The sequence below is a fragment of the Lontra canadensis genome, unplaced genomic scaffold, assembly GCF_010015895.1.
Source record: "Lontra canadensis isolate GAN:19392208 unplaced genomic scaffold, GSC_riverotter_1.0 scaffold13, whole genome shotgun sequence".
Classification (NCBI taxonomy): domain Eukaryota; kingdom Metazoa; phylum Chordata; class Mammalia; order Carnivora; family Mustelidae; genus Lontra; species Lontra canadensis.
Genome location: NW_022631007.1, coordinates 3,945,308 through 4,089,486, shown reverse-complemented (window position 1 = coordinate 4,089,486; position 144,179 = coordinate 3,945,308). Strand labels below are relative to the sequence as shown.

The 144,179-nt window shown below is 42.3% G+C and overlaps 1 protein-coding gene across 6 annotated transcripts; it reads right to left on the bottom strand.

The window, feature by feature from the left end:
• Window positions 1–96,660: 96,660 nt before the first annotated feature.
• On the bottom strand, window positions 96,661–138,032 carry MOGAT1 (monoacylglycerol O-acyltransferase 1). Of its 6 annotated transcripts, none has more exons than XM_032857330.1 (6): window positions 137,806–138,032; window positions 122,281–122,459; window positions 121,478–121,682; window positions 116,853–117,027; window positions 115,522–115,721; window positions 96,661–97,020 (listed from the first exon to the last, which is right to left on the bottom strand). In XM_032857330.1, exons 1-6 carry the CDS (start codon window positions 137,897–137,899, stop codon window positions 96,908–96,910), a joined length of 966 nt encoding a protein of 321 aa, XP_032713221.1. In that variant the 5' UTR covers window positions 137,900–138,032; the 3' UTR covers window positions 96,661–96,907. The 6 variants fall into 6 exon arrangements, with proteins under 6 accessions (XP_032713221.1, XP_032713219.1, XP_032713223.1 ...); XM_032857328.1 differs by lacking the exon at window positions 96,661–97,020 and adding an exon at window positions 104,629–105,052 and having other exon boundaries at window positions 137,806–138,022; XM_032857332.1 differs by lacking the exon at window positions 96,661–97,020 and adding an exon at window positions 104,629–105,052 and having other exon boundaries at window positions 137,676–137,902.
• Between the last annotated feature and the right edge of the window lie 6,147 nt (window positions 138,033–144,179).

The following is a 144,179-nucleotide window of genomic DNA, read 5'->3' as shown; positions in this document are numbered from 1 at the left end:
AAGTGGGAAGAACAGAATCCCAGATATCACCACCATTTAAAAGTCCAATAGATGAAGAGGAGTCAAAAAGAAGACCAAGGGGAAAGGACTAGACACAGAGGATGCAGTAAGGATGCTGCTCACCAGGAAGGGCATATTCCCTTCTTGATAACCATTTGCAATTTTCTTTAAGAAAACTACCCCATCTCCTTTCCACTCCACCTCTTCACTGCTAAAGCTATAGATTTGGACTGAAGATAAGAAAAGGCTTTGGGGTACCTGACTGGCTCAGTCAGTAGAGCATACAACTCTTGGTCTCGGGATTGTGAGTTCAAGTCCCACGTTGGGTGTAGAGATTACTTAAAAGCTTTTTTAAAAAATGCAGAAAAGCTGCAGCCTCAACACTACACCCAGCTTAGTACTATGACACCATTTTACTGACTTCTGTCCTCCCATGTGTTAACAGGTAATTTTTGCTTACTTCTGGATTTTTGGCTGTCTCTGGATGACTGAGGTTGCAAATACATGAATCATTCCATTGACATTTTCAAGGCACAAATTACCTTCCCAAATAATCAGCTGGACTGGAGAAAACTATACTTAGTTTCCCTTCAGAACCAGGAAATTCTCCTTTACGGGACCCATAGGCCCTTTTCCCTGCTATCCTGGATCTGCTGCAAGAAAGAATGGATGTTGGTGTCTGGGTTATCTTGGTAGACCACAGATAGAGAATCCGTGTATTGTTCGTTTAGCTCCAGGGAAGGACTAAGACTTGAATCCCAGCCCAGCTCTGTCAGTTAGTAGCTATTGGCCATGAGTAACCCCCTGAGCCTTACTTTCCTTAGTTGCCAAATGGAGACAATAATTTTTACATCATAACGCTGTGTGAAGATGAAGATGACACAAGATCATCAAACGGGTATAGAGCTCCTTGTTTCATGTCCCAGGTTCCATGTGAAAAGAATAGAATAATTATAAAACTGATTTTTCTGTCTTTTTATTTTACTGTAGTAAAATACAGATAATATAAGATTTGCCACTGTTAGGTGTGCAATTCAGTGGTCTTAATTACATGCACAGTGTTGTAGAACCACCGCAACCATCCATTTCCAGAACTTTTCTATCACTCCAAATAGAAACTCTGTACCCATCAAGCAACTCCCATTCTCCTCTACCCCCCAGCCCTTGGCAACCTCAAATCTACTTTTTGAACCTATAAATTTGCTTATTCTAGATTATTTCATGTAAGTGGGATCATACATATGTGTCCTTTGTTGTGTGGCTCATTTCAGTACAATGCTTTCAAGGTTAATCCATGTCGTAGCATGCATCAGAACGTCATTCCTTTTCATGGTTGAGTAATATTCGGTGTTCAAATAGAGGGTTTTGTTCATCCATTCATCTATTGATGGACACAGGGGTTGCTTCCAACTTGTGGCTATTGTGAATGATGCTGCTATGAACATTGGTGCACAAGTATCTCTTTGAATCCTTGTTTCCAGTTCTTTGGGATATATACTTAGGACTGGAACTCCTGGGTCTTTTAATAATTTTATGTTAAACTTTTTTGAGGAATCACCAAATTTTTTCACAGCACCAGCAACATACAAGGATTCCAGTTTCTCCATAGCCTCACCAACAGTAGCCATTTTTCTTTTTTTTTTTTTTTTTTAATTATAGCTATCCTAGTATTTGTGAAGTGGTATCTCGCTGTGGTTTAATCAGGATTTAATTATCTCTTCCAATGAGTGAAAAAAGTTCAAATAATAAAATCGAGCCAATGGTCCAAAGATGACCTACATGAAGTGTTGTAGTGTTTGGGTATTCTTTGAAGGAGTCTGTGTCACACAAGCCAAGGATAATCATCTGGTTTTAAAAATACATTGAAAAGAATACTTTCTCCTTTTCACTGCCATCCTGCTGTGTGTGGCTGATTGTTCCTTGCCATGTCTTCTCACAAGACTCAGAATCAAGCAATTCGTGGCCAAGAAACAAAAGCAGAATCATCCCATTCACAGTGGATTCAGATGAAAACTGATAACAGAATCAGGTACGACTCTAAGAGGAGGCTCTAGAGAAGAACCAAGCTGGGTCTCTAAGGCATCACACATCCTGAGATGATGCACCTAATTGGCACACATGAAGATCATATGTTCCTATCCTATCCCTCTGTAAACATTGCTCCTACCTGGCCTTTCGGCATGTTTTATCAGGGAAATTATTTTTCTCTGTCACTATGCCTCTCCAACAGTAGGTTCATTCAGTAATAAATGTGAGACCTTTCAGCTGAAAAATAGAGAAATAAAACCAAACCAAACCAAACAAAACACCCTATGTACATATATGGCTCAAAAGAGGCTAGAAGCTGGTCCCTGGCTGTGACCCTCACTGCTAATTAATCTACAGTGGCCCCAGACTGATCCACTATGGCATGTCAAGAGAGGGTGAGTGCTTGTTCTACAGTTGTTGTCTTTCTGGTTTATGACTTCTTCAATACATAAAGTTAATTATTTTGTTTCAAGAGACTTAACAGGGATGTCTGGGTGGCTCAGTCATTAAGCATCTGCCTTCGGCTCGGGTCACAATTCCAGGGTCCTGGGATGGAGACCCGAATTGGGCTCCCTGCTTAGCGGGAAACCTGCTTCCCCCTCTTCCCCTCCCCCTGCTTGTACTCTCTCTCCTCACTATCTCTCTCTGTAAAACAAACCAAAGAAGGAGACTTAACAGTTTCAATCATTGAGACTTGAAAAGTAATAGCAGCAATATTAATAACATGAACTAATGAACAGAGGAAGTAATGCTGAATTTGAATCGGTAAGGGGCATAAAATTTTCAAAGATTGGACTGACCACCAACAGATTCATAAACATTTTTGGGGAAGATAGCCAATTAGACTTATGTGAAGCTCTTGAATTTATAACACCTAGAAAGGAAGGATCTTATTTATTTTAGCTCATTTAATAGTCAAAAGAACTCTACAGTAGGTATTACTAATGTCCCTGTTTTACATGATGAGAAAATTGTCTTGGAGAAATTAAGTTACTTGCTCAAATAATTGAACAAAAATCAAGTCCATTTGACTTCTGAGCTGTCTTCATGGAAGAAGGAAACATGCGCTGAAGGGAGAAGGTGCTGTTGGAGTAGCTGTGTTGGTTTTCTGGGGCCACAGTAACATGGTACCACCAACTATACAGCGGAAACAACAGAAATTCATTATCTCTCAGTTCCGGAGACTAGAAGTCCAAAATCAAGGGGTCAGCATGGTTGGTTCTCTCAAGGGCTACCAGGGAGAATTTGTTTGGGGTCTTCTCTCCTAGCTTCTGGTGGCCTTGGGCATTCCTTGGCTTGTAGATGGCATTCTCCTTGCATCTTCACTTCAATATACCTCTATGTCTGTTTTTCTTTATGACCCTAACTCTCCTTTTTATGAGAACACCAGACATGTTGGATTACAGCCCACCCTAATGACCTCATTTTTACTTGACTACCTCTGGAAAGATTTTATCTCCAACGAAAGTCACACCCTGAGGTACTGGGGGTTAGGACATCAGTATATTTTCTTTGGGGAGTTGGGGAAGTTACACAACTCAACCCTTAACAATGACTTACTATTGAGTTGTTCAGACCTCCAAATGGGCTTGCACTCCCGTCTTCTTGTAAGTTTATAGTGTCCGAAGGACATGTTAATGTATTTTAAGTTATAAAATATATGAATGTATTTTTAAGTTCAGGGGGGGAAAGTGTATAAGTTTCTAACTGGGAGCCTGCACAGTATTCCCTTAGTTACTTAAGAACCTCACCACATACTTTAAGACATCTGTTGTTACAATCTTTTCAAACTCTGAACTCTTAAGTTTGGTTCACAGTGCCTGTGGGCCTGCTTAACTTTTAGCATCGGTTCAAAAGGAAAGTCCTCTTTATTTTCAAATTGCTTCAAGGTTTATTTTGGGGGAAAAAAAGTTTCTATTTCCTGTGGAATTCACAAAGTTTAGGGTATCTGGAAAAGAATGCCTTAGGTTTCAGAAATATATTTTGGAACATGTACTTATGTTTCATTTACCCAAAACAAAAATGGTTTGATGTTTCAATTTTTTGTTTTGTCAGCGAATAGGACCACCTTGTGCCACAATTTTTGTAGGGTTTTTGTTTTTGGTGGGGGGGTGCTTGTTTTTTAAGATGTAGCTGAGTCTTTGATTTTCACCTGGAAAAGCTATAGACGGAGGCTAGGGCCGAGGACTTGCAGGATGGCTGGTGAAGAAGAAGGGATTGTGGGGGATGTGCTCTGCTCCCCAGATCCCTCCCCCACTCCCTCAGGGATGAGGGATTTGTTTCCTCAGCTGCTGGGAATGTTGGCAGCCCACAGGCCTCAGCTGTCAGCCGTCCTTAGAAATTGGCTGGACTGAGTCAAAGCCCAGGGACTATCTCCTCCAGAGCAGCCAGCACCCAGGGACCGGCCTGCAAGGAGATAATCAGGGCCAACTCAACTCAGGATGATTCCAAAGAGCTTTCTTTCTCCACGTCAGGACTCTCTGTGGGCTGAGGCCTTGTTGGCATCAGCATGACAGCCCACCTTCTCCCTCTGCCTGCTTCCATTCCCTCCCCACAAACCCGGGTGTTGATCTCAAGGACGTTCCCTAAGAAAATTTGCCGTGTGATAATTTTAATGTCTGCTTCTGGGGAACTCAGCCTGAGACAGGGCCCCGAGTACCCAGACTCTGAGGAAACGAGGCAACCGTGGGAATAAAAAGGGAGCCAGATTCCAGGCCGTGGCTTCGGTGAGACGGGAAAAGCTGTGTGGGAAGCTGCTTCCAAAGGGATTGTCTCATCCAGCACCTCAAGGAATATTTCTGGAACCTAAGTGGGGAAAAAATAGATATATTCCTCCAAAAACCCAAAGGGAACTCAATAGCAATATCCCAAACAAAAGAATGATGAGGGAAGGTGATCCAGGAAAAACTCACAGGTCAGGATGCAGAAATAAAGCAAATGGCTAAAATGGGAAAAGGATAGCAGTAAGCATCAGGAAGTATTATTTCATGGCTCAAGGTTGGGATAAGCCAACGAAGAACTTGGAACTGTATTTGTAATTCAGCTCAACAAAGACCTTAACATTGTCTCGTGGGGTTAGGAGGTGTCTTGCACTTGAACCAGCTATTGAGTTTAGTAAACAAGACGAGTTCAGAATATAGCTGGGAAAGCCCAGGTGGTGAAAAAAGGCCAGCATTCAGGGACACGGCTTTGATGCCCTTAGGCCGTAACAGTGAAACCTGGTCAGAGACAATAACCAGAAGCCTGACATATGTGCGTGACAGTGTATATGTATCTATGTGTACGTGTGTGTGTGCACATGCTTGATTGTGTGTCTGTGTGAGCATATGTGTGTCTGTGTATATGCATGTGCACACGTGTGGGGAGGTGTGGATGTAATATGTGTTGTGTATGGGCATGGGTTGGGATGGGATCACCTACCACAGGGAAGCAGGAGTCTGCTCCTTCTAGATAAAGCGTATCCTCCTTTGTCATTACCTTGGTTTGGGTCTCTCCGAAGACAGAAGCAGGGTTTGAGGGCAGGTAGTTTGATTGAAAGGTGATCCCTGGAAACAGGAGTGAAGGGCAGAGACAGGGAAGGAGGAAATGCCAGTAAAAGGGTAGATTTCTGTGGGATAAAAGGGATCAGTTCCCCTTGGACCTGTTGAGCAGTATTGTAAATGCCTCCCAGCATTACCCACCCAGAGGTGCTGGGTGGCTCATTCAGTTAAGCACCTGCCTTCAGACCCCAGGTCCTGGGATCTGAGCCTTGTGTTGGGCTCCCTGCTCGGTGGGGAGTCTGCTTCTCCTTCTCCCTCTCCTTTTGCCTCTCATCCCTACCCCACTCCTACACACACCTGCTTTCTCTCTCTCGGTCTCTGTCTCTCTCTCAAACAAATAAACAAAATCTTAAAAAAGAAAAGAAGAGGACTGGCCACCTAAAGGATGGACATCCGGAGCATTTCTTCACAGGCTTGGCTCGTTCCTTGCCTGAGGGTTGCCCCTGTGGGCACTGACTCCCCGACCATCGCAGGCTGTACTTGCCGGCAGGGTGAGCAGCCTCCCTGCCTGGGAGAGGGCCGTGGGGCAGAAAATGAACGACACAGGGTACCTGCCTGAGGTGGTAGGGTTTGATCCACCTTTGCTGTGGCTGAAGTCATCCGGGGTGGAGGGCAGTGATGTAGGCTGCCAAGCACTTCTACCCCACAGTCGTAAACTGCCAAGGGCCCTCGGAAAAGCAGTCACATGTTTTAAAAAGGACATCTTGATAAATCATTGCTGAGCACTTAGAATGCGAATTGCAATATTAATGAAGATGTTTTACGCTGAGTTTCTTTGACGCGGTAATAAGCCAAGGTGGTTGCTGAATTTTAAGTAAAGAAGGATATGGATGCTTTGTATCTGGGGAATTTTAAGAGGTCAGTAAATAAAAACACCTCTTTCTTCCCTTACGGAATTCTGAAGCATCTGGGAAATGAGACATGGGAGACCAAGGGATGGAGGGGAAAGTGGCAGCTGATTGCAGAATGTGGACTTATACCTTCAGCCAAAATCGGACAGAGCTGGCTAATGATCTGTACCCACACCACGTGTGAACTGTGGAGTCGAGCCCCTGAGCAGACCCACTCCTCCCGGATCACTGCCTTGCTCTGGCCGGGCAGGGGAAGAGGGAAGAGCGTCGATCTTTGATGCTTTGCACCTGGCAGGTTTGAAATAGATGATTTTTACCCCATCAAGGAACGCGCACCATTTACTGTGGGATCCGTGTCATTCACCAATCAGGAAACTCACTTCTAATGCAGGCACATTATTCTGATGGGAGTCCCTCCTTGTGGAACAATGAGGCAGGGCAAAAAAAGATTTCTTCCAACGATGGTAAAAAGAAAAAGGAATTGTTGGAACAGCCTGCACTCCAGTAGTTCAACTACTCCTGTAGTTCTCACTGTTGACCCCATTGCATTTGACATTCAACTGTGTTTGTATAATTTGCTTTGATGACCAAGGGTAGAGATGTCTTCTATGAATCTTGTTCCCCAACTGTAATGTGAACTCAGGAAGGGTCTATGTCATTCTTTCTTTCATGGGATCCAGAAAAGAACTCTGGGCTGGGAATCAGGTCAACCTAAGTTCTACTCCCAGGCCCCCAGTAAAACACAGTTCCATCACATGGCACTGTAGACCCATTCCAGGTCCCGATATCAGTTTCAGAATAGCTTACAAACTGAACTGAATAGACACTGATATGATGAATGGGGTTAAGTGTGACCTAAGAATGAAAATAAGACTTGATGTTTGCTAACAGGGTGTACCTATGGAAGAGAGAAGCCCATGGAATAAGGATGGCTTTGGCGTTGGACAGATCTGGGTTTACATACTGGTTCTGTCACTTTATATCTTGAGAAACTTAGCTGGCCTCTCTATGATTTCATTTTTTCATGGGTAAAATCGTAATTCCTACCTTGGAGGTTTGTTGCAAAGACTTAGTAAAATAAGGTGAGGAACATAAATAACACACTGTATGCTAGGTGTTCCAATAAATGACAGTGGTTACATTGTTATCTAGAAGAGAATTTTAAAGTACCATGGAAAGACACTTGGTTTGAAAATTGGGGCTTCCAAAGGATTATCTTTGAATAGCTAACTAACAACCTTGAAAACCCCCAGGCATTTCTAGATAAGAGTGAGTAGAGTTATAAGCCCATTAAGCAGAACTTAGCAGGCTTTCATATTAGCAAGGAAAATTTCTTACAGTTTTCTTCTCTGCTCCCATAACCTCTAAGCATCCTATGTACAAGGGCTCAGCTCCTCCAACTAGGCCCAGCACCTTCCTTCTGTCCTAAGAGAAGAGAGGGTGGAAAAGCACAGTATCTGGCACATAAATATATACTGGATGAGCAAAGGAATGAATAAAGTAATGAACTGTTGGCTGAATAAAATACAACAAGAAAGAGCACAGGCATCTTTTTTGCCCTATGGAAATGGCCAGAGAGAGCAGGCTACCCTGGATGACCCCCCATTGAAAAGCAGTCAAATCGGCTGTCATGATACGGGGAGCTGCTTTCTACATCTATGTGTCTCCTACTAAAAGGCTTAGGGAAAGAAGAGTGGAGAGGAAGGGCATCACTTGCATCTGATGATTGCCACTTCTCCATCCATTATCCCATCTCCTATCATCAGGGATTTCACCCCTGCCCGAGGGATCAGTCTCATCCCTGGGAAGGAGAGGGGTCATTTAAGACTATGCACATGTTTCATATCCTTGGCTGCAGAGAGTGGTTCGGGGATGGACATGTTGCATGATTTTGGTCAAAGATTGTGCATTTGACAGCTTACGAAGGAGCTAGTTACCCTGGAAGGCGTGAAGAGGTGAGATCTTACAATGCTGCCTCCGTGTTGCCTCCTGGAGCTCCTGGGGTGGAAGGAGTGGGACGCCCTGGAGAACCAACGGGAAGATGATTTCCTTCTGGTGACATTGTTTGAATTGTCAGCGCAAACCTTGTCTGAAGATTATGTATCTTGGGACTTTTAATGTGAGTCAATAAATCCTTTTCATTGTCGAAATTAGTTAGAGGTGTTCTTCTGTCACTTACAAAAACTTCTAAAGGATGCAAAGAATCTTCTTCCCGGGGCACCTGGGTGGCTTGGTGGGTTAAAGTCTCTGCCTTGGGCTCAGGTCATGATCCCAGGGTCCTGGGATCGAGCCCCACATCGGGCTCTCTGCTCAGGAGGGAGTCTGCTTCTCCTTCTCTCTCTGCCTGCTGCTCTGCCTACTTGTGATCTCTATCAAATAAATAAATAAAATCTTTAAAAAAAAAAAAAAAGGAATCTTCTTCCCTCCATGCTGGATGACATGGTGCTTATGTGCTGACTCCGACATAAAATCCAACTGAAGTCAACATCTGAGGACACCATATATGTGGGGTTTTGACATTGAAAATAAACTTCTAAAACATTTTGAAAGAGCTTGGTTAAGGTAGACTAAGTTGCCAGGGACACAAGTTCTATTCGGAGAGGGTTTCCTGCAAAATCCTATGGAAATTTCTTAGTCTGACTGGTTCATTACTTAATAAATACTTAACAAATCACTAGAAATTGTATATAAAGTATTCGGAACTACACACATGGTATTTCCCAGTGTTTTATACTACATCGAAATCTAGAGACATGTTCATAAAACCAATATGTACATTTCAAACAACTGCTTAATTCTGGAAACCCAAAAGGAGATTCCATAAATGGCTAGAAACAGAACGTCTTTGTTCCCATAAAGAAGATTTTAAGTCAAAAGTTACAGAAGAAAATAACTTCCAGCTCTGATGATTATAGAGTACAAGCATAAATATTAGGAGGAAAAATAAAAACCAGACATTTTTTTTAGGAAAATATATTTAAAAGCTCCTACCATGAAGATGCAGGATCTAAAAACATCATATTCAGTGGGAAGAAAACTAAAGAGGTTTTTTGGTTTATTTGATTTTATTTGATTCAGATATTAAATTTACATCTGATTATGATCAAACTACCAAGGTTTACAGAGTGTGAGGGAAATAATCAAATTGTAAACCATCTGCAACAAATTCATATTATTTCTTATGGAATTTTCATCACATAACTCAGATTTGATTCATAATTTTCTTCCAAGAGAGCCTTTGAAGTTGAATAAGGATTTCAAAAATACAGGAAGTTAAATTATGAGAAATGGAAAGTTAAGAGCTATTTCTTGGCTGTATGTACCATGAAATATATATTTTAAAGCCATAAAGGTAGCCCCATTCTTTGTTCACGAGTTAATGAATGATACTAAAACGTTCCTTCATCCAGAGATACAGATAATAGACCCACAAGCTTAGAAGAAAGTAATGGTGGTACAAGAAAGGGTACAGTGATAAACTGATCTTGAACTCTGGGGTGCTTTGCATCTTGTTTTACTGCTCAGTACTGAATTTAAATTTACCTAAAGAGATTGCCATTCAAGTAATGTTGGTTCCCTCTCATCCTAGATGGTAGTAGTAAATCCATCCAGAGCCTATTTTCTTCATTTAAGGAAGCATTGCTTTTTCATTTTTGTTCTTATTTTTGTTTGAAGTTGTTTTGTTTTCGGCCTACCAAAGTATGCTTCTCCTGCACTCCATGGTATCTTGAGGAGAAGGTGGGCCAATGTCCATGAAAACCCGGCAACTTTTGGAAACATGGAGAGGCTCACGGTTCCTACCTATGGGGGGTTCTTATCTCCCTGAGGGACTGGAATAGTACACAAGGGGAATCTGCCAAGAAGGAAAGGGCAACCTTGCCTAGACTCCTAAGCCCAGTATCAGGGCCTACATGATTGAGAGCTTTTCCAGCAGAATGAATGGCTTGTCCTGGCAAGAAAGCTGTGCTTTGGGAACTACAGCTGAACATATATATGCATAAACCAGGGGCATTTGTAGATGCAACAACCACAAAAAATGTGAGAGCCATCAGTGGATTAATCGTATTCTTCAGATTCTGTCGGCAAGATGTTTGGAAGCAGGACTGGTCCAGCGGGGCTGTGGAACCTGTTGGTCTTCTTGAGAGAGGCCCCCAAGGGAGAAAGTGGACTCCTTGCACAACCCAGCAAATAGGGCCCCATTGATTAAAGGGAGATGTGACCCTAGTTGAACCTTGAACATGATAGAGCAGGTCATACAATAGCAAGTAATACAATGCTATGATCTCAGTGGATGCTGGATACTCTTCAGCTATTATCATGTTAGATCCATAAATGACCAAATGGCTACGTTTGTTTCAACACCACTGTCCTGTCTGTATTTATGGCCAGACTACAATAGAAGGCAGTTAACCTTTAAACACACATAGACGTGTCCAAAGATAGTTAAATAAAGACCTAAATTAGTATACTTCTATTTGTTTCTTTTTAACTCTAATAAAGACATGATATGTGCCGTCTTTATATTACTACTTAAATACCTTAATATTTCTCCCTCCTTAATGTTTTTTACTATTTCAACTAAATGTTTTTAAGTTTGAAGTTTTTGCTAAGACAAACTTTAAAAAGGAAATCACTTCATATCTTATTTATTTTTTTTAAGATTTTATTTATTTATTTGACAGATATCACAAGTGGGCAGAGAGGCAGGCAGAGAGAGGAAGGGAAGCAGGCTCCCTGCTGAGCAGAGAGCCAGATGCAGGGCTCAATACCAGAAGCCTGGGATCAAGACCCAAGCCGAAGGCAGAGGCTTTAACCCACTGAGCCACCCAGGTGCCCCCATGTCTTATTTCTTTAAAGCGATTTATTTAAACTCTTACCCCTTTGCATAGAAACTTCTAGAACCCTCTTCCTGCAGGATAAAACTGTATATTAATTCTTTTAAAAAGTAGCACTAATGTATTTCTAATCACAATGAGTTAAAAGTATAAAGGATAAGTTAAATTTTATTAATGTGATACATTAATGGAACAAATTCATGTAACTATATAGTAGCATCATTAAGTCAAAAATCAGTTTATTTAATAGTTTTAATCAATTTTCCCTCTGGTCTCCTATATCTGTTATCCTGTAAGTTGTTACATTGTTAATATTTTCTAGTATTTGGAGTAAATTTTTAAAAACATTAAATGCTTTTTCTTTTTTAGATTTTATTTTTACATAATCTCTACACCAACGTGGGGCTCAAGCTCACAATCCCTAGATTCAAGAGTCACACACTCCACCGACTGAGCCAGCCAAGTACCCCTAAATGCTCTCTTATTAAATTTGTACATTTAGTTAATTCTTCAGGTAAAACTGCATTACACAATTTTTATTTCCCCTCATTTTTTTAAAAGATGTTATTTATTTGACAGAGAGAGAGACACACACAGCAAGAGAGGGAACACAAGCAGGGGGAGTGGGAGAGAGAGAAGCAGGCTCTCTGCCCGACAGGGAGCCTGATGCAATGATGCGGGGGTCCATCCCAGGACCCCGGGATCATGACCCGAGCCAAAGGCAGATGCCTAACGACTGAGCCACCCAGGCACCCCTCCCCTTAATTTAAACTTCGGTGAAAAGATGCCTCAGTTGATAACATTAGATTATCAGGGTAACAAATTCATTTTGAATGATAATTGGGCTTTTTTGTTATAACTTACAACTTTTCTCTTTCTCAAATATTTTTTGTAGTCAAAACTTTACTTTTCTTGAAGTGATTCAATCACAAGTTTGATCTCCAGGGAGATGACTTCCTGCGGGAATACCAATATGTGTCTGAACCCACATATCATTAATATTTCATTTCCAATTCAGGAAAAGTGTAACCAATTTACCCAAGGGGATTTATAACTGAGTTCTTATTGTATTTTACAAAGAAAACCAATGTTGGGTTAGGGAGATATTTAGACAGATAATAGAAGGACGGAAGTCCCTCAGCAAAATACCAAAGGTCATATTCAGTACTTTGAGGCTGAGCTGGGGAGAGGAGTAGGCAAGTGAAAATGGAAACTCAAGGAAGACAGGATGAAAAGAATATTCTGCTGGATGCCAGGCAAACTTCACTTTCCCGCACAAGTCAGCCACAGGTCCACGCATCTCACCAAAATGTCAGTTTAGATGACAGAGCAACAAGTCATTCTCTCCTTTGTCAAAGAGGCACTAAAATCTCACTGCGGTATGGCTCATTAACAAAACAAAGACTCTGCCTTTGTGACCTTAAGGTCTAGTAGGGGACAAATTCACGTGAGTATATAAACAAAGATAAGGACGAAAGTTCGGAGAGGTTTAGCCTGGGTGGGATGGGTGCAGGGCAGTCTGCTCGGAGAAGGTGACTTTCAAGCCAAGAGAGAAAGGAGGCAACATTCCAAGCCAAGAATTAAGTCCAGAAACCCAAGCAGGCAGAAGCCTGCATTTCTTTGCCAGCATTAGTATCTTCCATCCAATCTTTCAGGCTTCCCTTAAGGATCTGCCCTCCCTACTCCTCCCTCCCTTTAGCTCCACTGAAAAATGAAAGAGTAAGGCAATTACGTATCTAAAATGAGTCATAATTTTAGCTAGAAGAGAATGAGGTTAAGAACCACCGTGAGCTCCATTCATCCTGAAAAAGTGACTGTTATATAAGGCTGCAGAGAAAAGCAGGACCCATTTATCTCCCATGCCAGACCAAATGAAGGCAAACGTCCCCAAATCCCTCCTGTAATGATTTCTATGTAGTCACTGTGGTGATTTCTTGATGGTTTCTCTGGTCTCCTTGTCTTCTCCAACTTCTTGAAATCAGGCCTATGGAAACTTTTTTCTGATGGGCTTTGCCATGGAGGGCGTTTTCTGTTTAGTTGTGGGAAGTGTGCAATTGTTGATTCGATCCTAAGGGGAAAGGTCTTCCACCAACACAGTTTTGTCTGGTTCTAGGTCAGTGTTCATTTTATCAGAGATTTGGTCTTTCCAAGGTAACCTCGCTAGAAGGCTCTTCTGCCCTTGAACTTGTGAGATCTATAGATTGTAAATTGCACAATTAAGCAAAGTTGCAGGAGACTGCAGAGAGAGATGAAGGCAGCAAGGCCCACTTCAAGGAAAGTGAACTTTCAGAAGACCGGCTTTTTTGGATTTTGACCCTGTTTATACAGCTGTTTTTCTTGTTTGTTTCTACTGAGGTATAGAAGGCAAATCTGGTAAAGATGGGGTTAAAGTGTCTGCCGTGATAATCCTGTAGAAAATAAAAGGACATGAAAATCGATCATATAGATAAAACCAATGTGCTAAATTTGAAATTCAGTACTTCACCTGGTGATACAGAAATTACCTAGAGGGGGCACCTGGGTGGCTCACTGGATTGAGCTGCTGCCTTCGGCTCTGGTCATGATCTCAGGGTCCTGGGATCGAGTTCCGCATCGAGTTCCGCATCGGGCTCTCTGCTCAGCAGGGAGCCTGCTCCCCGCCCCCCCGCCCCCACCTGACTCTCTGCCTACTGGTGATCTCTCTCTCTGTCAAATAAATAAAATCTTAAAAAAAAAAAAAAAGAAATTACCTAGAGAAGAACAAAGGGATACACACACACGTATATTAAGCATTAATTATATATATTAAGCGTTAACTGTGATCCAGCCTATATTAATAATACAAGTAATTCCACAAAAAGAACATCATTCTATATGCTTGGGACTCCTTCCTCTTACTTTTTCTAAGCAAAAAACCTAAATTGCTTTGCTAAAAGGAGAGTACCAAAAAAACCCTATATTGCTTTGCTAAAATAAGAGGACCCATAATGGAAATACTATTTATCCATCTTAGGCAAGTGTAATGATTCAAGATATGAGAAATAATATCAAACATCAAAAGCACAGTTAAGGTGCGCCTGGGTGGCTCAATGGGTTAAGCCTTTGCCTTCGGCTCAGGTCATAATCTCAGGGTCCTGGGATCAAGCCCCGAATTGGCCTCTCTGCTCAGCAGGGAGCCTGTTTCCCTTCCTCTCTGTCTCTGCATGCCTCTCTGCCTACTTGTGACCTCTTTCTGTCAAATAAATAAAACGTTTAAAAAAAAAAAAAAAGGCACAGTTAAAAGACTAGATCAGGAGACATCCTTGGTGTCATACTTGTGTTTTGAAGCAAACTTTAAGCCTGATCAATATCAGCAATAAATTATAACAAAACGTTGGAAAACAAGAGTATCCTCAATGAACCACAAAAGTTGAAGAATCACTGACAGAAAGCCCTAAGGGTCAGCACTATGGATTAATCAACAAAGGAAACAATGTTTAATGTTGGAAGCAATCCCAGAAGAGCCCCTTGCTCAGAGGCAATGGATGTGAGGAGCCGCAAACACCGAGGGTGATGAATGGGGAGGTGAAGCGGGAGGAGGGGGACTGTTTGGAGAAATGGGGGATTTGCCCACAGACAAAGCCTTGCATGTGGACACTGGTTCTGGAAAATTATACATCCCCATGGGCACTAGAAGTCTCTATACTCAGAGGAAAACCTAAGGTAGACTCCCCTCTCCCAAATGGTTTCTCCAATCCACTCTCATGGCTCCCCAGAACATGAGATATGACTGGTAGGTGGCCAGAAAATTTCAGTACAAGATCAACAGAAACTAAGTATCATCAAGTTTTTAGGAAGAAACACTCCCATAAAAAGACACCAAATTGAATAAAAATAGAATAAATACCTCAAGAAGTTCTGTTATAAAGTTGTTATAAAAGTTAATATCCTCAAAAAGATTGGAGAGGATAACTTGGAAATTTTAAATGTAATAGATAAGTATTAGCAAAAGGACTGAATACAAAAAACTAAAACGCAAATATGTATGAGGGAATCAAAATCTAGTCTGCAATAAACTTGCAATGCTAATTGGTGTTGGCCTTCAAGGATATGGTACATTCCCTCCCTTCATTTACATCGTTTACCTCTTTCAGTTAAAACTTGTAGTTTTCTTTTGAAATATAAAACAATAGAAGAAAATAAGAATGAGATTTCCAAAGGAAACCATCTTCTCGGGAAAGAAGGCATAAGTCCGTTAACTCACTATAGAACATCAGTGATTGATACTTGTTAAAACTTGTTAATACTCGTTAAAAGAAGATGGGGGGAAAGGGAGAGAAGAAAAAAAGGAGATCAGCAGCCGCCAAAGTGTGCCCACGGTCATTTTGGAAACAAGAGAATGATTTTATAATACAAACTTCTTTCCTATTCTGGGGCTTTACCAAAGCTATCAGTGGTGACTTGCAAACATTTGAACCATAACCCACAGAAAAAGATGTGTGCAACCCAGTGCATATATCCACATATGTACAAAGGTTTCATAGGACACCTATTTTCCATTTTACTGTATTTTCTAAAAGCCTTGAGGGTTGTTGTGGTTTTTTTTTTTTTTTTTTTAGATTTTATTTATTTATTTGAGAGTGAGAGAACACACAAGCAGGGGAGATGGATAGGGGGAGAAGCAGACTCCGGCCTGATCAAGAAGCCTGATGTAGGATTCCAGGACCCTGGGATCATGACCTGAGCTGAAGGCAGGTTAACCGACGGAGCCACCCAGGTGCCCTGGTTTCACTCTTTATGCCTATTAGATTTTGAGTTATCCATGGCTTTTTATGAATCTGCAAAGACCATATACCATAGCAACATTCATTTATGATACCAGGAAGCTCGTCTCTGAATCTCAGTCCTCTGCGTTGGGACAGTGAGCTAGCCTGAACAGGAAGCCTGCCCCTTAACATAGGGAAGGTTTTCTTCTCGCCCTCAATATGCAGCTCTCCATAACCCCTCTATATAAGTGCTACTAGAAAGAGGAGGTCATATAAATTGGAGCAGCCTTAACACAAGCTAACTGCTACTTTGGCAACTAGCTATGGCAAGGTGCACGGCATCATTTCTCTGTCCCAGCAACTGCATTGATGCATCCATTGGTCATGCCCAGAGAAGATAGGCATGGTATGTGATCTAATGAGTTTTTTTCACCTCAGCAATCATGAAGGTGTTTTGCTGATATCCTTATTAGAATTAATAAAAACCTGGATCCTTCAAATTTCTATGTATTGCCTAATTCTTGGAATTGCCAGCATATTGTTCTAATTCAGGACAGAGCAGTGGTATCCAGGACTAGAACTGCCCGCCAGAGGTCCATGTGAATAATGGCGGGGGGGCCTCCCCCTGAGAAAGTCTCTACTAAGGGAAGAGGGAGCCACGCCTAAGAGACTTAACCCAGGGGCGCCTGGGTGGCTCAGTCTGTTAAGCATCTGCCTTCAGATCAGGTCATGATTCCGGCATCCTGGGATCCAGCCCTGTGTCGGGCTCCCTGCGCAGCAAGGAGCCTGCTTCTCCATCTTCCTCTGCCTGCTGCTCCCCCTGCTTGTGCTCTCTCTCTCTGTGTCAAATAAATAAACAAAATCTTAAAAAAAAAAAAAAAAGAGGCTCAACCCAGGAGAGGAGAAGAACACTTCCTGGGAGAGCACCAAGCCTCTTGCTCACATCTCGGTCTGGTACAGTCTCCATGGTGACTATCCATCTTATAGAGGCAGGGAGGAAGGGGTGGGGTAGAGAGGGGCTGTAAGTTAAATACAAAACAGGTAGTTCAGTAAAACTTCCTCGAGATAAAGAGGCAACACAGCGCCAGGTAATTCTGGTTTTAAACCCCAAAATACCAGTTCAATCACATACTAGTCTCAGAACTTCATCAAGCTGATTTAAACCTCCTATGCCTCAGTTTCTTCATCTGCCAAGAAGTGTTAGTAATCGTACCTACCTTGTTGCCTATGATTAAATGAGATATGAAAAACAAGCATTTAGCCTAGTGCCTGACACAGAAAATCATTTAGGAGGTCGAATCTGTCATGATTAAGAATTGTAACAAGCACTGTTTGTACGGGAGCTTTGTCACCTCAAGGTTCCTGTCTGCAACAGGAGACAAGCAAATAGGGTCCAGGAGAAAGAAGAGAAGAGGTATTAGAAGAAATTCAGTTGTCATTAAAATATAAGGTCCATAAGGAGGGTTGTGTTATTCAAAACTGTATCTACATACAGCATCCCAGGGACTCAGAAAGTACTTGTTAGATAAATAAATGAGTGTCTAGGGGCACCTGCAGGGTTCAGTTAAGCTGGCTCAGGTCGTGATCCCAGAGTCCTGGGATCGAGTCCCACATTGGGTCAAGCTCCCTGCTTAGCGGGGGGTCTGCTTCTCCCTCCCCTTCTGCTGCTCCCCCTGCTTGAGTGCTCTCTTGCTCTCTCAGTCTGTCAGATAAATAAATAAAAAATCTTTAAAAATAAATGAGTGCCTAGGTGAATGAACCAATGGATGAATGAAAAGTCTGAGACAAGCTGTGGCTGGGAGCACATGTGAAAGCCATCCTGCATACTTGGAGGGAGCTCTGGAGGGAGCTGGTGTTGAGTGGCAACTAAGGGGCTAACACTGCTTGTGGGGCAGAAACTGTACCAGTGATTACAACAGCAATGACTTCACATTGTTATGCCCTGCCTTTAATCTCAGGTGTGTAAGCCATCTTCAGCATCAACATCAATCATCAGCATCGACACTTCTTTGAGGTTACCTTGGTGGGTAATTTAACTATCCTTTTTATGGACTGAGAAGCTACAACACAAGGGTAGTGACTTGCCCAGGGTCATGCAACAAATTAGAGACTAAATCCAAGACTCCTAAATCATTCTTTCAGGCTTGTAGGCATTCATCCTCCTGCCAGTTAATATTAGGGACATTCAGGTCATGGAGCATATTTGATTAGGTTAGCATTTATGGACCCTCATAAACATCTTTTTTGTTGTTGTTGTTAAGATAATGGGTTCACTAAAATTAAAATTTAAACAGCCAATGTATTCTTTTTCAATATGGATATATCACATGCTGTCTGTAACATTTTACTACATTCTTTTTTTTTTTAAATACTTTCTATCCACCTTTTCATTTTTTTTTTTTTTTAAGATTTTATTTATTTGTCAGAGCATGAGCAGGGGGAGAGGAAGGGGCAGAGGGAGAACCAGGCTCCCCACATCAGGGAGCCTAGTGCGGGACTCAATCCCAGGACCCTGGGATCACCACCAGAGCCAAGGACAGGCACTTATCTACCTGAGCCACCCAGGCATCCTCATTTTCTTACATTCTATCCTCATGTTCATTTCATTTTTAGTTGGGAACAGAACCTCCGTAACTAATGATATCAGCACATGATATAACAAGGAGTAAGAAGGCAGAGGAAGAGGCAGCCTGAAATTGAAGAAAAATGTACTTAGGGGGCTTTGGGCTGAGCCACAAGAAGAATGGCTTCCTCCTTGAACCAGGATCTCCCCTTCACCCTTTTTCCCTTCTTTCTGTTCTTCCTTCTAGTCAAGAGGCAGCCTATTAACTGCTGGGTTCTTTAGTGTGTTTTATTTCAAGAGAAGTGAGGCATGGGCCAAAAAAGCCTCAGCTGGGCAAGACATGTAAGTTCTTGGGGGCTTCAGTGTCTCCAGCTTTAAGATGACAAGGCTGGTGGGTTGATGTCAGGGGTCCCTCTGAGCTCGGCCAACCCAAGATTCTACCTCCCTTTACCTCTTCTTGACATCCACTTACCTCCCATGCTTTAAAAGAAAGGCGTGTTTTATCCATGTCAACAAAGATACTTTGCCTGTATATTTATTTGAATGCTCCTTGAAACCAAAACTTTGTCTGATGGCCCAGGATTTACTTAATTTTCACTTGTTTATCTCTCTCTTTATTTCCCTTGTTCATGGAATTCCAACAGTCTAAGAATTCAGTAATCAAGACTCTTCTCAGATGTCTGCATTATACCTAGGTTATATGAAATATATTCAAATAGGACTTTTGATGTGAAATAATAGAGGGGTCAAAAGAGACTGGTTTCTGGGGCGTCTGGGTGGCTCATTGGGTTAAGCCTCTGCCTTCGGCTCAGGTCATAATCTCGGGGTCCTGGGATGGAGCCCCGCTTTCTGCTCAGTGGGGAGCCTGTTTCCCCTTCTCTCTCTGCCTGCCTCTCTGTCTGCTTGTGATCTCTGTCTGTCAAATAAATAAATAAAATCTTAAAAAAAAAAGAGAGAGAGAGAGACTGGTTTCCTCCAGGACCATCATCCTCAATTTTGTCATGTTCCAGACTGAGTTTCCCTCCAAGAATATTCTTACAAATGCCACAACCAAATTTCCTTCTTTCTCATTAGGATTAACTGCCTCCCTCGTGTAAGCACTTTCTAGTGATTCTCAAAGAGCAGTATAATCATGGATTTTTTTTATATAAAAGAGAATTATAGGAAGTGACGTCTTTGTAATCAATCCTGATGCAAAACTGTGAATGGCTTAAACAAAAGCACATCTCATTCAGATTGTTCTAAGTACTTTGTAGAGGTACAAGAAGTTTTCATCCAGCCTGTTAATTACCCCAAACTCCTGCTGCTCTCTACTCTCTCACCAAAGAGGCTATAGCATTTCTGGGTTCCTTTCAAGTGCCCTTTTGAAGGTTTATTGTGAAACTGCAGACTTTTATGTGAAATCTGTATGGATTTTTGTGGGGGACATACTTAGTTAATGTTCTAAATCCGCCTAACACCGTACATTAGTTATGTAAACAGAATTAATGTGAAAACAATGTTCGTTTCGGTAGACACCAATTATATTTCTTCTTTTTAGATAGTAACTATTGCAATCATTTTTTTATTTCTGCAGGTGCTTTGTTTTTTGTTTTCCGTTTCCACACTGGCATCTCTAAAATGCCTTTAAATCTGTAAACAGGGATGCCTGTGCTGAATTTTTCAGGACACCTAATTATCCAGGAATAGATAAAATGTATCAAGCAGGTTTGTTTTATGTAAGCCTGGGGCAGGAGCTGAAGGGCTTAGGCTTTGTTCTCTAATCTATTTCAGGATCGTTTTTAGGAGAGCCAACCACCTCTATCACAAAACATGGCAGTGATTGATACGCCCTCAGCTACGCCCGGGGACCGTTTGGACCAGAAAATGCAAAGCATCCCGGGTCCGGTGGAAAGGACAGGGAGAAGGGTGTAGAAGACTGTTTATGGGAGGCAGTGAACTTCTGAGTGAGACAAACCTGTTCTTTGTTCAACAGTGCCAAGAGGAACACGAGCTTCTGAAACAGTGACTTGAGTTAGTTCCTGGAGCCAAAAGAAAGATGTTTTACAAACTGTATTGCTAAGTCATGGGTACTCCTAGCTGCAGACTCCCACCGTACACTGCCCTGCGTTCCCTTTCTCCCTGGTGGTGAGCCCAGGGAGAGTACCTCAGCCTTCTTCCCTCTTTGTTTTTCTTTCAGTACAGATGAAGTCAAGGGCGGTGCTGGCAGCCCCAGGAAGCAGGCAAGCCAGTGGTCTGCTCGGTGTAGGAGCCTATCTGAAATGTTATAAAAGAGGGTCTGACTCAAAGGCTCTGACAGATGAACCACCCAAAACAGGTGGGACTTGTTTTTCCGTGCACCGCAGAGCAGGTAGGAATTCGGTTTAGGAACCCGGCGCATGTATCAATTTATTTCATGGAAAACAAACACCTTCTTATGTGTCACAGTCCTTCTTCAGAGCAGTTTCCTGTGAATTAACGTCACTCTCGTGGGCGCTTTTCCCTTTTCAAGCTGTGTTGGGATTAGCAACACCCATGCTCGATAGAAAGCAGCGTGAAATAATTCGGAGAGGTACAAAGAAGGAAATAAAAAATTGCCTTTACTATTCTCACACAGAAATAACCACTGGAGGCCCTTGGACTTGCTTTCTTTCCGATTTATTCTGACTTCTTTAAAGGCTTCCTACAGTTTAACTTCAGAACATTCTCTCGAATGTACTTAGGTCAGGAATTATGTCTATTTCGCTGATAAGGAAACTGAGGCCCAGTGAAATCCCATGACCTGGCTAGTGGGGCCACAGAATCCAGCCAGACAGTGTAGGTTGGCCCCACAAAGCCCCACAATGTCCCTCAGGCCACTCTCCTTGCTTCTGTGGTGGGTTGTGTTCCTCACATGGAGAGAGGACATCTTTTTTTCATCAGTGATGACAATTACACTTACTCCTCAGTATTCACAGGTTCCCTACTTGCTAAAATTTACTCTAACCCCCCAGTCAATACTTGCCATGTTTGACCTACTCATGGACAGGTAGCCAAAAATTCAGAGTCACTCTTTGCACACGTTGTCAGCTGAGCTCAGACCAGGGGACACTCTGCTTTCTTGTTTCAGCTCTCAGACTGGAAACAAGTATCCTTTCCGTGGTCCATTTAGTGCCGCCTCGTTAGAAGTTTTGGGCTTTTGTTGTTGATTTTGCTTAAATGGCCACCAAATGTGGTGCTGAAGAGCTTCTGAGTGTCCCTAACATGGAGAGGACCCCTGTGTTAAATGTGGTTCCATCAGGCATTAGTTATGGAGCTCTTGACTGTGAGTTCATGCGTAGAACCAGTCACATATTGATTGGTTGAAAGAAATCTTACCAGAAGCTCATAGGAATATAACCAAATATCACACCTGAGCGTAATGGTTCAGGATTTGCTAACACAAAGTTTACAGTGACTTTGTAGAACCACCATGAATAAGTGGAAACAGCTGTATTATTATTGTGGCTACTGCGGTCATGGCCTGATAATAAATGCTGTGGCCTCTCAGAGAATTCCAGCTTCCTATTCAGCCTTCCACAAGAGGGTCAGACCTTCAGTTTATACTTCTTCCTGCCGTGGATGCTGGGGAGCTACCATTCCACCATTAGCACCGTCAAGAGGATTCCTGTCCCCTGCTAGCAATTAATCATGGTTCCAAGCTCTGACACCTGACAACTGAGGCCCTCCTGTCCCATGCCTGGTCTTCCGGAAGCACCAGTCCGGCCCACTTACAAGTTAAGGCAGGCTTGCTCCTGGTTTTGCTTTGAGAGCGTTCATGTCAGAGCCCTGAGGGCCTGGCCGTCAATCCTACTTTCATCACTGCTCCTCTCAGGAGATCTAGGGTCACCCACACAGATGTCCCTCCAGCGGATATGCTGGTTAGACCTTAAGCCGACAGTGGTCTTTAAGAGATCAATGGTCCACTGCCAATGATGTGGATGGAACTAGAGGGTGTCCTGCTAAGCGAAATAAGTCAGGGAAAGACAAATACCAGATGATCTCACTCATATGCAGAATTTAAGAAACAAAACAGGTGAACATAATGGAAGGGAAGGAAAAATCAAATAAGACAAAAACAGGGAAGGAGGCAAATCATAAGAGACTTTTTAAAAAAGATTTTATTTATTTGAGAGACAAAGTGAGTGAGAAAGAGAGCACAAGCAGGGGGAGTAGCAGGCAGAGGGAGAAGCAGACTCCCCACTGAGCAGGGAGCCTGATGCAGGTCTCAGTCCCAGGACTCTGGGATCATGACCTGAGCCAAAGGTAGATACTGAACCGACTGAGCCACCCAGGAGCCCTGAGACTCTTAACTCTAGGACACAAACAGAGGGTTGCTGGAGGAGTGGTGGGTGGGTGGGGGGATGGGGTAACTGGGTGATGGGCCTTAAAGAGGGCACTTGAAGTAATGAGCACTGGGTGTTACATGCAACTGATGAATCACTAAATTCTACCCCTGAAACTAATAATACACTATATGTTAATTAAATTGAACTTAAATTTTAAAAAAGGGAAAAAATACATAAACTTGTACACAGGTCTCAGAACTCCGGTATATTACATGTTAAATAAATGAAAACATGTATGCCTTTTCTTGCCCTTTAAAGAAACCTTAGTTCTAAATGGAGAAATTCAGTCGGTAAAATGTCTAACGAAAAGGACCAGCTTTTCAGAGAACCAGATTTTCTTCCCCTCAGGAAATACTAGACTCTATTTTTTTCAGAGAAATTCCAAATGGGGCTGGTGATGGTCATCTAACATATAATGAAGTAATTCAATTGGTTATAAATAGATGTTTTGTCTTTATTTCATGTGACTTCCAGTTTCACGATAAGGACAGTCATGTTGCTAACCAAAATAACCATCGCTAGTGAAAGATAATTTCTTATTCAGTTAATCTTAAAAAAAAGCAAACTAATTTGGAAATAAATTACAGTCCTCTTGCTGCTTCTATTTTAAAGATAATTACTTAGGCTTAAAATATATGTATCTTTATGATAACTATGAGTATTAAAATGACCATATCCTTGTGGCAAAATGCAAAATATGTGAGAAGCAAACCTTTGTAGGCAGCCACTCCAGTCATCCCTCTGATGAAGCCAAAAGAATCCAGTTTAACGAGGAAATCATAAGAGTTGTGAACATATATGGATATCAGTCTTAACCATGGTAAGAACTATGTGAATAAAAACCATACAGAGATTAACTTTTTTTTTTTTTTAAACCCACCAAACTGGCAAAAACTCATGAGTTTGACAGCCTGCTCTGCTGGTAAGGCGATGAGGGATTAGCTTCTCAGACATTGCTTGTGGGAGTGTGGTAGAGTAAGTTAGCAATATTTAACAAAATTACAGTTGCATTTACTATCCGCTCCAGAATTCCCACTTCTGAGAATGTGTCATATGTATGTGCCAGCAGACATAGGAAGTGACATATATTCAAGGTTACTAGCTATAGCATTGCTTGAAAAAGCAAAGACTGGGAGAACCCATGCTTCTGATAGGGGAATGATGTCACAAATAATGGTATGTCTGCACAGGAGAATACTATGAAGCTATAAAAAAGAACAATGATATGGGGCACCTGGGTGGCTCAGTGGGTTAAAGCCTCTGCTTTCTGCTCAGGTCATGATCCCAGGGTCCTGGGATAGAGGGCTGCATTGGGCTCTCTGCTCAGCAGGGAGCCTGCTTCCTCCCCTCTCTCTGCCTGCCTCTCTGTCTACTTGTGATCTCTATCTGCCAAATAAATAAATAAAATCTTTAAAAAAAAAAAAAAAGAACAATGGTACAACATGGATGAACTTTGAAAACCTCATGTTATGAAGAAGAAGCCAGTCACAAAGGACCACATGTTCTATGATTCCATTTGTAGGAAATGCCCAGAAGAGAGAGAGACAGAAAGTAGGTGAGGGGTTGCCTTTGGTAAGGGGATGGGTGGGAAGTTTGGTGAGTATCAGCTAAGGAGTGTAAGATTTCCTCATGGGGAGTAATAAAAATGTTATAAAAATTGGTTGTGGTGATGGATGCACAACATTGTGACTATACTAAAAGCCATTGAATTGTACACTTCAAATGGGTGAATTGTATGGTATGTGAATTCTATCTCGATAAAGCTGTTTTTAACAAAGAACAAGGATATTCTCCTTATACTGATGTAGGAGGATCTTTAGGATATATTGAATAAAAGACCAAAGTGCCATATTATTATATATTATTATTATTATTCAATATATCACATATATTGAACTTATTATATATTATTATTATATATTATTCAACTTATTATTATATATTACTTTGAGAAGGAAAGTGGGAAAATAAAAATGTCTCCTTTTCTCCTGTACATAAAGAAATGATGAAAGGTTTACATGAAATTAATAAAAGCTCTCACTAAGGGGGAGGGGCTGTGCTGAGGGTTTAGAAGAGTCAAGTGCCCATATATTTGTCACTGAATATCTTGGCTGAGGATATTAACTTGATGTCATTTGTTTAGCCGACATGCACATTCACTGCTTTTTTTTTTAATTTATTTGAGAGAGAGAGAATGAAAGAGTGAGCATGAGAGGGGGACGGTCAGAGGGAGAAGGAGACCCCCTGCTGAGCAGGGAGGCCAGTGCAGGACTCGATCCCGGGACTCCAGGATCATGACCTGAGCTGAAGGCAGTCATCGCTCAACCAACTGAGCAACCCAAGTGACTGACTACTACTTTTTTTTTTTTTTTTTTTTAATGTAAGCTCTTTACCCAACATGGGGCTTGAACTCAGGACCATGAGATCATCGACTAAGCCAGCCAGGAGCCCCAATTCACCACTACATTTTTTTTTAAAGATTTTATTTATTTCTTTGACAGGGACAGATCACAAGTAGGCAGAGGCAGGCAGAGAGAGAGGAAGGGAAGCAGGCTCCCCGCTGAGCAGAGAGCCCGATGCGGGACTCGATCCCAGGACCCTGAGATCATGACCTGAGCCGAAGGCAGAGGCTTTAACCCACTGAGCCACCCAGGCGCCCTCACCACTACATTTTAATCTTGGGACCATATTTTATTTTATTTCATTTATTTATTTTTTATTTTTATTTATTTTGAGAGAGAGCACAGGTGGAGTAAGGAACAGAGGAAGAAGCAGACTCCAGTGAGGTGAGGGGCAGAGAGGGAGGGAGAAGCAGAGTCTTCACTGAGCTGGGAGCCCAACACCTGGTTCGATCCTGGGACTCGGGGTTATGACCTGAGCTGAAGGCAGATGCTTAACTGACTGACTCCCAGGCACCCATGGGATTATATTTTATTTTATTATTTTATTTTTATATTTTAAAGATTTTATTTATTTATTTGACAGAGAGAGACACAGCAAGAGAGGGAACACAGGCAGTAGAGCAGCAGAGGGAGTGGGAGAAGCAGGCTTCCCGCTGAGCAGGGCATCTGATGAGGGGCTCCATCCCAGAATCCTGGGATCATGACCTGAGCTGAAGGCAGATGCTTAACGACTGAGCCGCCCGGAAAACTTCCCCCAACCTACCCAGCCCCGGGACCATATTTTAAATTATGCAGATATATAACACATTATTCTTCTAAAACAGCTTGTTGTAGCAAACTGCCCTGATTGTGTGCTTGTTTATTCTATTAGGAAATCACTTTGCACTTGGATTTATCAAAATGGCAGTAAATGTCACAACCAAAAACACAGGAGATGCATTGGGTGTGAATGAATTGATGAGCTATTTGCGAGCAGCACCTGTCCCCGAGCTCCAACGAGGGTGGCACTCAGCCTCCACTGTGACTCCTGGGCTGTGTGCGCGGAGCCCCTCAGAAGAGCCCAGCAAGGATCCTCAGCCCCCGCACACTGTCCCCATACGTCTGCTGCTGTGACCTGGAAGGAAGACAAGGGCATGACACAGGGAACAGATCTACCAGCTGATAGTGCTTTGAGGCACAACAGCTCTGAGTTCTGCTTCCTTCCACACTTACCAAAGAGTTATATTTCACAGATTTCGAAATATTAATACAATCTCGGCTCTTTCAACTGATTCTAATCCATCTCCATCCCAGGGACGATGAGAAGCTGGCACTGCATGCTGTCACAGCTCCTAGCTGGTGAGAGGCATGGATGGCATTGCGTCAGACCCACTAGCTGGGGAGGGCAACTCCACAGTTAACGTGGCATAGTTATTCCAAAACGATGACCCGTGAGCTATATTTTGGTGTGTCTCTCTAGGACTCTCTGTCTTCAAAAACACTAACTTGGAATGCCAAAACTTGTCATTCCTCTTAAGCCACTCAGTAAATTGTCTAATTACTCCACAAGGTTGGGATACAATAAAAACAAATTCAAAAGAATTTTAATAGTAATAACCTCTTTTTTTTATTTTTAAATTTTTTTCTTAAGTAGGAAAAAATTCTCCACACCCAACATGGTCAAACTCATGACCCTGAGATAGAGTCACAGGCTGCACCAACTGACTCACCCAGGTGCCCCAATAACATCTCTTATATTTTAAAAAACGCATTGTAAGTGCCAGAAAACTAAATATATAAAATCAACCCTCGTATCAAAACTCACTTGTACCCTAATGCTATTGGGGGAGAGAAAAGTAGCTCTAGGACAAAGACCCTATTGTCATTTTTAATTTATTCATTCTGCTTTATCCAAACTATACTACAGGGTCTGAGAAAAATCTACCACTCTTAGATTAAGGAAAATCAACATTAATTTTCCTCTTATATTTTTTCATGTTATATTTTTTCCTGTCTACCTTCGTCTCAAAGGTCAAAATATTGCCCATAATCTGAATGTTGCAGAATAATTTAGGGTGATACATCTATTCCAGACAAAATTGACACAGAAAATTTTCAAATGAAAAAGGTATTATGTTGGGATGCCCTGGTGGCTCCATCAGCCAGTTAAGCGTCTCCCTTTGGCTCAGGTCATGATCCCACTGTCCTGGGATCAAGTCCTACATCCAGCTCTTTGCTCAGCAGGGAACCTGCTTCTCCTTCCCCCTGCTTGTGCTCTCTCTCACAAATACAGAAAATCTTAAAAAAAGAAAAAAGAAAAAAGCACTATGTTATTTTTAAAAAGCATGATTTTTGTTATGCTTGGAAAAAAGACTAGAAGGAAAGCATATATCAAAGTCTTATCAGTGATTACCTTTGGGGATAGGATAATTTAACTTTTATTCCACTTATCTGCATTTTTATAGTTAGGATAATTCTTTCTATAGTCTTAAAAAATCATATTTTATTTTAGAAAACAGACTGGAAATGTAAGAAAAAGTAGGCTGATGAGTATTAATACAAAACTGAATTTCTCTTCCCAGGTCTTTCTGTAAAAATGGTAGTCATGGGGATGCCTGGGTGGCTCAGTTGGTTAAGCAGCTGCCTTCGGCTGGGGTCATGATCCCAGCATCCTGGGATCGAGTCCCACATCGGGCTCCTTGCTTGGCGGGGAGCCTGCTTCTCCCTCTGCCTCTGCCTGCCATTCTGTCTGCCTGTGCTCGCTCTCTCTCCCTCTCTCTCTCTGACAAATAAATAAATAAAATCTTTAAAAAAAAATGGTAGTCATGCATGAGTGAAATAAATAGCAAGGCATGGCAAGCTGATGACTGATTTCTTGACATTATTTCTAAAGAGCAGTTTCAAGAAATCAATTGATTGCATTCTGATACACAGCAAAGATAACTGACAGTTGGGCAGTTCTCAGAATAAAAATAATTAAATGAAAAATATACGAAAGTATTTCCCAAGACTTTTATCTTAACATTTGCATAACACCACAAAATTTCTTAATGGTTTATATTTCCTAGTTGCATTTAAAATCTTAGTACTTTGTATTCTAGATTACAAACACTCTATTGTAAATACTTAATTGTTTTCTTAGGTAAAAGAAAATAGTGTTTATCCAAAGCTAATCTTTGTTCCGTCTCCTTGGTTAATGTGCATTAAGTACATTAACCCCTCAGGTTCTAGAAAAATCTATTTTTTTTTTATTTTTTTCAAAGATTTTTATTTATTTATTTATTTGACAGAGATCACAAGTAGGCAGAGAGGCAGGCAGAGAGAGAGGAAGGGAAGCAGGCTCCCTGCTGAGCAGAGAGCCTGATGTGGGGCTTGATCCCAGGAACCTGGGATCATGACCTGAGCCGAAGGCAGAGGCTTTAATCCACTGAGCCCCCCAGGTGCCCCAAAAATCTATTTTTAAAAGGAAGACTTTTTTCTGGCTTAAGGGGAAAATGTTTACGAAAATTGAAGTGAATTTTCTAGTGGCTGTGATTTAAGTGCAGCAAGAATATATGTCTAATCATTTATGTTTGGTCTAAGAAACAAGAATGCCATGCTGTCCTTGATGAAGAGCACGAAAGACTCTATCAGTTCATGATGTACTCTTCCATTATTCACTCACCCAGTTAGCTGTTGAACACCTGTTCTTGCCTGGCCTTGGAGCTAGAGTGGTGAGCAAAACTCTTCCTGTCCCTTGACTTTGAAGTAAGCCATCCCTGTGGACTCTTGGGTTCAAGTTCTTTTCCTGCAGCTGGCTGGGATACAGACCCTGAATTGGCTCCATGTGTCCAACCTTGCAGTCGAGGGTAAGGATTCAGGTGAAGGAATCCTCACTTGGGCTTCTGCACCCCAAGCAGTGCCTATGGCAAGAGCTTGTGCTGGTGAGAAGAGGCACTTGGTCCATTGAGACTGACTAGCTATTTTATTACCATTCATTTGACGGCATTTAGGAAGCCCTAGGAGTAGTTTTGGAGGGGACAGGTTTGAGGTTATCTTTGGATAAACCTCACTCCCATCCCCCTAACTGATCGGGGCCTTATCATCATTACCGCCTTTAATGGTGTTTAACTTCACTCCAGTTGAATCAAAAGCTTTAAGAGGGCAAAGGCTATGCCTCATCTTTCTTTGTCGAGAGCTTATTTAGTACACGGCTTTCGCATAGCAAGGGTACAATGAATGTTGTCTATGTGATTTGCCTTCTTTCAGAAAGATAAAAGGCATGTCAGGCAAGATCAGCCAGTTGCATGAGTTAAGGGTCAGAATCATGCAGATAAGTCTAAGGAGACTTGTATTTCATCCTACTGGAGTTGACTGCCTGAGCACTGAATTGTACTTAACCTCCTCTGTTCACCTCTCTCATAATTCCTCCCACCCCCCCACCCAATACACACAGACACACAGATATACACACAATCCTCAGCAGCTCTAAGAAAACAGTACAAGTCCAAATTTCCAGGTTAGATCCTTTCTAACCAGCTCGTTATACTGTTAAAGATACAACATTTAAGAAAATATTTGTTATTTCCCCTTAAATAAACTTCTTTTTTTTTTTTTTTTATTTACTTATTTGAGAGGGAGAGAGAGTGAGGAGAGAGAGAGCAGAAGCCAGTAGGGAGCAGCAGAGGGAGAGGGAGAAGTAGACTCCCTGCTGAGTAGGGAGCCCAATGCAGGGCTCGATCCCAATGCAGGGATCATGAAGTGAGCCTAAGGCAGATGCTTCACCGACTGAGGCATCCCGGTGCCCCTTAAATAAGTTTCTTAAGCCTTTCTTGAATAATGAAAATAACTAGTTTCTCTTTATTAACATGACAACCACCTCGAGAAAGTAATCACAAAATTGCACACAGGTAATAACCTGTAAGACCTAAAAGAAATGTCCTCCCTATTAAGAATGCAATCATCTGATATAGTGATATGATTTCCAAAATTACATTCTCATTGTCAGGCAATAAAATGAAGTCACATCTTAATAAATTAATCCTTAGATCACTGGGTGTACAGCAGTATGATTAACTGAGTTTAGAAAAGGGAAAGCCTGAATTGTGTGGTAGAAAAGCACTTTTCCATGGACAACAATTTGCCAATAACTTCAGAAGGGTATGCAGAGCTTTTATTTCCAGAACACAGTAACAGGGTTTCCTTTACATTGCTTGCCTACATTTGAATATGAAAGGCTTTTGCGAGCCCTTGACTCTAGAATGAAGACCAGCAGGCTTCGTGAAGACATGGACCCATGCTGCCCAACATCCAAATCCCTCAGCACATCAGAAGCTCTTGGATAGGGATTGGGACTGGACACAGTGGTGCACCTCTGAGAGATTCCCACTACAGAACCAAGTGCCTTCCTGCTGCCGTGTTCTTTGACCAAGTGGTAGGTCAGTTCTGAAAGGAGCAGTTACATGAAGTGACAGAGCACTTTGGTCCAATGGGCTACACCCTGGACCAACCTACACCCCCAGGCTCGCTGTGGATCCCAAAGCTGCTGATGACTCAGTACAGATGAAGCAGATGGAACACTAAATCCCCTGTCACCATGTTGAGTCACCTCCCAGGGGAGCAACTCAAAAGAACTGGCTGGGCAGTAGACAGGCTGGGATTTTCAGGGGACCCAATAGAATATCAAGCCACCCCATTTTTTGCATATTGTTTAGAAAATTGGAATAATAGAAAAGAAAAGGAGGAATTGCATTTCTGTCCAAGTGCCACTCAGAAAAAGTTTCCAGTGTTTTAGTCACTAGAATTAAATTAAGTCATCAATCATCCTGTTTCTAACCTAAGCCTACTTGTCTTTAAGAATTACAATTATTTTAAAGCAAATAAATGGCAGAGATAAATAGGCAGAGAGTTAGTCACCAAACCACTAGAGTTTAGAGTTCTATGTCTGTGTGTGTTTATGTGTGTGTGTGTGTTTAAGGTTTTATTTATTTATTTGACAGAGAGAGAGATCACAAGTAGGCGGAGAGGCAGGCAGAGAGAGAGAGGGAAGTAGGCTCTCTGCTGAGCAGAGAACCCAATGCAGGGCTTGATCCCAGGACCCTGAGATCATGACCTGAGCCAAAGGCAGAGGCTTAACCCACTGAGCCACCAGGCACCTTGTGTGTGTATTTTAACAAGGCCAAAAATTGCTAGCTTTTAGAACTTTCAAATAATTCCTTTCAAAAGCAATATTTGGACAATTCTTTGCAGAAGGCAGATGGCACTAAGTTCAAAAGGAAGAAAGACTTTAGTGGGAGTGTTTGCCTCCTGGAGCCCAAGAAGATAAGCTTTGGGCCAGACTATTTTGGGGGAGAAAGAAGCTTAGGGGAACGATGATGGCCGTCTTATACATTCAAGGTAGCACTAACTTGACCCGTCTGCAGTTTCCTGCTGAGCATTCAGAAAACTTAGCGGCGGTCACAGGAATCCATCCTAACGAGATGAAGCATTCTTGAAAATGATCTCTGAAGCCTGGGTGCTCAGCTTCCCATCAAGTAAAGGAACTGCTTATCAGTCGGGTTCTTATTTTAATACGTTTTTGTTAAAATTTTCCCAACCAGAAAAAACCCAAGGCCTTTGACACATTAAAAGCAGATTTCAAAGCTGAGGTTCACCTGTGGAGTTTCCAGAGGCTCCCCGGAGCCTGATTACCCAGCACTGCAGGAGCAAGGCTCTCGCTTTCCAGCTCAGCCCCTTATGCCCCTGCCCGTGGGTCCAGGATGACAAGCACAGCAAGGAGCCCAGGGCCTGTGGGACCCACGGCCAGCACCGAAGCCGATTTCCCCCACTGCTGGACGCTCACACCCCGGAGAGCATCTAGCACAGAAGCTGCAGTCAGTAAATATTTATTGAATGACAAAAGAATGAACATCTGCTCTTGGGCAGCCTGGAGCCACTTCTGAGCTATCTGGTTCAGTATCTACACTGCCTTTCCCTAATGTTTCTTCATGTCTACGTGTCAAGGATGGCAGTGCCAGTGTGGCAAAGATATCCTTCCCCAGAGCAGTTCTCACATCTGATGGTGTAACTCATGCCTCACCATGGGTGTTTTGGCAGTGGAACATCACACGTTCTTGTCCCTAGGCAATTTTCCTAAATGGCAAAGCTGATGTTTTCATGGTCATTTATGGTGCAGATAGGAGAAAGTGGTCGGGACCTCCTTCTTAGACCGAAAACTTTGGCGCCGTGAAAGGAAGGCTCTCTAGTGTCATCATCGAGGTAATCAAGGTAGTTTGTCATCACAAGGCCAAGGAGTGCCTCGAATTTGCATATTACACAAAGCCCAGAAAGGAAAATACAACACTTGGTGCATATCAAAGATCACGTAAAAAATGGCTTTTTTTTTTTTTAAGTTAAAGCACTAATTATCCTTTGGATTTATCCTCAGAGCCAAGTTCTGTTTATACGACAAATATTGATTCTGGTAACAATGAGCACAGCAGGATATTGGACCAAAGAATGCTATGCGCAATGAGACTTTGTTGCGGAAATGGAGGATGCATCCAGATAGCCCAAATGTGATAGCAAATTCACTGATAATGAAATATTTCCTTTTTTCTCAGGACAAGGTGACATTGGGGGAAGCGTGGTAGAGGTTGGGCTAAGCCAGGCTGCTTTTTAATCTTTAATGAAAGTGCCTTGAACTGGGACTAGCTCCAGGTTGCTTCTAGATAACGCTGACTGATGGATGGAAAGTTTCATATACTGTCCCATAGATATGCTGAGCCCCTGACGGCCCAGCAGACAGCAATGTTCTTAAGCCATAAATGTCAAAAGTGAAGGCTGCTTTCTTGAGTACATGCTAACACAGCCCTGAATCAGAGGGAGAACAGAAAAAAAGAGAAGAGGGAAAATGGGAACCTGAACACAAGAAGAAAGGAAAGATAGGAGAGAGAATGAGGAGCACTTGGAACAAGAAAAGGAGCTCTTGGAGCTGAAAGAATGGATTTAGCCTAGAAGTGCAGTGTTAAGAGAGCACGTGTTTGGTGTTTGGTATTTCATGTTGGATAGTCAGGCTGGAGTCCAAGACCCAAGACTGGATCAAACAAATGTGTAAGCTGCACCAGGAGCAGGAGTAGCACATACCTGATCTGGACAGCCAGTGGAGGACTAGTTCACGGATGGAGGCAAAGGACCCCAGAGACCCAGTGAGGTCTTAGCTTGGGCCACGTGCAAAGACCTGGATTCAGAAACATTGCAGTACTGTCAGATATGAGCCAGAGTGGTCAGTGAGGAAGGCCCTTGCACCAAGGTCTGGGTCAGCTCTGAGAGGAGACAGCAGGTACATCAATCTTGGTCCTCAGCCATCCTCTGCCATGGCCGGCAAGTAAGTTAGTTGTGGATGTGATGGAACACACTCCAAGGTTCACTGAGATGGAGAAATATGGAGACCCTCTGTGGATAGCTCCCGTAGAAATGGCCAAGAGACAAAATAATGTTGAGTCAGGCAGAGGTGGTTTCCAGTCCCTTATCCATCATTTGCCAGCTGTATGAGCTTGTATATAATCTGCTTAATCTCTCCAAATCTCCCCTTTTCACCTGAGCAATGGAATTGGGGGGGGGTCCTCCTCAGCCCTCAGACACTGGAACATTGTTTATAGTCAGTGTTCATTCTGATTGATTAGCACTCAAACCCTACCAATCGTTAAGTATTTTGAGTATTACCCTGGGAGTAATAATGCTACCTTGTGGAGTTATTTTGAGAACCATAAATAAGACCTATAGAGCAAGCTATACATTGCCCAACACATAGTAGGTACTTAAATAGTCACTGCTATTATTTCATTAAAATAGTTATTACCATTGCTAATGGTCCACCAACATTGTGTTTTACCCCAAATTCATGTTGAAACCCTCACTTCCAATGCGACTGTATTTAGAGATAGACCCTTTAAGGAAGTAATTAAGGTTAAATGTGGGCATAAGGGTAGGGCCCAAATCTGATAAGGATGGTGCCCTTACAAGAAGGGAAAGAGATATCAGAGCTCTCTCTCTCACTCGCTCTCTCTCTGCCCTCATACAGGAGAAAGACCACGATGAGAAAGCAGAAATCTACAGGCCAGGAAGAGAGGCCTCACTAGAAACCAACCCTGCCATTTTATTTGAAAAAAAATAAAAAAATCCATGTCTACTGTTTAAGCCACCGAGCCTGTACTATTCTGTTACGGCAATCCAACTGACTAAATAATGCACGGGCTGACTGATTCACATTTGTAGACCAACGATGACCTCCTTATAGATGCTGCTGGCAAAATCCCTGACTGGTTTGTGCCTCACGATTTAGAGCAGGAAATACTCTGAATAGATTTTATTTTATTGTGACTAACCTCAGCAGGGATGGAGTGTGTCTTTTCATCTATGGATCATAAAGACTATCCTTCTGTAGAGAATTCTACGCAGATCAGAAAATCTTGGAGGGAGCCTCACGATCTCACATAATCCACATAATGACCACTTCTTTCTCCTTGGGCACAATGAGGATGGTCTTTTACTGGGTTGTAAATCTCATTTTGTTTTTGCAGGGCTCAAACAAGTGTGTCAGAATACAGTCATATATAGGAAATCTCTGGACGTATATGCAAGAAACTAGTAATAGTAACTTTCTTCAGAGAGGGAATTGAAGGCAGGGGTGAAATTTTTTTATTATATGTCTATACTTTATGCTTTAAGGAGAGTACTTTGGCATTTTAATCTCAGTAAGTTTTTTTTTATTAAAGTCTAATTGATATACATTATATTAGTTTCAGGTATGCAATATAATGATTTGATATTTGAACGTATTGCAAAGTGATCACCATGATAAATCTGGTTAACATCCTCGTAACATATTATTTTACAGTATTTCTTTTTTCTAATAGATTTTTTTTAAAGATTTATTTATTTATTTGACTGAGAGAGAGATCACAAGTAGGCAGAGAGGCAGGCAGCAAGGCAGGCAGCGAAAGAGGGGGAAGCAGGCTCCCCGCTGAGCAGAGAGCTCAATGCGGGGCTCTGTCCCAGGACTCTGAGACCATAGCCTCAGCCGAAGGCAGAGGCTCAACCCACTGAGCCACCCAGGCGCCCCTACAGTCTTTCTTTTTATACCTCTTGAACATTGGCCATATCCAGAAATAACATTTTACTGAAGAAGAAGGAGAAGGAGGAGGAGGAGGACGGAGAGGGGAAGGGGTCAGGGGAAGCTTTATCTTGGAAATAAAGAGTAAAAGGAGGGTTTTCCAAAGAGTGACACAGCAATTTTTGCCCTGGGTGCACATTTTTCACATAAGGGGATCCTTCCCCCTTATTAGGGAATCTTTTGTGGAAGAGCAACAGATTTTGAAAGAAGACAAACGCAGCTGGCTGGTGTGTTCCATGGATGACCTGCTTTCCTGCCCCTGCTCAGACCCCACGAGTCTCCATCGCCCGCTAACTCTTCAAGCATCCTCACACCATCTTCATCGGCTTGACATGTTCCATCCCAAGAGTCATTCTTTTTCACATTTACATATCTCCAGGGGAACCTGGTGCTGAATCCACACATTCTCTACCCGAAGGCAAACAGGCTGTATTCAGAAAAGGCGGAGGGACTGTCACCAACCAGAGAAATCCTCCCGTCCAGGCCATGGCCAGGCTTGCTGGTATAGAATCAGCTTCCAGAGGTGGGCGGAGTGGTCTGTGGAGAAGGAACAAGGGCTTAGAAACTCCCGTTTTCAGTTGTTAAGACAGAGTTTGGCATTGATTGCAATCCTTGTCAGGAAAGGCCTGTGATAAATTAAGTTATTGCAAATAGAAGTTGTGGGCATTAGGAATTTGTGTTTAATTGGCTGCAAGTGTTAAAGACTTGGCCGAAACTTCCACAGGCAGCAAATGGAACTGTGCACAGTTGGGGAGCACACAGTGTCCAGGCACCACGGCCCCCGTCAAAGGCAACAGTTTTGTTGTGCACAATTCCCCCGGAATGAGGAGACAGGGCTAAGGCACCCGCTGTCCTACTTAAAATGATGAGGGGAATGGCCTGGAGGCCCAACAAAGAGAAAGGGCGGTCCTAGCCAAGGACTCGCCACTTTCGTCCCATTTCCCTCCAAATCATGTCCCTGTTAGGAAAGATTCATGAGGAAACTCCTTGTCTCCCTTTGAAAATTGAACATAGAAAATAGAACATATAATAGAGAACAAAAGAATAGCATCTACTCAAATATCAATTATAGGGAAATAGTTCTGAAGTTGATTTCAGGTGACTTTTTTTTTCTTTAAGTGGGGTAATAGGATCTTTCGTTTTTACTGAATGGGAGATAGAATAAAAGCAGAATTCTGTAAGACTGACTTTGGAATCGAAATATCGTATACTTCATAAATTTGGAACAAATTGTGCTAATTTCATTTTGAAGCCAAAAAGGAAATACAGTTTATTAGGTTATGAGGTGACACCCAAACACATGTTTTTTCAGATTTTATTTATTTGAGAGAGTGTGTAGGAGAAAGAGAGCATAAGCAAAGGGAGGGGCAGAGGGAGAGGGAGAAGCAGACTCCCTGCTGAGCAGGGAGCCCATGTGGGACTCGATTCCAGGACCCTGAGATCATGACCTGAGCCAGAGGCAGATGTTTAACTTACTGAGCCACCCAGGCACGCGCAAACACATCTTGAGCTGTTATCCATCTTACCCGTGTTTATAAAGTTCAGGTACATATCCCTCTTTGGAACAGGATTCTGGGCTCCGGCTGTTTCTGTCCCGCAGCTCTAACACGCTCTGTTGAGGCGATCTAGGGCAGGTTCTTCAACTCTCTCAGACTTCGTTCTCCTCTGTAGAATAAGGAAAACAATACACCAATAGGATCATTGTAGATTCCCTGAAACAATGAAACCCCAGTTTCTTATGGGATGCGAATTATTACCGAAAACAGCAACTCAGGCTCATGCTTCCAGGAAGGTTCAGGAAATGTAGCCTTGACCGGTGGCTTCTTGAAGCATCTGCCCTGAGTATGTCCAGCTCTCCTTCAGAGTTGGAATCCATGGTTACTCACAGAAAGCCCGTCTCCGTTGAAGGACGTCCCCGCATGAGCAAACTGAGGAAAATCATCAAAGCAAGGAACAGAAGAGGATTTGGCATTGTGAAGTCCAATCCTAAACAACCAAGACGCAAACCTACGCAGACAGATTATGGACATGTATTAAGGGGGCGGTGCCAGGGGGATGTGACATTGGGGGTTGAAATACCCAAGTCAAGCCAAGCTCTCGGCTGCTACTCATGTAAAGATTTGCCTGTTCTAGACATCTCATATAAATGGAATCAGACGGTATTTGTCCTTGTGTTTTTGCCTTATTTCACATTGCGTGTTTTCAAGATTCGTCCATGTTGTGGAATATGTCAGTACTTCATTCCTTTTTACAGCTGAATAATATTCCATTGTATGGATACACTACACTTGGTCTATCCATTAATCAGTTGATGGGCATTTGGATTATTTCCACCTTTGAGCTATGATGAATAATGCTGTTATAAATATTTGTGTACAAGGTTTTGTGTGGACACATGTTCCCTTCTCTCGAGTATATATACTTGGGCGTGGAATTGCTGGGTTATATGACAAATCTATGTTGAAGCTTTTGCAAAACTGACAGACTATGTTGCTTCTAGGGTCTCTTGTCTAGGGCAGTAATCCCATTCATGCGGGTTCTGCCCTTATGCCCTAATCACCTCCCAAACACCCATTTCCAAATACCCTCACTCTGGGGATCAGTTTTCAGCATATGAATTTTGGGAGAACACAAGCCTTCCATCCATAGTAGGAGCCAAAGCAGGAGATGAAAGTTTTGCTGGGGCTCAGAGTCTGAAACCACAGGGAGGTCAGAGACCAGTGTGTCTTTTTTTCTTTTTTGAAGATTTTTAGTATTCATTTATTTGAGAGAGAAAGAATGAGCAGGGGAAGGGGTAGAGGGAGAGTGTAAAGCAGACTCACCGATGAGCACCGATGAGTCTGATGCGGGACTCAATCCCAGACCTTAACTGACTGAACCGCCCAGGCACACAAAACCAGTGAATCTTGTAGTCCAATAAAAGCTTGCAGTCCAGTGCTTATGGTTTTTAATCAGAAATAACTTCAGTTCTTCTCATCAGCCCCATCTACAGGCCACAGCAAGTTTCAAAAGACCTGAGACTATGTCATCCTTGGTGGCAGAACCCAACCACGGATACCCACTGCGGCTTCCATCAGAGATGGATCACCTAGGAGTGTCCTGAAGATCTCTTTGTTTTCCAGCATGACTCTATTTTTTAAGAGTACTCTAAAAACAATATATATTCAATTAGAACTTTTTATTCTCTCCCCCTTCTTTTTTTTTTAAAGATTTTATTTATTTATTTGACAGACACAGATCACAAGCAGGCAGAGAGGCAGGCAGAAGCAGGCTCCCTGCTGAGCAGAGAGCCCAATGTGGGGCTTCATCCCAGAACCCTGAGATCACAACCCGAGCGGAAGGCAGAGGCTTAACCCACTGAGCCACCCAGGCGCCCCTCCCTCTCCCTTCTTTTAAAAGATTTTATTAATCTACTTATGCACAAGCAAAAGCAGGGAAGTGGAAGGCAGAGGGAGAAACAGGCTCCCCACTGTGCAAGGAGCTCAATGTGGGACTTGATTCCAGAGCCCTGGGATCATAACCCAAGCCAAAGGCAAACACCCAACTGACTGAGCCACCCAGGCATGCCTTTATTCCCTCTTCAACAGAATCTTTCCCCTCTAGAACCAGCATTTGTCAGTTGGTTTCAGTAAATTCTTTCCCCTTCTTCTCCCTCCCTCTCTGCTCCCACCCGTTTGCACTCTCTCTCTCTAAAATAAATAAATAAATAAATAATCTCAAAAATAAATAAATAAATGGATTAAAAAAAAGAACAACAACAACAACAACAACAACAAAAAAACCCAGAATTTGTATCAGATTGAAAGGAGGAATGTTGGAACCAATAATCAAAACTATGGAAATGGAGCTAAAGAATGTTCCAGAAAATGAATTACTATCGATGAGAAAGAAGGAAATAAGAGCAGCAAAGGAACAAACAATTCTTTCACTGAATAAAGTATGAACACTTCTGTGAGCCAAAAGAGCAATAGGAAACCAGAACATGTCATTCCAAAATCAGGACACATTTGTTTAATTAATATTGGTCGATGCCCTGAGTCACTTAGCTTCCTGTTAGTTTAATCATAGAAATGAAACAGGATACGAAATGTTCTGAAGACTCTATTATTCAAATTAAGTATTTATCTAGGCAGTAAGCCTCTTAATCAGTGGCATTCAAATATTTTTTGACCCTCAGCCATAGTAAGAGATGTATTTTACATCAAAATCTCCCTCTCTCTCACACACACCCACCCCCACACACAAATCTTCACATTGCCTTTGCTATAGGCAATGTGCTCTGATATTTTCTTTCTGGTCTACTTTATTTTATTCTATTTCTTGTTTTTAAAATGCTGTCAGAGCCCCACTATGTTTATTTCATGATTCAATTGTGGGTTGCAGTTCACAGTCTGAAAAGTATTTATCAAATCAGCCTGGTCTACAATGGCCCAGTTTCTTAGGACAACCTGGGACCGCTGCTGCTGAGAACCTCAGACCTGCCTTACAAAGGCAGCTTTCTCCAGCTCAAACCCACAGCCAGAGTCCCTGGAATGTGAACCGGACTTCCCAGCTACATTTCCAGTGGTTTTCTCCCATCTCTTAGGGGGATGTGGTTTCTGTCCCTCCTCTAAATTGCCTGCGAAGCCAGTGCTCTTGCCAAAGCAAGACAGCACCCTCAGGATAACTGTCCCTTCTCTTCACGCATCTTCCTTTGGTGTTGTTGCCCTTAGACACTACCAAGACACAAGGATGGTGTCTGCATCCACTTGTGGTCAAAATTGACCTTAGCCTTGGTTCCATTCTATCAGAATTGCTCCCTCTGGTTCCAGTGCTGACCCTGGCATCCCTGCTTCCCCAGGACACCCTTCCCAGTAGCTCCTGTGTGGCATTCCCTCTCCCCCCTGGTGAAATACATGTGTTGACAGAAATGTGTGGGATCTATTGGAAATCCCCAAAACCCTCTTCACAGGTCCCGAACCAAGGAACATAAGCCCTAGTATGCCATGAGCAGTGAGCATTTGGAACAAATATGGATCTGGGTATAAAAAACCATAGGTTGCAAATTTGCATTAGAATTGCTACATAAAACTGATTTACAAATAAAACCGTCTTCCCTTACAATGGCATTGTTGAGAGATTCTAGTGTACTGTTGAACTCTTGGTGCAAAGTTAGAGGTTTTGATAATCTACATATACATAGTGTGTTTATTTGTTTTGTTTTATTTCGTTGTTTTTGTTTAAGATTTTATTTTTTTTAATATTTTTTATTTATTTATTTGACAGACAGAGATCACAAGTTGGCAGAGAGGCAGGCAGAGAGAGAGGAAGGGAAGCAGGCTCCCTGCTGAGCGGAGAGCCCCATGCGGGGCTCGATCCCAGGACCCTGAGACCATGTCCTGAGCCGAAGGCAGAGGCTTTAACCCACTGAGCCACCCAGGTGCCCCTGATTTTATATTTTTTTTAAAGAATTTATATATGTATTTGAGAGAGAGAGAACGAGCGCACCCACAAGGAGGGGGAGCAGCAGAGGAAGAATGAGAAGCTGATTCCCCACTGAGCAGGGAGCCTGATGCAGGACTGGATCCCAACACCCTGAGATCATCACCTGAGCCCAAGGCAGTTGCTTAAACGACTGAGCCACCCAGGTCCCTCATAGAGTGTTTAATTTTAACATACCACCATCTACATAGTGAGTATTCAGAAGGATACTTATTGATTAAATACAGAAAAATTTGAGAATATTAAGCTAGTTTCTGGACTTAAAAAAATCTTAAGGTTGGAGTGACTCTAGAGTTCATCTAATTTGCTTCCATTGTTATTTGCATTCCACATTTCTAGATTAGTTAGGAGTGCGTGTGGCTGAAAATAACAGAAAATTTGACTGCTGGGGCTTGAACAAATGAACAAGGATGCATCTTTCTCACCTAGTAGGGTATCTGGAGGCAAGCAGTTGCTGACTTTGGTTTAGCAGTCCAGCGATGTCAAGCCAATTCACCCAGAGTCTCTTGATTTCTTTCTTGTGGTTTTAAGATAGCTTCTGCAGCTCTTAACATCACGTCAGCATTCAAGACAGAAGGAAGGGTGGAAGCGGCAACCAGCCTTAACTGTTCCTTCTTACTAGGAAATCAGATCTCACCCAAATGCCCCAGCGGGAATTTCTCCAAGGTCTAAAGTACTGTAAGGTTAAAACTGGGTCACCTGCTCACCTCCAGGTAAAACTGAGGTGTGGTTAGAAAGGAGGAAGTTCAGGGTGGGTATTAAGTAAGCGATTGGGAGTGATGGCCAAGGGCCACTTGTCCTTGCTTGAACATCTTTGTCCCATTTTGGTAGTTCTAGAATGCTTTTTTTTTTAAACAGAATTTGCTTTTTTGTAACTTGTCCTTATGGCCTCTGGTTCTGCCCCATGGAACTCTGAAGACAAACTCGAGTACTTCTTCTTGGTGACAGCCATACAAATATTTGAAGACAGCTGTCCTATCTCCTCATCTTACCCACATGAAACATCTCCATCATGTGACATGATGATTTCAAGGGTTCTCACGCGCTCTTCTCTGGATCTGTTTCAGTTTATCGACGTTGCTTATTAGACTCTGTTGCCCCAAATGACATCATTGGTAAAGGGGTGGCCTGAGCCAAGCCATGGTTATCTCCATTGTTCTGGGTTCTTGCTTGGGTTCTTGCTAAGACAGCTCAAGTTTGCAATCTCTTCTATGCACTGTGCTCCTGCTGGTGATTCAGCCAAACAAAGACCATAAATCTTTTCCATCTTTCTTCTTCCTTTCCTGATCCATGTGCACTAGGGATCATAGGGCAGGATTAAATTTATTAATAGCATTACATGGCATTTGCTCTGACTTGTATTTCTAGTTTATTGGGTCTACCTCAGATTTCAATTCTATGATCCAAGGCATCAGCAATTCCTCCCAGAATCACACTATCTGCAAATGAGATGAATTTATGTTCTTCTGAACTCCATTTAAATCTCCATTAAGTACTTCAAACAAGAAAGTCAGGATAGATTCTTTCAACCTGCCACCACTGAATTCTTTCTGAAGTGGAGCTGACCGCCCCTTAGCTGGGGCCCTTCAGCACATGGTGAATTCTCCTTGTGATCATTCTGTCCACACATCATCTTTTGTCTTAAAGATATTATGAGATCCTCTTTCAAAGACTACAAAACTTCTGATCTGTGAAAGCAGTCTCCCCTATCAAATGATTTCAGGTGAAGTTTATAATCAAGAACTTCTACCAATGAATCCATAGTAGCCCCTAGAGGCCACTAGCTGCCCTTCTGAGCTCCTCAGATTAACCTTTATATACTCTGGTCTAGAACACTTTATGACCATATTGCCTTTTTTTCGGGATTTTATTTATTTATTTGATAGGAAGAGAGACAGCAAGAAAGGGAACACAAGCAGGGGGAGTGGAAGAGGGAGAAGCAGGCTTCCCAGCTCCGATGTAGAGATCGATCCCAGGACCCTGGGATCATGACCTGAGCCAAAGGCTGCTGCTTAATGATGGAGCCATCCAGGTGCCCCACCATATTGCCTTTCTTGTACTGAAATCTGATGCAAAATTTGGAGCTGAATCACAACACCAGCTATGAAATTTCCCATTAAAGCAGGGGTTAGCAAGAGGGCAAAAAGTGTGTGTCATTAATCTTTGAAAATCTCTTACATGACTCACAAAGACGAGTGTGCATGGTGTGCTTTGTATAGTAAGCCTTCCCTGCAGCAAAGCTTGAGCACTACTGAGTTCGACTAATGAAAGGTGCTAAAGGAGGCCCATCATCGAATTTTAGCAAATCCATCTCTCACAGTGAATGAAGGAAGATTAGAAGAATCTGAAGCACACTGCTTATCAGCAAGTTTAATTTGTGCTATTTTCATATTAACCCCTTATGGTCTTAATGTACAGTGATAAATTGTTTTGCTGGTATGAGGATTAGAGTAATTATGAAATTATCTAAAGTCATTATCTATGAAATTATCTAGTACATGGTCTGACACCTAGTCCATTTGAATCTAAATCATTTTTGAGTAAATATTAAATACACTATCATTTGAAAGTTTGGAGAAAAGACCTTGGCCACTGACATTTATTTTGCCAAAGCAGCTCTTCTCTTTCATGACCTTGGGCATTGATCCTATGATGACCTCTTACTGTAAGTTGATCCATGTGATTAATGCCTATAATAATGAATTTGTGGAGCTGAAAGGTGGACTTTGTTTTAAAATGACAGTTAGCTCCCCACCCTCTAAAAAAAAAAAGTGGGGAGCACCTGGGTGGCTTAGTGGGTAAAGTGCCTGATTCTTGATTCCAGCTCAGGTCATGATCTCAGGGTTGTGAGGTTGAGCCCCGAGCCAGGCTCCGTGCTAGGCATGGAGCCTGTTAAAGCTTCTTTCCCTTGTGGCACCTTAGTGGCTCAGTTGGTTAAGAGTCTGCCTTTGGCTTGGGTCATGATCTCGGGGTCTTGGGATAGAGTCCTTCATTGGGCTCCCTGCTCAGTGGGGAGTCTGCTTCTCCCTCTCCCTTTGCCCCTCTCCCCTGACTCCTCACTATGCTTTCTGCTCTCTCTCTCTCTCTCTCTCTCAAATAAATATATAAAATCTTTTGAAAAATAATTCTCTCCCTCTTCCTCTGCCCCTACCCTCTCAGTCCCCTTCTCTAAAAATAAATAAATAAATAAATAAATAAATAAATAAATAAAATGACAGTTTGTTGGCATGACTGACTTCATCATTTTTTAGTTAAACGACCTTGTGGACTTATTTGCCTCTCTTCAGAAAAGGTTATTGATAACTGTGTCGATAATTTAAGTCCTCTGTGTAAAGTACCCAGGTATCTATGTTATATATCAAAGTCATGTCTCAGGAAGAGATTGTTTATTTCAAAGAGTTAGAAAGGGAAATTACTCTATAAGAATTAATATAAAAAGTCCATATAGGGACCGAGCCTCCCAGTGGCTTAACTGACTGAGTCACACTAACTAACCACACTTAACCAACTGAGCCACCAGGTGCCCAGTACTGGTTTTGTTTTTGTTTTTGTTTTTTAAAGATTTTATTTTATTTATCTGACAGAGAGAAACCCAGAGAGAGAGGGAACACAAGTAGGGGGAGTGGGAGAGGGAGATTCAGGTTTCCCGCATGGGAGGAAGCCTGATGCAGGACTCAGTCCCAGGACCCAGGATCATGACCTGAGCCGAAGGCAGACGCTTAACACCTGAGATCCCCAGGCACCCCCCCACCGGCCGAGTACTGTTTTTAAATTAGATATTTTTTGTCTTTTTGAAACTTAAAAACACTTTAACATCGTACAGATTTTAAAAGTAGTAATATGGTGATTCGCTAACACTGATTCTGTCTTTGATCTTTTTTTTCATGTTTTTCCATTCTCAGCCCACACTCCTGGTATGAAGGCAGGAGAAAAGATCGACAGGTTAAGCGTCTGCCTTCAGTTCAGGTCCTGATTCCAGGGTCCTGGGCTCGAGTGCCACATCAGGCTCCTTGTTCAGCATATGCTCTCTCTCTCTCTCATAAACAAATAAATAATCTTTTTTTTCAAAAAGTAAAAGTCCATACAGGTAACCAGAAACCCAGCATTTAGTTCTTTTAGTTCTTTTAGTTCTTTGTATCCGTTAATATTGTCCCTAAGTAACAGTTTAAACAAGCAACGGTTTAAAATGAATTACATATATAATAAAAAGTAATGAAATGTTTTGTGTAATCATCCTTTGCTTTAAAATTCTGACTTGGGGTGCACTCATTTCCAAGGGCTGCCCTAACAAAGTACCAAAAACTGGGTGGCTGGAAACAACAGAAATGTGTTGTCTTCCAGTTCTGGAGGTTACAAGTCTGAAGTCACGCAATAGGCAGGGCCATGCTCTCCCCCATCCCTCTAGAAGAGGATCCTTCTTTACCTTTTCTAGATTCTGGTGTTTGCCAGTGACCTTGGCCTCCCTCAGCTTGTAGGCCATCACTCCAGGCACATGGGTATTTCTCTCTGTGTGTCCTCACCTCTCTGCCCTCTGTGTGTCTGTCTCTGCATCCGAATCTCCCATTCTTATAAGGACATTGGTCATATTGGATGAGTTATCCTTACAATTAATTACCTTTGTAAAGATCCTATTTCCAGTGAAGGTCATATTCTGAGGTACTGCCACGGGGGTGGGGTAAGGGGCTAGAACTTCCACACATCTTTTTGGGGGGACAAAATTCAACACATTGCATTGGACTTGAGTGAAGAATTCTGGCATTGTATCACCTGCATGAACACAGATAATGGCCACAGAAGCAACCTTCAGGAGGTGGACACTGGGCAGACAGGGAAGGTAGAAAGGAAGAATTTTCCACGCTCACTTTGGCTCACACAATGTTTGTAGGGGAACATGGAAATGCTCATGGAGGCTGAGAAGTGGCAGCTTTTTTAAAGCCTTACAGTCTTGTCATGTTTTACCCATTCCATAGTAAAGAAGTCTTCAAGTATGCATTGCTTTTTTTATGAATCTCAGTGTTTTTAGTAAATTACAAGAAATAAGACTTATTATATCTTTTCTAGCCTGAGTCACAGCATAACCAAGCACTGATTTATATGTGTTCATAAATTACCAAAGGAAGTGGATTGGAACATGTAACAGTTTGACGGGTAATGAGCACCTACACCAATACTCAATGAATGTTATTTTTCGCCCTTCTGTTAACTGTCAACTCCTTAAAAGATAATTTTATTAGATTTAGCGTAGCAAGAAAAACAACACTTTTTTTTTTTTTAGATTTTATTCATTCATTTGACAGACAGAGATCATAAGTAGGCAGAGAGGCAGGAAGGAGGGGAGGGAAGCAGGCTCCCCGTGGAGCAGAGAGCCCAATGCGGGACTCAATCCCAGGACCCTGGGATCATGACCTGAGCCCAAGGCAGAGGCTTAACCCACTGAGCCACCCAGGCGCCCCAACAATACCTTTTTTTAAAAAATATTTTATTTATTTAGTTGACATAGAGAGACACAGTGAGAGAGGAAACACAAGCAGGAGGAGTGGAAGAGGGAGAAGCAGGCTTCCCACGGAGCAGGGAGTCTTATGCGGGGCTCGATCTCAGGACTCTGGGCTCATGACCTGAGCCAAAGGCAGACACTTAACGACTGAGCCACCCAGGCACCCCAGAAAAACACCACCTTAATAAAATACACAGTGTTTCAGAAGGAAGTTACCAATGAAGGCTATTTATAGGATCTGGGTTTGAGTTGGGGCTCCAATGGTATAGGGATTGTTTTTCTTTTTCTTTTTTTTTTTTTTTAAGATTTTATTTATTTATTTGTCAGAGAGAGAGAGAGTGAGAGAGAGAGAGAGCACAGGCAGAGGCAGAGCGAGAAGCGGGCTCCCTGCTGAGCAAGGAGCCCGATGTGGGACTCGATCCCAGGACTCGGGGATCATGACCTGAGCCGAAGGCAGCCGCTTAACCAACTGAGCCACCCAGGCGTCCCAGGATTGTTTTTCAATACAGGGAGCCAAGTTATAGTAGGCATAGTTTATGACATAATAGTTTAGGATTAGTGGACACAGCAAGGTCAGGGTTTTGATGAGTAAGTTGTTGCCCAATAGGTATGCTCTTTTTCATAGGTGAGCATTCTATTTCTCGATAGGAGAGCTCTTTTCCAAGATAAGCAAACTATTTTCGTGGATAAATCAGTTTGTTGAAATCTCCTGAAGCAAAGAGTTATTTACTGGTTTACACTTACTTATCTTCTGTGCAATAATTTCCAGAACATATTAACATGGGGGTTGCCTCTTTTCTCCTCCCTCATATTCTTGGACACAACCCCCAAACTATCATATTTGTAGAACTTAAATTCAGTAATCTGTAAGGGGTAAAATGATTAGTGTTCTTAAAAAAAAAAAAAAATATTTATTTATTTATTTGAGAAAGAGAGAGAGCACATGCATATTAGTGAGAGCACCAGTCTGGGGGGCTACGGGGACAGAGGGAGAGGGAGAAGCAGACTCCACAACTGAGCAGGAAGCCCAATGTGGGGCTCCTTCCCAGCATCCCAGGATCATGTTCTAAGCCGAAGGCAGATGCTTCACCAACTGAACCACCCAGGTGCCCCTGATTAGTATTCTTTAGAGAAGTATTTTCAGTAGGGGAGAGAAATTGCCTCTTTTTGTGATAGAAAGACCACAGACATACCTATAGGCCTACTAGAAGAGACATAATCGAGTGGCCAGTACATGGTGCTAAGCCATCATGGTCGTAGCTGGGCAGGCCAGGGAAACTTTTGCTGTTTTATGACTCTCATTATGGCTATAACCCCAATTTTTCATTATGAATGCCATTAATCACAAGAGACCAAATGAAAGAGATGAAAGAATTATTGAATGAAGAAAGTCTATCTCCATAATTATAAACAAAGATCACAGTATATAGCCTCCCAAGAAGCATTTCTTAAAAGCTTAGCATATTGCCCAAAAAGCCAATATTATTTCTCATCTGCTGTCAAGGTCTACTGTAGACTGTGTAAGTCAACTGAGTTCAGAAATATTAATAGATGGCATTGAAAGAAATCTCCATTATCGGTCCCAGATATCACAATTGAAGTATGTGGGAAGCAGGGCTAAAAGACAGGTGTGAAGCTGCCAACTTAGGGAACTTTTCTCTAAATAAACAGATGATGCTGAAACTGCAACTTTCCCTGGATAGCAGATCAGCATTTCTTCAAATCCCACTGTCGTATTTTCTGCAATAGCACTCCCTGCTTTGATGACAAAAGCATCATTCCTGGTTCTCATTTTGAGAGGAGTTACATTCCCCTGGAAAATTTCTAGCAGGGGAGTGTATGTTTGGTCTAATATTTTGTTGCCACTGAGACTGACAATAAAGACCAAAGAAAACCAAAGTCTCTCTGGAAAGAATCGTAGCAATGCTACCTCACAGCTTTAAGGAAATCTCTTACAGAGCATCCTAAAAAGCTTCATTTTCATGTAATCCCTCTTTAAAGGCTTAATGTTCAAGTGTGGTTATGTTCTCAGGTCTTGGGGGTTAGGTTTTCAACGTGAGGATTTGGGGAGGAATCCTAGACTTTTCGGAAACAGAGTCCAAGGCCAGATGCTGTAACTGGGAAGACTAGTTTCCGCATGAAACACAAGGGGAAAGGTGAAGGGCAAGGGGCACTGAGCATCGAGGCATGTGGCCAGGACAATCCAGAGAAGCCCAGGCAGCGTCTGCGGCAAGAAGAGGTAGCATAATGGTGAGCAAACTCTGCCTTGAGTTTCAGACATGCAATGTGTGCAGGAAGATAGCTTAGCCGCCGACAGGAACTGGGCACGAAGTGATGGTCCGAGGGTCTATCCTTCTAGACGCTGAGGCTCCTGGAGCCTCAGGCTGTAATTCATCCATCGTGGCATCCCCAGGGTCCAGGGGCTGGAAACAGGGAAGGAACACAGCAAAGCTCGTTAAAGGAATTAATGAGCCTCTTCATGGAGATGTGGAATGAATTTTAAACCATTTGTGAACTGGGTCACTTTGTAGGTGGTTGATGGCATCTGTTGTATGTCCATTTTTCTCTTGTTCTCCAAGTCAGGTTCCTGTTCCCACCCCCACCCCCAGGTGTGCATGTGTGTGTATACATGCACGCTCACACACTTACAACAGTTCTCCGGCTAGAGTGAGAAAGTGGCAGAAACTTCACAGGGGGGTACACACCTGTTTGTCTAAAGGTAGGTCAAGTCAAATTCTCCATTGGCCTATGAGCCTTTGTTTATGAGAGTTGTTAATACCAACAGGTTATACTTTTACCTGAAAAACCCCCATGCTTATTCTGCCCTTTCTTCCTACCTTCCCTACCGCTCCTTTGTCTCAATAACTATAGAGGGTTTGGGAGGTGGCCATCTTGGCTACTCTCAGGACCTGTGCACAGATCATGCTCTGTGTGTTTCAGGCACCACTTCCTGGCTCACTGTGTTAGCTAATCACAGATTTCCAGTTTTCAGCCAGTAGAATCTGTTCTTAACACACACTGAATACATGGTGTAGCCAGAACATAGGATCAAAAGTCATCAGGTGGGAATGTCAAGATGAACTCTTTTAATTATGATTGCTGGGATGATAGAATGACTCGAGAGGAAAAATGGTGTCCAAATGAAGTGGGCAGGAGGAGGGACAGTTGGCTGGTCATGTTTGGCAGGGTGTTCCCTCTCACGTCTATACTGTGGAGGCCGACAGCCAATCAGGTAGCCAGCCAATCATCACACTGTCCTGGAGTGCAAATTATTGCTTGTGAAGACCTCTGGTCACAGGGGGAAAGAACAGTGTCTTCACAGGTGTAATATCCTCACTTCCTAATGCTTTGACCTTTACAATTGTATAGCTTATACCCTTATAATCCCAATGTCTATCCTCTCAACAGTACCTAGAGACAGGAAAACAAGTATCATAATCCCCATGAGTATGGGCTAAATGGTGTCCCCTCACCCCAACTCACACGTTGAAGTCTCAAACCCTAGTCCCTCAAAATATAACGGGGTTTAGAGATATGGCCTTTAAAGAGGCAACTAAGGTAATGAGATCATTAGGGTGGGTATTAATCCAATCTGATTCGTGTGCTTGTAAGAAAAGGCAATGAGGACACACACAACATGCAGAACGGGAAGAAACACTGGGAATGTGGGCACTCAGAGAAAAGGCCCTGTGGGGACACAGGGAGAAGGTGGCCGTCCAAAAGGCAAGAAGAGAGCCTTCAGGAGAAACCCAGGCTGTCAAACCTTTGCTTTTGGCCGCCTAGACTCCAGAACAGAGATAAATTTCTGTTATTGAAGTCACTCAGTCTGTGGTATTTTGTCATAAGAGCCCTAACAAACTAATACACTTCATTTTACAGTAAGTGATTGCCCAAGGTCCCAGAGCAAGTCAGACTTGGCCCAAGAACGTTAGATGTTAAATTTTGCTAGTTGGCCTCAATCTATTACCCTCTTCTGCTTTTCAATGGTAAAAAAGAAACATAGACATTTTGTGTAACATTTACAAAGTAACCTTTATTACTTTCTTATTTTACTGCAAATGTAACCATTGTAGAAAATATTAACTTTGGACTCGTTAGGATCACTTAAAAGAAGAAAATAGAATCTACCTGTAATCCCATCACCCTAAGGTTATAGCCACCGTTCACGTATTGGGGCTCCCTTTCCCTGCTGGTAGGAACTCCTGTTATCTGTGGACAGAAAATTGTCCCCCGCTTGATGGTCCCCTAGCATTTCTGTATTTATATCCCCTGTGCCCAGAAGCAAACCTCTCACACTCTTTCTTTCTTCTGCATGCCACCCTGCTGATGAGCTTTGTGAAATCATTTAGCTAGCACTGTGTCCAGCAACCCCCTCCTGCCAGCAGCCTCCCCAAACACACCCCCATCCACTGCACCCACCTGTCTGGTATCAGATTGGTGGGGGTGGGGGGGGGTGCGGGACACAGCACTCTATTCCAACAGGAGGCTTTGCTGCAAACAGACACTCTGACCTTTTCCTAACCCACCCACATCTCCTGAAACATAGAGACCATTATGCGACATTAAACAGAAAGGATGGAAAGAAAGCACAACACTGAGAATGATTTACAACTCTTGTTCACACTCACACATCACACCTAAGTATCTTTAGAATTGTCAGCTTTGAGGCATTTGAGCAGGACTTGGGATCTTGGAGGGGACCAGGGAAGAAATGGGGTTGGGGTGGGGTGGTTCTCTTCATACAGGATGGGGGACATCAACTGAAATGGGAAAAAATACCATCTGTGTTTACAGTAACTTCTAAATGTAATTTATATTGCTTTTCAAATATCACGTAGACAACATATCGAAGCAGCATTAGCAGTGTCTGTCACTTTGTCACTAACAGAAATCACGGACGTTTTCATACCACATTAAAGTTGCAGATACCACTAGATACCATTTAACTTCATCACTTTGAAATGAGAGTAACTATTAGACCCATGGCTGTCTCGTTATCTCTGCAATAAAAGGTATGCCTATTTCTTTACCACCAATTTGCTTTTTAAAAATATATTAATAACTATGTTAATAAAGTAGGTTTCTTTTGTAATCTTATATATTTTACTCCATGCATCAAAAAAAAAAAAATGTTTTTCTGAGAAGTCGTCCACAGGCCTCACCAGAGTGCCAAAGGGGCCTGGCATGAAGAAGGGTTGGGCCCCACTGCAGAGGGAAGGAGCTGAGTCCCTTGACAAGCTAGAGAAAAGGCACAGGATGAGGTCACTCCAGTGACTGCCACCCAGAGTGTGGCCCAGGGGCACACATTTGGATGCCAATTTGGGACTCACGGAAATAACTGGATTATAAGTAGGATTCAAGTTTTTCATGGGGCTAGTGTGGGACTTCACTCACATCCATCGTGGTTTTGGCATAAGTGAAAATGCCAAAATTTGTTTCATTTTTCTCACACGTGGGGCAAACTTGCGTCAGCCCTGGCAGGGTCTTTGAAGGCCTGCCTTTGCGAATCTGGAACAGCTGGTCCACCAGAGATTTTTTTTTTTTCTTTTTTTTTTTTTTTAAGGAAGAGGGGAAAGTTAAAAGGGGGTGGGGGAGAGGGTGCCTGGGTGGCTCAGTGGGTTAAAGCCTCTGCTTTCAGCTCAGGTCATGGTCTCAGGGTCCTGGGATCAAGCCCTGCATCAGGCTCTCTGTCAGCAGGGAGTCTGCTTCCCCCTCTCTCTCTCTGCCTGCCTCTCTGCCTACTTGTGATCTCTCTGTCAAATAAATAAATAAATTAAAAAAAAAAAGGGTGGGGGGTAGGCAGGTGATGAGCATGCTCTTGGGGATAGAATGAGAGATGAGAGGCAGGCAGGAAGGGAAGGGATACACAGATACTTCTGAGAAGGAAGTTCTGAGATACTTCTGAGTATTCTGAGATACTTCCTGAGAAGGAAGCACAGATACTTCTCAACTACAATGTCTTCTCTGGAAACAACTGTCCTTCAGTATGCTTGGTGGGGTTGGTGGTGGGGCAAGTAACCCAGAGGATGCTGGTCCATTTGGGGGGAAGGGCTCCCCAGGTGGGACTCTGCCCCTAGGGAGATCTCACCTTTGTTTGTTCCCTTGCTCCTCTAGCCAAGTGGTGGGGAGAGGTTTGGGAGGCGGACAGAGAGGCCCACCCCACCTACAGGATAAGCCAGTGCGGGGCGGGGAGGGAGGTGGGTAGAGAGAACACGGTCAGGGCTGAGTCGCAGCGGCCTGGGGTCTGAAAGATGAAGAGCGAGAGAACTGGGGAGCAGACAAAGCCGTGAGGCAGGGGAACGTGGTCACAGGTTGGATTTCCTTCCCTGCTCTTCACGAGATGGGACAAGATAGTGAAACTGGGTTTTTGCTACTTTCAGGTCCTGACTTGTGCTTCAGCAATGTGAGTTTTTTTTTTTTTTTTTTTTTTAAGATTTTATTTATTTGTTTGAGAGACAGAGGGGGGCAGTAAAGCAGGGGGAAGGAGGAGCAGGAGAGGGAGAAACAAGCTCCCCCTGAGCAGGGAGCCCAACGTGGGGCTCAATCCTGGGACCCAAGGATTATGACGTGAGCCAAAGGCAGCTGCTTCACCAACTGAGCCACCCAGGCACCCCATGACTGGTCCTTTTTAATGTGAATCTGCACGTAGCCTGAACCACAGAAAACCTTTCGCTGAAGTGGGTAAATGGTATGATTAATACACATAGAAGAAAAGATTACTTGCTAATATTTTAAAAATGCAAATCAAGATGAGATGCTCAGTTCATCAACCAGATTGACCCAGCAAGGATGTAGGGAAATGACCCTTCACAGACATTACTGGTTTATAACCTTGTGGGGAGCAATTTGGATTGTTCACCTTTTCCAAAAGCCTTAAAAGTCTGTATATCGTTTTATCGCTTCGGTAGTCCCTGAGGTCAAAATTTATCATAAGAAATGTATTAGTGATGAAGGCAAAAAATGTACCACTAAATGTCTCTATTACAGAAATGAAAAAGAATTTTTTAAATCTAGAAACAACTTAATTCCTGTACACAAGTTATTAGATAAATAAATGATGGTATAACAATGTAAAAGAAACAGCTATTTAAATGATGCTAAAAGCATCATGTCAGTATCATGTCCCTGAGGATGCCTAGGACCTGGTGTAAGGAGAGGGAATGAATGCTTAGGAACCAGAGCAGAGAACTTTTCAAGGCGAGGAACTGTCCTATTTCTTGTGCATGGTGACAGTTATAAGACTGTACACAATTACCCGAAGTCATCAAACTTCACACTTACAGTTGGCTAATTTTATTTTACATGATTAGTACTTTAAAAAATGAAACAAGAAAATTGATGCTTTAGAATAGCTCATGGAAAGAAAAGATATCAGTAACCTATTAAGTCTGAAAAATTAAGTTTTAAACCAGTTTGTACAGCATGATTTCACTTTTATGTTAAAATTCTCATCTATAAAGGGAAATAATATGAATTAATATGAAAAGTATTCACTAAAACGCTAACAGTTATTATTGCTAAATGGATGAAACTAGAGAGGAGTTTTGTTTTTTAAATTTTGTGTATTTATTTTTTTAAATCAACATATAACATATTATGTATTATTTGTGTAGGGGTTTTCTTTTTTATCACAAAATTTTTTCTATATTTTACATTTTTGATCATTTTTTGTCTTTTTTTAAGATGTTATCTATTTATTTGAGAAAGAGAGCACAAGTAGGGGGAGCGGCAGAGTGAGAGGGAGAAACAGACTTCCCGCTGAGCAGGGACACCCCCCCACACACACACAATGTGGGACTGGATCCCAGGACCCTGAGATCATGACCTGTGCTGAAGGCAGACATTTAACGGGCTGAGCCACCCAGGTGCCCCCAGTTGTTTGTTTGTTTGTTTCTTTCTTTCTTTCTTTCTTTTTTTAAAAGATTTTATTTATTTATTTGACAGAGAGAGAGATCACAAGCAGGCAGAGAGAGGCGCAGTGGGGGGGTGGGGGGTGGGGAAGCAGGCTCCCCGCTGAGCAGAGAGCCCAACTCGGGGCTCGATCCCAGGATTCTGGGATCATGACCTGAGCCGAAGGCAGAGGCTTTAACCCACTGAGCCACCCAGGAGCCCCCAGTTGTTTCTTTTTTAAAGTTCAGTGCAGAAAAATTCCCTTAGTAACATAGAAGGTTCAGTAACTGGCACAGCCTCTGTTCTTCAACCCGAAGAAAATTTTCTGAATATGGGAAATACAATCAGGAAAGAGTAGCTGAAAGCTTTGAGCCAGCTCAGCTTCTCATTCAACTGCGACAATCCCCATTTGTCTCTGGAAGCAGCAGGCTGGTCGAGTCGGTGAGTGTGACAAAGATTATTGGTTTCCTTCCCCTGCTTGTCCTCCTTTCTCACGTACTAACTGAACCTTTGTTTTTCGCTTGGGCACATGATATCACCCATTATTCTTGGGCAGGTGTGGTGACGTGACTAATTTCAGAATGTAGGGGCCTATTTAGCTGGAGCCGCTCCATCTCCGTTGAACAGCCATTTTGTTGTTTATGCAGTAAAAGGTAAACTGACCCTGCCCCCATCCTTCCTCCAAGGGACTTACTTAAAAGCAAGTCCAGGAAACTAGTAAAATATGGTCAACCAGTCCCAGGTAACAGAGCCCAAATACAAGGGCGGGTCAGGCCAGGTGGAGATAACAGCCCAAATGCAGGGATGAGTCGGGTCATCCAATCAGTGGGGTGCGCATACTGTCTCCCTAGCTACCAAGGAGTGTGGGCCCCGCCTTTTGGGGGCGAATTCTGACCAAGGTGATAGGCTAGTTCAAATAGCTACTATGGGGGCGCCTGGGTGGCTCAGTGGGTTAAAGCCTCTGCCTTCGGCTCAGGTCATGATCTCAGGGTCCTGGGATCGAGCCCCAAGTCGGGCTCTCTGCTCGGCGGGGAGCCTGCTTCCCTTCCTCTCTCTCTCTGCCTGCCTCTCTGCCTGCTTGTGATCTCTGTCTGTCACATAAATAAATAAAATCTTTAAAAAAAAAATAGCTACTATGGGGTGAATTGTAATTCAGTTTGTCACCTATGTGGGACCTAGCATGGTTGTGCAGCTTTCTCTGTGTGTTACAATCTCATTGGCCACCTGTGTGTGGCCAGGCTCAACCACATGGCTTTTGCTCTATAAAAGTTGTCTGTAAGGCTGGGAGGGGTCACCCTCTCTGTAAGAGGCGGTCCTGACGGGTCGGTTTGATTCTCGATGCTTGGCGCAAAATAAAGTTTTGCTTGACCTTCGCTTTGTATCAGTCTCGCTCCTTTGATCACGGACCTATCACAGAACAGTGAGACACAGTAAAAGCGACTTCAGAAGATTCCTAGTCTTGCTCTTGAAGGAGCCATTGCTGTATTTCCTATTTCTCTCCCACGGGTTGGGATTGTTGGAACTGGAGTAGCCATCTTGGACCATGGAGTGGAGGCCTCATGTTACAAAGAGCAGAACAACAAGGTAGAAGGAAGCCAGTTCCTGAAGATTATGGAGCCACCATGTTGTGTATACAGTCCGTGGACTATATATCCTAACTTTTATGTGAGAGAGAGAAAAAAAATTTTGTCTTATTTACTCACCAGTCTGAGAGTATCTGGTACAGCATCAGAATCAATATGCCCAACCAAACCTTCAGTCAATCAGAATCAATTGAAAACATAGAAATGTATTAATTGAAGGTCCTTAGAGTTAAAGACCTAGGAAAATTCATTCCAAGGAATTTCAGAATATCATCTAGATTTTTTTTAAGATGTTATTTATTTATTTGATAGAGATCACAGGTAGGCAGAGAGAGCAGGGGAAGCAAGCTCCCTGCTGAGCAGAGAGCCCAATGTGGGGCTCAATCCCAGAACCCTGGGATCATGACCTGAGCTAAAGGCAGAGGCTTTAACCCACTGAGCCACCCAGGCACCCCTATCCTCTAACTTCTTAAGGAAGGTTCTTGTTGATAGAGAGTGACATCCCATTGCTTAGTTCCAGAGATCTGATTTTTAAAAATTAGCTTCCTTTAATCTTTTGTTTTTCATTATTGAGTTTCTCTAGAACCTCAAGTCCAGACATAAGGATGGTCACCCAGGTCTACAATGGGCAAGCTTGTGGCTTCTCCAGGGGATCCAATGAACTCTGCAAAGATTCAGACCTGACTCAGGATATCCAGGACTTTTACTAATATATTATGATGCATATGATATGGAGCTATCCTAATTGCAACCATTTATTGAGATCATACTATGTGCAAATGTTGTGCTAAATGTTCTTATATCATAACTCACTTAATCCCAAAACATCCTTGGGAATGGGCTGGTACTTAAACTATTCTGTCTTTTTTTATTGAAAAAAACTGAGGCTCAAATAAGTGAAATCATTGACTCAGGGTCCTACTGAAGGAGTCTGTCTCCAAAGCTCTGTTCCTAAAAAGTTCTAGAAGCCACCTTGGCCCAGGGGCAGCCCTCACCTAGCACAGAATCCAGAGGCCTGGCCAAGTAGGGCAAGGAAATCAGCTTTTGCCCAAATTCAAATCCTATCCTCAAACTGCCCCTTGGAATTTGGCTGGGAAGGAAAAACAAGCAGCAATTTGTCCCATTTTTGTTGAAATGTAATTGAAATGGCTCATTGTTTTTTTTTACATCTGAGTCTCCCTAGGAGCCAACAAATTGCTAGCTCACAATTGAAAGCAGTAGTAATGCAAGGCCTGAGAAGTTTGTATGATAATAAGATGGAATGGTGGCTGGTAGGAAGGATTTAGAGAGCAATCTTAATTGTCCTGCAATCTTAATTGTCAATAACGATAATGAGTTCACACAAGGACATTGCCTTTCTCAGAAACCCGCATTTGTTTTCTCTTCTGAATCTCTCAATTACCTATTTACTTCCTGGTATTTTACCATTTCCTTTAAAAAAAAAAAAAAGAATATGATTTCAGTAGATTAACTATTTTCTTTAAAATATTAAGCATTGTGTACGCCAAACTGCTGAATTTTGCTATTTCTATTCAGCATCATTAATGCTCCAGATAAGAAATGGGAAAATGCATGGAAGCTCTAGTTCTCTTGGCCAAAGTTAGCTATTAATAATAAAGTTCAGAAGTCTTCCCAACCCTCCCCTGCAGTGCTCCTGCTATGAATTTTGGAGTATCTTTAAAACTAAAGCATAGTCCAGCATCCCTCCCAGGTAAAACCAGGTACGCTTATTACAACCTTATCAGCTCAAATGTCACCTTTGGGGCTTGGGAAGTCCATGGCTCTGTGCTCTCCTTGTTGATAAAGTCAAGTCCGTGGCTCTGTGCTCTCCTTGTTGATAAAGTCAAGTCCGTGGCTCTGTGTTCTCCTTGTTGATAAGGTCAAAGCAGACACCCGCCACTTCACACCATCCATGCCTTTCCCACATAGCCCAATTCTACAAAACATGAATAAAAGAGAGAAACTCATTATGGTTGTTTCCCATTGTTTTGACTTCAATTAAAATAGTAGAACTCATGAGTCACCCAGGAACAAAGAACAGTGAGTGACTAGTATTGAGCACAGAAAGGAATGAATTGTTAAAATGCTATGGTCCAGAATGGACCAAATGCACCAAGTGATATATATACCTTGTTCTCTAATTCACTTGTGGAAGCAAATCCATCAATTCTATAAACATCTAGTAAATCACCCTTCCTCTGTGATATGCATCAGAGATTAAAATACCAACAAGCGAAAGTAATACATAAAAGAAAGTCATGACTTCCTCACTCAGAGATCTCACAGTCTCACAGGGGATAGTAAGCAGCAGACAATGACCCAGCAACCCCCACCGCTCCCCCACCCCAAAGCAATAAATGCCACGAAATACAGTCCTGCGGGAACGGAGATACAGGACAAGACATTCCATCTGCCCCACGATTGGTTGGTCAGGAAAGATTTTGTAGAAGAGAAGCACTTGTTTTTGTTTTTTAAAGATTTTATTTATTTCTTTGTCAGAGAGAGAGAGCACAAGCAGGGGGAGTAGCAGGTGGAGGGAGAAGCAGGCTCCCATGCAGGACTCAATCTCAGGACCCTGGGATCATGACTTGAACCAAACACAGACGATTAACCACCTGAGCCACCCAGCTGTGCCACAGAGAAGCACTTGCATGTGATGGGCACTGAGGGGGTTTGGAGCAGTTTGCTGGGAGGCTGTGGTATGGAAGGGGAGGGGAGGGCCTTCCAGGCAGGAGGACCTATATAAACCGAAGCATGAGTTCAGGGCAGGGCCTTATGTGTGCCTATTCCCTTGGCCATACTGGTAGGAAATACAGAAATATGATTCTGGTTACCTCTTACTTCTGGAATCAGGAGCAAATCAATTTCATCTCACCATGCACCATCTTTTCCTAGGTATACAAATAGACTGCTGCATTTTTTTTTAATAAGGAAAAATCACTTTTTAAAAAGTGCATGGCATTTTGGGGAACATGGATAGAAAGTGAAGGGGTCAAGATGAGGAGGAGGGGCAATAAGCCTGAAAAGGAAGCTTGGGCAGGATGGCCTCAGACTCCTCCCTGAGTTAAGGAGATTGACCTATATCTGAGCGCAAAGGTTCTCAACCCCAGCTGAAGAGCTTGGAAATTACTGATGCCCAGGCCACGCCCAGAGCAATGCACAGTAAATGTCTGGGGGTGGGATTCAGACCTCAGTAAACCGGGCAAACAGTAAACAGCCAGACCCAGAGAGTCTTGACTCAGTGCACCAGCGGGGAGATCCTGGAGGCTGGGAGAGCAGCTGGGAGACCAGGAGGGAGAGGGGGAGCCCTGAGGAGGGCAGTATCCACTGACATTTTAGGGTTAGGAGGGGGAGGACTATGACAGACGAAGGAGAAGGGAAAGAGCATTACCTGAGAGCCTGGAGCATTTGGAGGAGGCAGGACGCAAACTTGCGATTAGAACAAGGTCCGGACAGGGAGGATTGATGATGGTGGGTTTAACTTATTTAACAATATCTTTTCCATGAAACCCTTGGCTTCTTATGCAATAGGTGGTGATTTTTTTGTTTGTTTGTGCCACAAATCTATTATGTACATGACTATTGAATTATTGATTTTTATAATTTTTTTTAGATTTTTATTTATTTATTTGACAAACAGAGATCACAAGCAGGCAGAGAGCGGGGGTGAAGCAGGCTCCCCACTGATCAGAGAGCCCAATGCAGGGCTTGATCCCAGGACCCTGAGATCATGACCTGAGCTGATGGCAGAGGTTTCACCCCACTAAGCCACCCAGGCAACCCAAATTATTTATTTTTAAATAATTGCATCTTCCATGTTTCTAATACGTGGAGTCTGGTGGTGAGTTCTAACTGACCAATGTTTATAAGATACAGTTTGCTTTATTACACATAATTATGTTATCATTTTAAACTCTCAAGTCTAGGGTGCCTGGGTGGCTCAGTTGGCTGAGTAACTGCCTTCAGCTCAGGTCATGATCCTGGAGTCCTGGGATCAAGTCCTGCACTGGGCTTCCCACTCAGCGGGATGGGGAGGGGCCTGCTTCTCCCTCTGACCTTCCCCCTCTCATGCTCACTCTCTCTCATTCTCTCTCTCTCTCTCTCAAGTAAATAAATGAAATCTTAAGAAAAACAAAAAAACAACCTGTAGGGTCTATTGGGTTAGAGCAAATTCTCCACCTCAGCACTATTGATTTTTTTTTTAAAGATTTTATTTATTCATTTGACAGACAGAGATCCCAACTAGGCAGAGAGGCAGGCAGAGAGAGAGGAGGAAGCAGGCTCCCTGCTGAGCAGAGAGCCCGATGTGGGGCTCGATCCCAGGACCCTGGGATCATAACCTGAGCCGAAGGCAGAGTCTTTAACCCACTGAGCCACCCAGGCGCCCTACACTATTGACTTTTTGAGCTGAATCCTTTTTTTTTTTTCTTTTCTAAGATTTTATTTATTTGAGAGAGAAAGAGAGAGCATGAGAGTCAGGTGGGGGGCAGAGGGAGAAGCAGACTCCCTGCTGAGCAGGGAGCCTGTGAGGCTCAATGAGGGACTGGATCCTGGGACTCTGGGATCACGCCCTAAGCCGAAGGCAGACACTTAACCGACTGAGCCAGCCAGGTGCCCCGGGCTGCATCATCCTTTTTCAGCGTGGAGGAGGACCGAAAGGCATTCCCAGCCTCTACCAACTAGCTGCCAGTAAAATCCCCACCTCCTCACCATCCCCAGGTGTGACAATCAAAAGTGTCTCTAGTCTTTGCCAAATGTCCCTTGGGAAGTAAATTCATACCCCACACCTTACCCCGAGGTGTAAACCACTAGTCTAGAGTCTGATTCTAGACCAGTTCTTCTCAAATTCTGTGTGTGTGTGCGCGCACACACAATCACACACACACACGCGCACACACACACGCGCGCGCGCGCACACACACACACACACACACACACACACACACGTATGAATCCCCCGGGGAATCTTGTTAAAATGCAGGCCTGGATTCCGTGGGACTGGGGTACAGAGCCTGACATTTTGCATTTGTAACAAGTTTTGGTGTTTCTGCTGCTCTAGGAACAACGCTTTTGAGAAACCTGGCTTTAAACCCTGCAAGTAGCAAGTGCTGAAGTTAAGTGCTGATTTCAATGGGAAATGGCAGCTTTCCATTAATGCATTTGAGAATTGGCTGTGACCTCTGAGTATTTACGGGATCACTTTATACCATTTTATAGAATTCATGAATATGGGGGTGCACAGATATATGGAATGCCATGATCTTTTAGCCTGCCCCCTGCGTTACTCTTGGTGGTAGTTTTATTCACCTGGAAAGCTTTTTATTTAATTGCCACATTGTTAATCCTTCCAATTGCAAGAAATGCAATTGTAATTTGATCTTCACTGGAAGACAGTGTTTCCATTCCGTCATGTGATACCCTTACGCCCATCACATTCTATTATCCAATCAAAGTCCCTTTTTTGGATCATGGGTAAAGTGTCCCTTTAAATAGCCTAGGAGTCTATCTAAGAATGATGCATATGCAAATCGTCCATGCAGATGAGCCTCCCGTGATGGAACAGATGTGATGCGCAAGAGTTGAACTGGAAAACACGTTTCTCAAAATTAAATATTTTCTCCCATGTACATAATTGGAAGTATATTTCCCTTGAAATCATACCCTTCAAAGATACAATGTCTGGGAGAGTATCACTGCTAAGAATCTGTCCCCCATTCCCGCAGCCCACAGATACCTACCTACTGATCCCCTTTAGGGGGGCAGACAATTGCAGGAGCTGGTGGGAATGGTTCAGCAGATCCCTGGAAGGAAAACAGTGATGTGATGATAACATGGGGGGGTGATGCAGGCATCCAGGCAGGCCTCTCTCTTGGGATGAGCTGCATAGCAGAGGAGGGTTACACGAGAGGGAGACGGCCCCACAGAGATCCAGAGAAGGGACATTTCGGAGGGAGGCAAAGCCAGGAGATATAAGAACAGCGGACTAGAATTCAGGGAGAGCCAAGTGCAAAGTCAAGAGGCAGAAGCAATGGGCCCTTATGCAAAGGGACTGACAATAATCCCCAGGTGATTCTAACATGCACAGTAGCTGGAGGGTCCTGAACCAGATTACAGGTGAGGTTCCATCCCACTCCTGCCACCCGCAGATGTAGGACCAAACCCCTGGTGATGTTAAGTCACAACAACTTGTCCCTGCTCGGCTCCCTGGGCCTCTGTGTCTCCAGCTGCTGGATGTAGGCAGCTGACCTGGATTTCTCTCTCTCCTTTTGTGTTTTTATTATTCTATGACATGGTTAGATTGTTTGCTTACTTAACCATAGGGCTGAAATCCCATATTGGGCCAGCCGTCTTTTTCCCAGCTGGAGGGGGTAATGTGATATTCCCAGTAGGGTTTCTTTCTGTCTCTTCGCCTCTCCAAAGCAAATGTACTTTTCCATCCCTTTTGGCTTGCGCACGAAAAGGGGACTACAGTCATTACAGGGATTTTTCTTTATAAGTGGAAGCTCTCAGCTCACTCCTCAGGTAAACTCAGGACAGATTTAGAAATCTCAAACTTGGCCCGTCATTTAACAAAACGGAGTGAGAATAGGTCTATTTTGTTCCTTGACTATTTCATCCCTGTCCTTTTTTAAAATTCCATAAGATATAATCCAAAAAGACAGGTAGTGTTTTCAAAGGCCAAGCTCCCTAAAGGGCTTAAGTCTGTTAATGACAGAGGTCGCTAATTTCCCGCTAAAGCAGATTAGCCACGTTAAGTGTGTGGTATTAGGGTCTGCTCTAACCCCTGGGCCCACAGAGAAGCTGTCAGCCCTCCTTCCACAAATCCTCCTTAAACTCCCAGTAATAGCAACTTAATCTATGAAGAGAGCAACAAAGAAGAGATCTAAGTACAGCCTGGGCTGCTGAGCCGTCCTTTAGAAACAGAATGTGAGCCGCGTCAGGTAATTGAAATTCTCCCTTAGCCACATTCAACAGGTAGGAAGGAAGAGATGGAATTAATTTTAATTAATACTTTATTTTACCTCATACGGCCATGATATCATTTCAACACATGACCAATATAACAACTTCATTAATGAAATGTTATCTTTTTCTTAGCAAGTTTCCAAAATACCATGTGTATTTTATAGCCCATCTCAAGTCAGACTATATTGGTTTTAAGCGTCAGTGGGGCCCCGGAGGTGCCTATGTGTTCCAGCAAGGGGGTAGCAGGAAGGACGGGTTAGAGGCGGGAACCCACAAAACAATTTTTTTTTTTTTTTTTAAGGTAAACTCCACACCCAACCTGGAGCTTGAACTCATGACCCTGAGACCAAGAGTCAGCACACTCTTCTGACGGAGCCAGCCTGGCAATGCTCCCCCACCCTGTACATATTTCTTTAAATAAATATGAGACATAGGATCCTATCCAGGAAAACATGGTGGCAAAGTTATTTCTTTGTTACAGAGGTGGTGTGGTGAGCTGGAACTAAAGAAAAAAAGAAAAAGGCATTGGGGTCAAATGGATCCAGGTTCCAATTCTACCTGTTGAAGTTAAAGTCGTGATTTTAGGCCAGCTGTTTACCTTTCTGGCCCTCGATTTCCCCAACTGTAGAATGAGGGAAATTCCTCCTTATCTGACTCTGACGAGAAGCTGTGAAAACAACCAGCAGAGCCCCATTCACAAATGTGTCCCAGCCAGTAGCCGGTCTGGGTCTGTTGAGCTCCCTCTAAAATTGTGGCGTGAACAGAAGCAGCAGCTAACGCTTCTTACTAATAGAAAACTCGGGAGCCTTCGGTCATACATGTGGAAATAAACCTAAATGCTGTTCAGCTCTATGTGCTTTTCTGTAACTTCTCTGCCTTTCATACAGGAACTACTACTTGGAGCAAGTTGCCACATCCATCGTTAACAAGGCTCCAAGATTTAGTGAAAACCCGAATTTTTCTTTAAATTTTTCCTTCAGTTTTGCTTTTGCATGATCTGTCTTTACTAACCCAGAAGGCTGTCCTTTTCTTATCTCTTAGGGTTGATGAAAATCAACCTTCCTCCACCGAAAAGTCCCCTGATCCTTCTGAGCACCCGTGTGCTGAGCCCTGTAGACGGGTGGAGAATGGAACAACGGGAGAAAAGATCAAAGACAGAATCAGTGTTAGTGAATCACGGTGTTATTACTTATAAAATCTGTATGATAGTAAAATGTTTTTTTAAGTTTCAAAAAGACAAAAAATATCTAATTTAGTAACAGTAACAGGTCATGATCCCAGGGTTGTGGAATCTAGCCCCTCGTTGGGCTCCCTGCTCCTTGGGGACCTTGCTTCTCCCTCTCCCTCTGCCTGCCACTCCTCCTGTTCATGCTCTCTCTCTCTGTGTCAAATAAATAAATAATCTTAAAAAAAAAAAAAAAAGACAACAGTACTGGACGCCTGGGTGGCTCAGGGGGTTAAGTGTCTGCCTTCAGCTCAGGTCATGATCTCAGTGTTTTGGAATCGAGTCCCTCATTGGACTCTCATCAGTCCCTCAGCGGGGAGTCTGCTTCTCCCTCTCATCTGCTGCTCCCCCACCTCTCTCTCTCTGTCAAATAAACAAAATCTCTAAAAAAGTAAAATTAAGGGGCACCTGGGTGGCTCAATGGGTTAAGCCTCTGCCCTCAGCTCAGGTCATGATCTCAGGGTCCTGGGATGGAGCCCTGCATGGGGGGGGGGGGTCTCTGCTCAGCGGGGAGCCTGCTTCCCACCCCCCTCCCCTGCCTCTCTGCCTACTTATGATCTCTGTCAAATAAATGAATAAAAATATTTTTTAAAAAGTAAAATTAAAATTAAGGAATTAAAAACAGTATTGACAGTGGGGTCATTGATGGTGGGGGAAGCCATGGCTAAGGAGGGGGGGACTAGGGGGTACATGGGAATCTCCTGTACTTTCTGCTCAATTTTGCTGTGAGCCTGAAGATGCTCTAAAAAATAAAGTTCATTTAAAAGAAAAAAAAAAAACAGTAGGTAAAAAATAAGATCATAGGTAAAAAGCCAGATTATAAACATAGAATAATACAATAGCCACTATGTTACATGTGTCATTTCTTTCTTTTTTTTCTTGTTTTTAGCCATAGTGAGACTAAGCAAGAAAGGGGCTTCCAAGAAATCCGACAGCTTAAACTAAAGGGACACAGAGGCAAAGCTCAATGAAGAATTGCAATTAGCAAGTCAATAACATTCGGATGTCAGCTTGTATAGCTGTGGTTTGGCCAGACTTAGAGCTAGCAGGCTGGGAAACAAGACTAATTCAGTGTGTCCGTGCAAACCGGTCAGGGTATGATCTCCAATGCCTGGATCCTCATATTGATTTAGTAGCTAATAAGATGGACAAGCCACCAGAGTTAAATTGTACGAGAGTCCTACTTTTAGGTTCCCTCAAAGCAGACCCTGAGACAAGTTAGGGCAAGTACTTTCTTGGGGAGGTGATCTCTGTTAAGTGCCAGGGAGGGAGCAGGAAAGACAGAAAAACCCATAAATACATGACATGGACCCGAGCAGCTTTCTTCTGGGGACCCTCTGAGGAGTCACATGGAAGCTTCTCAGAAGGGTGCCACCGAGAGGGCAAGCTGGGTGTGTATCCATGGGCTCCTTGCCCTCCTCCGCTGAGGGCTGCCCCTGAGCTTAAGTTCCTGAGTATTCCTGGTCTCCCTCTGAGCACACAAACAGAACTGACAAAAAAAAAAAAAAAACCCTTTGTGCTAGAGAGAAACTTCTGACAGAAAAGTAGAGGGTGCCCCCCTCCCTGAGGTGGGAGCTCCTCAGTGTGTTAGAAACTGTCCACCGAAGCCGCAAGCGAAGTCCAGGGGCAGACATGATGGGGAGGACAGGGTGGGGAGGGAGGAGGAAGTTGGTAACTAGCATTTCTGTTTAGTAAACACTTACCAATAAATGCATTTCGTTAATTTATAGCCATGCCCTGGCACTTTTTGTTGTGATTTGATTTTCTCTCTTCCTCTCCTCTTCCCTTCCCCTTCCTCTCCCTCTTCCTCTCCTTCTCCCTCTCCTCTCTTCTCTTCTCTTCTCTTCTCTTCTCTTCTCTTCTCTTCTCTTCTCTTCTCTTCTCTTCTTCTCTTCTCTTTCTTTTTTGAAGTAAAAAACTCGAGCTTTGTCAGACCCTCATACCTCCCTGGGCAAAGTCTATGCATCCAAATTGGCTCATCACCACCTGGTGGCAGCTTCTGGGATTGCAGGCAAAGAGCTTTGGTGTGTAACAGCCTGGGTACCATCAATTTAAACCTAATTTATTTCCTTGAAGAGAAAGGCTGCTGAAAAGAAAGATGAAAATAAAGGCTTTTGTTATGGAACAATACTTTGTGTGGTTACAGGAATTTTTCTATCCTTTTAATACCTCCAGTTTCCTAATTTGTAAAATGATACCACACAGGAAGATGAATGAGTTCAATGATTGCCGCATCATAAAAAATAATCCTATATTGAAGAGGATTAATTTTGAGGGCCATGAAGAGATGGAACTGAAGTGAAATGGAATATTTTATAGATCCAGGGCAAATGCCGCAGCAGCACTCCCGCTGAGAAAATCGGAAAAACTTCTCTTTTATTATGGGACTTGGATGTGTATTGGGAACTTGTGGGGAGGGAATTTGGTTTGCAGGTTTCCAATGATTGACAGTGAGGTCAGTCAACAACTCCTTACCAGTGGTCTTTATGTCACTATCTGGGCATACCTGGCCTATAAAATGCCTAGAATACATTTGAAGCAAATATTTTCTTTGCTTTATGAGAAGATAGAGAAGTTCAAAACAGGCGTCTAATCTTATTTCTGCGTGTGTGTGTGTGTGTGTGTATTTTTTTAGGTAAGCTCTACCCCCAAACGGGGACTCAAGCTCATGACCCTGAAAGCAAGAGTCACATGCTCTACCAACTGAGACAGCCGGGCCTTCTTATTTCTGCTTATATTTTTAAAAAGAGTAATCATTTTTTAAGGTAAATAAAGAACACTTGTTTGCTCAAATTTTACTGTTGCTTTGCATGTTTTATTTTTTATTCTTTGTGATTTTTAGAAACCATACAAATAGGCTAGATTGAAACTTGTCAACCAGTGGTTGATAAACTGCTTGGGCGTGACTTCTTCACTTGCGTTTAGCGTTTTTCATCTCACCAAATCTTAATATAATATCATTCTTTCTACACAATCTAACCGCCTCATTTTGGATTTGAAAAAGAAGAATAATTGGAGTCCTAGGTTTTATTTTTTTTAAAGACTTATTTATTTATATAAATATATAATAATGGGGCGTCTGGGTGGCTCAGTGGGTTAAAGCCTCTGCCTTCAGCTCAGGTCATGTTCCCAGGGTCTGGGGATGGAGACCCACATCAGACTCTCTGCTCAATGGAGAGTCTGCTTCCTCCTCGCTCCCTCTGCCTGTCTCTCTGCCTGCTTGTGATCTTTGTCAAATTAAAAAAAAAATCATCATCATTACTTAAAAATATATATATAATATTTATAATATATAAAATATATAATATTTATTTATTTATTTATTTATTTATTTATTTTAGAGAAAGGAGAGGGGCAGCAGGTACAGGGAGAGAGAGAATCTCAAGCAGGCTCCCCACTGAGCACAGAGCCTGATGTGGGGGCTCCATCTCATTACCCTGAGACCATGACTGAAACCAAAAGTCAAATGCTTAATAGACTGCACCCCCCCGGCACCCCTGGAGTTCTGTTTCTTCCAAGTAGTGGAATCTATACTTAGCCATGGTCTTACCTCTTTAATTTCAGAGGCTTTTGAGGGGGAAAGAATTGGGGCATAAGGTTTTTGCTGGCGTAGATTGGGTGCCCATTTACATAGGTGAAATTAGACCTAAATGAATTTGTCTTCCACAGGTTTTTTATTAGCAAAATAGCAGTTTTAAAAAAGAAATAAGGGGGTCCCTGGGTGGCTCAGTGGGTTAAAGCCTCTGCCTTCAGCTCAGGTCATGATCCCAGGGTGCTGGGATCAAGCCCCTCATCAGGCTCTCCGCTCAGCGGGGAGCCTGCTTCCCTCTCTCTCTGCCTGTCTCTCTGCCTATGTGTGATCTCTGTCAAATAAATAAATAAAATCTTATGAAAAAAAAATTTAAAAAAAGAAATAAATTAGGGTACTGAACTATACACTTAAAAGCAATAAAAATGGAAAATTTTATGTTATGTATATTTTACCAGAGTAAAATTTTAAAGGAAAGTGATATTAAAGACAGCAATTTTAAAACGTTAAAAAGTTGCTAGAAGCCATGAACTATCCAAACATATCATTTCCTTTAATGCTATCGTACTTATAACATCTTAGAGGGGTTCTTTTTCTCTCTTTCTTCAGGAAAAGATGTTCTAATGATCCAGTAAACCAAATCAGAGACTGTCACATTGCTAGATTCATAGAAGACAAGTACTTTGTAAACATGCTGACTGGTTAGTATTTCCATCTATTTGTCATGCCTTGAGAATTCACTTTTAAAATGTCAAGTGGTTATTAACCACCCTGTCAACTGCTGATCAAGGGGAATGAAGCTTGTTTTGATGTGTGTGCCTAAAAGCAGATCCACTGATAGAGCAATAACTTATTTTAATGTCCATAATCCATGGGCATGAGATTGACTGATTTATCACATTGGCTGGAGAAAATGAAAGTCCTGTTTCGGGAACTATCCAGCCTGGCCTAATTTCCCTGTGGAGCTGGAAGCTGGGAGAGTCTGCTTGGTACAATGCACTAGTGTTGTGCTTGGGAAATTCAAGGGCTGGGGAAATTCCCCAGAGGTGTGACAAGAGAATGGGCTGCGGGAGTCAAGCAGCCCAGCTCAGATGCCCTGAATGGCCTCCGACTAACATCACTAAGTCATTGTTAGTGATCCAGAAAGGACGGACCATTGTTGAAGATCAAACGAGACCCTGGGAGACCTTTAGTCTCAGTCATTCGGAGACCCACCTGACTGTCTGAATAATAGCTACAATTGGGGCTCCTGGATGTCTGGCAGTTAAGCGTCTGACTCTTGATTTCAACTCTGGGTGGCGATCTCAGGGTCGAGGGATGGAGCCCCATGCCTGGCTCTGTGCTCAGTGCAGAGTCAGCTTGAGATTCTCTCTCCCTCTCCGAGACTCGGCCCCTCCCCACATCCCACTCTCTCTTTCTCTCTCTCTCATAAGTAAATAGATCTTTAAAAAAATAGTTACTATTACCATTGTTGAACAATTCTCTACCGGTCCTCAGCCTGCATACTCAGATTTACATGGCTTTAAGCAGACTTGCACCTCAAAGACTCTGTTGTGGTTCCCTTCCAGAACTTTCATCCTGCTTTGTGCAATGACCTGTGGCAAAGAGGAATTTACAGTCTGTCTCAGTCGCCATCAGACTTATACTCAGTACATATTCGACACGTACCTTGCCCTTCCCATTTTTGTTCAGAAGGACCTGCTGATTGCGCATGTGAGTGAAGCTGTTCTTGGTCAGGCCAACAACTAAATTCAGCTTTGTTTCAAACTGCTGTATGGTGATCTTCGTTTCTTTCTTTTCCTCACCACACAACATCAGGATACCTAATGTGGAATCAAAGACTAGCTGTTGCCATTATTTTAGGGGCACTTAAACAAGTGGTTGCAAACTCACATGCCTTCAGGGACCAGGCCAGGAACAGAGACAAGAGGCAGCCGCAGTACCAAGGGGATGGAGGGCACTGGACACAACACGCTAAGTGGGGACCTTTCCTAACGAGGAAGCGGATTTTCAGCTCCAAGAATTGCAGCCCCTGCTAACATGGCATGTTAGTCTACCGCTGGACCATCCTATGACACTTCCAGAGAAGCTGTGACTCTCCGTTAATGTCAACATTCTCAGTGTTTAAAATAGCTAAATAAGACACAGCCACAGACCAAGCAAGTGTGTATTAGGCGTAGCATGTTTTAGACACTGTGTTGGGCAGTTCCCATAAGAGAAAAGCTTGCAGCCTACAGAGGAAACCGAAATGCAGGTGTTAAGGAATAAGGTAAAATGCCGCAATAAAGAACTGTTTGAAGCTAACAAGAGGCACAGAGGAATTAGGAACCCTGATAAGATCTAACTCTGTTTCATCTCGACTTTGCAACAGGTGTCAGACTGTTGATTAGAAACTTGAAGATGTGCAGGCTGGACGCGGGTGGACAACGTTAGTACAGGAATAAAGCGTCCCAGGGACATCAGCCTCTAGTCCCGTCCTGTTTCCCGCTAGCACGTTCACCTTGTTGGCCTTTCGTCCCCCGTGAGCAAAGTCGTCTTTGCTAAAGATATAACACAGTGCAAAAAAAAAAAAAAAGATATAACACAGTGCTCCTCCATCGGGGACGATTTCTGCTTCCCAGGGGGACACATGGCGATGCCCAGAGACATTTGTGGTTGTCACAACAGATGGAAGGGGGAAGATGCTGCTGGTGTCTGGTGGTCAGAGGCCAGGGACGACGCTCACTCCACCACAGCACACAGGACAGCCCCCTCCGCAAACAAATATGCGGCCTAAACTGTCCATAGCGCCGAGGGTGACAAACTTTGGCCTAGAATTTTACTATGTCGTTTCCTTACAGCAAATATTACTACATCATTTCCACCTGCACTTTGAGGTACCATGGCTGACAGTTGTCGTTCTCTCTCTCCTTCCTCCAGCAATGCCCCACCTCGCCTGGTCCCCTCTTTCTGTTACATGGAGAGATTCTCCTTTCCTCTTGCTTCTACTCTCAGGCTGACACACACAAACCAACTCATAGCTCAGCGGCACCACTGGCCTCCTGTTAACAAAATTCGACACCATAAGAAGCAGCTGACAGACGTTATTATAGCTACTTAGTAGTGTTCCTGGGATCGCATCCTCCCAGCCCAAGGTGCTTATCAAAATCTTTCTTTCCAATAAACAAGATGCTTTCCCAAGAGGAATTTTGATGAATATGATTTTTTAAAAAATATTTTATTTACTTATTTGAGAGAGAGAGAATGAGCAGGGGGAAAGAAGAGGCAGAGGGAGAAGCAGACTCCCTGCTGAGCAGGAAGCCCGATGTGGGGCTTGACCCCAGGACACTGGGAGTATGACTTGAGCTCAAGGCAGACGCTTAACTGACTGAGCCACTCAGGCACCCCCTGATGAACATGATTTTCTTTGACTTCTCACTGGTTGTTTCAAGAGACTGTTGTAAACTTTGAAGTCATATTTAACACAAAATCTAGCCCATCATTGTGTGGACCTTTTGTCAAAAAGGGGGGCACCTGGGTGGCTCAGTTGTTAAGCATCTGCCTTCAGCTCAGATCATGACCTGGGGATTCTAGGATCGAGACCCACATCAGGCTCCCTGCTCAGCGAGAAGCTTGCTTCTCCCTCTCCCACTCCCCCTGCTTGTGTTCCTTCTCTCTCTCTCTCTCTCTGTGTGTGTGTCAAATAAATAAATAAAATCTTAAAAAAAAAAACTGTTACGAAATTCTGATTTCGTTATTTTTAAATGTAGGAATTCCAATATACAAAACATATTGGAAGGATGAAACAGCTCACACAACTACCCATCAGACTAAAGTGAACAAATGTGCTATTTTGTCCCGTGTTTCTAAACAATGCAGAGTCTTGTGAAGCTGCCCCCGTTTTTTTCATTGCTCCTCGTTAGTTTTTGACTAACTGGAGGTTAGGAGGATGTGGGCAAGACAGGGACCGTGTGTGTGTGTGTGTGTGTGTGTGTGTGTGTTAGTTTTCTGACAGAGGAGAGATAAGACCCATTACCTTCACGGCTGACAAGACTGAGAGCATTGGGCATATAGTCCATACAATATTAAAAGAAAGCGTTCACTAGTTAGAATTCAAGCAAAAAGTCCAGAAGTTCATCCGATCTAGGTTTAGAGAACTGGCCTGAAGGGTTACAATTGCCAACTCACAGCGTCCCGGCTCTTTCACCGCCGGTCCTTACATTCTTCCTTTTCCTGTGGTGACTTTCACTCAGTGAATCTGTGATATGAAAGTACAGACTCTTTCCTCCTCACCTGTGAGGATGGAAACCGACAGGATTTCTGGTGCCTGTGTTAAACAATACTGGGATGGGGCATATTGTCCCCATGGCAAGAACTATTTTATCTGCTTGTTGCAGTAAATAAATACTTGCTTCTGGAAGATAAGACTATGAGCTAACTAGAAGAGCTTACTTAGCAAGACCAGTGGTTTTTTAAAGAAGACCGACTTCGAGACGGTCACTCATTGTGCTCACCAATCCAAAGTTATCCATGCCAACCAGTGACTCAGCTTCCAAGACCTGCCTTAAAGTCGCCAAGACCAGGCATATCCACTGACTTTCCTTTTCCAGGACTCTGTTAAAACCTTTAAAGATATAGTAATCTATCTTTCTGTGATAGGCTTTGTAAAATTGCTTTGATTGGTCAATAGGTCTCTCTGGTCGTCTTTTGAAAAGCCAACAAACATGTACTTTTTTTTTTTAAAGATTTCATTTATTTTTTAATTTATTTTTGAGAGAGAGTGAAAGAGAGAAAGAGAGAGAAAGCAGTGGGGGAGGGGCAGAGACAGAGGGAGAAGCAAACTCCCCACTGAGTGGGAAGCCTGATGCGGGACTGGAACCTGGGACTCTGGGATCATCATCTGAGTTGAAGGCAGACGTTTAACTGGCTGAGCCACCCAGATACCCTAGAAAGCCAACAGTGTCATGTACTTCTTCCTTTTTTTTTTTTTTAAGATTTTATTTATTTATTTGCCAGAGAGAGGGAGAATGAGTGAGCAAGCACAGGCAGACAGAGAGGCAGGCAGAGGCAGAGGGAGAGGCCGGCTCCCTGCCGAGCAAGGAGCCCAATGTGGGACTCCATCCCAGGATGCTGGGATCATGACCTGAGCCGAAGACAGCCACTTAACCAACTGAACAACCCAGGCATCCCTGTCATGTACTTCTTAAGAAAAACGGGGAAGAAGAATGAAGTAAATACATTTCTTTTCCGGTCGAATATGATTGGTTGTTCAAAGTTCAGAGATAGGAATGTAAAATGATGTGGTCACCATGGAAAACAGTTTGTGGTTCCTTAAAAAGCTAAATTTAGAATTGCCATGTGATCCACAAGACCATTCCTAGATATGTACCCTAAGGGATTGAAAGACACTTGAACACTTGTGCACCTGTGTTCAAAGCTGTACTAGTCACAAGTGCCAAAAAGTGGGAGCAACCCAAGTGTCCACTGATGGATGAATGGATAAGCAAAACGTGTTATTATCTGTTCAATAACATTTTATTCAGCCATAAAAAGGAATGAAGTATGGATACCTTCTACAACATGGAGACAACTTGAAAACATTCTGCTAAGTGAAATAAGCCAGACACAGAAGGGAAGACATGGTGTGATTACACTTGTAAGAGGTACCTAAAATAGACAAATTCATAGGGACAGAAAGTAGACTGGAGGTTACCAGAAGCTGAGTGAATGGGAAGGAATGGGGAGTTCCTCTCAATGGGCACAGAGTTTCTATTTAGGCTAGTGAAAAGTTTAAGAAATATAGTGGTAATGGTTGTACAACACTATGAATGTAATTAATGCCACTGAATTGTACACTTAGAAATGGTTAAATAAGAATTTTTGTGTTGCATATATTTTACCCCAACTAAAAAGAAGCCTAGAGGGGCACTTGGGTGGCTCAGTTGGTTAAGCGTCTGCCTTCGGCTCAGGTCATGTTCCCAGGAGTCCTGGGATCCAGCCCCACTTCCGGCTTCCTTAGCAGGGAGTCTGCTTCTCCCTCTCCCCTCATGCACGTTTTCACACTCTCAAATAAGTAAATAAAATCTTACAAAAAAAAAAAAAGAGGCCTAGAGTGCCTTCTCTCTTGTCCTGCTTTCGTCTCTATCCCCTACCTTTATAGTCCTGCAGGACAGCCTTTAGGGAAAGGAGAACACAGATCTCTTGAGCCCAGATACTTTCAGGGGACCAGACAGGTGACAAATAAGTGACATCAGCCAAGCGTTTACAACAGGAAGTAGCAGGGATGGGGGTAAAGTAGAGAACGTAAGTGCCCTTTCTAGGAAGCACACCTACTACCCATCTCCTGACAACTGTTGTCATGCAGAAATGTGGATCCAGCGTTGCCAGGTTTTCTCATTTTTCAAGAGACACTAGGGATTGGGATTTATATGAACAAGTTTCCATTTAAAACCCTCATGCCACGTAGAGCTGGTCCATGGGGGCAGATTTAAAGGGAGACCACCTGTTTGCTACTTCTGCTGGCTGACCCGACCCTCAGCGGGCAGCTGGTACCCACATTAGAGGATCATCTGAGCCGGGAAAGTGTATTTTTCTGAACTGCATATATCAAGATACCAAATTGGATGACAGGGAGCTCCTTGTATTTTTTAACAGCCCTCATTCTTGTTTCCTCTTGGGCTTTGCAGATGAAATGGTCAGGTAGGGTCCTATTCCATTTCCACCAACTTTCCTGACAGAAATCTACAGTTGTGTTTCACAAGTGATGTGAAGGAAAGTGCTGTGCAGCCCGTGGCAGAGGCCAGTCAGAAGGAAAACTGAAAAGGGGAAGACAGAAAGGAGGGTGGAGGGACAGAAAGAAGAGAAGGGGGGAAAGAGAGATGGAAAAAGACAAAAAGGGAAAGAACTAGAAGAATCTGGATTAGAGAGTGAACATGGCTCCCAGATAAAGACCTTTCACAGACATGGTCTCAGTTGTTACAGAGCCTTGGGAAGCAGAACTTCTCATCTTCAGTTTGCAGATGGAGCAAGAGAAGCCCCTGGAAGTTTCCTCTATGGTCCAGCACTTAGTGGGTCGACAATAGGGCCCCTAGGTGCATGCCCCACAGAAGATGTATAAGAGCAAGAGAGAAAGAAAATCTGAGGATGGAAAGGTGGAAAAGGAAGTACATATTTGTTGGAAGCTGGGAGCCTGCCACCAACCATTGCTTTCAGAGCCTAAAGGGCAAAGGGCTATTGACCAACTTCCTGTAGTATAATGGTTAGTGCCTATGAATACTTCTCTACCAGCTTAGCTTTCCTATACATGGGTCTTGATGCCTTTGGTGGGACCACACAGCAAAAACACGGTTTCAGAGACTCTTAAGGTTAAAATACACAGTTGAAACTGCAAAGGGTGTGGGCAGTGTGCTGGGTTTCACACAGCTCTTTGGCAGTCAGGGTCCTCGGAAGGCATTCTCCACGACAAATGAACATCAAGAATCACATGGAGTGGGGTGCCTGGGTGGCTGAGTGGGTTAAGCCTCTGCCTTCTGCTCAGGTCATGGTCTCAGAGTCCTGGGATCGAGCCCCGCATCGGGCTCTCTGCTCGGCGGGGAGTCTGTTCCCCCGCTCTCTCTCTGCCTGCCTCTCTGCCTACTTGTGATCTCTGTCTGTCAAATAAATAAGTAAAATCTTTAAAAAAAAAAAAAAAGAACCACATGGAGCACTGGGTGTGGTACATAAACAATGAATATTCTGGAACACTGAAAAGAAAAAATAAATAAATAAAAACTTAAAAAAAAAAAAAAAAAGAACCACTATTCTCTTCTGCCAAGAGGCATACAGGGAATGGTTCATAATATCAATATGGGACGAAGAGTGAGTTTTCACATTCCTTAATGTTAGAAGTCTCAGAAGGAGAGGCAGAGGAAGGACATGGAAGGTGGTAAGTAACTACACTAAGTGCCTGCTACGTGCCAGGTATCCTTGCAGTCTTGTGAATGTTTACGTGGCAGAGATTTTTATAAAAAAGAAAAGGCATTTTTGACTCTCCCTCTGTGTGCTTTATTATTATTATTTTTTAAAGATTTATTTATTTCAGAGAGAGAGCACAGGGTGAGGGGCAGAGAGAGGGAGAGAGAATGTCAAGCAGACTCCCTGCTGAGCGCAGAGCCCACCTGGGAGACTTGATCCCATGATCCTGAGATCATGACCTGAGCTGAAACCTAGAGTGGGATGCTTAACAGACTGAGCCACCCAGGCGCCCCTCTCCTTGTGTTTTCATCCTCTTTTACAAGTTGCTGTAGGGATCCCATTTCAGGGAATGGGTTGGATGCTTTTTTGCCTCATCTCAATTTGGTCTCCATCTTTGCCTCATTTTGCTACAGCTACCTGATACCTAGGCTCGGCCACATCATGCCTTTCCTGCTTTCTATCCCAGCTTCTCTGCTCCATTTCTGGCCATGGGACTCCTACTGGAGCTCACTTACGAGTTCTGGTGCATGAACAAAACTGGAAGTGTGAGAGTGTGGGAAAATTAACACTTTCTGGTACAGTCCTTGACCGAATGAGGGTGTTGGTAATTTCCCCCTTTTCAGGTGGACAACACAGAGGCCCAGCCTGCAAGGTTCCCCAAAAAGTTCTCCACAGGATGAGCAGCCCAATGATGTACCTTTGCATTAACTTTCGTCTTCTTCATGCACCTGTTCCCTGGGGTCACATTCCAAAATAAACTATCTACATGCAAGTGCTTGTCTCAAGCTCTGTTGGGGGCAGACTGGACCAAAAGAGGGCCCATTAAGGTACTTCTTCACAGCCAATATTAAAAGAGGGTAATCATGTCCCTTGATAAACTTTTTGCTGTCACAGTCAGGTGTTTTAGATTCTTATTATGTCTCCATAAAAAGAAAAAAAAAATCACCCAAAGAGAGCTGGTTCTTGAACTTGAGCACATGCCTCCAGAGTCAACTTGAGGGTGTATTCACAGACCCTACTGGGTTCCAATGCCAGACTTGCCACGTCAGTAGATCTGTGGTGGGACCTGAGAATGTGCATGAGGAGCCACTTCCCAAGTTGCCCTTGGATCTCCTGGGAGAACCACTGATCTAGATTAACATTATCCAGTAGAACTTTCTGTGATGGTGAAAATGGTTTATATACGGGCCATCCAGGATGGTAGCCAGTAGTCACACGTGTCTATCGAGCACCTGAAACATGGCCAGTGAGACTAAGGAAATTAATTCGTTTATGTAATTGAATCTTCATTCAATTGTAAACTTAAATATCCACATGAACAAGTGCCTACGGTGTTGGACAGCACAGGGGTAAGATTCCTGCTGTTCCTAGATGTGCTCTTGGACCAGCACTGGCACTATCAGTAGTGTGTTAGAAACGCATATTCTTGGGACCTCCTCTCAGACCCACTGAATGAGAAACCATGCTTTAACAAGAGGTTCAGGAGACATGTATCTGAACTAATTTAAGAAATAGTGGTTTGGCAGTCAATATTTTCCCAGCGCTGCACCAGATTTCCTACCCAACCATTAGGGGTTAAGTGACGTCCGCTTCCCTTAGTCTCCCCAACCCCGGCCTCAAATATCGTGAAACCCTAATTCCTGTACCTGTGAGTGTGATGTTTTGGGGCATGGGGCCTTTGCCGATGTACCCAAGTGAAGATGAGGTCATTAGGTCATCCAGTGAGGTCATCCAATATGACTGGCATCCTTATGAGAAGAAGGAAATCTAGACAGAGACACACAGGAAGAACAGCATGTGATGACAGGCAGAAATCAGACTGATGTCACCGCAGGTTAAGGAGCACTGAGAGATGCTGGTCACCCACAGAAGCCACAAGAATCCAGGAAGTATTCTCCCCTACAGAGGGAGCAAGGCCCTGTCCACACCTCGATTTTGGACTTTTCACCTCCAGAACTGGGAAACAATGAAATGCATTGTTTGAAGGCACCTAGTTGTGTGGCACTTTGTCATGGCAGTCCTAGGAAACCAACACAGTGACCTGGAGTCAATCCCTTAGCTTTTCTGAGCCCAGAGATTTCTATCTGTGCCAAAGTTGGGCATTCTTTAGTTGTCTACTAAAGGAGATGCTGCAAGGTTTGAAGAAAACATCAGCAGTCCCTGGAGGAACGATCTCCAAGGGTTGTTACAATTTGACAGAGAATATGGAATCAGAATATGTCACTATGGATTCAATGCACGAATTCAGCAGCTAAGAGGATGCTCAACCACAAGCCACAGCTTTCCTCGTGTTTTCAGCTTCGTTTCCTAGTTTTCTAGGATGTGCAGTTGTGGCAGGTGCAGGTCCCAAGAAATGGTAAATGCACAGTAACCAGGGCCGATAAAGAGAAATAGACTTTTCCCTAAACTCTCTCTGTTCCTTGATAATCTGACCTTTCCCTCCCATGTTAGTTTGTCCCAGCAACTCACGAATTCCATACTGTTCTGGTCATCTCAAGTTCAGCCAATGGCCGGCTTATCTCCCAAATCCTTCTTCGGTGGCAATTGGAGGAGCAGTTGCAACAGATGGTTTGCCTGACCAATGGGCACACGAGCCCACTTGGAGGGGCGGCCTTCTGGTATTAAAGAACTGATGTGATGAGAACAAGCGGGGGTAGAGGAAATGATTCAAGTCACTTCTGCATCTCAATCACAATGGGAGAGAGTTCCCTAAAAGGGGATGGGTAGTGTTTTCCACTAGAGAATCTATCATTTGTGCAGTACTGGTGGAGAAAAGAGATGCTTTCCTGGGCACAGTCTGGAGGAAGAGTATTACGTTAATAGATAAATAAAAACTAAACAATGCCATCTAATAAAATAACAGATAATCCTGGAAATAAGCCATTTAAGAGGTTATAGAACTCAGCAAAATGAGAGATGGAAAACATGACTGGGGAAAAGTGGAACACTGATAACTTATTTATTTATTTATTTATTTATTTATTTATTCTACTACCCTCTACCCCTACAAAATGATTTTTAAAAGAGTGGGAGGATCCCTGACATTGCAGAAGCCATAGTAGTAGGTTAGGAAAGTCCTAGAATATGTATTTTGAGGGCCTGGATAGTGGAGATGCCTGTCCTTATACACAAACACCTTTTTTTTTCCCCTTAAAAGTCAAACACTCCCTCGAGTTAAATGATGGGTGGTTGGGTCATTACTTCTATTTTCAGCAAGTTCATAGAGGAAAGTCAGTCGAGGTGATCTGGAAGGGACAGAAATGTCAGGAGGATATTAAGTCCTTTAAGAAGTGCTCCAGCGTGGGGCACCTGGGTGGCCCAGAGGGTCAAGCCTCTGCCTTCAGCTCAGGTTATGATCTCAGGGCCTTGGGATCCAGCCCCGCATTAGGCTCTCTGCTCGGCGGGGAGCCTGCTTCCCCCTCTTTCTCTCTGCCTGCCTCTCTGCCTACTTGTGACCTCTCTCCCTGTGTCAAATAAATAAATAAAATCTTAAAAAAAAAAAAAAAAAGAAGTGCTCCAGAAAAAGTATATTGGCTGAAAGTCAATAGTAGCCTAACGCTGAGAATGTCCAAGTGCCTACATCATTCCCATGACTTTATCTTATCAGGTAGCCTTTTCTCATCTCACACCATCACAAGAAGGATGAGTACAATAAGGACAATAAGACATTTTGAGAGAAAGAAAGGCCACAATCACATAACTTGTATTATAATATATTGTTATAATTGTTCTGTTTTATTACTACTTATGTGGTTAATCTCTTAACTATGCCTAAGTTATAAATTAAACCATATAGGAAAAAACAGTGTGTATATATATAGGGTTTGGTACTATCTGTGGCTTCTGGAATCCACTGCAGGTCTTGGAACATATACCCCCAGGGTGAGGGGGGGCTACTATATATCCTATTAGTTCTGTTTCTCTGGAGAACCCCGACATCTATATATATGAAATCTCTCTGGAAGGGCACACACCGGGTGGGTGGCTGAAAGTAGAGATAGAGTTTTCACTGAATGTCCTTTAATATTTAAAATTTTGGATGTTAGAAATATACCACCTGCTCAAAATACTAAAAAAAATAAAATAAAATAAACATGTAAATTTAATAAAATTTGCTATGTTCAGTTATTAGTTACTATTCTGCATTATGATCCAATAAAGAATGCATTGCTAAAATATGCATTTCTGGAAATACAAAAAACCTAAAACACCAAGCCATTTTTTTTCTTTTTTCAATTTTCTATTTAAATTCCAGTTACTTAACATACAGTGTAATACTAGTTTCACGAGTAGAATTTAGTGATTCAGCACTTACATACAACACCAGAGCTCATTACAAGTGACCTCCTTAATCCCGATCTCATCCCCCACCCACCTCCCCTCCAGTAACCCTCAGGTTGTCTTCTTTTTTTTTTTTTTTTTAAAGTATTTTATTTATTGATTTGACAGAGAGAGATCACAAGTAGACAGAGAGGCAGGCAGAGAGAGAGAGAGAGAGAGGGAAGCAGGCTCCCCGCTGAGCAGAGAGCCTGATGCAGGACTCGATCCCAGGACCCTGAGATCATGACCCGAGCCGAAGGCAGTGGCTTAACCCACTGAGCCACCCAGGCGCCCCAACCTCAGGTTGTCTTCTATAGTGAAGAGTCTATTTTATGGTTTGCCTCTCTTCCCTGCCCTTCCATGTTCATCTGTTTTGTTTCTTAAATTCCACATATGAGTGAAATCATATGATGTTTGTCTTCACTGAGTTATTTCACTCAGCATAATACACTCTAGCTCCATCTATGTCATTACAAATGGCAAGACTACATTCTTATTTTTTTTAAGATTACATACTTTAAAAAAAATTATTTATTTATTTGACAGACAGAGATCACAAGTAGGCAGAGAGGCAGGCAGAGAGAGAAGAGGAAGCAGGCTCCCTGCTCAGCAGACAGCCTGATGCTGGGCTTGAACCCAGGACCCTGGGACCTGAGCCGAAGGCAGAGGCTTTAACCCACTGAGCCACCGAGGCGCCCCTGCATTCTTTTTTTATGGTTAAGTAATATTCCATTATACATATCTATACCACATCTTCTTTATCCATTCATCAGTTAATGGACATTGGGCTCATTTCACAGTTTGGCTATTGTTGAAATTCTATATCAAGCCAATTTTTAAAATTTTTAAACTTTTTATTTTGAGATAATTTTAGACATAGAGAAAAGCCACCAAAAAAATAGAAAATTCCTGTGTGTCCTTCATACATCCTCCACTTACAATGACATTGTACATAAATGGAGTATTGTTACCAATGCCAGAAAATTAATACTGATACAATATCACTAACTAAACTTTTAGCCAAAAGTATTAACCTTGATGCCCCCTAAACATTTAGAAATTTCTTTGCTGATGGCAAAAATAAAAAGTCCAGAATTTTAAAAATCAACTAGAAAGTTTCTAAAAGTATCTCTCTCTCTCTCTCTTTTTTTTTTTTTCCCCATTGTAACACTCAGATAAATTTCTGTAATTGTCTAGGTGGGAGGAGAGAGCATTATGATTATCAACTGTACTCTCTTTTTTGTTCCCCCACTGTTCTTTGTCCTCCAGCTTCTCTGATTTCTTGTTTACTCTTCAGTACATGTGCTTCCATGATTTCAGTCTTCAGTTTGTTTCCAGCAGAACCCAGGCAAAGTGGTTCACCTTCACCATCTTTCTCCCACATTTTTTATTCTGTGACTTTCTAGTCTGAGCTCCATCCAGGCATGCCACCTTCTTAGGGAAGTCTCAGGATGGATGGTTCTGCACTCCACCTAGACCCACCCTGTTCCCCAGCTTCTACACACCCTTCCAGGTCAGTCTGGCCTGGCCTCCAACTCTGATGAATAAATCTGTGATAAAAGGTTGGTGCTGGCTTAATGTGCTGCTCCAAGAGGAATCCACTTGCCATTAAGAAATTCTAGAGACAGCATGATATGCTGAGACAGTGCTCATGGGGGAGGGTGGTGGCCATAAGGAAACCTGAATGTCTGCAGAGCTGTCACTAATCAGCTGTGTGGCCTTGGCCACAGCACTCAACATTTCCAAGTCTCATTTTCCTGTAAAACAAGGGAATGAAGCTTATATGCATTTTTAAAAATATTCTTGACATTAAAGGTAGCTTTGAAAATCTGATAAAATAAATAGACCATACCCTCAGAAAAGTAAACATGGGGCCTACATATTTTTTAATATCTCAAAGGGACAATGATATGACAAAACAGGAGGTCACAGACTTTCCTCATTTCACACTCCAAAGAAGACAAGAGTGTCTGTTATACTTCTCTTGGGACCTTTGTTATACAGATCAGGCCAAAGTGTAGAAAGAAGAATTGGAAGTAACAAGAGAGACTAGATTGACTTACTTAAGGGTCAAGGTGCTAATGGGGAAGATAAATAAGAATAGATCTGGGTAGATAAAATGTACTTCACTGGGGCACCTGGGTGGCTCAATTGTTGAGTGTCTGCCTTCCGCTCAGGTCATGGTCCCAGGGTCGAGCCCAGAATCTCGGGCTCCTTGCTGGGCAGGGAGCCTGCTTCTCCCTCTCCCACTCCCCCCTGCTTGTGTTCCCTCTCTTGCTGTGTCTCTCTCTGTCAAATAAATAAAATCTTAAAACAAAATGTACTTTACACAACTACAAACTTTTTTCCTAGCAAAGACATCATCAAGAAAGTGAAAAACAGCCTACAGAATTGGAGAAAATACTTGCAAATCATCTCTCCGACAAAGGACTTGTATTCAGAGTATACGAAAAACTCTCTCCATTTAACAATAAAAAGTCAAACAACCTGATTTAAAAATGGGCAGGAGACTTGACTAGAAATATCCCTAACAAGGGTATGCAAATTGTCAATGAGCTCACAAGAAGATGTTCAGTATCATTAGTCATTAAGGAAATGAAAATCAAAACAAGCTGACACCCGCTAGGGTGGCCATGACTAAAAAAAAAAAAAAAAAGGTGGGCGACAGCCACTGTTGGCACAGATGTGGAGAAATCTGAAGGCATTAACACTTATGGTGAAAATGCAAATGTGTTTCAGCAGCTATGGAAAACAATTTGGGAGGAGTTTTCTCATGCCCAGCAATTCCACTCTTAGGTATAGTCCCCAAGAAAATTGAAAACATAGAAAAAGCTGTTCACAGAAAAGCTTGTGTATGAATATTCACAGTAACATCATTTCTAATAGCCAAGGAGAAGAAACAACCCAAGTGGCCATCCACTCATGAACGGATAAGCAAAAATATTCCATACAATGGAATTTTCTTCAGCCATAAAAAGGAATGAAGGACTGATACATGCTACCATACATATGAACCTTGAAGATGTCACACCGAGCAAAAGAAGCCAACCACAAAAGGCCACATAACATATGATTGTATTTGTGTGAAATGTCCAGAAGGGGCAAATCCAGAGAGAGTCAAGAGGTAACTGGCTGTCAGGGAGGGTGAGGGAAAGGATAATGGGAAATGACCCCTAGCAGGTACCAGTTTTTTATAGGGTAAGGAGAATGTTCTGGAATTAGTGGTGATGCTTGTACAACCTTGCTAATATGCAAAAACGCACTGAACTGTATACCCTTTAAAATAGTGAATTTTATTGTGTGAGAATCATATCTCAATTTTTTTTAAAAGAATAGGCCAGGGATTAGAGGCAGGAGAGAAAAAATGAGGAAGACAAGGGAAGCAGTATGGGTCAGAGTTTGGGCAAAAAAGAGAAAAGAAAGTTCAAGACCCCTGCCTTGTATAAAATGTGGGACAGATGAATGGGTAAAGAGGGTTTTGGAAAAGTTTGATGTGTATTTGGGAAATATCCCACTCTCTTTTGTTGTAATCTTCAGAAATTACATATTTTTAAAAGAATTTGGAATTGGATTTGTGGGTTTGGGGATGGGATGGTGAATTGAGATTTATTCCAAAATAATCTGCTTAGTTTTGGTTTACACATTTATTCAGTTGACAAATGTTTATTGAGCAACTGCTGAGTGCCAGACCCTATTCTGGGGACACTGGGGTGCATTGGTGAACAAGACAGAATGAGGTGCTCTCCTCCTGGAGCTTTATAGTCTAGATGTGTGTGTGTGTGTGTGTGCGTGCACACATGTGTGCAGCTCAGGCATAAGCTTGATGAAAAAATAAAAATGTGTGATCTTTTCACTAACTCCTTCAATTTAGTCAAAGATGTTTCCTGAAGGTCCACTGTGCCTGAGATGCTGAGACAGACACAGAGAGCCCCACACTTCTTGGATGCTAAAACTGGAAGGATCTTCAGTGATGACCTAATGTTGACTTCAATCTCTTCATTGTATGGAGCAGGAAACTGATATGCAGAGGCTCAAGTAACTTGGCAAAGTTCCCCCAGTTTGCTAGTCACAGAGCTGGGATTACAGTCCCGATGTCCTAATTCCAGGTTTAGTCAGGAGCTTTCACTTAAAAATAATGATATGTTAATGGAAGATTGTCTATTTACTCAGTCAAGGACCTATAGTTCCTTCTGACACAATTTATTGTTCTTAATGCTGCCCCTACCAGTTAACAATAATGAAACACCATTTTGTTTGTTGGTCTTTTTCCATTCATTCAGTTCTCAATGAAACAATGCATCCCTTCTTAATTCTGTTTTATCGGTTAACAATGATAGATTTTTTTTCATTCATTCACTAAGCATAATCTTAGGCACCATGAGGAACAGCAACATTATTCAGAGAGAGCCCTGACCTCCAAAAGCTAAAAATCTAGATGAGGAAATAAGACAGAGTCACAGATAATTATGATGTGGGGTAGATCTTGGTGACACTATTACATATCATGAGGTTTCAGAGGAGGGAAGTCATATCTGCTTGAGAAAAAGGAAAGCAGAAAAATATATCCCGACTTCACAAAGCTTCAGAGGAAGAACTTCTGGAGTTCATGGAAATTGTTCAAGACTTGAAATGCAAGTTTTTGGTTTATTTAAAAAAATAAACTATAATGGAAAATCAGCAGTTTCCAGAATTGGCTGCTGAGGTTTTGTTGAATACTTAACCCATCCTTTGGGCCAATATATACAGCTGAACCCACACTGCCCTCAGTTGGTTCCTACTTACAGTAAGATTAAAGTGCTTAAATTCTGTTATAACTTGATACCTTTATCCTTCATGTTTTAAGTTGGCCCCTGTAACTGTGCAAGGGCCTTTTTGAAATGATAGGGTTATAGGATTTTAATGAGACTTGATAGTTTGAAATGAATAAATGCCTTTATAAAAAACAACTCAGGTTTATTAAGTTATAATTTAGGTGTAATAAAAATCATACTCTTTCAGTATGTAGTTTCCATGATTTTTGACAAATGGGATGCTTTTTATTGTGAGTCCCACAGTTAGATTAGCACAGTAAGGAGAGCCAGAACTGAATGGAAAGAAGCAGTGTGAATGGAAAGCAAACATTTCCAGCATGCTCTTTACAAGCATAATCTCAGCTATGTCTCCTATCCCTGTAAAAAACATACTTTTATAATCTCTACAGATAGGAACGTTGCATTTTGGAGATGCCAAGTTTCTTGGCCAGAATCACAGGCCAAGGAGGTAGCAGCTCCCAAGGAGGGGCAACTTCTGGCCTCTGTCATTCATTAGTTTAGGGATTTGGGGAAATTCCTTGAGCCCTTTAGGGCTTTGTTTCTCTCATGTGTATAAAGGGATGTCTGGATGGGCCTTCTGGTCCCTGAACCCCTCTCATGGAGCCCCACCATCTTGGTTCACAAGTAGAAATAAAATGGCCAGCCGTGGCCGCAAGGCCGAGGGTCTCAGACAAACAGCCCCAGAAGTTAAAGAAACAAGTAGAAATGCCACACACGCTTGGACGGAGCCCAGCTCTCCCCCACAGATGCTTCCCCCTTTTCTTGCCAGAAGCACCTGGCACAGCGGACAAGTACAATGCCATCTAGTGGAGTTCAGGAGGCCAAAGAAACAAATGGTGAGGAAGCACGTGGGCCCTCCGTCCAGCAGAACAATGTGGCCACTGTCTTCCGTCCTGGCTTCTCTGGTCTCGTCACATCTCCCCGGCCCACAAATAAAGAGATTTGAGCAGGCCAAACCACCCTCATTCTGTCAGCTTCCACCTCTGTGGTTGCCAAAGCGTTCTTCCATCACATCACCCCATTTGCTTCCTCCTCCCCCCACCGCCTCTGAGCAATCAAAGCTCATTATTGTCCAGTAGATTTGGAGAGAAGTGTAAAATAAGATTGGAGAGCTGGGGGTAATAAATACGCCTCTTCTCTCTGCAGCACAGAGTCAGGGAAGACCCAGCTCCAGATTCTGACTCTGCTGCCAAATGGCCGTGTGACTTGGGACACGCTACATAAATTTTTTTTTTTTTTTTTTTTTTTAGTTGGGACTGAAGTCAAGAAGTAAACTTTATTTTCTGTATAATAATATTCTCTTGGGGGGGGGTCCCAATGCTGAAAGACCTGGGGAGGAGGATTACGTCTTTCTGGCCATTTAACACCCCCGTACTTCAATCACTGTTTAAAGCCGCCTTTACCCATGTGAACCAACAGGATATCATGCCAGGGTGATGGGTCCCGTATAGTAAGAGTTCAGAGGCTATCCTAATAGGCTTAACCCTTTTCTCATTTTTGCCTATTTCTGGCCTGTTTTTCGGGGGATTTCAGTTGACATGTTCTTCTCTTAGGCCTTTAAATACATAATAGGTACTCAGCAAATGCTTGCTGACCATTTGTCAAGGAATCAACAGATAAAGTGAAAATGGCTCAAACCTAGAATGGGTGATTAAAATTTAAAAAACTAGTTTTATAGGGCAAAGTTCTTTTTGGAGTGATGCAATGTCTGACTTTTTTTAATCCCCAAATATCTAACTTATCCATGCACTCGGTGTCTACTGAGGCTGAGGATTTGGAGGATGAGATTCATAATAACGCCACAATGTTCCTGCAAAAACCAAGAGAGCAGGTACATGTAAACGCAATGTGTAAATCCTAAAGTACGGTTTCCGGGCACCTTCTACCCAATGGCACTCAGAGTTAAGGATTATATTTGCAGAGGGCATTGAGGGTAAATTGATAAGGCAGCCAAGATGGGGTTCTCACTGTCCCAGGGACGCCAGCGGCCCTAGAAATGCCTACCATCACAGGCCCTCTAAGCTACCCGGAGGGCTGAGGGAGTCCAGAAGTCATCACAACTGCAATATCTGTGTGTCAAGCCACACTTCTTGAAAAGCTGTTTTAAAGTTTCATACAAGTGTACAAATGTCACGGAATGATCGTGCTGATATGAGTCAATCATTTTACTTTCCTTCACTCAATTACAACGGGGGACACTGCCCTATAGTAATCGGGGCACTGCCCTATAGTAGTTAAGGCACTGCCTTATCATATAGCAGACACTGAGATAGTGATATTATTTATAAAAATAATATGATGACATATTTGGACCAATAATGAAAACAGGAATGATTTTGTAGCACAAAATAGAAAACTTGGCTTTTTTTATTCTTGCATAACGAGGAAGCATGAGTTTGTTCTTGGTATTGGTTTAACATTTATTGCTGCCCCAGCTTTGGATCAGTGCCTTCGGAAATTCCTCTGGCCTTGCCCTTGTGGTTTCAAGATGGCCACAAAGACCTCCAAAATGACATCCCTTTGTCTAAAGGCATCACGTGGAATCTCTCTTTCAATGCACCAACTCCTTATCAGGAAAAAAAACACTTGCCAGAGGTCCCTGACCAAGACCCCCATATATTTCATTGACCAGAACTGGAACACGTGGGCACTCTTAGCTCAGAGTAAGACTGAGGAAGCAAGTGTCTGACCTGTCGAGCAGTGCAGTGAGCGAATGTCAGTGAGCGAGACAGGGTTTTGAGAAGCCGATTAGTAGAAATGTTCTGCAAAGCATTTCTGCTTATAGCTCAACAGGAAAACCACGTCTTCAATTCCCAAAATTATCCAAACAAAATGACTTCCTATTATTAAAATATATAAACAATGAAAAAAAAAAACAGAGCATCTATGATTTCTACAACATCTCCCAACTCTCTGTAGATATTTGGCAGTTTGGTCTATAATGGTTTGCTCAGATTTCTTAAAATGGGAGTTCTTACTTTCTCTCCTGAAAGTTCCTGGACTCTTTCAAATGCCTTCATGTCTTAAGTCTGCAAAGGTCCCTCATAAACTTCCTCTTCCCTCTGGTCCATCTGTGAATCTTCTCACTAATTCACATAGAAGCTTCTCGTACATTTCTATCTCAACATCTTGTGAATAAGTGCTCCTTGTGATATGAGATATTAACATTATAAAATATTTTAAGGTATATATAAACTATTTTAGAATAGTATTAAAACCAATAAAAGTCTTAGAATGTATTTCACTGTTATCATATGCATGGATTCGCAAATCTAATCAGCAAGCCAAGTAAACGGCTCATAATGAAAAGCAGCAGTCTCCCCCCTTACCTCCCCCCACCCTCCACTCCCACTTCTGGAGTCAATCATTTTTTTGGCTCATTTACCTTTTCCTTTATGTATTTATATCTACATTCTAAATTACATGCCTTTTACAATTTTTAATTTTTTTTTAAGATTTTCTTTATTTATTTGACAGACAAGAGATCACAAGTAGGCAGAGAGGCAGGCAGAGAGAGAGGAGGAAGCAGGTTCCCTGTGGAGCAGAGAGCCGGATACGGGACTCGATCCCAGGACCCTGAGATCATGACCTGAGCCAAAGGCAGAGGCTTAACCCACTGAGCCACCCAGGCGCCCCACCTTTTACAATTTCAAAAAAATTTTATTTATATATTTATTTGAGAGAGAGAGAGCAGGAGGTTGGGAGGAGCAGAGGGAGAGGGAGACTCAGGCTCCCCGCTGATCAACTCCCCCCCGCAACTGGGGGGGTCCATGAGGGCTCAATCCCAGAACTCTGCGATCATGACCTGAGCTGAAGGTAGACGCTTAAGTAATTGTACTACTCAGGCATCCCTAAATTACATGCTTAAATTGCTCTTTCTTGACTTTTTAACTTGAGACGTCTTCTGTTGTCTCTCTTCTCTTCAGTGTGAGGATTTGGCTCCCTCATACATTCTTGTGCCTATTTTTGTCCTGCCCCCATCACGATCTATAGTTATGTCACTTTGTTTTTCTACACACTCTTCTTTGCATAGCATTCTGTTCTTGTTTTATTGTTGCAAAATGTTCTCATCTCTCTAAAGGTATAAATTACCATTTTCTGAAGTTTCCTTTTCCTGGTTCCCTCTCTCTCACATTCCTCATTTGTTCCATCTCCCGTTGAAGCCTTTCTTGAAAATTGTGGTGATTCTTGAATGTTCTTTACTGACACCAGAAAACTGACCAGCGGCTCTGTGAAAATAGTTTATTCATTGGTAGACCTCAGTATATCGTGGCAGATGGAGACCCACAAAAGTTGGAATCTGATTGTCGGTTGGTGGGTTTCCCCAGAGAGGAATCATCCATTCTCCTGTTGGGGCGATAGAAAGCTGGCTGCTGAGGATTGTAGGAATGTGGTGCGGGAAGGGGGAGGGATGGGAATTATCATTCAAAATGGAGGCTGTCACTCAATCGGCTTTAGAGTCACCTCACCAGCCCCATCCCTCTCTGTTGAGCCTGGCAGGCCAGTTAGAGCTTCTCTAGAATTTCCAAGAGCAAAACTCTTGTGCTCTGCTCAGGTATGCACAAGCTGCTCGAGTTAGGGCAGGGAACCTGAGAGTCTGCTCCTTAGAGATTTTTGAGGAGCTGCTTTGGTTTTGATCCCGTCCACACTCCACTTCAGACACGTGGCGGCCTCCGTGCCCGGCCTTCCTGAGATGATCCGGCCGCCACAGCCGCTTGCTTCCTAGGGGACTCTCTCCCTCCCGCACTCTCTGGCATAGGTTTCTGCTTCTTCTGTGCTGCCAACTCACTCACCACTTGTCCATCTGTTTTTCATTTTGCAGAATAGTGTTGACGTCACTTTCTCCTCTTACTCCTCCCTGTTCTCTTTGGCTTTTCACCACTTTTATTCCTTTATTCTCACCTCAGAGGAGTTTCGTGAAGAAGTCAAGATTAATGCGATTCAACTTGTCACATTTAACGGAAAGCTGTGAATGTTTCATGTGTAGGTGTCCGATGTTAGCTGGGCACACACCCACCCAGCTACTAATGTAGAGATGGGAGGTGTTTTTAGAAACAAGAAATATATATATATATATTTTTTTTCTTTTTTAAGATTTTATTTGTTTGACAGAGACACAGCAAGAGAGAGAACACAAGCACGGTGAGTGGGAGAAGGAGATACAAACTTCCCCCAGAGCAGGGAACCCGATGGGGAACTGGATCCCTGGACCCTGGGATCCTGACCTGAGCTGAAGGAAGCCGCTTCACTGACTGAGATACCAGGCACCCCTATATATTGATATCTTAGGTGAGAGAAAGACTATACTTCCCAGCTTCCCTTGCACTTGCTGTGCCATGTGACTAAGTTCAAACCAATATAATGAAAGCAGAAATGACATGTGTACTCTGGAGCCTTGGCCTTCAGGACTCAGGGCTTCTCCACCCTCCTCATTTTGTCCTCCCCTGGGGGCTAGCATGTGGAGGTGCAGCGGCCAGCTTCAACTGTACGGACAAGGACAACACCGGAGGGGGGATGGCCCATGACAAATGGAAGGAACTTTGCTTTTGAATAAACACGGCCACCATCCTGGACTGTTCACCTCCAAACTATTATGTGAGACAGAAATCAGTTTCTTCCCACCTCCGTAGTTTGCGGTCTCCCTGCTAGAGTAGCTTAGCCCCTGCTCTAATGCAACCTCCTTTGGTAGCTCCCAAAGCAAGTCTATGAATAAGCGGCAGATCTTCCGTGTGTGGTGGTTTACAAAGATAACAGAATCCCAGACCACGTTTCCCCAGATTCCGCTTCAGTCCGTCTGGTGTAAGGTGCAGAAGTCTGTTTCATTGTTTGTTTTTTAACCACTTTGATTTTTCTGATACATTGCCAAGATGATGAACCACTGACCCTGCCCGGTTTGCATAAAACACTTTCCTCACATTCCCATGGTTTTCCCATTTCTCATTTATTTCCTTTGAGTCTCCATATTCTCTTCCTGATTCCTTTGTTAAAAGTCAAATGTGAATGTTATCGTACTGGACAATTATTTTTGTGTTCCCGGAATCCATTCACCCTGATTTCCTTTGGGGAACCACTTATCCTTTATTCTCTGTCCATGCGGTTCAGAAAGCCAGTGGCCCCACAATCTCCCCATCTCTAGGGCAGAGGCCCTTAACCACAGAATCCAGGCAAGTCAGCATATTCCAACCTCTTGACCACAAGGATGTATTCAGGGATTGGACCCATGATCCAAGTCAGTTCAAAAAGACCCAATTCTAGGGAAAAGAGCAGATCTTTTTCCTTTGGGAGTGCTGACCTGGTAGGATGTGCGCCTGCGGTGGCCAGTGCTTGCCTGACACCAGGAGGCTGCAGGGGGTTGGACAGTGGAGTCAACACAGTGGAGAGAAGAGAGATGGAGCAGGACTGAGTTCTGACGATATCATTTGAGCATCTGGATGCACGCCTGAATCCCTAGACTCTTTAGCTATGGAACTCAGATTTCTTTTATTAGGAGGGAGAGAGTGCTATTATGTATATATATATGTATATAGTATATGTATAATTATATGCATATAATTATATGTATATATTATATGTAATATATATGCTATATATTATGCTTTAGTTGTATTATGTATGTATACATACATACATAATACTTTTATATTTACATACACATACATATAGCATAATTATAAAATTAACTATAAATTTCAAAAGAGAACATACAGAACATTTCTAAGGGGATGAAAAAGTAACGTTTTAGAAATAGTTTCAAAAAGAATAATCATTCGATCAATATATCTAAGATATCACTCTTCTGTTTAACTAGTCTCGAAGGTAGTATTATCTCTGAATTTTCATGAAGCTCCTACAAACAGACCTTTGAGCAGCTGTGCAAATGTTATATGTTATAGAATCAATAATTTTCTAGTTTCAGTTCTACACTCCATTCTAGAGTTTTGTTTGTGTAGGTCTGAGCCAGTTTTGCAGTCCTTATAGGGCAATTTAAGAGAAAATGTGTAAAAATATATAAAGATCTCCTGGATATCAGCAGTACAGATTTTCTGAGTTAAAGGGACCTGGTAGATTTAATGTGTTTATGACAAGGAACATGATTTGGAAGCAGAATTTGCTTGCCGACCTCAGGAAAATTAAAGTTGGCTTCATGGGTTGAACTTGTCATCACTTTCCAGTATTTTATATTGAAAGTACAGAGCCTATTTGCGGCAGAATTATGGTGTCCCGCCACCCCCCAAACCATTCTCACCCTCCTCTGGGGTCCACAAACTGAATCAGGTCAGCCTCCTGGTTTTATATACCCTCCGAACTAAGAGTGGTTTTAGCTTTAAATGGTTAAAGAAAGATCAAAAGAAGACTATTTCATGAAAATTACATGAAATTCAAAACTCCACGTCCATAAATGTTTTATTGGAACACAGCCACGTTCATTCATTAATTATCTACAGCTACTTTTGCACTATAATGAGGGAGTGAGTAGTTACTGGGTAAGATAGTTCCCATCCTGGTCTTGATTGGGAAAGTTTGCTAAGCTCTGCCATAGAGAATGGAAAGTCAGTTGTTACTTTCCCAGCCTTATTTGTAGCTGGGTGTGACCCACGGGACCCATTTCTGACCAATGAGATATCAAGCAGAGTTTGCCAGAGGGATTCTGCGAAAGATAGCAAGGATTCTAAAAAAGTCAAAGAAGAGAGAGGACACCTTTCATCTTCCTGCCTTAAACAGACATGTAGTGGCTGAAGGTGTGGTGGTACTTTTTGCCTCCATGATAAAACAAGCATAAGGTTGACCTTTCTCTCTGCGGTTTCACTGGCTATGTTGGTCCAAGATCTAATGCTTTCCTGAGTCTCTGGAGTTGGAATTGATTTGAAGCAATCTAGAGCTTTTCTAAATCTAGTCTCAAGCATAGTCACTGTGGAAAGAATAATTTAGACAGATGCTTCTCATGGGAAACTTTCTGTTTCTTTAGGAATTTGATTGTGGTCACATAACTCTGGATTCCAGTTGAGGGGAGTTCAACTTCAGCCTAAGTTTAATCTGCCAAGGTACTTGAAGTGGGAAGGATATAAAAACAAATTTTATTTTATTTTATTTTTTTAAGAGTTTATTAGTTTGTTTTGTTTTGTTCTTTAAAGATTTTATTTATTTGACAGAGAGAGAGATCACACGTAAGCAGAGAGGCAGACAGAGAAAGGGGGGAAGCGGGCTCCCTTCTGAGCAGAGAGCCCGATGTGGGACTTGATGCCAGAACCCTGAGATCATGGCCTGAGCTGAAGGCAGAGGCTTAACACTGAGCCACCCAGGCGCCCTAAAAACAAATTTTAAAACTATGTGTCAACCTGGGTGGCTCAGTTGGTTGAGGATCTGCCTTCGGCTCAGGTCATGATCCCTGCATTCTGAGATCGAGTCCCACATCAGGCTCTCTCTTCCATGGCGAGTCTGCTTCTCCCTCTGGCTCTGTCTTTCCCCCTGCTCATTCTCTCTCTCTCTCAAATAAGTATATAAAATTTTTTAAAAATCCTGTTACACTAAAAAAAAAACTGTTTCAAGATTAAATGTGCTCATTTAACTGTGGCAAAGATATAAAAGGATCAATGACGCTAGTTTTTTTTTGTTTGTTTTTAAGCAGGCTCCATGCCCCTTATGGAGCCCAACGTAGAGCTCATGCTCCTGACCCTGAGATCAAGACCTGAACTGAGATCAAGAGTCAGACGTTTAACCGACCGAGCCACCCAGGCACCCTAATGATTCCTAGTTTCTACTACTCAATGGATCTTCTGTGTAGGAGAGATAATTTTATTATTGTAAGTGAATGCTCAAAATTTTATGTTCTTATATTCAATTCTCATTTTTATTAAATTTCACATGATGAATAAGATTCTCAAATCTCCAACAGAATTATTCCATCTGTGGTCCTTTCAGGAACAAAGCATAAAAAACAAATAAGATTTAAACATGTATGTATGTATATTTTTTAAAGATTTTATTTATTTATTTGAGAGAGAGAGAATGAGAGAGAGAGCATGAAAGGAGAGAGGTCAGCGGGAGAAGCGGACTCCCTGCTGAACAGGGAGCCCGATGTGGGACTCGATACCAGGACTCCAGGATCATGACCTGGGCCAAAGGCAGTCGCCCAACCAACTGAGCCACCCAGGCGCCCCTATATGTATATTTTTAACAAGTAAAAGGTAGAGGGGGCGAAATAAACACTTAAAAAGTTTATGTATAGATTAGGGCATTTCCTAACATTTCAGATTTCAGTTTCAGGGTCTGAGCATCCCTTTATTAAAAATATTTTAGAAATCCATTACAGGAGAACGTAACTTCTCCTTGAAGAGAAAGAAACTGAAGTCCAGAAGAGTCAGTCACATTCACACATGCCCACAACCCTCTCCACAGGACCCAGCCTCTTAGGGAATAGTCACTGTCATTAGTTTCCAGACCCCTCACACAGGACAGTGCATTAAGGAGAATTCATGAAAAAATCTCCCTCAAATATGTGGAGACCTTCCAGAGCCCTGAGACTGTCGCTCACATGGAACTCACAGAAACTGAGACATTTCAGAGTATCATATGATTATAGAGCTGAGTTGGATATTCGTTTTTCAAAAATTAGTTTAGAAGCTGCTCTCTGGAACATTAAAAAGAAAAAAAAAAATGCTTCCCTGTCACCCCACCCAAAGGTAGACAGAGCGGCTAGCTGTGCCCGCGACGCCAGGGCTATGTGGTATTGTGCCTTTCTGCCTGAGGCGGCGGGGAGTCCCACTTGGCCTAGACTTAGGGGCCTTCCCAGGATGGAAGTTTTCACTGCTAAAGGCAGGAAAGTCCGGGGCCAGCTGTGACAAGTTGGTCACCCTTATTCTGATTCCTCCGCCTAAGCTTTCCTTTGGTGCTCACCTAAGCCTTCTTTATCTTGAGAGCCTCAGTGGATCCTGCTCCCTCCAGAGCTCTCCCAAAATTCCCCGCTGGAACGCATCTCTTCACAGGGCGAAACCCCTGGCTGGTGCTAACCCCTGGCTGGTGCTGCTCCTGTGACACTCATTTTCCTCACTCTCCAATGAGATAGTTTTCTATTTATGGGCCCAGAGCGGGCAGTGCATGGGGCCTGCAGCTTGGTTCTTTCTACCAAGTCGGTGCTTGATCACGATTGTCCAGCTGAGGGGCACCTGGGTGGTTTAGTTAAGCATCGGCCTTCAGCTCAGGTCACAGTCCGGGGTCCTGGGATTGAGCCCCACATAGGGCTCCGTGCTCAGCGGGAGGTCTGCTTCTCCCTCTGCCTCTGCTCTTCCCCTCGGCTGGTGTTCTCACTCTCTCTCGCTCTCAAATGAATAAATAAAAAATCTTAAAAAATATATATATCGTCCAGCTGACTGGGAAGACGTTCAGAATGACTGGGCCCTGAGCATCTTCCTCCTCACAGGACCCAGACTTCTTGCATTTACTGGCAAAAACACACCTTGCAGCCCCAGCCTCCAGCCCTCCATGAGAATCTTTGAATCGCCGGGAGATGCAGGAAATTCCAACTGAATCTAGTAACCACAAACAAAGCTGAAAGCAATTCTTCAGTGGATTCTTGCCAAAGAATCCTGGCAGAGACTATCCCTGATGGAACTCCGTGAATGAGCAGAAAACACATTACATACCCAGACAGAGGATCAGACCAAAGCTTCTGCATCCCTGTTTCACAGAAACGAGAGCCCAGAGCAAAGAGAAATCCCAGGCGGGATGGAAGAGAAATTTCTCCTTTGAAATAATGGCCCTGGGGCAGTGTCTAAGCCTATCAAGATGTGGAAAAGGAAATAACCCTCACAGGGAAGTTAGGCCGAAAGGATGTGGTGAGAGCTTCAGAGCGATTCCAAAGTTCAGTCTCCACAGCTCCTTATGAAAAGCGTTTTTCTCCAGCCACAAATGACCAGCAGGGCACACTGCTTTGCATACACTCTGTCATCTTCAACACTGAAACTCAGCTTTGTAGCCAAATCATCCTGACGGTGTGTTTCATGGAACTCTTCAACAGGAACAGTGGAAACAGACAGACGTACTCAGATTTGGACAAACACGATTCTACCACTGTTGTCATTCGCCTGTTTGATCTGTGGATCGTTGCTATAATATCATGCATCAACTTGGCATAGTAACGGGGGCAGAAAGGGCTTTCCGCGAATCCCATAACTTTCAGCTACAATCTTCCATGGTCGAGCTGTCTACTTAAGTGGAGTCATGACGGTAATCAGACATCAGCAAAGAGCCTAATCATGGCGTCTTGGTAAGGCTAAGGAAAGGGTGAACTTCTAACGCAGGACTCACTCTCTCATTACCGAGAAGGGGCCCACATGAGGACGTAGTCTTCCTTTGGCCAAATACCTTTTCGGAGAGAACATCTCTCTTGGGCAGTCCCAGACGTGTTCCTGTCATCTGTCACCGAAAAGAAGACGCTCTGGGACAAGGGCACACCGTGGAGTGAACTGGGAAAGGTCTTTGACTATCACGTGTATAATGGTAAGATGTCTGTCTCTTCCATCCTGTGGTCCTTCCTCCTCTGAGCAGGGTCCTGGCTTCCTGTTCAACTTTTCCCTACTTCCACTGTCCTTGACCTTACCTCTGATAGAAAGTAAGAGTTCCTTAGTTGCTTCCTGAAATTCAACTTTTCCCTTCGCTTCCTTTTATTTTTCTTTTTCTTGGATTGTGGGAAAAGCAGAAACCAATGTGGAGAGGAAAAGCTAAATTATAGAAGAAGGTAGAAAAGGGGAGGCATGTGGGTGAACGTCTGATCAAGGTAGTCCCTGGTTGAGAAGGTCATTCCTCCCTCTGAAACTGCTTTTAAGACCTGGCTAGGCTTGGGTCCTGGTTTGGAATAGTGTGTTGCTTCCAGCAGAAATATCACGGACTGTCACTATGTCACACTTCCTGCATTTATTTGCAATAATAATGGCACTAAGTTCAATCGCCTAAATGTTATTCAAAATATAAATCAAATACATCTTTAAAAGTATAGCTAGCTCCCAAATAAGCCACATTTTCTTTTCTTCCCCATGATTTAAATTTTCCTTTATTTGGGTATTCTTATTTCAATAACAGCAATGCAGATGTATCTACATATCCATGACTCTATGACTTAACATTCTATATTTACAGGTTCAATGTTATCTTAAAGTTAAGTGAATTTGAAATGACAAATTATATGATCCTACTGTCATGGAGTCAAGCAATCTAAGAGCCATCACAGCATTCCTTTCCTTCAGCATTACACATAAGAGGTCATGCCAGGTCAAACTGAAGATCACATTTCCTTTCCATCTAGAGTGTTTAAAGATGTTGCTGGTGAACTGGAAGAGGCAGGCAAGGAGAGGTCAAACCAAAGACGTTTCTTCTTAAATTTGGAACATGCGGCAACTGTTTTATGAAGAAAACTTTTAAGAGGTACTCGGAAATACACACATACATATACACGAGAGAAAGAAAATCAAATTTTTTAAACAAGGATAGTTTTTAGATTTTATATATTTTTGAGAGAGAGAGAAAGTGCACGTGCATGAGCGGGGCCAGGGTGGGAGGGGCAGAGGGGGAAGCAGGCTCCCTGCTGAGCAGGGAGCCCACTGTGGGACTCATCCTAGGACCCTGGGATCATGACCTGAGTAGAAGGCAAACACCTTAACCGACTGAGCCACCCAGGGGCCCAAAATAAAATCAATTTAAAAAGACAGTTTGGAAAAATGAGCTTACCCCAGCTAAATGCTTCATGCAGTCACAGCTACAATCAATCAATCAGTCAATACTTTAAGCTAGACAGGTGTTCTTAAGCTAACATTTTAAATGTTTAACTTTGGCAATAAATATTAGCCCACTTATGAACCTTTTTTCCTGTCCTTCCGAGGGTGGCCACAACACTTTGCCATCTCACAACTGGTTCTCAGGGTTGTTCTCAGTGCAGTCGGGTGGGGGGGGGTGGAGGGCTCCTGTCCCTATTGGGTCTGTGTGTGTATGTGTGCTGGGGGTGGGGAGAGGGAGCAGTGTTTGGAAATGTCGATGGTTTTAGAACAGAATCACCAGCAGATGGACTCATAAAGAACCTTTGTGGTCATATTCCACCTTCTCATTCCATAGGTCAAGTTCACTTCCCCGAGTTAGTGACAGAGATGGTGGATACCCCAGGGCTTCTGAGCCCTACGTCCAAAGCATGGGCCCTGGCCAGAGGCCCTGGCATCACATCTGAACTCACCACCACCATGAGGGTTATCTTGAGCAAAGTTCTTAGCCCCGATGAACTCTAATTCTTTATGGGATAAAAATAGTACAGACCTCACAGGGTTATTTTAAGAGTTAAACGTCATAATGTACTTAGAGTCCCTAGTTCTGTATCTGGCACATTGAAGGTGGTTAATAAATATTAATGGTTTTTATAGGATAATATTTACTTAGTATTAACCACAATTTTGTTTCTTTACTTTTATTTATTTATTTATTTATTTATTTATTTATTTATTTATTCTAACTACAGTATTAATAAAATACTGGGAAAAATTAAAGTCAAGCAGTATTTTTACACAATAATAACTCAGCATTTTCTTTAATTTTTTAAAAAAGATTTTATTTATTTATTTATTTGACACAGAGAGAGAGAGAGAAAGAGAACACAAGCAGGGGATGTGGCAGAGGGAGAGGGAGAAGCAGGCTCTCCACACAACAGGTAGAGCCCAGTGCAGAACTCAATCCCAGGACCCTGAGATCATGACCTGAGCTGAAAACTGACGCTTAACCAATTGAGCCACCCAGGCAATCTCAGCATGTTCTTTAACCAATAAAATATCTTAAAAGAGTATTGAAAACCCCTATTTTGATAACAGACACCAGAAACACCAACAGGTCTCAAAATCAAAGTGTCCACTTTGCCATCCAAAACACCTGCATCCAAAGGAGGCAATTTCACTCCTGACATATAAAAAAAAAAATTGGGTTTTTAGGTTCTTCTGTTATTTTGCCAAGTGTATGACTGACTCAAGTGTACAAAGCCACTTCATTGAAATGTAATTCACATATCGTAAAATCCTCCCATTTGGAGAGGGGCGTTTGGGAGTTTTTGGTATATTTGCAGTGTGGGACAGCTGTCACGACAACCAATTGCAGAACATTTTCATCACCCGAAAAAAAACCCCGAACCTACTAGCAGCGATTCACTTGATTTGGAATCCATCCATTCTTCTACCAGTTTTTGAACATTTCCGTATCTGACAAGTTTCACTCCTATTTCCACCGCGGCCCCTCCCTGGCTTGTTTCCTCTTCCTGCCCTCTGCTCCTTTGATCTAGCATATCTTCACTTTTCGGTTAGCCCTGCCCCTGCTTTGTTTTGTCTTTTCTCCTGTGGAGAGCATCTCCAGGCCTGGCTCTTCAGGCAATGCTCACACCACCACTGCAATTCCCTTGCCTGAATCCATCCCCAGGTCCGAGGGCCTCCAGCCTTGGCAAGGCGTGGGCAGGAAAGCCATCCCACTCAGCCAAAACACCACGCCCACACAGTTACGACTCTGGCACAAAACACATTTATTGGTCAAAACTTTAGAAACCAAGAGCTTTTTAAAAGCACACGGCAACACATCCAAAACAGAAAATATAAAATTTCACCATCTCCTAAAAAAATGTTAACAAGAAATAAACTGTTATTTCACAGTTTTGAGCCATATAAAGAAGGAGACCACTTCAATAAATGTCTCCAGTTTTTATTTAGAGAATAAAACTGTTTCTTAGGAATACCATGCCTAAAGGCCACTGTGATGCTGGAGAAATCTCCATAGCAATTTATGTTTTCCATATGCTAAGGGAGACAGTCATTTGAACCCTCTGCATGTCCAGAGGAATACAAGGGAGGATGGCAGAGGAAAAAGAAGTCTACAGATAAATCTCCATCTCCCACTGGATGTTATTACCATGAGAGAACAAGGGCCAGGCAGAGACCATAGAGACAGAGTGAAATGAGACCTTAGAGATCATTCACTCCTAAGAGGAAGGAGCTCAGGTCACCCAGCCAGTTAATGGAGGAGCAGAGGCTAAAGGGTTATTTGAAACAGAAGCCCCTGGAAGGTAGAAAAAAATAGCACAGTGTTTTCTGGTTGTCTCTGCATGACTGTACCCCACACTGGACATTTGGAATCCAACCAGAAAGACCAAAGGCTCCAAGCGGGTCTGGAAACGGAGGAGGGGAGAATTACATGGCTCTTGGGAATACAAGGTCAGATTTATCTTTATCTCAAGAGAGCCTAAGAAAATTCTTAACCAGAATCTAAGAGCTGTAAAAATAAAATAAAATAAAATTAAAAAGCACCCAGCTGAATGATGCTAGTGCCAGAATGGGGTTAGGGCTGTCAGCAAGGTGACAGAAGATTTGCTTCCACCTCTGAGTAACGGGAGTGCTCTGACCTGTATTAATGGTCACAATGTGACTGAGGGAAAAATCCTCTGCGGCTCTGTCTCTCATGGGGACATAAAGCACCTTGCCTTATCCTGCTGCTCCATACACAAGGCTCTAGTGGCTTAGCTTGTTGCTGAAAACCTTGGACGTTCCCCAGTGCACATCCCCAAAATAGCTCTTGCAGAAGGGAAAAATCAACAATGCAGCAGACCGGTCTCAAAAAAGAAAAATGTTCCAGGTCCCAAGAAGACAGAGCTCACTTCGGAGTTGTTAAATCCCTTGAGTTTTCGGAGTATCTTTAATCACGCTCCATGTTTGGACACTTCGGTTTTATGGGAGGATTCACAGGTGGGTTCATCAACAATTATCGAAGAGCCGTATCTCCTCCTGTTCCATCAGGGCAGAGGAATATGATCATGGAGTCGGTGTCAAGCCACGTTAAGCCGCTGGGGTTCAACTGTTCCATCTGCAGAAGGACTCATGCCAGACACAAAGCCCCTTCTGGCCCTAGAACTTGACTTCCACTGACACAGTCTATCAGACTTCTGAGTTAGAGCCATAAGCGTTCACTGAGAGAGCACCAGAGGCCTACGCTCCGTCAGGGGTGGGATCCAACCAAGTGACACACAGATTCCACCAACGCGGAACCCATCCCGGGAGCAAACTGTGGACGGAGTTAGACCTTCGCCTTCCCACACATGCTGTGAAGGCACTAGGCTGTGAGTGTTTGGGAAGGATTAAGTAAAATAACTGACATATAAGGTATTTGACAAACCCTTTGGTTTTAAATATTAAAAACTGCTTCAGTATTTGCCATCCCAGAGAAACTGGCACAACCAGTTGGTTATATAGTAGTTGCCTTGTTGTTGTTTTTTTCCCTTAAAAAGATATACAAATTCTATTTGAAGTAACTCTTCCAGCCCCAGAAAGACATTTTATCACTTAGTTTAAAAAGACTGATACAGGGCGCCCAGGTGGCTCAGTGGGTTAAAGCCTCTGCCTTTGGCTCAGTCATGATCCCAGGGTCCTGGGATCAAGCCCCTAGTCAGGCTGTCTGCTCAGCAGGGAGCCAGTTTCCCTTCCTCTCTCTCTGCCTCTCTGCCTACTCGTGATCTCTGTCAAATAAATAAATAAAATCTTTTTAAAAAATAAATAAATAAAAAGATACAACTGGCAATCATGGGCTACTGGAAAACAACAGCAACGGACAAACCAATCAACAAATCCCATGCACAGTGTCTCTTCTCTGAGGAAAAGAAGACAGAGTAACGGCACCCGAAATGCATTTTTCCTATTGGTCACAAACCTCGGCAATTTGCATTGCGGGTGTGGTGGTTGGAAGAGATGCCAAGTTACAGAACTGTGGATGCTGCATCTCATTCCAAGCTTTGTGCTTCCCAGGACAGAAGTGTGGACCTTCTGCTGAAGGAAGGGATTGTGCTTTTAAAGCTATGCATACAAGAAACGCTTACCCATCGTCCCTGAAGTATATATACTTTGTCTCCATAGTCCTAGTGAAGGGTTTTGACAAGTCATGTAGCATCCCTTGCCCAGGTTGCCCTGGGGAACACAGCAAAACTGGCTGGCCTTTCTAAGAACCGAAGCTGCAACCTTCAATGTGAGCATAATTGACTTAGCTGGATACGGATAATTTCAATCCTTCTAACTGCGAGACAAAGGAAATGACTCAGTCTGTGCCCACTCTGCAAGAGGAACAGGAGACAGAAATGTCCAAATCAAATCATAAGTGCACATTTTCTCAAGGCAATTAGTTCAGTTTCTCTTACTCTGTCCTGGGGTTACTTTTCTTACTGTTGCTGTTTTTGCTTTGCTGTTTAAATTTTATGTGCAATTACAGAGTAGATGAGAATCTTTAAAACAGAGGCACTCTCTGTCACACTGCGTTAGCGAATACCATGTATGACCCACATTTGTGCTATAGCAAAAATTCATGTCCAAATCTTCATCTGCAATCTCTAGGACTATAAAGGAACTTCCTACTATGCTTTGACTTTATGAAAGGACTTCTGGCTGGATTAAGACCTCTGGAGACCCAAAGAAAGAAAAAGAGATAAAAATCCCTAATTTGTACCTAAAAATAAGATTTTTACAGATGCCAAAATTAAAGTTGCTGATGTCTGGATTTTAGAAATGGCAAAATTCGAGATAAATTCATCAGAGCAAAACTTTTCTCATTTTTAGTGTCTCTGTTTCACATGTGGGCTTTAACTGCTTCCTCGATGACCCAGCTGATGCTGGGGGCGGTGGTCAGCTTGGCCCCCATTACGAAGTAGGAGATTAAACATCATACTTTCATGAAACAAAGCCCGTGAAATCACCACTCTGTGTCATAAGGGCTTAACAAAGTTCTCTAAAGGAATGAAATTCATGCTTTAAAAAAATTTTTTTTTAATTTGCCTGGTCCAAATTCATGTTTTGTTTTGTTTTGTTTTTTTAAGATTTTATTTATTTATTTGTTAGAGAGAAAGCGTACAAGCAGGCAGAGTGGCAGGCAGAGGCGGAGAGAGAAGCAGGCTCCCTCCCGATGCAGGACTCAATCCCAGGACCCTGGGATCATGACCTGAGCTGAAGGCAGTGGCTTAACCAACTGAGCCACCCAGGAGTCCCCATGGGTTTTTTAATAACTTAAACGTCTTTAATTGTGGTGGTTAATTGGCCTTACGAAGACTGACCCCTAACCAGCTAGGGTGCATCATTTTCCATAAATGGTGCTCCTTTATGCCTTGCTAGTATTGAATAATACCAAAAAAGGATTTACAACCCAATTTTCTGCATCTGTTGAAAACAGGTTGTGCCCTATTCTCTGCTTTGATTATAAAATTGGTCTAATTTGGGGATGCCTGGGTGGCTCAGTTGGTTGGACGACTGCCTTCGGCTCAGGTCATGATCCTGGAGTCCCGGGATCGAGTCCCGCATCGGGCTCCCGGCTCCGCGGGGAGTCTGCTTCTCTCTCTGACCTTCTCCTCACTCATGCTCTCTCTCACTGTCTCTCTCTCAAATAAATAAATACAAATCTTAAAAAAAAAAAATTGGTCTAATTTGAAGGCCACGGGTCAGTGGACTCCAGGATTGCTCAACCAGCGTGAAGCCAGAGCGATGCCGGCCAAAACCACCTCAAATGGAACCATCGGGGACTGAAGATCTATTACTAGTAAGTTAGAACTCCGTGCAGGGGTCCTCAAATACTTAGAGTGCAGCAGGGAGAGAAGCAACAAGCAGCAGTGGAGATCATTTGGACACTAGACATTCTTCTTCCTTAAGGCAATTGACAAGACTGACTGACTGACTGACTTGTCAATTACTGTTCTGAGACAGACCCAGCGCATTCTCCCCTTCTGAAAGAGGCTCTTGTCTATAATACGTTCGTCCTATTGTAAATAAAGCTTTAAAAATTCTTCACCTTAAGGCAAAGATGTTTGTGGGTTCATCTATGAATACATTCAGTAAACAAGCACTTATCTTTTTTTTAAGATTTTATTTATTTATTTATTTGACAGAGATCACAAGCAGGCAGAGAGGCAGGCAGAGGCAGTGGGGGAAGCAGGCTCCCCACTGAGCAAGGAGCCCGATGCGGGGCTCGATCCCAGGACTCTGAGATCATGACCTGAGTCGAAGGCAGCGGCTTAACCCACTGAGCCACCCAGGCGACCCACAAGCACTTATCTTGTGCGGGACCCAGGCACTAGGGAGAGGTCAGTGAACAGGAGGAACAGGGTTCCCACTCCCGGGGACCAGACAACTCTAACTGGACACATTACAACCGGAGAGGACACTTTCTTTCATAGCTGGTCTTACTCAAAGAGGCCATTTGGGGGGCACCTGGGTGGCTCAGTGGGTTAAAGCCTCTGCCTTCGGCTCAGGTCATGATCTCAGGGTCCTGGGATCGAGCCCCGCATCGGGCTCTCTGCTCTGCGGGGAGCCTGCTTCCCTCTCTCTCTGCCTGCCGCTCTGCCTACTTGTGATCTCTCTCTGTCAAAGAAATAAATAAAATCTTAAAAAAAAAAAAAGAGGCCATTTGGGAAGGAAATTAAAACCATTTCTAATACCATGAAAACCTTTTGGAATTTGAATGTTCTAAAGCATGTCTCCCAGAAGACCTTCTTGTCTATATAGCAAATGAACATATAGCAAATGAACATTTGCTCAGAATTTCTGAGCAAATGACAAGCATGAGCATTTCTAAGCGTGAATAGAAATGAGGAGACATACTCTCATCCACATGGGTTTCCAGATGGTAGATTTATCCTGTTTCAAAACCTGTACGGAAATTCTGCACTATTGTATTAGAAGGTGTTGGGTGAGATGACCTAAAGGATCAAGTTATCTAACTCTGAAAAGTAATGTTATTCACCCAAAAAATTCTCTGTTCAAGCAGGGAAAAAAAAAAAAAAAAAGAGAGAAAGAAATGATCTCCTCTACCTCGGTATGGAAAATTAGTTTACACACTGTCTCCTAAGTGTTTCAGCTGTGCTAAACGAGAGCTGTGATACTTCATGAAAACACCACCTTAAATTCTCGTGATTTTGGTAAAAGGGTCTAATTGGTTTTTGAGTCTTTTTTTTTTTTTTAAGCACACAAATAATCCTAAACCCTTTCTTAACCCGGGAAATGCTTGCACCTTCCCTAATAAGGATTATCCAAAGGGTTATGGTCCTCTTCCTCCTTCTCCTACAGTCACCCACTGTATTTTTATCTCCCACGGATACACATTAACATTTGTCACCATAAATAATACTTTTCAGTTGTAATCTTGATTCCAAAGTGAAAGAAAAAAAAATCCTTATTTAAAATGATGTATCCTCCAATGGGATGTTCTCTCATCCTCTGTATGCCTTCTAAGAGTAGTTATCTAAAATTGAGAGTTTCGTGCTCCGAGATGCCATACTTCCTTTTGTGGGCCTCAAATAGCTTCCTCAGCTCTTCCATATAGGTCTGATGCAACTCCTCAATCTGCTCTGGGCTTGGGTGCAGGGTCTGAGGCACAGGGATTGGACGGCCAACTGCAAAAAGAGAGAATGCATCTGAAGTAAGGAAATGAAACCACTCCACTCTGCCTCTCACGGACGGCCCGGAGAGAGAGATCGGCCAATCAGAATCCGCCTATTCCAATCCCTGGTTCATTTCACTGGCTGCCTCCAAGAGTCACACCATCCCATTTGAGAACCAATAAAGAACTTTCCTTCTCCGCAGTCGCTGCAGCGAAAGGCCCCTGGTGGTTTTGACTCTGAGTCAAGTGAACTACTGGGCTGAGCACAGCTGTGAGATAAGAGGCCATAGCTGTGTATGAATGTCACCAGCCCTGTCCCTCTGGTACGGCTGGCAGCCCGGCCACAGTGCCCTATTGTGACCGACTGCGAAGTCTTGAGTCATCAGGCATCGGCCCTCTCCTCTGACTCTTTTTAATGTCATTCTAAAAAATTTAAGGAATGTGTATCTTCACAGCTAAGAATCCGTATTAGAAGACACACACAATCACAAGAGTCCCACTGTTTGTTAAGAGTGGAAAACAAAACCAAGCAGAAGTCTCCTTAGAAAATTTTTTTTTTAAGATTTTTATTTTATTTATTTGACAGAGAGAGATCACAAGTAGGCAGAGAGGCAGGCAGAGAGAGGAAGGGAAGCAGGCTCCCCGCTGAGCAGAGAGCCCGATATGGGGCTCGATCCCAGGACCCCGGGATCATGATCTGAGCGAAAGGCAGAGGCTTAACCCACTGAGCCACCCAGGTGCCCCTCCTTAGAAAATTTCTTAAGTAAACCACAGAATGTTCATGCAACAGAATCCTAGGCAGTTTTTTAAAAAATGAAATTATATGTGTACACACACACACACACATCGAGGTCTAAAATGTAAGAAGTGGGGAAAAAAGTTGTGAAATAATACAGTAGGATCCTATTTATGAAAAGATATTTATATACCAAGGTGCATCATAAGCTTTAGTGCATTTAAAAAATCTTGAAAGAGACTAATAACCATTACTTCTAGGAAGGAAGGAAGGTAGAGGTGGGAGACTTTTCACTTTTTCTGTATTGTAGGAATTTCCTACAATGAGAATGCATTTGTGTTGTACTTATAATCAAAAATGAGCTAATTATTATTTAACCTGGCAACTCTATACATATTTAAAAAGGTGTTTAGGAGCACCTGGGTGGCTCAGTAGGTTAAGCCTCTGTCTTCGGCTCAGGTCATGATCTTAGGGTCCTGGGATGCAGCCCTGTGCCAGGCTCTCTTCTCGGCGGGGAGCCTGCTTGCCCCTCTTCCTCTCTGCCTGCCTCTCTGCCTACTTGTGATCACTCTCTCTGTCAAATAAATAAATAATTTTTTTAAAAAAACATCTTTTAAAAAGATGTTTAGATTGTGTCTCAGACTGTTTGAAACTACAAGATATAGGTGGCTTTGGCACCTGCTTTCCTGGGTCCTCCCGGCTCACTGCAACCCTGCTGCTTACAGATGCCAAGAGTTGAAAACCTACAGATGTTCAGTGACCCGCTGGCCCCAAACAGCTTCTCTATCCCCCTCTATTAACTTGGGCATGAGGCCAAGTGGGGCCGTGGGTACTAGAATGGAACTCAGAGGGGAGACAGGAGGTTTCCTCTGGCCCACCCTAGGTTGTTCCATGCTACATCCAAGGTTCAAATCCATGTCAGTAACAGAAGGTGGTGAGTTAACAGAAAACCAGGCAAATGTTAAGACACAGAGAAAGAAGGAAGTGATAAATGAAATCAGTATGGGACATAAGGGGGCACAGAGCAGAGTGATGTATGTATATATAACATACATATATACATGTATATATATATACATATATATATATGTGATGTATGTATATATACATATATATATGTTATATATATGAAATACATTTTGTTACATATAACATTTGTTACATATAACAAAATGTATTATTAAGAAGATTATCTATCTAATGTTGCAGTAAGGAGATATATACAGACATACATGGTAGATACATATCGCCTTATTGCAGTAAATTGCTAAGTTTTTAAACAGATCCAGCCTCAAGAATCTCCCATACAGTTCTCTTTTGATAGCCTGAATGTCAAATTTACATAGAATAGACATCAGTCCTTTGTAACCCAACAGAAAGAACTGGAACTGTCTTGCTGTCAGTTGTGGTTGGAAATACAGAAGAGGGGAGGCTAATGGGGTGATGGGGTGGAACAGGAAGGAGCTGGTACAAGACAAAGACCACTAGACTAGACCAGCACACTGAGCGAGGCAGTAGCTTCCTCTCTGGTCTTATCACGTGCATAGGATAAAAAAGTAGAACTCAATGATCTCAAAGCCTCCTCCTCACTCTGACCTTTTTGTTTCAAGAAAAAAAAAACCCTGAGATATCTACATGTGAATTGAGAATCTATCAGGCAATAGCAATCTACTAGCAAATTCACAGTTTTATAGAACTAGCTTCTGTTAAGTGAAATTGATGAAAAAGAAAGGTCAAGTGCAACTATTCAGAGTGGGGGGGGCGTTAGAAAGAGACTTAGAGGTCTGAGAAGATGAAGTGTGTTGTTTCCAGCTTAATTAAGACTCATGAATTCTGAATTATTAATTAAGTCTTACTTCCTATGAAAGAAGGAACTACTTCCTTGTTGCATACAGCTAATTTCAATCCTATTCTTTTCTTAATCATGGGCTCACTATATTTCAGACGGTTCTTCCAGAGAGCTCAAACATTCCCATGACTTCTCTTTTAAAGTGTGAGATGGGCAGTTTCATCCTTGCCCTTCTCTTGTTTACCTGTAGAGAAATGGAGATGCTGGAAATTTCCAAACTACCACAAAAGAACTGGAATTCAGGAGGTAAAACTGTTCTCCTGCCCCTCCTACTAATCCAAAATTGGACTAGAGAGTAAGAAATCATTCTCAATTACTTTTTAGGAATAACGACAGAGGTCACAAAACAAATCTGAGAAGGGTCCCCAGAGTCCTAGAAAGACCAGTATTCTTCCCACCTACCCACTGCCAAAAAGGAGACTTTTTTTTTACTACTAAGGAGAAGAAAACAAAGCTAAGACTAAGTTAGCAGCAAACTGCCCTGTGACTCTCTTTACAACACAAAGGAGAAAAAAAAAAAAAAAAAAAAAAAAAACAGCTGCATCACGCTGCTCTTAGAAACGGAGCTCCTTGCCCTGGAAAAATCAGCCCACATCTCGTGGCAGAGTCAGGAATCTTCGTGCTCCTGTTTCTGTTTCAGTGCTTTATCTAGCTGGCATGCCCGTTTATTCCATTTTCCAATTCCATCAAGCAATTCAAGATTAGCTATGCACTTAGGGCCTCACACAGCAGCCTTGCCCTCATTTCTATGGTACTGTGTTGTATTTACCTAAGATGAAGAATGAGCAGCTTCATGGGGCACCGTGCTCATGGCCGGAGAGAAATTTGGAAAGGGGCATCATTTTCTTCACACCAAGGCAAAGAGTAGATCTTTTACAATAAGGAATCTTTGCTCTATTTTTCTTTGATTATGAACATTCCACAGAGTTTATATCTCTAATAGTCCCACACAGGACTTAGGCTTTTCCTGGATGCTACACAGCTGTACACAAGACAAAGGCCAGTCTGTTGGCACCGGGGGTTTGGGAAGAGCCAAAATGTGGGTGTCAATGAACCTGGGTTCACTGAACCTCAGACTCATGGTGCAGGCTCAAATATGCCAGATGTGAGGAAAGAGAGAGAGAGAGAAAGAAAGTGTGTGTTCTTCCATACACATACACACTCAAGAACATTTACTGAACACTTAATGGGCTGTATTGGGTACCATGCTAATCCCCCTAACATTTTTATCTCCTGAAATCCCTACTTTACATTTAAATTTAAATTAGGTTCCCTTTCCTTTCTTTGTATTTCAGAGAATCCCTTGGGCCAGCTTCCCTGCCCCACCACACCCCCCCCCAATCAGGATATAATAATGACTTGAAATATAAGGGACCACTTTGGTCCTCAAGTGGTTTCAACCAGTTTTATTTTATTAAAGTACATTCCTTTCCCTATCTTTAGGTTAAAAAAATTCAAAATTACAGAACAAATAATGCAATAAGTACTTGCATACTCTTCCTCTAGACTCACCGGTTCTGAACATCTTTTGCACACACCCCTGTGCGTATATACATATGTATTATTTTTATTTTTGTAGACCTGTTTGAAAATAAGCCGTAGGGGCGCCTGGGTGGCTCAGTGGGTTAAGCCGCTGCCTTCGGCTCGGGTCATGATCCCGGGGTCCTGGGATCGAGCCCCGCATCGGGCTCTCTGCACGGCAGGGAGCCTGCTTCCCTTCCTCTCTCTGCCTGCCTCTCTGCCTACTTGTGATCTCTGCCTGTCAAATAAATAAATAAAATCTTTAAAAAAAAAAAAAAAAGGAAATAAGCCGTAGATGTTAATCGTTCAATAGCCTTAACCTCTCTAAATATTTTGGCATGAAGTACCTAAGAGCAAAAACACTGTCCTTTTTTTTTTTAAGATTTTATTTATTTATTTGACAGACAGAGATCACAAGTAGGCAGAGAGGCAGGTAGAGAGAGAGAAGGAGGAAGCAGGCTCCCCGATGAGCAGAGAGCCTGAGGCGGGGCTCGATCCCAGGACCCTGGGATCATGACCCGAGCCAAAGGCAGAGGCTTTAACCCACTGAGCCACCCAGGCGCCCCCAAAACACTGTCCTTTTTAACACTATTATCATACCCAAGGAACTTAACCTCATGTGATATTCTTTTGTACCGAATCCACATTCCAACTTGATGAGTTGTCTCAGTGATATCCTTACAGTTGCTTCTCCCTATGACAGCTGTTGTGTCTTTGGGTACTCTCTCCTTTTGGTCTTTTACAACATCAGTATTTTTGAAGAATCCAGGCCAGCTGTTAAATATAATGTCTCCCAATCTGGGTTTGTCTGTTTCCTCACAGTCTGATTCAGATGAACACTTTGGCAAGAATACTTACACAGGGAGATGGAAACACATTTAATAGCTCTCAACACTCTGGCCAGGCCTCCTGCACCAACCCGTGCTCTCTCATGACCTGGGGTGTACGGAGCACTTCCCCACATACCATGTCATTTGATCCCCAGAATAACCCTAAGACAAGACAGGACAATTATAAGAGTCTCTCCTTCAGAGATGTAAAATCTGAGGCTCAGGGACGAGAAAGAAAGCACCCTGAATCACGCCCCAAACCCACATTACTTCTGTCTGTAAATTTAGCTGATGCATGATAAACAGCTTCTTGTCAATACTGATTTCTTCATGTAGCTGGTGCCTGAGCGTAGCAGCTACCATCATATTGAGCCTACAGTGGAAAGAACCAATTTCCTAATGGCAGTGATTCTAGCTTTCAATTTTGCCATAAATATAAAAATGAAACAAACACTTCTATCACATCCATAATCAAAAGGCAGACTGAGGAGTTATGAAATCAGGGGGCATTGTGAGGCTGGACAGGATGGGATGGGAACCCTTCCCATGCCACACGCAAACACAGCTGATAAACCTCCCTGGATATCCAGAATTCAAATAATCTAACACTGGGAGGATGGACAGCCAAATAATTAATATAGAAGGAATACTAGAGCCAGAAAATCACTAGTTTGCAACCATGACTTCCTTAATTGATTCAGGCAAGGATTATCAATGGCTATTAAAGCCATCAAGTAAAGTCTGATGAACAGAATAATTACACAGTGTCTAAGTAACACCATCCCCAGGTTACTTGTTCATGAAAAGGAAAAAGTCTTTATAAATATAATATATATAATATAAACTTATATATACAAACATAAAAATTTATGTAGATAAATCTTTGTGATTTAACTTTATAGTAGAGAAACCTGGCAAACACCCCACTCAAGTAATCAAATTGAGTACCACCAACAATGGGACAAATTGACAGCAAGAGCCTCTTGATGTGACATACTGAGGAAGACACATCATTTCTGTGTAATTCTTGCCACATATGCATAACTGGAATATACTCATGATGAAACACACCAACCCAAGTTGACCTACAAACCACTGATCTACACTCCTCCAAATTGCTCATGTCATAAAGACAGAAAAGAAGCTGAAAAACGAATGCAGTTTGAAGCAGGCTGAAGAGATGTGGAAACTAAATGCAATGTATGATCCTACTGAGGGAAAAAAACAGTTGACCCCCCACCCCTGATACCCCCCAAAAGCATAACTAACAAGGAATTTATTATGGCAATTGGTGAGGTTTAAATACACACTGTACACTGGTTAACAGTACTTTATCAACGTTCGATTTCCCGAATTGTACTGACATTATAGATGAGAATCATCTTGCTCTTAAAAGAGATACATAGGAGCAAATGTCATGTTTGCACACACTCCAACAGCTCAGCGATAACTGGAAAGAGTGTATTTATCATACCATTAGAGAGAGATAAAAACGGTAGCAAAATGTTACCAACTGGTGAGTGTGGGAGAAACGCACACAGGAGTTCATTTTACTGTTCAGGAAACTTTTCTGAACCTTTGAATAGAAACCTCCCCCTTTCAATGGCAAATAGCCTTGTCTCTTACTTTCTCCCCAAACATGCAACTTCCCATCATACTACCTGTACTGGCTCTACAACTTGAATTTAACATTAGCTTCCCTTAAAATTTTTAATGGGTACTTGTTAGATATTTGAAAACTTACAAATCAGAAAGGCTTAACTAAAGAATGATTTGTTTACAAATGTGTCTGGAGCCACTATCCCCTGGGCATGGGGAATACAGCAGAGAACAGCAAGACAAAATCCCTGCTCTCCTGGAGCTCTGTATAGTAGAAACAAACAGTAATTTCAGGAGCCTGCAATTCTTTACACATTGTTTTTAGAGTCTAAACTTCTTTTAATTATCCCTCCTTGGGAGGCGCCTGGGTGGCTCAGTGGGTTAAGCCTCTGCCTTCGGCTGAGGTCATGATCAAGCCCCGTGATGGGCTCCCTGCTCAGCGGGGAGCCTGCTTCCCCCTCTCTCTGCCTGCCTACTTGTGATCTCTCTCTCTCTGTCAAATAAACAAAATCTTAAAAAAAAAAAATTATCCCTCCTGGGTATCATGATGGGATGTGATATTTAAATCAGTTTCTCTCCATTATTTATTTATGTAACAAAATACAATATACGTGAATATTTTACATTTTAAAACTGACAATAACAAAATATGTAAATTGCATACTATTTGTGAAATGTGTAAATATATGGTATATCTTCTTATTTTACTTTTTAATTAAGTGTTTTACTTTAATTCCAGTATAGTTAACATACAGTGTTATATGAGTTTCAGGAATACAATTTTCACCAATTGTAAAGAGTGCTCAGTGCTCATCACAAATGTACTCTTAATCCCTATCACCTATTTCCTCTATCTCCCGCAACCAACCTCTCCTCTGTTCATTCTCTATAGCTGAGTCTGTTTCTTGGGTTCCTTTTTTTTCTTTTGCTTATTTGTTTTGTTTCTTACACTCCACATATGAGAGAGATCATATGGCATTTGTCTTTCTTTGACTTATTCTGCTCAGCATTATACTCTAGCTACATCCATGTTGTTACAAAAGGCAAGGTTTTATTCTTTTTTACAGCCGAATAATATTCTGCAGTATATATACACCACATTTTCTTTATCCATTCATCTGTTGACTGATACTTGGGCTCCCTCCGTAACTTGGCTATTGTAAATAATGCTGCAATAAACACAGGGGTGCATGCATCCCTTTTAATTGGTGTTTTTGTATTTTGGGGGGTAAATACCCAGTAGTGCAATTGCTGGGTCATAGGGTAGTTTCATTTTTAACTTTTTGAAGAACCTCTGTACTGTTTTCCGCAGTGGCTGCACCAGTTTGCATTCCCACCAACAGCGCAAAGGGCTCCCCTTTCTCTACATCCTCACCAACACTTGTTGTTTCTGGTGTTTTTATTTTAGCCATTCTGACAGGTGTTGTAGTTTTGATTTGCATTTCCCTGATGATGAGTGATGTTGAGCGTCTTTTCTCCTGTCCATTGGCCATCTGTATTTCCTCTCTGAAGTAACATTCTTTCATGTCTTCTACCCATTTTTTCATTGGACTGTTTTTTGGAAGTTAAGTTGTATAACTTCTTTATATATTTTGGATACTAACCCTTTATCAGAGATGTCATTTGAAATTTCTTCTTCCATTCAGTAGGCTGTCTTTTAGTTTTGTTGATTGTTTCCTTTGCTGTGCAGAATCTAATATATGGTATCTTCTTCACAAATTATTTCCACTGAGTGAACCTCAGCTAAGGGGAAAAATGGGTGACTTCAACTGACTTCAGCTCAGGTCATGATCTCAAGATCCTAGGATTAAGCCCTGGGCTCCGTGCTCAGAGAGGGGTCTGCTTGTCCCCGTTCCCTCTATTCTTCCCCCTACTTGTGTTATTTTTTATACCATACTGTGCACTCTCTCTCTCAAATAAATAAAAAAATATCTTTTAAAAAAATAGGGAAGATGAAGGGCACCTGGGTGGCTCAGTGGGTTAAAGCCTCTGCCTTCGGCTCGGGTCATTGAGCCCCGCTGGGATTGAGCCCCGCATCGGGCTCTCTGCTCTGCAGGGAGCCTGCTTTCTCCTCTCTCTCTGCCTGCCTCCCTGCCTATTTGTGATCTCTGTCTGTCAAATAAATAAATAAAATGTTTAAAAAAATAGGGAAGATGGTTTTGATGGAGGACACAGAGAAACCTGGTGGTTTAGCAAGGTGTAGTGTAAGAAATATGCAGAGAGGGTAAGTGTGACCTGGTGATGGCACTTTGATTTTTATTTTTATCTATTTTTTATTTATTTTTTAAAAGATTTTATCCATTTACTTGACATAGGGAGAGAGAGAGAGCATGCGCACAAGCAGGCAGAGTGGCACAGAGAGGGAGAGGGAGAAGCAGGCTCTAGGCATAGCAGGGGAAGCCCGATATGGGACTCTATCCCAGGACTCCTGGAATCATGATCTGAGCTGAAGGTAATCGCTTAACCAACTGAGCCACCCCAGGTGGCCAAGAATACATATTTAAGAGGATTTAATTAGTGGGATATTAACAGACAAAATCCCTACAGTGTTAGTAATTCTCACTAGTATTCAAGAATCGCTAACACTGAAATGAATGCTTTGAGGTTACTGAGGAAGTGAGGTCTCTAGGCATTTTTTGCCTAGTTGACAATTTAATTGTCAAATTAATTGTTTGTCAATAGAGTTATAACTAGGCTGCTCCACATGATGACCACTTTACTTAACACTAAAGTTCAAAAAAAAAACAACAACCAAAAAACACTAAAGTTCACCCTCACCAGGCGATAACTATAATCATTTAAATAAACAGAATACACTTGGCTTTCAACATCAGCAACTTACCTCATATGTGTATAAGTTGTACTTAATCAAACTTCTAGTTCCTATAAGTCATGTCTTTCAATTCTCCCTATATCCCCTAAAAAGCCAATTATAGTACTTTGCCCATAAGGGACCAAAAATGACTATTTAATATTACAACAAAGAAAAATCACGGTCTAATCATGTTGATTACCTGGTCAAAAAATATACATTATGCCAAAGAAATGTAACTAGCTTATCTTGGAAAAACACAACTGCAAACTTATTTCCCTGTTCCCATTACACTAACTAATCAACAGCATTAACATTCCATTTGAATTAAATATGGCATTAAAAAATAGTGTCACGTGACTGCACATGAACTACAAGGCTCTCAGAAACTGACAGTAAATAGTAAAATCCCATGCGAATGAAACAGATCTAAAAACATTCTGAATGTCATTTAATGGACTATCCGTGGTGAAACTGTTACTTTCAGTTTCAGATCAAGCACACAGTTTGGTTAACGGTGCTGTCAGCGTCTGGCTCTACGCTGTCTCTGGCTCAGCAATCCAGTTCACTTTCGGTGTGAAGAGCTCATTACTCTGCTCCTTGCTCTTCTATAACAGTCTGTCACCCTCCTCCCCCATCTCAATTCCCCCTAGTATACTACTTTTTAAAATAAAATCAGCTCATATTAAAATACACATAAAAATAGCGAGTAGCCCCCCAAAATGCTTTTGCTACAGAAACCGGCGCACGTGAATTACACAGTAATCTGCCTCTATTAATAGACCAATGTAATGTGTTCATCAAAGAACTGCTATGTTCCAATCTGCTGGTACAGAGAAATAGATTCATATAGAGTACTAGGAACTTTATGTCTAAATTGGATTCTCCCTGTTGTAGTTCAATAGTAGTATTCGTGAATGTGATCAATTCCCAAATGGAAAATACAGTCATTTCTTAGCCAGAAGGCATACCGTAAATGAAGCTCAAATAACATCTATAGGATTCTTATTTTAGGAAGGTCTTATTCAAAGCCACTTCTCTTGCATTAGCACTGCAATCAATAACAATAACATTGCTCAAAGGAAGGTAATACTTTTACTTATTCTAACAAGCCTTTAGTCTTCAATATACATACCAACAGTGTGGATAGGTTTCCTATAGGGCATCAGGCCAAAACTGTATTGAAAAATTCCTCTGGCATGGAACAGCGGCAAAGCAAACCCCATGATCTTCTGCAGCTTCTCCTGCACAGTTCGAAGCCATGAGCCTTCAGGGTTGTTAACTTGCTTAAATAGCTCATTTTCTCCAAAAGAAAACACCGGGACCAAGGAGGCGCTACAAAGAACAAAGCAGAAGAATACAAATTCTTTTTTTTTTTTTAAGATTTTATTTATTTATTTGACAGAGATCACAAGTAGGCAGAGAGGCAGGCAGAGAGAGAGGAAGGGAAACAGGTACCCTGGGATCATGACCTGAGCTGAAGGCAGAGGCTTTAACCCACTGAGCCACCCAGGTGCCCCAAGAATACAAATTTTTAAGGAAAACAATTTAAGTGTTTTATTCTGTTCAGATGACTTTTGCAACATATCCGAAGAATTTTTCTTTTCTTTCCTTTCAATATTATTTATTTATTTATTTATTTATTTATTTATTTATTTATTTATTTATTCAGTTCAACTAGTCAGCATATAGTACATCATTAGTTTTTGATGTAATGTTCAATGACTGGGCATGCGTTTTGATGGGTGTTATACGTAACCGATGAATATGTGAACCAAGAATTTTTCAGTGTTCCCATGTCTCTCTGTACTGTTAATTTCATGTTCCACACAATGTAACTGACTTATACTTGAAATCCTTTTGGGCGGTATTTTAGCCATTTAGTGATCTGCAGAATTTTATTCCACAGAAAAATCAAGGGTCCAGGAGGTTTCTTTCCCACCTATAATTCAGGCCATGATTCATTTGTCCATTTGGCTGGAAATTTATACTCTGTGTATAAAATTTCGTAATTTTTGCTTGCTTTTTTTTTTTTTTTGAGAGTTTATTTATTTCCTTGAGAGACAGAGAGACAGAGAGAGAGAGAGAATGAGTGGGGAAGGGAGGGGCAAGAGAAAGAGAAAAGCAGACTCCCCCCTGAGCAGGCAGCCCAATGAGGGGCTCAATTCTAGGACCTGGGATCATGACCTGAGCTGAAGGCAGATGCCCAACTGCCTGAACCACCCAGATACCCTGTTTGCTTTGCTTTTAAAGGTGCGTTTAACTTCTGGATGCGACGGTCCTGAGCCACCTTAGTGGGGAGGCTGTACACCATTTCCCATGAGCATCCACATCTGCTTTTATTTTAAGGTCGACTAAGAGGAAATCTGTCTTTAAGGACTAGAAAAATTACTTTATTTCTTTGTGTTCATTTAATAATGTCTTAATTTCTCTGACCCAGGCTACCCGAAATGAGAAGTTACTTACCCATGGGTCAAAGCAATTTTAACAAATCCTTTCCGCTGGCAGATGAAGAGAGTGAATTTTCCAGGATGGGCGTCCAGTGATTCTTCTGCACCCCCAAGAACAATGACTGAAATGTTTCCACCTCCCTCCTTGCTCAGCACATGGGACACACTTTTCTTAGAAACTGAGACTGACCCTTAGTGAATAAAACAAAAGGCTAAGTATTTTAAAAATTAAAAAGTTGTTATCATAATATTCAATGGCATCAGCAAACATTTAACAAAATGCCCTATCCTGCTTACATTTGGAACATCGTACAGTTTATAATTTTGTCACAGCCGGATCTTTGGTAATATATTCCATTAATAAAACATAACATTTTTGCAGGTGATGGGTTAGGTCTTTAAAATATCACTTGTTTTTAGATCTCTTATCTGGGTAGGTTGTACACTGCTCAGCTCTATGGACTCTATTCACATTGCACTGTACGTGAAAGATGCCCTCTGCAGTTGTTCAGTGCACAACCTGGATAGCTGTATATGGTGGCCTTGATCACTACCCTGGTGAATCCTGGTTCAGAACCAAAAAGCATATTCTTTTCAAGAGGTTGCACTGGACCTTCTGAACACACACGGGCCAGTTTTCAGATATTCTATGTGGATTCTTGTTTCCCAAATCTAGATTTATAATGTAAATGATTTTAAAAATTCAGACATCTGACAAATAACCAGATCTTTACATAGTTCCAAAATGTCTAGTCTGACTTTGATAAATTGTTTGTTTAAGATAGTTATGTAATTGTTCAGTCTTGTACCAGGCTTTCCCACATAAAAATAACTTTAAAGATTCCTTGTCAGATTTTGAATGTACTAAGTACTTTTTCCTCTTGGAGAAAAAAGCCATGAACTCTTAAACGGAAAAAAAAAAAAAAAAATACAAGCCACTCATGACCTGTATTACAGAGATAATTGCTTTTTAAAGTCTTATTGTTTCCTTCCAATCATGGCTTTATCTATTTTTTGAGTCATAAAAGAATGTGTCAGGCAGGCTTTATTAAGACACAACATACCTCATTTCTCAAAGGACAGTTATATGCTCATTTTACTATAAGTGCCTATTACTGGGGGAATATAAAATAAGGCAGGATTCCGACTGACCAACCACTTACTAAAGAGGCAGAAGAAAGAGGGTTAGAGGGTAGAGAACCTGAGTCTCAATGGGTTTGAACTTCTCTTGAGTTCAAGGCATTGCCATTCTGCCCTGCATGCCTGGAGTGGGAGCTGGAGGCATTAATTCCATTGGAATGGGGGCCTTCTGAGTTTCCAGACACCAGCTCTCCTCCAGCCACTTCTCAGTTCCCTCTCTGGGCTCTATTTATAGACCATCCTTAAATGCTGCTATGACTTAGAGCTCTAAGACCTGCATATTTGTATTCCTCTAAAATTTCTATGTTGAAACCCTAATCCCCAGTAGGAAGGTATTAAGAGGTAGGGCCTTTGGAAAGTAACTAGGTCATGAGAACATAGCCCCAAGATGGGATCAGTGTCCTTACAAAAAGAGGAAGAGAGGACCTAACAAGATGACTATCCATAAGCCAGGAAAGGAGCTCTAACCAGACACCAGATCTGCCAGGGCCTTGATCTTGGACATCCAGCCTCCAGAAGAGTGAGAAATAAATGTCCATTATTTAAGTCACCCAGTCTATAGTATTCTGTTACAGCAGGCTGAACTAAGACAGGCTCCTTCAGAGTCTCTAATATCTTCTAATGTTATCTACATACAAGGATTCAAGTACCACTGAAGTGTGCTGAGCTCTCCCAAATCCATCTCCTGGGACATTTTCCTCCTGAGGCTCTACACCCACACTTCCAATGGCCCAATGGACATTTCTACCTCACCAACTCAAAGACACCACAAACTCCATGTTTCCAAACCCAGTGCACTGTGTTCTTCTTACAACATTACCTCTCAAGGTGAATGGGACCATCACCTATCTTGTCACACAAGTCAGAGGTATAGGTTCCTCCCATACATACCCCCCCTCTTCTTAGCAACCACGCTGACTTGTCACTCATTCTCTCATTCAAAACACTTCTTGAGCACCTGCTATAGGCAAGACACCATGCTAGATGCTGATGATATGACATATATAGTTGCTACCTTCATGAGGCCACATCAGTCCCTAAGTCTTGTCGAATCCATCAGCTGTTTTTCATATCGACCTCATCTGGGCTATATACGTGGCTGTTGTGATCTGATCTCTGCTACCTGCCGAGCCGTACTGGGCACATGGGAAGGAACATGAGCCTCGAAACACAGAATGTGCCCTGGATGATGAGTAAAGATTCACCAAAATGGACCACAGAGGAATAGTTTGGAGGAGGGACTTATGGGGACTTACAGTGACAGAAATCCCCTGGGTAAGAGCAAAGCAGGCACTGGTCAGCAAAGGACCTCTGAAACTCTATTGCTTCTTCTTCTTCTTTTTTTTAAGACTTTATTTATTTATTTGACAGACAGAGATCACAAGTAGGCAGAGCAGCAGGCAGAGAGAGAGGGGGAAGCAGGCTCCCTGCCAAGCAGAGAGCCGGATGTGGGGCTCGATCCCAGGACCCTGAGATCATGACCTGAACCAAAGGCAGCTGCTTAATGACAGCCACCCAGGCACCCCTCTATTTCTTCTTTACTGTATGAGGTTTGGTACACATGTCTGTCTGTCTTTCACACCCAGAGACGCAGCCACCAAGCCAGGCATAGAGTAGAAAAGCAGCCTTGGACCAGGGGCCATCCTGGAAGCTGGTTCTAGGGAAAAATTGAGAACTCTCCAAACTTTGAGATAAGGACACCCTAAGGCTCTACCAGGTACAAATTTCGATATTTTTATTTAACTTTATTTAGCTTTATTTTAGCTTTTATTTAGCTACAAGTTTGGATATTTTATTTAGCTTTAGTTTGGATATTTTTTATCTAGCTTTTAGAGATAACACAGGTGATGGCAGAAAGGAAAAGATCCCATGACGTCATAAGCCAGAAAGAACAGACAAGCTTAATCTCAAATGCCAGCTCAAGCAAATGGCAATGACTCCGAGGGCACTATATGGAGAAAGACTCTTAAGGTTGACTATATGTATCTGACATGGCCACGGAAAGGGGTGTTCCTACATCTCTTGTACCATAAATTTGCCACACCTGCTCTCAGTTACCACTACTCAAACTCACTTGCAGCTTGGAATCAGAAAACAGTATATTGGAAATATATTTCTGTGTTTTTTTTGAAATTTAAAAAATTTCCCTTTAATTTTTTTTTCCTCTTATAAAACTAACCTAATCAATGTTTGCAAAACAAGGGAGGGATTTTTTGCCTGTATAATAGTTTGGCGATTTGGTGCGCCCTCTAGAGGCCACAGCGCAGTGACAGCCAGACTGGACAGAGAGCCCAGGGCCCTATGGGTGAAGGTTTGTCCGTATGCAGCACCTGAAAACCCAGCCAGGGATCCCAGTCCTCTGGTGGTTAGTGATTTCCTATCAGGTATACAATGACAACAGAGACTTAAGAGATTAATAGGAATTAATGAAAACCTGGGAGACCCTGGAAAATTCTATCTTTGAATATGCCACTTATCCTGAAATTACACATTTTCAAAAAAAGGCTACCCACTTTTCTTTATATCCCAGAAATGCAAGACAACAATAGTTAATGTAGATGATGACCATAAACATAAAGCACTTTGTAAGGTCCTGTAGTTCATGCTGAGTCAATAAGTTGGTCAGGTTAAAAAATCAAATAAACTGAACCCCTCAAATTGACGTGAGAGCTGTTCACAGAAGCTTAGCCTCTGTACACACTCATATGTGTCTTTATAGTATTTCAGCTCAATTTTATTCTTGGAATTGGTAGAATCATGGTTTCATTAATCAAAGAGTCTTCCACTAGTTCAGAGTAGCAGAGTAAAATGAACTCAGTTCTGAGCCAAGTTCTATTTAATCTGGGAAGAAAAACTCAGACTGAGTATGCTTCACTTATACACGGCTATTACTTCAAGACATATTGGAGGCTATTTTCCATCTCTAATGCTCATAAACACAGGCAAAGTGCTTCTCCAAAGGTGCAATCTATCACTTGTTTGACCCAAGATTCTTTCTTCCACATCTGGATACACAAAATGCATTTATCAATTTATTCTTGCATTGAATTAATATCTATTGCACAGTCCTATATCCCAGGCCCTATGCTAGAAAGGAGTGGGGAAAAAAGGAAATAGTCTGGGTCTTCCTGAAACTTCCAGTCCAGTGGGAGAGACAAGAAACATCCAAGCAGCATGGGAAGGGATACAGACACAGGGCTTGACTAAGAAACTATAAACCTGGGCGCCTGGGTGGCTCAGTGGGCTAAGCCTCTGCCTTCAGCTCAGGTCATGATCTCAGGGTCCTGGGATTGAGCCCCTCATTGGGTTCTCTGCTCGGCAGGGAGCCTGCTTCCCCCTCTCTCTGCCCGACTTATGTTCTCAGTCTCTCTGTCAAATAAATAAGTAAAATCTTAAAAAAAAAAAAAGAAAAGAAACTATAAACCTGTGTTTGGGAGGGAACATCCTGTGTGATCCCACCACCCTCAAACACTGGAGAAATAAGAATCTGCCTTCACTTACCACTGGTCATCAGATAGTCTCGAAAGAGTGGACAGCGGAACCAAAATGGGAGCACATGAAGATACGCAGTGAAGCCAGGAAACAGCTCCTCAAAGTCTGAATAATTTGTACAAAAATTTCCGAAGGCTCCAGCAACAAGCACTCCATGGGGGTGAAACCCAAATATATAGTTGCGACTTGGATCCAAATCCCAGGTTTTGATGAGCTACCATATATAGTGAGATTTAAAAAAAAAAAAAAGGTTCAGATTAGGTTCCAATAGGAAACCAAGAAACTCATGATTAGTTTTTATGTCAGAAGGAAACAGAGGAGCACCTAGGTAGCTCAGTCAGTCAAGTGTCTGCCTTCTGCTTAGGTCATGATCTCAGGGTCCTGAGATCCCACATTGGGATCCCTGCTTGGTGGGGAGGCAGGTGGGGAGGTGGTGGGGAGGCTCAGTGGGGAGGCTGCTTCTCACTCTCTCCTCTGCTTGTGTTCTCTCTCGCTATCTCTCTCTCAAATAAATAAATGAATAAATAAAATATTAAAAACAAACAAACAAAAAAGGAAATGGAAAACATGACTTGTTTAGTTCTCTGGGTTAGAGCTATTTCCAAATGTATAAACTATTTCCTGAGCCCAGAGCCACCCCGCACATAGCCTTCAAAATGGTGTCAATTTAGCTCAGATGCCATTTAGAAATTTGGGCTGATCTGCAGGCTTTCTCCCTCTGCAAAGAGAAAAGCTTGAACTATTTATGATGAAAACAAATTTCCACTCTTCTCCCAACTCAAGATAGTACAACATAAAACAATTCTACTCACGTGAATCGGAAAATAGTCTTTAAAATACCTCCAAACGGTCCAGCTTCTGACCCAATTGGATCTTCTTCCCCCTTGCTCTGGGGTACTCCAGTCAAAGTAAAGCCATGTCATATAAGGGACATAGAGGAACCAATAGTTGTATACGATCAGTATCACGATGACTGCAATGCACACTTGTGCTGTAAGAAAGGGAAAGACCTCAGGAATCAGGGTCAGTCAGCATCTGCTCACTGTACTGTATAATCAGTGGTCCATGGCAGGGGGGTTTAATTAATACACCAAGTGCATTAAACTGAGCCTAAGTCCAAGTGAGGTAATATAACAAGACAGCAATGGTACAGTATTATTTAACATTTATTGTCTATTGACTATATGCCAAGTACTATATTGTATTCTCCCAAAATATTTTCATGTAGTTCTTGCATAGCTACAGTATCAACAAAGTGGCCACAGACAGCGCTTTTTGCAGAAGAAAAAATGGCATAGAGAGGTTAAATGGATTGCCCAAGCCCCACAGAAAGGAACTGGTTGATCTAAATCCACAGTCTACTCTCAAAGTTGCTGGTCTGCACAGCCTCCCTGACATGATATATGGAGGAATCATTGCTGAAAAAAGGGATGCAGGAATTCCTACTATAGGTGTTTACCTTGCAGAGCCACCATTATTTATGTGCCCACAAAGAGGGAACATTCTAGAAACAAACTATTTTCAGGAACTCTGTCGCCAGAGACAGAAATAGTGTAGGAGAAACTCTTTACATCTTAGTTCATCTTTCACTACTTACAACATTTCATTATGACAAAGCAAAATCCAAATTGTTTATGCACCGAATGACATAGCTTCAAAATATATGAAGCAAGAAAACTTGACTGCGTAGTAGTGACAAGAATGTTTGCCTTAAAGTAATACATTAAGCTAAGCCAGATTTTTTTTTATATCAGTGCTCTCATACTAAAAAATATTTATAAAAAGAGAAATATAGATGGTCTGGGTGGCTCAGTCAGTTAAGCATGTGACTTGATTTTGGCTTGGGTCCTGATCTCAGGGTCCTGAGAGCCCTGGGTCTTGGTTCCATGCTTTGTGGGGAGCCAGCCTGCTTAAAATGTGCTCCCTCTCCCTCTGTGCCTCCCACCCCCCACCCCCATGCTCTCTCTCAAATAAAGAAATAAATCTTTAAAAAAAGAGAGGGAGAGAAATATTAATAAGAAAGGAGGAGGGAAGCATAAAGTCATAAAACTTGGCACACAGTAAGTGCCCAATAAATACCACCCGTTACCTATGACTTTAAGATTGCCTTTGTCTCTTCTTCTGTTACGTTCTGCAGTTTTGGTTTTAGAGCTGATTTCAGTTCCCCAAACTCCTATCCACTCCCTATCAACTTTGCTACAAAGAGTTCTGTTTCCAAACCATCCATCATAGTATCTGATTAACAGCACTTTGACCTATCACAGTTTTGTAGGTACAGTTTTTTTGGGTTTTTTTTTGCCAAAAACAGAACATATATTTATAATTCTGGAGATACATAAATCAGTAAATATCCCAGTATAGATTTAACCTAAAAACAGAATTGACCCCCGTTTAAGAGGACAGACCTGCTTTCTCCAGGATAGGTTAAGGTTTGTTAAAGGAAAGTACATGAAAGGTTAAGGAAGAACGTGCCCTCTATCCCTCCATGGGGTGTTTGTTGCATTCTGGAACAGCCAGGGGCGTTTCCATGACTCCAGGAGTACGGCCAAAGAGAGTGTCCTCTGCCCTCGTTCCTATCAGGATCATTTCATTTTGCTTCCCCTGCTTCCCTCTACCCAGGTCTAAGTGCTGACAATTTACCACTGTTGGTTAATTTTCTCTTTATTTCACTACCATGTGTCAATTATGTACAAGAAACTTCCATGGGTCTCATTAAGCTGCACTCTCCAATAGATCAGATGAGCTAAGATGCAGCAGGGAAGGGAGAGATCAGTTCCTGAGTGATGACCACCTAACTCCCCCAGGCAATGTCATTTTCTCTCCTCCCAACCCTCAAGGTACATAGTACTGTCCCCATTTTGCAGATGTGGAAACTGAAGCTCAGGGATTTTTAGGGTCCAAAGGACTTGAACCTGGATCTGCCTAATTCTTAAACCCACACACTTTTTTCAATTTTTTAATTTTATTTTTTTAAAGATTTAATTTATTTATTTGACAGACAGAGATTACAAGTAGGCAGAGAGGGAGAGAAAGAGAGAGAGAGAGGAGGAGGCAGGCTCCCTGCTGAGCAGAGAGCCTGATTCGGGGCTCTATCCCAGGACTCTGGGATCATGAACTGAGCTGAAGGCAGGGGCTTTAACCCACTGAGCCACTCAGGCGCCCCAGACCCACACTTTTTTTTAAAATAAAACAAAACAAAACAAATCATAGCTCATGGCAAGAGCACCATAAACTTAAAAGTATTTATTAGAAACGCATAGGCAGGCTCATAAGCATAAGAAATCAGGCAAACGGGAGGGTCTGTTTTCCTTACTATAATGATGGAGAAACTGAGACCAAAAGCATAATAACTTAATTTGACCATAGGAGTCAAGAGCAGATCCAGAAATAAAGTCCCCAGGCTACTCGTTCAGTGTTCCACTAACCCAACCACATACACACACTAATTGAATACATACTGCATCTCTCTTCAACAGCCACTAAATGTTCTGCATGGATGATGGTTAAAACACGGACCTGGAATTGGACCGCTCATGTTGGAATCTGCCACCGACTAGCTGCCTAACCTGCAGAGGGTTCTTTTACTTTTTGAACCTTAATGCCTTTACCTGTGAGATAAGCTAATGACAGCACCTGCCTCCAAGGACGATGGAGAAATAAATGTAGACATGCCATCATGCCTAGCACACTCTTGACAAATGGGAGCGGCGTTATAGTGATTATGTTTACTATCACACGTTTGGAAAATGCAAAACCTAAAAGCAGATAAAATAGCACCCACATTCTTATCACTCAACCAAAAGTACTGTTAAAATTTTCCTTGTGGTCTTTTTTTTTTTTTCCTATGAACAGTTATGTTTCCTTAACATGGCTGACCACTTTTTTTTTTAAGTTTCTGTATTGTATCTCTTATGATGATCTCACACTAGCTGTTTTATTTTATAAATTGGTATTAAAACCTCTTCAAAAATGGTCTTTTGGGGGCGCCTCGGTGGCTCAGTGGGTTGAAGCCTCTGCCTTCGGCTCAGGTCATGATCCCAGGGTCCTGGGATCAAGCCCCAAATCTGGCTCTCTGCTCCACAGGGAGCCTGCTTCCTCCTTGTGATCTCTGTCTGTCAAATAAATAAATAAAAATCTTTTTTTTTAAATGGTCTTTTTGATAATTGATTCACATTCCATTGGATGGCAATACTAATTCAACCATTCTTTTCTTTTTGAAAATGTGGGCTTCTCACAAATTTTCTCTAGAAACATAAACTTGTATAACATTTGCCCACATTTTAATTAACTTCTAGAGGACAGTCAGGAAAACCCTGGATCACCAAGCAGAAACACCTCTGTCACTTGATACACTCTGATTCCTCCCGATCCAAAGGCGCTGTTCTAATTTAAACTCCCACTGCACACATTGCATGCATTCTTTAATATTTCGTATCGTTTACAGCACCAAAATAGCTTTTTAAATCCCATGATCCTAAATTGGACTGAAAGAAGAAAACGCTTAAAAAACTAGGTGACCGGATCACCTCTCTTTTCTATTTTTATCTCATTAAGCAATCCAAGGAAACATGATTTCTCTGAATGGGAGGTCAAAGAGAAAAGATAAAAAAAAGTCTACTCCAATGTATTGCATGGTTCTCAAAACTGATACTGATACCTTTTAAAAGCGTCTTGATCTACAAACCAAGTTGCACAGAAGGCATAAATTTCAGTTGCGACAACCGAGGTATATGTTGAATGAAAAACCAAAAGCCAGCTTCTATCATTCACACTCTATTATAACTTCACGCCCACAGATTCTACTTCCTGTACATCATCAAGAAGCAGCCTCCCCCTCACTTCTTTTTTTAAATGCAGTGAAACTCACATAACACAAATGAACCATTTTAAAGAAATCAATCTGGTAGCGCTTAATACATTCACAGTGTTGTAATTCTACCTAGTTGCAAAATACTTAGATCACTCAAAAATGAAACCCTGAGCCCATCAGGCAGTTACTCCCTATTCCCTTCTTCTCTGCCCCTGGCAACCAGCAATCTGCATTATGTCTATGTCGAGATATTTCATATGAATGGAATGATCCAACATGTAAGCTTCTGTAGACTTTCACTTAACATCAGGTGTTTGAAGTTCATCTGTCTTGAAGCGTGTATCAGTACATCATTCCTTTTTAGGGTTGAATAATATTCCCCTATATGACTATATTATGACTTGTTCGCCCATTTATCTGTTCAACATTCACCATTCAACATTTGATTTGTTTCCACCTTTTGGCTACTATGAATAGTGCTGCAATGGCCCACCCACTTCAACAGTGCTAAGAGAAACAAATAAGGCTCAGCCAAAATGTATGGCATTGTCATTAAATATAGCAACACCAATAAAGGGACAAAATGACATGACACCTCTTGATATGATCTAATGGGAAATAAACCTCATTACTTTTGTGGTATTTTTGCCAAAAACACTCAACCTGACTCTAATCATGACAACATAATTAGGCAAGTCCAGACTCCGGGATATTCTATAAGATAGTTAGCTGGGGCTATTCAGAAAATACCAGAGTTATAAGAGATTAAAAAACAAATAAAAGGTGGGGCATCTGGGTGGCTCAGCCGGTTAAGCATCTGCCTTTGGCTCAGGTCCTGATCCTGGGGTCCTGGGATCCAGCCTCGTATGGGGCTCCCTGCTCAGTGGCATGTCAGCTTCTCCCTCTGTCTCTCCCTTGCTGCTGCCCCTTCTCTAACAAATAAATAAAATCTTTGGGGGAAAAAGGTATAGGAGCTGGTCTGGCTTTAAAGGAAAATTTGAAGACAATTAAGGAAACCTGAATATGAGCCATTATTAAATAAGATTATTGTATCACTGACAAATTTTGGGGATTGTGATTATGTAGAAGTTCCTTGTTTTCAAGAACACATTCAATAGTATTTATCACGAAGTGCCATGATATCTACAACTTACTTTCTTACTTTCAAATGGTTCAACAGCAACAATAATAACAAAGTGTATGTGGAGGGGGACACAGAGAGAGAGAGTGTGTGTGTGTGTGTATGCATGCAAATGTGGAGAAATGCTAAGACCTGGTGAATCCAGGTTGAAAAAAAAAAAAGGCTTACTGAACTATTCTTTCAATACTTCTGTAAGTTTGAAATTTTCCAAAATTAAAAAATGGGAGGAAATACATGACCTACACATATAACTGATCATAGCAGGTTAAGCACTGCTATCTGGCTGGGAATGAGCTGGAACCTCACAGAGACAACTCTGCATTTGCAAAAAAAAAAAAAAAATCTTGACTTCCAACCTTTCCCTCGTAGAGGGAATTACTGAATGACCCACTCAGCAGCTTTCAAAGCTGCCTGTAGGTTCCCCTGGCTTTATAGAAAAGAAGAGCTCTAGCAAAATCAGGGGTGAAGATTACATTTTTTCCATGAACTGAAGACTTCTGGCAAGGAGTGGTGGCAAGGTCTGTGCTCTGGGGTGGGGAATGTCCCTCAGTGCTTATGTGGACCCATATGCCATTTCTGCAGCATTAAGTAATGACCTTCCTTTGCTGTCCCCCGCCCCTTCCTGACTCCAGTGCACTCACCTGGACGCTGACACCAGTTCAAGGGTGCTGATCTAGAAAGCACAAATGCAAAGGCATTGTCTGATCCAGGGCAAAACTCCCATCAATGCTGGCAGAATTTGAAAAGTCCGTGAATCCTAATGACAAGTTTTACCTATAGGCACTTCTTCAAAGACCTGATGTATATAAACTGATAAATCCTTTAAGTTCTCAGTTTAACTTTACCAGTTTTTCAAGATATCAGACAGTAATATTTAGAACACGGAAAAATAACTGGTTAATAAAACTTAGAGAACACACAGGCTTTGGAATAGTGGCAGTGTATGGGAAACTCTCCATAAACGTTCTTAGCCCCCACTGACTGCTTGAGACCTTCAAAAACACCAATGGCAAACGATTCACTCCAAAATGTTATTTGATTTGTTCTTCAGTGTGTGTATTACTTTAATAAAAATAAGTTTTAAAAAATAGGTAAACAGGAGGAAAAAAATACACCAGAATATTGATAATAATTACCTCTGAATAAGAATATGGACTTTCTCTAGGGTCTTTAAAAGCCCTTCTACACTTTTCAATTCTTCTAATAACTAGTCTGAATTATCTTATAATCAAGATTATTTTTAAAAAAGAAACAAAATGGGGCACCTGGGTGGCTCAGTCTTTAAGTGCCTGCCTTCCGCTCAGGTCATGATCCCAGCCTCCCAGGATCCAGCCCCGAATCTGGCTCCCTGCTCAGCGGGAAGCCAGCTTCTTCCTCTCTCACTCCCCCTGCTTGTATAATCTCTCTCACTGTCTCTCTCTGTCAAACAAATAAATAAAATCTTAAAAAAAAAAAAAAAAAAAAGAAGAAGAAGAAGAAGAAGAAGAAACAAAATGGCTCCACTAGAAAGAAATAAGAATACAAACTGTAGAACAAATCTACTTATGTGAGAATAGTCTCATCTTGAACATGATTCTATTAAATTTCCATGAGCAAACAGGATCAGAAAAATACTGCAAAAACCACTTGTTTTATTTATTTGGATTAAATAACAGCCAATATTAAGAAATAATTGGAAGTGTTTAATTTGTATGTGTATCCTTCCCTCTTGTATCCAAGAAGTTTTCATTTTTCCCCTATGAAAATTGTTTCTATACTTATTTTAACCATGCAACAGAGTACGGAAGAAGAAAATGGAATTCAAAATTTAGCACATCACATTCTCTTCTTTCCTGTTCCTGAGGCACTATATTTCAAAACACAATCAGAGCCATCTGTTGATTATAAGAATGTAAGCGTAACATTCTTCTGATTTTTAAAATTCTTATTTAGGGAACTTATGAGTTTCTTAGGATGGTACTAAAAGACAAACCTCAGATCCCTCTGCAGAATTTTCCATCTCAGTATTCCTCATACATGGTTCCATTCCGCATTGCTTTTAAAAAGTTCTAGGGAGAGGGAACTGCATTTTTCTCATCTAAAAGCAAATTCATTATTGGACCTACTTCTCCACCTAATGAATGCACATAAATTACCAGGATCCAGTTGAAGCTAGTCCCATGTTCCTAATATTTCTGAAATGTTTACCATTTGAAGGACAAAATAAGCACAACTATTTTGTATAGCTACAAACTGAAAACCATAATTAAAGAGAGACATAACTAAATACAACATGTGGGTTCCTTTGCTATAAAGGACATTTGTGGGGCAGTTACCGGAATATGAATAGGGTCTGTGTATGGATTAGGCTGTTGAACGTACCAGTTCTTTTTCTCATTTGGATAATTGTACTGTGGTTATATAAGAGAATATCCTTGGTTTTGGGAAATATACACCAAAGTACTTAAGTATAAAGAAAAACCAAGTCTGTAACTTATCCTTAAAGACTTAAAAAAAAAAAATAGTAACTATGCATGTGTGTGTGTGTGTGTGTGCACGCGCATGTGTATGTTTGTGAAAAGAGAGAAACAGGGACAGAGAAAGAAAAAAAACATGGTAAAATGTTAACATTTGGGGAATCTGGTGAAGGAATATTGGAATTTTTGTAATTTTCTAGAATTTTTCTTTTCTTTTTTTTTTTTTTTTTTAAGATTTTATTTATTTATTTTTGTGAGAGAAAGAGTGAGCAGGCATGATGGGGAGAGTGGGCAGAGGGAAAAGCAGACTCTGGGATCATGACCTGAGCTGAAGGCAGACGCCTAACCAACAGAGCTACGCAGGTACCCAGGTGCCCAGAATTTTTATTTTCTACAGTGAGTATTTCTGAAATTATTTCAAAATAAAAAGCTTAAGGGCACCTGGGTGGCTCAGTGGGTTAAGGCCTCTGCCTTCGGCTCAGGTCATGATCCCAGGGTCCTGGGATAGAGCCCCACCTCGGGCTCTCTGCTCAGCGGGGAGCCTGCTTCCCCCCTCCCTCTCTGCCTGCCTCTCTGCCTACTTGTGATCTCTGTCAAATAAATAATAAAAAAAAAAAACTTGAAAAAAAAAAAAAAAACAACATATAATGGCCCTCCCTGAGACCTACAGAATCAAAGTCTCTGGGTAATTTGCATTTTAACAAAAATCCCCAAGTCATTCTTTTTTTTTTTTTTTAATATTTTTATGTATTTATTTGACAGAAAGAGACACAGAGAGAAAGGGAACACAAGCAGGGGGAGTGGGGAGAGGGAGAAGCAGGCTTCCTGCTGAGCAGGGAGCCTGACATGGGGCTCGATCCCAGGACCCTGGGATCATGACCTGAGCCAAAGGCTGAGGCTTTAACCCACTGAGCCACCCAGGCGCCCCTCCCCAAGTCATTCTTAAATACCATCTGAAGATTAAAAACTTCTGCTATAAATAAAATCACACAGTGGAAGCCTCAGTATTTTTGAGATATCAATTTTCTCCAAATTCATCTATAGATTAATCGCAATAAAAAAATCAATTCCAATGGAAACCCAACAGGCATTTTTTTGTGTGATAACTGATGAGCTGATTCTAAAGTGCAAATGGAAACACAAAGAATCTATTTGATTATCAAAACCACTCTGAAAAAAAAAAGCACCAAGGTCTGAGGGCGAACAAGATCTGATTCCATAAATTATTATAAAGCTAAAGCAATCACAACAGCATTGTACTGACATCAAGATAGACAAACAGATGAATGGAACAAAACAGACAGTCCAGAAGTAAACCCACCCATATACGAATACCTAACTTCCTGCAAAAACACAGGGCACTACAGCAGAGAAGGGACAGATTCTGTTTTTGTTTTGTTTTTTAAGACACGGGGCAGGAACAGCTGGATTACACATATGCCGGAAAAATGAACTTAGACCTTGCAGCACACACAAAAAGTAATCTCAAATGGATCGCCAACCTCTATATGAAACCTAAAACCATAGAACATGTAGAAGAAAATATAAAAAAATCTTTCTGGCCTTGGGTCCCTAAATAAAACACCAAAAACACAATCCACAAAGAAAATATGGATAGATTGGACTCTGCCAAAGTTAAAAACATCTGTTCTTTCAAAGACAGTTTAGAGAATGAAAAGATAAGCCCTAGAGTGGAAGAAAATTCTATACAAAGTATATACCTGACAAAAGACTTGTATCCCACAGCCCTGCATCGGGCTTTCTGCTCAGCGGGGAGCCTGCTTCCCTTCCTCTCTCTACCTGCCTCTATGCCTACTTGTGATCTCTGTCAAATAAATAAAATCTTAAAAAAAAAAAAAAAGACTTGTATCCCAAAGAACACAACCAACTCTCTAAACCCAATAGAAAGAAAACAAGCAACCCAACTAAAAATGGGCAAAAGATTTCAACAGGTACTTCAAAAGGTAAGATACACAAATAGCAAATAAGTATATGAAAAAGAAGCTCAACGTCATTAGTCATCAGTGAAATGAAAACTAAAACCACAATGAAACACTACTGTGCACTTATTAAATCCCAAAATTTTAAAAAATGGGTGTTTCAAGTGATGGCAAGGATCTGGAGCAACTGGAACTTTCATACACTACTGGTATGAATAGAAAAATGGTATAACCACTTGGGAAGAAAATTTGGCAGTTTCTTAAAAAGTTAAACCTGGGGTACCTGGGTGGTTCAGCTGGTTAAGCATCCACCTTTGGCTCAGGTCATGATCGATCTCAGAATCCTGGAATCAGCCCTGTCTCAGGCTCCCCGCTTCCTCCTCTCCTCCTGCCCCTTTTCCCCTCCCCGCCCCCATTTGTGCTCTCTGTCTCTATCTCAAATAAATAGACAAAATCTTTTTTTTTTTTTAAGTTAAACATGCAAATACCATACCATGACCAGCCATTATGTTCCCAGGTTTGGAAATAAAGAATAAAGAAAGCACGTGTTCATACAAAGACTTGTAGGCAGAAATTCACAGCAACATCATTCATAATACATACAACCCAACTATTCACCAACAGATGAACAAATTCCAATGTATCCCTTCACTAGAATACGCATTCAAAACAAAAGGCAGTGAACTACTTACACACACAAGATCCAATCTGAAAATAATGATGTTGGGTGAAAGAAACCAGACCAAAAAAGAGTACCTATGGCATGCCTCCATTTATATAAAACACTACACAACCCAATCTGTAGGAGAGAAAACATAGGAGATGAAGGGCAATGGAGAAAGAGGGATTACAAAGGGGGTATGACAAACCTTTGGGATGAGGTTCATTGTCTTACTGTGGTGGTGTCCTGGAGAGATATATGTCAGCTTATCAAACTGTATACTGTATCACATCAAACTGTATACATATCAAACTGTATGTCAGCCATGCTTCAAGAACAATGCTCAAGTAAATAAATAAACCCACTCAGTAGAAGATCATGGGCCAATCCAATGCCATCTAAGCAAGACACTTAACCTCTTACGTTCCAGTCTTGTCATCTAAAAAAGGAAATCTAGTCCTCTCTGCCACAAGCGGTTACAGGTAAAAGACGGTAAGTAAATGCTGGCTCTCTCTTTGTCAGCTTCCTACTTTCAGGTTAGCAGGCTGGTTGCCCACAAACTAGTATGTAATGGTTCAGTTTCTTGAATATTAAGATTGGATGGCTGGTGATCCAGCAATCCCACTCTGGGAATTTATCCAAGGGAAATGAAATCATCATCTCAAAAAGAAATCTGCCCTTCACCCCCACCCCCCGTGTTCACTGCAGCATTGTTTACAGTTGTCAAGACATGGAAACAACATTAAGTGTCCATGGATAAAGATATATATGTTATCCAGCCATAAAAAGAAAAGGAAGGAAATTCTGCCACGTGTGATACCACTGGACAGACGCTGAGGACATTATGCTAAGTAGAATAAGTGAGACAGAGAAAGATAAACATTGTATGATCTCACTTGTGTGTGAAATTTTAAAAAGAAAGCAAACAAAACTAATTCATAGGTGTGCCTGGGTGGTTCAGTCCATTGAACGTCAGACTCTTAGTTTCAGCTCAGGTCATGATCTCAGGGTTGGGAGACTGAACCCCACATAAGGCTCCATGCCCAGCGTGGAGACTGCTTAAGATTCTCTCTTCCTCTCCCTCCGCCCCTCCACCCTTGTACCCCTCCTCCCACAAAATACAAACACAAAACCAAAAAACGAATTTGTAAATACAGAGAACAGATTAGCGGTTGCCAGAAGCAGGTGGAGGGGTGGGCAAATTGAGTGAAGGGGGTCAAAAGGTACAAACTTCCAGTTATAAGATAAGTAAGTGCTGGGGATGGAATGCACAGTATAGTGACTGTCGTCAACAATACTGTGTGTATATGTGTGTGTGTGTGTGTGTGTATTTTTTTTTTTAGATGTTATTTATTTATTTGAGAGAGAGCACAAGCAGAGGGAGCAGCAGGCAGAGCTAGAGGGAGAAGCAGACACCATGCTGACTGAGCAGGGAGCCTGATATGGGACTCAATACCAGGACGCTGGCATCATGATGTTAAGCTGAAAGCAGCCATTTAACCAACTGAGCCACGCAGATGTCCCAACAATACTATATTGTATTTGCAAGTTGCTAAAAGAGAAAGTCTTAAAAGTTCTCATCACAAAGAAAAAATATTTGTGGGCGCCTGGGTGGTTCAATGGGTTAAGCCTCTGCCTTCGGCCCAGGTCATGATCTCAGGGTCCTGGATCGAGGCCTGCATCTGACTCTCTGCTCAGCAGGGAGCCTGCTTCCCCCTCTCTCTCTGCCTGCCTCTCTGCCTCCTTGTGATCTTTCTGTCAAATAAATGAAAAAAAAAATATTTGTAACTATGTATGATGATAGACAGTAACTAAATTTATTGTGGAAATCATTTTGTCATAAACACATGTATCAAATCATTATGTCATCCACCTAATACTAATACAATGTTATAAAACTGGATGACAGGTATTTAACATTTATTTCAAGGAAAGAGTGATTGCACGACTAAATGAAACATTTTGAGATTTTTAAAATATATTTCAAGGGCTAATAGCTTCAACTCATTTCCTGGAAAGGAAAATGCTTTCCAAGACTTTGATTTAGAGGTCTTAAAAACGACAGTTAATAAAAACTCCCTTGACACCACCGAAAGTAGCTTCTACATCTACTCCTTCCTTCAAGATTGATAATTATATGGAAAGAAAGAAGTAAGCTCTTATCCTACCTTTCCAGTACGAATTGAATTGTAGGGTAGTCAAATGGCCCTAAATGATGGAGAAAAATTATTCTTTGCAGAAATTCTAGCCAGTAAATGACAGAATAAGAAAACTAGCATTTTGCAGTCCCACGTAGCAGTTGACTCAAGCAAGGATCATTAATGGAGTCCACTAGGGTCAGTGGAGAACTTTTGCTTGCACATGCCAATTACCGGCCCTCAGATTACTTCCTATCTGCACCCACCGATCATGCTTAGACACTACTAATGGGACAACTGGACATTGTGTACACCCTAACATAACGCAGTGTGAAGCACACAGAGGTGCCTGGGGAAGAGGCCTTGCCACAAAGGTTTCATTTACATCGAATCAAGCCTTGGCAGGCCGGGTGGCAGGTTAAGCCTCTGCCATTGCTTGACGTCATGATCCCAGGCTGGAGTCTGCTTCTCCCTCTCCCTCTGCCGCTCTCCCAGCTTGTGCGCTCTGTCTCAAATAAATAAAAATCTTAAAAATAAATAAATCTCATTAAGTCTTAGATCTAATTTCCACTGTAGAAGAAATACAGGGTTAAAAAAAAAAAAGAAAGAAATACAGGGTGTTGGGGGACAGGTTAACATTACAAAAGAAGCAATCAGGAAAACCACGAAGGGAGACACCCTGCAGGACAGATAACCTCCTTTCTTTAGCATTTCACTGACAGAAAACAAATAGGGAACACTGTTCTAAATTAAAAGACACGTAAAGACCAAATGCAACACAAGGGTCTTGCTTGGAACCTGGTTCAAATAAATCACCAAGAAAAGTGTATTTCCTACAAAGTTTAGGAAATATGTACTTAGTTTAAATGATTTGAAGCAATGATTGTTAATTATGCTACATGTGTACTATGAATATGTAAAAAATACTTAATCTTATATATGCATACCAAAGTATTTAGGATTAAAATATACTATGATTTTAAATCTTTGCAAAAACAATAGATAAAACTAATATGGTAAATTGTTAAAATAATTATAAACCCAGGTAATGGGTATATATGAGAGTTCACACACTTCTACTTTTTGCATGTTTGAAAGTTTTAAAATAAAATTAGTGCTACATATAGTACAAAATAATACGCTCCTAGTAACAAAAATGTCAAATGCATGCAATAAAAGGCATTTAAATGGTCTGCAAGCCACTCTAGTCTGACTCAAATTGAGAATCATTAGTAATACCTCAGTCACTGGTTCACTCACATTTGACACCTGCGGCTCCCCCACCTGTGACCTTGAGCAACTGACTTCACCTCTAGGCACCTTCATTTGTAAAATGAGTATGGGGTAGGGCCTACCTCCAACGGTTGCTGTCAGGGTAATGCAGATTAATATAACTAGAGACACAGGGGAGCGGAGAGCCTCCCTTCTGGGTGACACAGTGGAGACAGTCATTCAACAAGTATTTACTTTGTGCCTTCCAGGGGCCAGGCACGTACTGAGTGCTCCCACACTGAGCTGGTAGACAAGGTTGGTCATGCAGACCTTTCTCAAGTAACCACAGACATATATAAATACAAGCAATGACAATGGCTGCCATAAAAGGAAAAGACCGTGGGCCACCAGAGGTGTGCGACTGATCAGCAAGTTAGACAGTCTCCAAGTTCGAGCCATTGGAGTGGGCGGCACAGTGGTTAAAGCAGGGACCCTGGGTAGAATATTTGGGATTGCACCCAGCTCCTCGCGCTCCGACCAGCTGTGTGACCTCGAACAATTTACTTCACCTCTTAGTTTCCTCATCTGTCCAATGAGTGCAGGGACGCACACTCCTTATCTCATAGAGTTGTTGGGAAGATCGCAGGGTTGATGGTGTATGGTGCTTAGAACAGGGCTTGGCACACACTAAGCCCTCAATCAGTGTTATGATGTCAATGTTGTGATGTCCTTTGCTCCTTGGACTGTAATGCTGCCACACCTGTCTCGGGGTTTGGCCTGTGAAGACTTAATGAGTTACTGGTTTGAAGTTCCTTTTTCAGTAAACCCTAGCTGTACCCTAGAGTCACTTGGAGAGTTTGTGTGTGTATACACACACACATTTATATAGTTACATAGATACACAAAATATTGATCCACGGGCTCCATTCTGTAACGAACTTATTAAAGATACTAGAGATAGAGTCCGAACACCTGTATTTTTTTGAAGCTCCCCCGGTGATTCTAATGTATAACCAGGGTCAAGAACCACTGACCCAGGCATTCAAAATGTGAAAGCATTTCAAAACTGTAGACTTCTACAGTGCAAAGAATTTATTATTATTATCATTGTGGCCTCCACAGGATAGAATCCATGATTCTTATTATAGCATACAAATGCTGTTAGCCTTCAGAACCGCACAAGTTTTCGATAATTCCTCCCTCGTTTCATACCATTCACGCCCCAATTACTCCAAGAGCTGAACAAACATTTAGGAAAAAAAAAAGCGCCCGAGTAACCCAACCCGCTCCATCTAGCGACGGCCTCAAGGTGCCTTTCTCGATGGGATTAACTTGGGAACCCGCACCCTTGGGTCGAGTTATTTACCTACAGAAGCCACCCAAGCAAAACCTGTGTTTGCTGCAGCCTTCCTTGTACAAAGATACCTTTCTGCACCTGAGGGATCTTAAACACAGAAACGCTTACACGGCTATTTTTCACGAGGGTGGGATGAGGAAGAAATCAGGCTGTAAATACTCGAGCATTGTTTTTTTTTTGTTTTTTTTTAAATCAGTCGACAATTCAGGAAAACGAGTTTACTAACTTTGCAGGCCTATAGTGCAATGTTCCATGGCTTGATTGGATTGTGGTGACATCTGGGTGTATCCATTTGCCAAAACTCATCAAGTTGCATAATTACCATCAGTGCCTTTTACTGTAGGTAAAGTAGGCATCAATTAAAAAAAAAAAAAATCCCAGGGAAAACAAGTTACCAAACAGTCCTTCGCTACGGGGTGCACGTGGGAAGAAAAACCACGAGTCCCAAGTTAGCTCTCCAAAGCCCTCTCTGACCAGCTTGTTCTGACTTACACGGGAAGAAGGGCTGGCGGATCTAAGCGCGTCCTTGGACAAGGACTGTCGGCGAGGGAGGAGACGGAGACCCCCTGCACCGTGTAGACCCGCCTGGATCTTGGCGCCCGGGAGCGCGCGGGGTCCTTACCGAGCAGCAGGAAGGACAGGACCCACTGCAGCACCGCGGCGGTCTGTAGCCGCCGCGCCAGCGGGATGTTGAGCGGCGCAAACTCGACCTTCATGCTCCGGCCCCGGACAGGACTGTGCCGACTGCGGGCGCCTTGTTGATTCGCGGCGCCTGGGAGGAGTGAGCGGCCGGATTCCGGCCCCGCGCGGGACAGCCCCGGGGCGGCAAGGGGGAAGCGGCGGCGACGCCGGGGTAGCAGGCGGGGGCCGGACTTCGTCGGGGGGGGTGGGGCGGGAGGGCTGAGGCTGGGGGCTGCCAATCGCGCGCGCCCGGGCTGCGGTGCAGCTGGCGCGCCCGGGCACATTGGCCCCAACGCCAGGGCGCTGATGAGAGCGCGCCGCTTTGGGTACTAGGGATGGCGAGGGGGTCAGCTGGTGGCCTGCCCGAGCTCGGCAGCCTGGGCTTCTGCAGCCTTGCGGAGGACCTGGGATCTCCACTGGGATCTCTGATCGTTGTTCAGCTACTCGATCACCTTCAGTATCTGCCCTTAAACCCACCCCTTCCTCCGAACACTCTGGCTGGGGAAGGATTAGTTCAAGAAATCGACCACCAGTTAGAAGGAGGTGCGGGACATAGCTTCTGTGCACGCGGGGTACTCCTGTGTTTATTGGTATGTGTACCCTATCCCATCTTTTAACTCCGGCGGGAGACGAGAGGCAGAGATCTGACTTCCTCTCTTGGATACTCAGATTCCTACACTAGTTCCAGAAACCTTTCATTTATTCATTCCTTTAACAGATACTGACTGAATACCTACCACAGGTCACGAACCATTCTGGGCCCTGGCCTTATACCTGGTTACCTAGACACATTAATTCTGCTCTCAGTACAAATTAGGGGCGGAGACAAACATTAAGCAAAATAACCACATAATTGGGTGTATAATTGCAAAGTGAAACCCTACTGTGAATGGCTGTAGGAGGGTTCTAGGACTTAAACTGGAGGTCAGGGAAGTCTCAGAAGTGACCTTGAGCTATAAAAGTGAATCTAGTTAACTGAGGGAGTTGTCCAGAAAAAAAGGAGCACGTGTGCAAAGGTCCTGTGGCTGAAATTCAAAGAAAATATATTGGGAGCTCAAGGAGAACATTGGGGTGGAATGAGGCAAAAATGGTGGCCAAAGTCCAGATTCTTGCAGCCTGTGTTTAGATTCAACTATTTACCCTGAAGTTTGCCACCGAAGGGTTTGTTATGATGCATTAAATGGTTAGATTCTGAATAGTTGCCTAATCCTTGTGAGCAGTGCTACTTTTTTTTTTAAATAAATACACCTACTGTATAGTTGGACAACTCCAAGTGGCACGTGGCTGTTAAGTCATTGCTAGAAGGGATCTGCAACAGGGCAAAACAACAAAGTTGACCAGCCACCCCCACCACAATGTCCCTTTCTCCAATAATTCTAATAGAAAGTTGGATACAAATGAATAATTAAGGCAAAGTAGTTCAGGGTAGTTGTGACTTTTTGTATGCAAAACTTCCTGGTTTGTGGGTTTTGCTTTTTTTTTTAACCTAGTTGAGGATTCATATTCTTCTTTTAGACTTCTTCCCTGAGCCTTCCCCCCAGTGCTAGTGGGGATACTAGGAGTACACGCTGTCTCAGATGTTGTGCAGAGCCCTTCACTCATCCTAGAGCAACCCTAGAGCAATAAGCACTAGCTCATTTTGCAGTTAATGAAATCCAGGCTCAAAGTCACACAGCTGGCAAAGTGGAAAAGATTCAAATACAGTTTTGTCTAAAACCCAGAGAGGAGAGTCATCCTTTCATTAAATGAATCTTACCTGGAACAAACGATTGCTTGCTTTGCATCGCCATTGCCCAGGGTGTTGATGGCAAGAGAGTAAATTAAGACATGGTCTCTGAGCCTTTGAGCGTTCATTCACTGATTATTTATGAAAAGGCTTCTTGTACTAGGCACGAGCTGGGGAGCGGGTATGGACTGTAACAGTGAATAAGAAAGGTCTCTGTCCTGGAGGGGCTCACAGCCTCCTGGAAGAAACAAAGTAACCACATGGGTATAGAACCAAATATATGATAGTGCCTGAAAGAAACATGCACATTCCAGTGATAGGGAATAATGAGCATGTATTTAGAACAGATTGGAATTAACAAGAGTGGGAAGCAGGCAGACCCTAAGGAACCATTGTAGGGTTGGACTAGGAGATGGTGGTGTGGTCTGCTGTGGTATTAAAGGAGGATATTGATGGATTTGGGATATGCACAGGAGATATAAATGGTAGAATTGGTTAATCAGACTCACAATTTCTTGGTAAATAAGCAAGACATCCAGACTTTTCCTAATCATGTGGAGTTTACTGAGTTAGGCTCTTGTCACTTTCCCAGGCCCTCAGCTAGTAGTAAACATCTGTTACACTCTAGCATAGCACACTGAAGCAAAGCATGGCCCCACCAAGGCACAGTCTATCACCATCCTAAGTAACAAATCACTCACTCATTTAATATTCAACATGTATCTGTGTATATATTGTGCCCCAGGTTATTGTAGCTAAATGATTACCAGAATTAAATGGTGAGAAGCTTTTTCAAGCTATTGAAAACAACTCTTCTCAGATTTCCAGAATTAAAGCTAACATGAAAACATGAACCGTAAACATTATCTTTCCAAACTACATCTTTCATGGAATGGGGAGTTGAGAGCAGAGAAGTTAAGTGATTTGCCCAAGACAACCCAGCCAGTTCCTGGCAAGGAATAGACCTAGCTCTCTTCATAGCCTACTAAAATGGATGAGGAGAAGTAACATAGTATGGGATCATGGTTTCAAACTTTGACTCTAGTAGAGGAGTTTTTTCAATCTTCAAAAGATCTCCGAGTGATAAATCCAAGTGAACCTGTTCTTATTGGGAAAGAAGGTGAGGAACCCACTTTCTCAGCATCTCCTTCCTTCCCATAGCGACTGTATTTGTAACAAAATGAAAGTGATATTAAACAGTTTCAGAAGCTCATAGGGTTTGGCAAAACCCAGTTTGGAAGCTTATTTTGCTCTTTTTTGTGTCTGGGTATCTTAATATTTGGAGAAGTACAAGGTCTGAATGTGGTTGTAGTTAAAAAAAAAAAAACAAGTATGTCAATATTACTAAGTGCTTACCACCTAGCAAGTACTGTGCTCATGCTTTATCATTCTGTGTCTGATATAAAGCCCCCAGCAGCTCTCCAGTCTAGGTAGTATTTATTATTCTTAACCAATGGAGAAATCGAGACACAGGTGAAACGAATTGTTCACCTATTAAGTAGTAGAACTAAGTGTTTTTTTTTTTCTAAAGATTATTTATTTATTTATTTGACAGACAGAGATCACAAGTAGGCAGAGAGGCAGGTAAAGAGGGGGGGGGAGCAGGATCCCTGCTGAGCAGAGAGCCTGATGCGGGACTCGATTCCAGGATCCCGGGATCATGACCTGAGTCGAAGACAGAGGCTTTAACCCACTGAGCCACCAGGTGCCCCATCTGTGTTTTCAAAAAAAATTTGTTTCCAGAGTCCGAGCACATAACTTCTGTTTCTTGAATGATAGCACAATGAAGGAAGGGGATGTCATTGAAATGGAGAAGTCATGGAACAATGAGCTGAAGAATGCAGATGACCAAATGTGCCATAGTTTGGGTTGCGATTAGTTATTCATTCAATCAACAAATATTTACCAACCACATACTATGGCTTTGGCATTAGGTACCTGTGAGCAAATAAAACATAAATACACTTTCAAAAATTCAACCACAGTATATCAAACACCTGTGCTGTGGCAAGTCCTGATGAGATCATGAGGAGAGGAAATCTACACTGTCCAGCTTGGAGATCTGAGATTCCACCAACAGAGGATGGTTCCTCTTTCTAGGTCTCAGCTCCAGTTAAGAAATAAGAAGGTGATGGTTCAGATTGCCTCATAGGTTACAAAACCTATGCGTGGAAATGACTACTTTAAAATCACTTCCTTGTTTTAGTTTTTTTCCGGTGCATTTCATGACAGGTAATTTCTACTAACGGGAAGAGAATGTTTCGCTATAACATGACATTTTACTGTAGCCTAAGCTAATATTTTCCCGTCTTTTAGTTGAAAAGGAAATAGTATTCCTCCCAGACTGAGAGTTCTCAGAGGGGATAGTTTAGAACAAAGGTCACTGTGCCAGTTTTCATAAGGTGCGTTCATCATAAAGGCAAATATTCTATTTCTCTCTCTTACATACACACCCACACATTCATGAAACTCAAACATCCTGGTTACTATAAGTCACTGAGAGTGGCCAGATCCGGTTAAAGTCAAGAGAAGGCCATCATAATGATAGTTTCAATGGAATGTCCTTCAAGAAGTTCTTTTTTTTTTTTTTAAAGATTTTATTTATTTATTTGACAGACAGAGAACACAAGTAGGCAGAGAAGCAGGCAGAGAGAGAGAGAAGCAGGCTCTGCACTGAGCAGAGAGCCTGATGCGGGGCTCGATCCCAGGACCCCGGGATCATGACCCGAGCCGAAGGCAGAGGCCTCAACCACCGAGCCACCCAGGCGCCCCTAGAAGTTCTGTTTTCAACACTCTTTTGAACTAAGTTCGAGAAATTTGCTCTGGCCCCTCTGTTTTCTTATTGTCCTAAAAATTAACTTCTTTTATCAGTCTGACAAGGCTCAAGTATTTTTGCTCTGGGCAGAGCTGCAGGAGTCTTGCCCAAGATACCAAGGCTTTGTAGCTTCCATGATTTCTCTTCTCATGACCCTCATCCACATTTCCATTCGTACTTGGTCTGGAAACCTATTTGAGGTTCCAGCAACCCAAGTGAGGGAGGAATGAGGAGAGATTGGAAAAGTCTACTGCTACCAACCTGGGGTCTGGACCAGCTCTTCAAAGAGGCAATCAGCAGTGTCCAACAACAGTGTCCTTGGAGATAATGGCACAGACTCCACCTCTTCCAGTTTCCAAGAAGGTCCAATCCAATGGGTTCGCTTGTGCTTGTGTTTGTATCTTTCTGGTTGTTTATGGCTACTTGGTATATGACCTGTTGGTTCTTCTGGTCTATTATTAATACTTTTTGTTTTCTTTAAACACATGCCATTTTCCCAGTCCTGGATGCTATCATTATTCCCCTCCATAACTGCAGCCTCCTAACTGGTCTCTCTGCCTTGAGTTTTGACCTCTGAACGGACACCCCTAATTCCTTCTCCATAATGTACCCAAAGTGATCTTTCCAAAATACTTCATTGATCATGTTGTTTCTCTGCTTGAAGTCTTTGAATTTCTTCTCATTGTTTTGTTTGTTGTTTGGTTGGTTTTTTTTTTTTTTTTTTTTTTTTTTTTTTTTTTTGAGAATGAGAGAGAGCATGAGAGGACAGAGATCAGCGGGAGAAGCAGACTCCCTGCCGAGCATCTTCTCATTGTTCTTAAGATAAAGTTCAAACCCTTTAATGTAGTTTGAGCCCCACATTACGGGGCGTCTGCTTACCTCTTGAGTCTCAGGTGTAACCCTCCACCTCTCACACTTTAAGGTTTAAGCCATCTGAACTTCATTCAGTTGAGGAACCAAATTTCAGGAAGACGAGGGAGACAGCTGGGGCTTAAGAACACCCATTTAAATGCATTTAGGTTTCTCTCCACTATCTTTTCTCTTGGTGTTAGTATCTTTTTATCTCTTTGCAGGTTAGTTTCTCTGAGTGGTGGGAAACGTGACCTCCAATGACTCCAGACTTGTACCTTGCTGCTTCCACCATTGAATAACATGGAACTCAAGTTCCCTGCGGTCTCAGGTCCAAGATCCAGCTTGGATCAGGTGTTTACTCCTGGTATACTGGTGTGGGATACTGGGTCCCATTGCTTTAGCATGGTGACTCAAAGGTTTACCTCGTGCAGAGAGAAATAAGGCATGCTGGGCGAATTGTCCCAAGTTTACTCAGTCATAACCAGTTAGAAGAGAGTGATGAAGGAGGAGTTGGGCCAAGTGAAATATGTCTGGCCTGGGTAACTTGGCTGATGATGGTGACTTTGAAAAGGATAGGAAGCACACAAGGAAGAGTAAGCTTTGGGATAAGAGGAAAGTTCAGTTTTTGAGTTTGACATGCCAGCCTGTTGGACATCCACGTCCAGATGTTCAGAAGTTGGTACGAAATACTCACAGAAGAGAGAGATGGGTTGGAGGTTAGAATGGGCACCATCTGCAATTAGGGAGTGGTGGAAGCTGAGACTGTTGGGGGAAAAGATCTTCAGACATAATTCCAGACGGTATCCTACACTGAAGGCAGGGTAAAGGTAGTACAGGAGGGAGAGGAGGCTGTGAGAGTTAGTATATATCAAGTACCAAAACCTAACATGAACTCTTAAAATTTGCATAAGCATTCTATGTC

What these genes read in the sequence shown, in the direction of transcription:
- MOGAT1 (XM_032857328.1), bottom strand. Translation starts at nt 137,899, where the DNA reads ATGAAGGTCGAGTTTGCGCCGCTCAACATCCCGCTGGCGCGGCGGCTA. An exon ending in AAGACTATTTTCCGATTCAC is followed by an intron (nt 121,683 to 122,280) that starts GTGAGTAGAATT and finishes TATATATGGTAG; the next exon opens with CTCATCAAAACCTGGGATTT. An exon ending in AGACTATCTGATGACCAGTG is followed by an intron (nt 117,028 to 121,477) that starts GTAAGTGAAGGC and finishes TTATTCACTAAG; the next exon opens with GGTCAGTCTCAGTTTCTAAG.